This window comes from Staurois parvus, unplaced genomic scaffold (genome assembly GCF_062004578.1).
Source record: "Staurois parvus isolate SC_StPar_1 unplaced genomic scaffold, SC_StPar_1.0 ptg000195l, whole genome shotgun sequence".
NCBI lineage: Eukaryota > Metazoa > Chordata > Amphibia > Anura > Ranidae > Staurois > Staurois parvus.
The window spans coordinates 1767045-1911223 of record NW_028317991.1 but is presented as its reverse complement, the minus strand read 5'-3'; the positions used below and the strand labels follow the sequence as shown (position 1 = coordinate 1911223).

General features: G+C 44.2%; 1 protein-coding gene across 1 annotated transcript; it reads right to left on the bottom strand.

Moving 5' to 3' along the window:
• Positions 1-29474: 29474 nt before the first annotated feature.
• Positions 29475-126176, bottom strand: B3GALT5 (beta-1,3-galactosyltransferase 5). Its single transcript, XM_089677978.1, has 2 exons — positions 126051-126176; positions 29475-31670 (listed from the first exon to the last, which is right to left on the bottom strand). Exon 2 carries the CDS (start codon positions 31668-31670, stop codon positions 30771-30773), a length of 900 nt encoding a protein of 299 aa, XP_089534104.1. The 5' UTR covers positions 126051-126176; the 3' UTR covers positions 29475-30770.
• Positions 126177-144179: the final 18003 nt, after the last annotated feature.

The following is a 144179-nucleotide window of genomic DNA, read 5'->3' as shown; positions in this document are numbered from 1 at the left end:
AATCCTTCAAAAGATTGTCCAATGAGAGGAAGGGGGCGGGCTCTTAAAGGTAAACACTGGCAGTGTTTACATTTGTGATTGTTGTGATTGGCCATCACAGCAATCACATGGTACAAGGGTCTCTGTGCATCTTACTTATGATTTGCTCAGCATGCATGCCCAGTGCTTGCGCAGGTAGTATACAGAGTTCTGTTTTATAAACAGTGCTCCAGAATACCAGGGACACCAAACTGCCATTTTAACCACTTGCCCTTCAGAGGATTTACCCCCTTCCTGACCAGGCCATTTTTTGCGTTACAACACTGCATTATTTTAACCGACAATTGCGTGGTCATGCAACGCTGCACCCAAAATACCTTTTTGTCCTTTTTGTCCCACAAATGGAGCTTTGTTTTGGTGGTACTTGATCGCCTCTGTGGATTTTTTTTTTTTGTGTGTGTGCTATAAACAAAAAACGACTGACAGTTTTGAAAAATAACCCCAATATTTTTTACTTTTTACATGTCCAGTAAAAAAATTTAAAAACTAAATTTCGTCATAAATTTAGGACAACATGTATTCTGCTACGTTTTCTAAAAAAAATCCCAATATGTGTAAATTACCTGGTTTGCGTGAAAGTTATAGCATCTACACATGGCTGTATATATACTGGGATTTTTTTTTCTTTAAATACTAGTAATGGCGGCGATCAGCGACTTAATGCGGGCAGGGGCGGACTGACCATTTGGAAACTCGGGCACTGCCCGAGGGCCCAGATTCAGTAGGGGGCCCCATGAGATGCCCCTGGTACCTTTTTCATAGGTTTTTTGAGTTTGGGCAAGGACACAGGGGCCCCATGATCCCCTATTGCCCAGAGGCCACATGAGTTGTCAGTCCGCCCCTGATTGTGGGACTGCGTTGGGCATTCTGACACTGGGTGGGAACTGACTAACTGCCACTGACATCCCCGGTGACACTAATACAGTGATCAGTGCTAATAAAAAGCACCGACAATGTACTAATGACACTGGGCAGGAAGGGGTTAACATCTGGGGCAATCAAAGGGTAAACTGTGTGCTGTGTGTGTTTCACATTATGTGCTGTGCTTTACTGTGTATGCTATGCAGAGCAATACAAAGCAGCATGCTGGTGCTGACAGGGGAGAGATCTGTATTGTTTACATACAGACCTCACCTTTCTATGATTTTCGGATTATCACTCGGTGCCGGCAGGGAACCCGGTAATCGACAGCAGAAGCCGCCAATGGCGGCGCGGGTAGGGCGGCGTGCACCCGCGCCCCCTTCCCAGACATAAAATATCACACGTTCCTCAATCTGCACATGTACCTGGATGGAAGCGGAGCCTGTGTATTTATAGTCCCAATGCTGGCGGCTGCCTCTGGGACTCCCGGCTTGAATCCAATAACAAGAGATACTATGCACCGTTCTCCCCTCGTTGAGTGGGTGGTGAGTGGAACACTGCTTATACTGAAAAGGAATTACGGCCTTATGGCCTCCACTATTTGAGGTACATAGTGACTACCATATTGACTGTCTTCCATGTCACTTATTTACTACAGGATGGGGGCATTATTATTTATTTCAGGTACTTATATAGTGCTGTCAATTTTACGCAGCGCTTTACATATATATTGTACATTCACATCAGTCCCTAACCCTCAAGGGGCGTACAATCTAAGGTCCCTAACTCACATTCATACATACACATGCTAGGGACAATTTAGACAGGAGCCAATTCACCTACCTACCTGTCTTTGGAGTGTGGGAGGAAACCGGAGTACCCGGAGGAAACTCACGCAGGCACATTATGCCACACTTCTTAGATGGTGCGCAGCACGGATATCCATATTACTTCCACATCAGCTATGCAATAAGGGAGGCATCTAGTCCACATGCTGGCAGTGAAGAATCCCTACATTATATTTGGCAGGGCCCTGCCATTTCAACTACAGATGACGGATGTCATATGGAGAAGTTACTATTGTCATCAAGTTTTTTCCAAAGATTTATGTTTAACCAGTGTCACCTCTGGACACTATTGTCAACCTATTAGTCAAGAACCACTGATCCCTGTTGAGAAAGTCATATCTATCTGTAGGAAAGTGTGTTTTACATATTACAGCATCAGTTTCACTGGTCCTTTATATCAGCTTTTATTTTTGTATTGCATATATCTCTTTTTGGATTCTTGCCCCGAGCTGGATTGCATACTAGCATTGTCTAGTTGGGCTCCTCAGTCCATATATAACACTGGTACCAATGTCTTTACATTGCAATTTTGATGCATAGACCTTTATGGCTACAATATTTGTGTACAACCCCTACATGGTGGTGTTTCCTATGTGCCTCTGCTGCATATACACTAGACCCAGTGTCATTGTCTTTACAGCACAACTATACTCATGGCCGGTCATGACGTCTTTTTTTTAAATAATTTTTTGTTTTAGGTCAAATTCTTTGGTATTGTCTCCAGGGGTGGACTGACAACTCATGGGGCCCCCGGGCAATAGGGGATCATGTGGCCCCTGTGTCCTTGCCCAAACTCAAAAAAGCCTATGAAAAAGGTACCAGGGGCATCTCATGGGGCCCCCTACCGCCCCCGGGCCCTCGGGCAGTGCCCGAGTTTCCAAATGGTCAGTCCGCCCCTGATTGCCTCATCTTGTGGTGATGGCTAACTGTGGTATTTACCCAAATGTCTAACATGTGCATTATTTCCAATAAAGCATAATTTTTTGATACATTTTTGGGTATCGCTTTCTGTCCATGATGTAACCGTTTTTCCTGTGAATTTCTTTTCACATCCCCCCTTTTTTGCTTTTTAAGGTGTAAACGGGTCCTAAGGGCTTTCAAACAAGATTAGTTAACCCATTGATGGCCAAGCTTGAATGCTTGGCTGAACAATTTTCCTCTGACTGATCAAGCAAAAGTCTATGTTGACAACACATTTCTTGTTTATTGATGTATCTTGAATTAAGTGCCAGAATTTTCAAGGAGTGTTAAATTAAGGTGTTAAATAAAATTGACCAAAACAACTGGACTCTTCTTACAAGGAGGATGGTGGAACGTCCAGGTAAGTTTTTTCTTTATGTTTTGTGGAGCTGTGCTACACTTTACAGGGGAACTTGGTAGTGGTTTGTGGCTTCCATGTAGAGATATGCAGAATAACTGCAAATAGCAGACTTTGCATCACCTTTCAGTTTTACTGTTACATTTACTTGCTCCCATGAATCAGTAACACAAAAAGACTTCTTATACTGTACATTTTCTACAGCACCTTGACCTGAAAAAGCAATGCATTTTGTCAAAACAGGCATCACATTTGTTCTCATAATAATAAATATAATAATAATACAACAACAATAATAATAATATTTTCTTCTCATCATCTTTTCCCCTTTTATTATTTTATATTGACTTTAGGTGTTTTATTATTATTTTTTTTATTATTATTTTAGCTTTTTATTGTTTATTTTATTTATTATTTTATATTTATTTTATCTTTTTATCAATAATGGTATTATTTTTATTTTTATATTTTTTATTCATGTACAAAATTTTAATGAAATATAAAAGAAAAAAAGGGGCGATACAGAGGAAACCACTGTAACGCCACACAGGGGAATTAAATATTATTGTGTTAACTAACTCACCAAAAATCAATGTGTGGATCACAGTACCCAAAAAGACATGAGATAAAAAGATATATGGAGGAGAGCCCCATAGAAAAGAAGGTACTCTCATGTGTCCCAGGTAGTTTTAATGATACAAAAAACCTTTATTGATTCACATATTACACATATGCACAAGCATGTACAAAAATTTAAAATAGTCTCCACCCCTCACCATTAAAATATGACAACATTGTCAACGTTGACCTGGCCAGGGATGACTTTGTGGTGGTGAATGTCAGCCTTGTGAGATATTATTTTGGGGATTGCCATCTTACAGTTTTACATCTTTCCAGGGCTTTCCTAGTTTTAAGTGACAACGTTGTCATGTTTTAATGGTGAGGGGTGGAGACTATTTTCAATTTTTGTATATGCTTGTGCATATGTGTAATCTGTGAATCAATAAAGGCTTTTTGTATCGTTAAATGTACTAAATTTTGTCAAAACTGGCTGCTTTTTTTTTTTAAGTATATTTAAAAGAAAAACAAAAGGAAAAGCAATAGTGCAGATGTATTCATCCTGTAAAACTGCATGTACATTTTTATGCAATTATGGGCCAATGTCATTAGGCTATTTTCTCACCAATGTAAATGTTATTCTTCATACAGAATTGAGTGAATCAGAAAAACATTGTTTTATAGCCACTAGATGGAGATGAGGATCACAGGAAATACAAATTTAGTTCCCCTGATCAACTTCAGCTCCATCTAGTGGTCATAATGCAGTATTTTCCTGATGTACACTATCCTGTATGAATGAAAAACATTCAACCTGGGGAGAAAATAACCATATAATATTTGTTTTTGCCCCCATTCACACAGAATGAATGTACATGCTGTTTCACAGGATGAATAACTCTGACATTTTCATATAAATACACCCCTATAGTATAGCAAGTTTGGAAAGAGACTAAAACTGCTATGTAGATTTTAAAAAACAAATCTCCAAGGAGCATTTAATAAACTGACCGTAGATATGGATAATTGACTCCGTGTCATCAAAATTAGTAATCTATTACCTAGCATCCCAGTCCATAACATAAGGCATGCACAGAGCACTGATTCTCAATATACCTCCTATAACAGTGAGGAGATTACTCCATTTGGCTGCCCTTTGCTTTCGTTCTTGTTGAATGGCATTTTTACTAAAATTGCTCAAGCCCTCTGCTCACCACTATCACTTGTAAACACATGTCCAGAGGGGAGGGGAAGATGGGGGTAGTGGAGGGGGTGTTGCATGCAGAGGTCAGAGCTGAAGAGGGGTGAAAGTGAGATGTGGATATGTAAGAAGGCTGAACGCTGCAATCTGTATGCAGTGCACCCCTGAACTCTGCACTATGTACATAGCACACTCCCGAACTCTGCACTCTGTGTTTAGGGCACCCCTGAACTCTGCAGTCTGTATGCAGTGCACCCCTGAACTCTGCACTATGTACATAGCACACTCCCGAACTCTGCACTCTGTGTGTAACCCCACAAACTCTGCACTCTGCACATAATTCACTCCTGGTATTTAATGCTCCTTTAACCCCTTGACGCCGACGTAACACAAATATGCGGCCTCATGGACCTGGGCTTTTTTCCGTGGGGCCGCATATTTGCGTACCTGTCTTTGTGCGCGGTGTCACTGAGAGCCCCGGGTCCCGTTCTAACGATCGGGACCCGGGACTCCCGATTCCGGGTTACGTGATCGCTGTGATAGCCTCTGATTGGCTATCACAGTGATCAATCACTGTGCAGCCCGGCCCCCTTGTTTTCTCTCTCTCTATGAATGGAGAAGAGAGATACATTGTATCTCTCGAACTCCTGACATAGAGAGAGAAAAAAAAAGTTTGTAAAAAAAAAAAAAAAGATAAATAAATATTAAAAAATAAAGAAAAATACCTAGATCAAGGTTTGATCTAGTTCAGTACCAGGGTTAGTGTTTGGGTCAAGGTCAGGGTCAAAGGTCAGGGTCAAGGGCAAAGGTCAGGGTCAAAGGTCAGGATTAAAAAAAAAATTGGTATCAGTGTCAGTTAGTGTTAATGTCAATGTCAGTGACAGTGTGTTTTATGTAAAAAAATAAAAATAAAAAAAAAGACAAAAACAAAATGCGCACTGTTGTTTCTGGGCTGTACTACGGGTACAAACAACAAATAACATACACATATATGGTATCGCTGCGATCGTCAAGAACTGGAGAATGTATTTTGGGTTGTTCTTTGGTGGTAGGTTATGGTTGTAACAAGAAACACACAGTTAAATTTAAAAAAATGATTTTTTTTACTATTTTGGCCCAGTTTTCCTTTAATAATAAAAAAAAATTAGGAGCTATCCATGACCATTTACCACCAAATGAAAGCCCAATTTGTCCTGAAAAAAACAAGGTATAATCCACCTGGATGTACAAAGTAGTTGTGACGATATGTACGGTTTTACTAACATGTCAACGTTGCAGAATTGTGCTTAGGCATTTAGATTTGTTTTACCCTTAGGCGTGAAGGGGTTAAGAGGGGAGGGGGGGTTGTGGTTGAGTTCCTGCGCCTATTTTCTGAGTAAAAAAGCCCTGGTTGTATGTATTGACTCTGCACAGTAGTACTTCTCTTGTCCTGTATGCTGGGTGTGAATTTTAGTATCTGTTCCTACTGTATTCTGTGTGCTACACAAATTTACTGGACTTTTTTTGCATTGTAGTATATATAAATAATTAAAAAAGCATACATACCAGTGTAAATCTGAACTGGCATTGTGGTCTCCTTCAGAAGCCATGGCAGCTGTCAAGCCAACACAGAGCTGTACAAGTCAACACAAGTGAATCCAGATGATAGTGGGAAAAAACTGGAGATGATATCAAACGCCAGGGGAAGATGAGGGGGTCTGGCTACGTATTTCAAAGTTGCTGGCTTCTTTGTCAAGCCTACCCCTCCTATTTAGGGCCCAAGGGACCACATCCTTAAATGGTGGTAGGCTTGACAAAGGAGACATCAGCTTCAAAGCACGTAGTAATGCCCCTTAGTCCTCCCTCAGTGTGTGGTGTCATCCCTAGTGTACTCCCGCTGTCTTCTGGATTAATTTACATTCATAGTTACATAGTTAATCTGGTTGAAGGAGGACACAAGTCCATCTAATTCAACTAATAAAACAAGTAACAAAAATTAAGATGTATACAATCCTATATATGTAATCCTACACCCGCAGTTGATCCAGAGGAAGGCAAAAAAAAAAACCCAGCAAAGCATGATCCAATTTGCTCAAGCAGCAAAAAAAAATTCCTTTCTGATTCCCGGAGAGGCAATCGGATATTCTCTGGATCAACTTTACCTATAAATGTTATTATCCAGTTTCTCTAATACTTAGATTATGCCCCCTGGTATCTTTTTATCATATTGTTATTTGGAGATGTCCCATGGTCTCTGAGAGGAGCTGCAATAAGTGCAACTGGATGGAGCTCTGTTAACCCCTGATGTACCAGCCTTGCCGTTGAATTCTCTAAAGGCTGTATTATTTATTTTTAGTATGGAAATACCCTAGCAGTTTAAACAGTTCAAATAAAAATGGAACAATTCCAAGTTGTGTGATATTGTTCTAAAAAATGTGTCACTGATCATTCTGCCATAAAAAGTTCATGCTTAGGCAATTCATGCTATATGGCGACAATGTCGTTGGCATTAGTTAATATACACTATATTGCCAAAAGTATTGGGATGCCTGTCTTTACACACACATGAACTTTAATGGCATCCCAGTCTTAGTCCGTAGGGTTCAATATTGAGTTGGCCCCGCCCTTTGCAGCTATAACAGCTTCAACTCTTCTGGGAAGGCCGTCCACAAGGTTTAGGAGGGTGTCTATGGGATGGTTGGACCATTCTTCCAGAAGTGCATTTGTTGGGGTCAGGCACTGATGTCGGACGAGAAGGCCTGGCTCACAGTCTCCACTCTAATTCATCCCAAAGGTGTTTTATCGAGTTGAGGTCAGGACTCTGTGCAGGCCAGTCAAGTTCCTCCACCCCAAACTCACTCACTCATTCAAGCCTTAGATCACCAAGTGCAATGCAAAGCATCGGATGCAATTGTGTAAAGCATGCCGCCACTGGACTCTAGAGCAGTGGAGACATGTTCTCTGGAGTGACGAATCATGCTTCTCTGTCAGGTAATACAATGGACATGTCTGGGTTGGCGGTTGCCAGGATAACTGTACTTTCCTGACTGCATTGTGCCAAGTGTAAAGTTTGGTGGAGGGGGGATTATGGTGTGGGGTTGTTTTTCGGGGGATGGCTTGGCCCCTTAGTTTCAGTGAAGGGAACTCTCAAAGTGTCAGCATACCAAGCCATTTTGGACAATTTCATGCTCCCAACTTTGTGGGAATAGTTTGGGGATGGCCCCTTCCTGTTCCAACATGACTGCGCACCAGTGCACAAAGCAAGGTCCATAAAGACATGGAGGAGCCAGTTTGGGGTGGAGGAACTTGACTGGACTGCACAGAGTCCTGACCCTCAACCCTATAAAACACCTTTGGGATGAATTAGAGCGGAGACTGCGAGCAGGCCTTCTCATTCGACATCAGTGCCTGACCTCACAAATGCGCTTTTGGAAGAATGGTCAAACATTCCCATAGACACACTCCTAAATAATGTGGACAGCCTTCCCAGAAGAGTTGAAGCTGTTATAGCTGCAAAGGCGGGAACAACTCAATATTGAACCCTACGTACTAAGACTGGGATGCCATTAAAGTTCATGTGTGTGTAAAGGCCGGCCGACCAATACTTTTGGCAATATAGTCTATCTGCTCATGGAACTAAAACTGCAACCTCCATGCAGGTTTTACTACACAGATTTTGGATATGGATAGCTGACTTCAGGGAATGAAAATTAGTAACATATTACTCAGAGTCCATAACCTAGGGCATGCACAGAGCACTGATGCTGCTACATAAAGTAACTGTGAACCCTCACCTTGTAAAACAACCCATTTAGTTACCTTTTTTTTATAAGTGATCACATAATCTCTGTTTGGAGCTGCAGCAGTACGCTAATGATGTAATCATGATCTGGAAAGGAGAAGAAAAAAGGTTATTGGAGTTCCTGGACACATTAAACAAAAATGAGAGGAATATATGTCTCTCATGGGATATAAGTAAGGAAAAGATTAATTTCCTAGATCTTGATATTTCAATGGATGGGCAGAAACTATCTATTAAACACACTTCAAGAATGTAGATATAAACAGCTACCTCCCTATTGACAGTTGCAATATACCGAAGGTACAATTAATGTGGTTGAGAAGAAACTGTAATAAAAAGGAGGATTTCCTTGAACAAGCAAGTATGATAGGTAGAAGATTCACTTCCAAGGGGTATGATCAACAATTCATTAATGAGTTAATAAAAGAAGTGGCGAGTATGGATAGGAATGAATCGACCAACACTACGACTATAGAAAAACAGACATATATGGTACCGATTGTACTGGAATATAATACACAACATAAACAAGTAGAGAAAATTGTACAACAACACTGGCATATATTAAAGGCTGATAAACATCTAAATACCACCCTACCTGAGCGACCAAGAATGTCATTGAACCACCACCCAGAAATACATTTTCTTTTTTCTCGGGAAAAGGCTTATATCCATGCAGAAGATGCTATGCATGTAACCGCGCCAAAAAACTAACTGAGAAGAAATCTGAATTTAGGGCAACTGCCACAGATATAGTGTATTCCATTAAAGATTTTATATGCTGCAACACGGAAGGAGTCGTTTATGTGCTGGAGTGTACATGCAAACTACAATACGTAGGTAGAAGTAAAAGACAACTTAAAGTCAGAATTAAGGAACATGTACAAAATATTACAAAGGGATACAGTAAGCATAGTGTATCTAAATACTTCTCATTAGTGCACAACAAGGATCCATCCCATTTAAAATTCTGGGGGATTGAAAGTTTTAAAAAACACTGGAGAGTTAGTCACAAAGTATGCACTCTCAGCCAATGAGTCTAGGTGGATTCACACTTTAGATACCCTGACCCCTAGTGGTTTAAACATTGAACTTGATTTAAATTGTTTCATTAGTGATTTCTACTTTTATTTATGAAGATACATTGTTTATTTGTCTGATTCATTATATTGTTTGCTCATTATGTTATATATTATGTATTACTTTTATTATGATTCCTCCCTATGGCGACCACTCTTTATTTTATGTTAACATATTTATTTTAACTCTATGGGTATATATATAGTCATTTTAGATTATGAGCTATGTAGGCTTAAATGTCATGGACTATACAGTTTTATTTATTTATTTATTTATTTTAGTCCATGACCACTATTTACAGTGCTAGCGGTATAGTGAGCATGTTTCCATTAAAGATTTAAGGGCTCATGTACACTGCGGCTGATAAACTCATGTTTAGGAGTTGTTCAGCGTTTTTTTTCAGCAGCCCCTGAACTCTCCCTAATGTTTTCATATCTGTCCATGTACACATCTTTGTTTACAGTCATTTACAGGCACTTGAGTTTACAGTCGTTTTTTTGAACGCAGAAAACTTGCATTCAGCAGTCGATTTTATCAGAGTTTCAAACGCAAAACGCTTGTTAACGCAGTTAAACGCAGCAAATCGTGTTTATTAGCATTTGCGTTTGAAATTTTTGTTAACTCTTCCAGTTCCAGATGCTGTCCAGAGCCTGTTTTCATCATGAAAAATGCATGCAAAGCGTTTTCAAGATACTCAAATGGACAAAACACTGAACACAGGATGTTCCTACCAAGCTTGTCACACATTGTAATGAGCAATTCACACCTCAGACCTCTCCCACCCTTGGAAACAAAAGATAAGTTAATGACCATTCACACCTCAAATTCCTCATGAAGACCCCCTGCCAGGTGACCTTAATGACTCCCTCCACCAGACACCTTCCCACCCTTGGAAACAAAAGAAATGTTAATGAGCAACTCACACCTAAGCTAATCTCAACACATACTGCTGTCTCTGCTTCTACTCTCTGTATTTCTCTGAAACAGTCTGAAATAGTTAATAATTTACGACTTTTCAGTGCATTCTGGGCATTTGGGAGGTTCTCCTGTGCTTATCTTTAAAAAAAGCTTCTAAACGCAAACGCACATAAATGCGTCATGTAAACACGGCTAAACAGACATTTTTTAACCTACGTTTTCCAGCAGTCAGTTTCCATCGTTCAGAAGTGTCCCGTGTACATGGGGCCAAATGATCACTGTTTCCTTGCTCCCATGGTTCTATTATCTTATCCCTCTTGCTCTATTGTGATATCAACACTACACTTTGAACCAAGGGAAAATGGTCACTATAACAATCTGGACCATTAGAAAATGGCCGCCATCACCATATATCTATTGAAAAATGGCCACTGTGAACTTCAGCGACATGGCCACTGCCTATAATCGATCCATACACACTATATACGGATCCTCTTGCCTGCCCTCTGATGAAGTCACGTGGGTGTGATGTAAAGTGTAAGGGGCTTGGCTCTGGGCAGACATGAATAGTGAGTTCAGCTGACAAGTGAAGCCTGCATCTGATGATTTTATGGCATTTTATTCATTTACTACATGCAAGTGTATTACTGCTTCTTAATAAATGTTTATATTAGTAGATACTGCACCATGGGAGTGTCCTTTGTTCCCTTTTAAAGATAGGAATAGGTGACCTCCATCATCCTTAAAGGGACAGATCCCTGGCTCTGGTTTGACAATCTATTGAAAGCTCAAAGGTGTTTGAATACTATCACATGGCTGTAGATTGAAGAAGTGAAGAATCCTTTTATCTATTTGATATTATAAAGTGCATTTCCATGTGCTCTGAGATGAGAGTTCTGTGCGCACTGAGGTGGCACTACATGTTAAGTGGACTATTTCACTTGATGGTATTTGGGATATCAGCACAAGAAGAAAACGCATGAATTATGGAAGAATCTTTATTACAAATTGATTGATTTTACATATATGGACTCATTATGGATGTTTTATTCAGCTATGTCACTCTGTTTTTATTTTTTTTGTAGCTATTATTTGGCAGCACTACATCACTTATTTATTTTTAGTACTCTAATCTTCCCCGTGAATGGCAGTGCAGGAGGGCAGAGTGTCAGGACAAATCTGATCAGCGGAGGAGAGCAGGCTGAGTTCCCAACACAGCTAGAGAACTGACCATGCTGTGTTCTCATGCCTACTGTGGTCAGTTTTTAATAGGAAAGCAGAGGGACTGGCAGGAACACCAGGGATTTCACACAAAGGAAACAATACAAAGAGAACAAGATACTTTTTTCATACAAGTACATGGTACAGTAGGCATATGTCAGGAATATGAAATGTTGGGGTAATATATTCTTTATTACACCTCAAAAACAGAGCGGAGATTGCTCCACTTAGCAGCCCTTTGCTTTCATCCTGGTTGGTGAATGGCATTTTTACAACACACCCAAGTCAATGGCAAAATATGCAAATACATTTCTGTGTTGAATATGCTGTGTGTGTTTCCTTGTATCAGTTCTGTTTTTTTTCTATATGTGGGTTTAGAGTAGCTTGGTTTGTATGCCGGGTGTAATTCTCAGTATCTGTTGTTATTCTATATATATGGACTCTGCATATGACTAGTATATATGACTATTGCACCAGAGATAGGCTCGTCCACTTCCCCATTATCACCATTACCATTCTGCGCCAACCCCCTTCCCCTTAACCAATTATACTAACAAAAGACATAACACCAATTTTGGAGTAAATGGCCAACATGGCCTTTTAATAACAACTCAAGTTACAATACACCAACCATTCCTTATAACAGAAACCCACAGAATTGTTGTTGGTCTTCGAAGGCACCCCAAAATGATCCAAAATGCACCTGCGGACAACCATATACACTAGGCCTCCAGCCGCAACCAACCAGCTCGGAGACAACCATACTGTCCGCAGTGCAGCACCACCACCTTCCAGTTAAACCTCGGTTAACTGGGAATGTCCCCGGGCATTGTTGTTTACCATCCAAATAAGAACCGCCTCCAAAGACCAACAACCGTCCATGAACCAACATAATTCCCCCCTTCTACCTGTAGGGACCCAAAACTCACCCAAACAGGGAGGGCGGGAGGGAAGCTCACACTCTTGCCGTCCAGCTAACTGAGGCCCCCTCACAGAACCTCCCACCCTAAGGTGCAGCAAAACTCCACCTACACCAACCTCTACCAATCAGCTACCCCCCACTAACAAAACCAAATCCCCCTGGAGCTACCTTAACCCTTTCTGCTCTTCCTTCCCCCACTCTGGGCCTAGTCATGTATGCCCTGCGCTATTTCTTCTTTATTTCGCTACGGGCATTTCTTTTATCTTGTTTTATATGAGTGTATTTCTCAGTATCTGTTCTTCTGCAGTTAGACATTGCTTAGTAACACTTTTCTTGTTCATGATGCTCGTTTTTTTCTTGGTATCTCCTCTTATTCTGTATGTATGGACTCTGCACAGTAGTACTTCTCTTGTCCTGTATGCCGAGTGTAATTCTCAGTATCTGCTCTTATTCTGTATGTATGGACTCTGCTCAGTGCCACTTATCTGTTCTTTATCTGTATGTATGGACTCTGCTCAGTAGTACTTCTCCTGTCCTGTATGCCGGGTGAAATTCTCAGTATCTGTCCTTATTCTGTATATATGGACTCTGCACAGTAGTACTTCTCCTGTCCTGAATGCCTGGTGAAATTCTCAGTATCTCCTCTTATTTTGTTTGTTATGGACTCTGCTCAGTACCACTTCTCTTGTCCTGGATGTCGGGTGTAATTCTCGGTATCTCCTCTTATTCTGTATATATGGACTCTGCACAGTCCCACTTCTCCTGTCCTGTATGCCGGGTGAAATTCTCAGTATCTGTTCTTATTCTGTATGTATGGACTCTGCACAGTAGTACTTCTCCTGTCATGAATGCCGGGTGTAATTCTCAGTATCTCCTCTTATTTTGTTTGTATGGACTCTGCTCAGTACCACTTCTCTTGTGTCAAGGTTCTACCTTTCCTCAGAGGTTGTGGTGCTCCATGTGCTGGCATCTATCTTAGGTTTCTGCAAAGCATGGTGGGAGCCTTTTATGCTTTCAGGCCTCTGCGGTCCCTCCCCCAGAGGGGCGTGGTTGATCACATTTAAGCCTGTTGTCTGCACTTGCTCTTTGCATTCGTGTCCTGTATGTTCCCTTGCAGCAAGCTCTTGTTCTGTTCTCGTTGCTCTTCTGGTAACTGACTCGGCTTGAACAAGACTAGTCTCTGCTTTAACCCTTTACCTGACCTCCCATTGCTGTACCCGGCCCATGACCTGAGTATTCTTTGCCTACCGTCTTGTACTGTCTGCTCCGTTGTTATAGACCCGGCCTGTCTGACCACGCTACACGTTTTCCCATCTAGCTCCCACCATCTGTACGCTATTGGCGGCAGTCATTACCGCAGCTGGGGTTACTTGGGGGCCGCGACCTGGTCTCTGGCTGCGTCAAGTCCATCCCCACCATCAGGGGCCCTGGTGAAGGGTAGCCTGGGGCTTAGACTCTGCACCCTGAGGGACTCTGGTCTGTGGGTAGTGGCTGTCATCAGTCGCTGCGTGATCTTACCATAGGCCTGCCTGCCCATTCCATCGCTCCTGCCCTGACATTTTGTCCTGTATGCCGGGTGTAATTCTCGGTATCTGTCCTTATTCTGTATGTATGGACTCTGCACAATCCCACTTCTCCTGTCCTGTATGCCGGGTGTAATTTTCGGTATCTGTCCTTATTCTGTATGTATGGACTCTGCACAATCCCACTTCTCCTGTCCTGTATGCCGGGTGGAATTCTCAAACAGAAAGGTAAAAAGGCGCCTCTAAGTGTAGGATTAAAAACAAATGTATTGCACACAAATGGAGGCAACTCACAGTAGAGTAGAAAGGGAAGGGCACATCTATATCCGTCAAGGGGTTGTCAGCCATGGTGTAAGAATCTTCTGAACGCCGTTCCTGCATACAGACCCACATGCACCAGTTCCAGGCTGGCTGGCAAGATGGAAGAGACCCGGAAATGAGGGCTGGAGTGCACATGGTGAATGGCATAGGCGTGATAACGTCAATGGGCGTAGGTGCTAGGCGTTTCCTGAGCATGACCACTGTGGATCTTCTGACAGGCACACTCCTTTTTCAAGCTCAATCAAGGACTATATTAGCAATTTTGACATCTACATGCTGTCACTGTATGGTATTACTTGCCTGTTTTATATTATTTGCCACCAGGTGAGTGAAATATGATGAATCTACACTATAGACAAGTGTACTGAGAGAACCATATCTAGTTGCACCTTTACCTTTAGGCCCCATGTACACGGGACACTTCTGAATGATGGAAACTGACTGCTGGAAAATGTAGGTTAAAAAACATCTGTTTATGTGCGTTTGCGTTTAGTAGCGTTTTAAAGATAATCACAGGAGAACCTTCCAAATGCCCAGAATGCACTGAAAAGTGGTAAATGATTAACTATTTCAGACTGTTTCAGAAAAATACAGAGAGTAGAAGCAGAGACAGCAGTATGTGTTGAGATTAGCTTAGGTGTGAGTTGCTCATTAACATTTCTTTTGTTTCCAAGGGTGGGAAAGGTGTCTGGTGGAGGGAGTCATTAAGGTCACCTGGCAGGGGGTCTTCCTGAGGAATTTGAGGTGTGAATGGTCATTAACATATCTTTTGTTTCCAAGGGTGGGAGAGATCCAAGGTGTGAATGGGTCATTAAAATGTGTGACAAGCTTGGTAGGAACATCCTGTGTTCAGTGTTTTGTCCATTTGAGTACCTTGAAAATGCTTTGTATGAATTTTTCATGATAAAAAAAGGCACTGGACAGCATTGGGAACTGGAAGAGTTAAAAAAAAATTCAAACGCAAATACTTATAAACATGATTTTCTGCGTTAAGCAGCGTTTTCAAGCGTTTTGCATTTGAAACGCTGATAAAATCGACTGCTGAACGCAAGTTTTCTGCGTTCAAACAAAAGACTAAACTCAACTGCCTGTAAATGAAGATGTGTACATGGACACATAGGAAAACATTAGGGTGAGTTCACGGGCTGCTGAAAATAATGCTGAACAGCTCCTAAAGGTGAATTTATCAGCTGCAGTGTACATGAGCCCTTAGAGTTACTTCTAATTCTCAGCATCTGTTCTTATTATGTATGTATACAGTGCTGTATCTATCCATTGTGCTGCCCTAAGCAACACTAAAATCAGACACCCCACCAGTACCCCCCCATGGCTGAGACCACCACCATCCACCACTGCCGCCCACCAAGACCACTCCCCCGCTACCACTACCCTCTGCTACGGCCTCTCGCCATCAGCCCTGAGAAGCTCAACTGTTCCTATTCTGTATGTTGCACAATAGCACTGTATTAGCATTTTATTATGAATAAATAATTTAATACCATACATTATGTACAGAACAATTTATAGGTATACCTAGCACTCCTCCACATGAGCCAACTATATAACCTTCTCTTGTAAAATACAGAACAGTGTATACAAATCGCAGTAGATAAATATACATTTGTTTGCAAGTTTAAAGTAAAACTACACCCTTGTATCGTGGACAGCTGCAGCCAGGAGTTTGGCTAGAGACAGCGAGAGATTTAGGACACGGTACTGCAGTGCTCTCTATGCTCCCAATGGACTTCAGCTGAATGGGTTAATGCTATCTTGCCTCCATCCACCAGGGGGAGCTGACAAGAGACTTGATGATTGGCAACATAGGAGATGAAGTTCAGGAAAGAAAGTTTACCTTGGCAGTTAATTAACTATTGAACTTCAATTTCCAATACAAGCTGGGTAAAAAGAAAGAGAGCTGTATGTTCAGAAGCTGAATACCAAGGGATTTCCTCTTTGCTGCAAAGAGGTGTGCACACCATTTCTCTTAAGCTGGCATTGGAACAGTGGGATGCCTGTTGCTGTATCATTGGGACTGGTGAGAGGACTTAGCTGCTATTAACCTGTTGGTGCTAGCAAAGACTGACCACAAAGGGACTGGCCATCTAATTAGCAGCATTATTTACTGCATGTAGACTGTACTTGGACTGTACTTATGTGCACCACTATAAAGACTGGACCCCAACGCTAGCCGGCTAAAGAACTTGGGCTAAAGACTGCTCCCTCAAATAGCTGCATCACAAATAGTTTGCCCATTGTCAATAGTAAGAGGTACCACTTTAGGGAATTTTATATTTCGATACTGCCGTTCATATAGACTGCACTCAAATGTGGATATAGCCTATCGTTTATAAAGGGATTATCGTAGTATTGATTATGCTGTTGATTTTTTCTAATGACATAATTTTTTGCTGATTTTGTGGATTACCAGGTTTACTCTAATTTAGCTGCACAGACCCCATTCTATGCTGCTATAGTCTAGGAAACATATTGTCTAGTGAACTGCGATTGAGCTTATCCTCTACTTAACCATTTATGTGCACACTGCTGTTTACTACCACCTATGACAATATATTTGGTTCATTTACCACTAACCAGTCTGATGTTTGCTTTTTGATACCTTATTTGTGTGTAGGGTATCTATACAATATTTGTTCTCCTGGTAGCAGTGCAGTATCCATTGGCTTAACCTGGTGTATCATTGGGGCTAAGGTTGTTCTCAGTGTCAAGGCAGAAGCACAGAGAACGCAATCTACCAAGCGCCTCCTGCAGGGGTAGGTGGTACACAGCCAAGGAAGATGTCATCTTAGCCTCTGTTTGATCTGCAGTTGCCATAGTGTTGCACATTTGATCAGGTATGACACCAGCTGTACATGGCTTGACAGTTTGAGTGAGAGCACAAGCAACTGGGAAGTTATCATTTACAGCAAACCTTGAGCGTTACTGTTTTCAGAAACCATTAAATCAATGGGTTTAGTTTAAACATTTTCATACCTAGAATTCAGCTTTAAGCTCGCCATACATCAACGGCTCAACAAACTTTTATTCTTTTTAATCAGCTAATATTTATTAAGGTTTTTAGTATGCTGGCTCAACAAGCTTTAATTGAAAACCTAAATGAGCCGAGTGAAAATTTGCTGGCCAAATAGCAAATTTGGCCAGTCACTGTTCAGGTATTTTGACATCTGTGGGGATCCGAACACAGTCTGCATTCTGATCCATGCATTGGACCCTCGCAGATGTGCACTCCAGATGGAGGTCCATGCAGATGGTGAACTAAACAAAAACAGTATTGGTATAATCTCCTGCGCTAATATGGATGTGCCTAAATCTAAGCTACTCTCACCCAACCTGACCCAATTGGTATGTGCAAATCAATATAAACAGCGCTTCACCATGCAGCTAGTGCCTGTCATTGATTTGAACAGGCTGCCTGCACACCCCTGCACAGACACCCATAGACGTGTGCAGAATGAAAAAATTTGTTTAGTTTTGGATTGATCCGTTACTAATTTAGTTTTGTCTCATTTGTGACTGTTTTGTTTCGTATTTTCGACTAGATTAAAATTTTTTAAATTGATTTGAAGTATTCAAATCAAATTTAATTAAAATTCTAATCAAAAATATTGAATTGAACCAAATTAATTGTGAAGGATAGCTGGTTCTATTATTCTTGAAATGTGAATTTCAGAAGATGGCTATATTCTTACTATTTTATTCTATTCTAATTTATTTTCTATGCTTTTATTTTCTATTTTTTCTATTCTATTCTTTTATTTTCTATTTTACTCTATTCTTTTTTTTCTATTTTATTCTTTTTTGTTTCACTCTATTCTGTGTTATCCTTTTCGAAATACTAATTTCGGAAGACCGCTATGTCCTTTCTATTTTATTAAATTTTTTTATGCACCAGGAGATTCACAGCATACCTGATGCATTTTTAGTGTCAAGGACTAACATTGGTGTTGGCCATGGAAGATTGATTGGTGTTCCAGTGGATATTCAAACACTTTGGACACTGCTGTTACTTGTAGTTCCTTGTTGGGACAACATTGTTGGCATTATTTAAAGTATAACTAAAGGTAAAACTTTTTTTTTTTTTAGTTTTGGATAGTGGAGAGGGATTAGAACACCTGTCAGGTTTTGTTGGTCTGTGCCACCATTAAGGAGATTGGATTTACACACGTGCAGTGCAAATTGAAGCTCCGTTTTCACAGGTAATTGACAGTGGATCAGGTCAGTTCACACTGATGAAGTGCGAATTCCCACGGGTCTGGTGTGGACAAAAAAAGGGTCCTGCATGATTTTGGTGAACATGCAATGTGATTTGAGCAATACAAAATGTATGGTTCAAACTGCACTGCACAGAAGTCATATGTGATTTGCACAAGAATGCAATGCGATTCCTGTGCTAGTAACATGCGATGTGCAGTGTAAATTGGCACTCAGGTTTACATCATGATCAGGTCAGGTTTACATCAGGATCAGGTCAGGATTACCTCAGGATCAGAAGAGAAAAATGACCTGAAATTGTGTTCACAAGCTCACGACTTGTGATCCAGAAACAGTTCCCATAGAATGAGTCAATGAGCCTGTAATCTGCACCTGAACCAAACCGCACTGCTCAGAAATTGGACAGGACTCTATATTCGCACTGAATCCACACTACCAGTGCACCAGATATATGTGAACAGGCACCATAGGAAGCAATGTTATTTTACACATCATGCGGATTGGATGTGGTTCAAACCGCATTCAATCCGCATATACACTATATTGCCAAAAGTATTGGGATGCCTGCTTTTACACGCACATGAACATGGCATCCCAGTCTTAGCCTGTGGGGTTCAATATTGAGTTGGCCCCGCCCTTTGCAGCTATAACAGCTTCAACTCTTCTGGGAAGGCTGTTTAGGAGTGTGTCTATGGGAATGTTTGATCATTCTTCCAGAAGCACATTTGTGAGGTCAGGCACTGATGTCGGAGGAGAAGGCCTGGCTCGCAGTCTCCACTCTAATTCAACCCAAAGGTGTTCTATGGGGTTGAGGTCAGGACTCTGTGCAGGCCAGTCAAGTTCCTCCATACCAAACTGGCTCCTCCATGTCTTTATGGACCTTGCTTTGTGCACTGGTGCACAGTAATGTTGGAACAGGAAGGGGCCATCCCCAAAGTCTTCCCACAAAGTTGGAAGCATGAAATTGTCCAAAGTTTCTTGGCATGCTGATGCCTTAAGATTTCCCTTCATTGAAACTAGGGAGCCAATCCCAACCCCTGAAAAACAGTCCCACACCATAATCCCCCCTCCACCAAACTTTACACTTGGCACAATGCAGTCAGGCAAGTACCGTTCTCCTAGCAACCACCAAACCCAGACACATCCATCGCATTACCAGACCGAGAAGAGTGATTTGTCACTTCAGAGAACACATCTCCACAGCTCTAGAGTCCAGTGGCGTCGTGCTTTACACCACTGCATCCGACGCTTTGCTGTGCACTTGGTGATGTAAGGTTTGGATGCAGCTGCTCGGCCATGGAAACCCATTCCTTGAAGCTCTCTACACACTCTCTCTCTGTTGTTGTTCTAATCTGAAGGCCACATGAAGTTTGAAGGTCTTTAGCTATTGACTCTGCAGACAGTTGGCGACTTCTGCGCACTGTGTGCTTCAGCATGCCCTGACCCCATTCTGTCATTTTTACATGGCCTACCACTTGGTGGCTGAGTTGCTGTTCCCAGTTGCTTCCACTTTGTTATAATACCACTAACAATTGACCGTGGAATATTTAGTAGCAAGGAAATTTCATGGATGGACTTATTGCACAGGTGGCAACCTACCACGCTTGAATTCACGGAGCTCCTGAGACCCATTGTTTCACAAATGTTTGTAGAAGCAGTCTGCATGCCTAGGTGCTTGATTTTATACACCAGTAGCCAGAGAGGTGATTGGAACACCTGAATCCAATGATTTGGAGGGCTGGTCCAATACTTTTGGCAATATAGTGTAGGTGAACCGGCTCTTGACCCTCTCCATTTGTCCTGTTTACTGTTGTCATTGAAAGTGAAAGTAAAAGAAAATCCCAAATTTTGTGTTGTCTCCAGAAAAGTAATAGATGGGAAATCATCCAATGGGGACACTAGTTCTCAAGGAATTCCCTTAATTTCTGCAATGGAACATGGCGAAACAATAAAAATCTGACAGGGGTTATAACCCTCCCTTACTCTATCCAAAATGAAAATAAAAAGTTTTGCCTGTAGATCTACTTTAATATATTTATCTTATCCCGGGAATTCACCAATGGTTCCTGGTGAGGTTGAAGTCACTATCCTTCCTTTCTGGCAAGGTCTCAGGGAATGCGGAGAACCCAAAGTCTTGCAAGAAGATGCTACTGAGCTGTGCTGGAGTGTCTTCCCATGAGGGTACTCAGCAATAACAGAGTATGGAAGCTCAGGTAAGGTAAGTAAGGGTAGCCCATTGAAATGTTATTACTTACAGTACAATAAAATGGACATTAGATGATGGTGGTCTGCCATTTAGGGTCACTCACATGGAAAGAACAGCCCTCTGGAACTTGTATGCTTTATAGCAGGACCAGGGGTGGACTGACAACTCATGGGGCCCCCGGGCAATAGGGGATCATGGGGCCTCTGTGTCCTTGCCCAAACTCAAAAAAGCCTATGAAAAAAGGTACCAGGGGCATCTCATGGGGCCCCCTACTGACCCCGGGCCCTCGGGCAGTGCCCGAGTTTCCAAATGGTCAGTCCGTCCCTGAGCAGGACTCAGCTAGTGAGCAGGGCAGTCAAGGACTACATTTCCCAGGAGAGGTAGTTGTGGGCGGGGGCATATAAATATCAAATCCCAGAAGACTGGCCTGGAGAGTGTGGGGAAAGACTGAAAGAGAAGGTGTGCCGATTGCTGAAGTGCTGAACTAGGCCACGGAGCCGGATTTTGAGAGAGAGGAAGAGCGGAAAGAGTCTACTGACCACCAGGTCTGCCACGCTGCCCAACAGGCCAATCTGACAGCAGGAGACCAGAAAGGATGCTGAGTCTAAGTTGGGGAGTCTCTGGACTGACCCCGTTTGAAGAGAGAGACAGACTGTTACAATTTGCCAGACTACTTAATCGGGTGAGAGAGACCCTTGCATCCACTAACCAAGTGAATACTGACAGTTTGCCACCTCAGCTATCCACCTACACATAGTTGTGAACATTACATATAGTTGCTTCAGTTTGAGGCCTATTTCTTGCAGCCACCATCATTGAGATACATCTACATTGCAGTTACTTGTACAAGCTGACCGCAGGACATGTGAGTATAAAATATGCAGCGCTAAAGGACAATGTGTATTCGCAAATGACCGTGATCATAAATAATAAAATAAACATATAAAACAAAGCTCTGGTGGCATTTAACAATGCTGAAGAGTATATAGAACAGTCGCATGCGTGAATCCTGAGAAGGTGCATATAGTGACAATTGTGATAAAGTCAATCAAGCCATATAGTGTAAAACTCCGTGACTCCTGTGGCTGTGGAAAGTGGATATATAATGCACTAACCAGATAGCGCAATCACTTGCGCATTGGAGTATATAAGATCTAATCCTAGGTGCTCAGGATCTGAAAACACTGCAAACGGATGAAGTCATCAGGGCAGAAGCAACCACCAGGTGTCATACATCCAGGACAGGTTAACCAGTCTCCAGCAGTACAGGTCTCAGCCACCAGGGGGATCATGCACATATGTATACCTCAGGTCAGGAAACACTTTGAAAATGGGGGGGGGGCTCGCAGGAACAAAGCCAGCCCAAGAGAAGAAAGGCTCCAATGGTGTAGTAATTTTATTACTCAAAATGAAAATGACATCAAAGGCAAATGAACATAACACTTACATTAAAAAACCAAAATGGCCACCGGCCGTCCATAAGGGCCGTGCGGTGTACTAGTAATGGTTAGGGGCACCTCCCTAACGCGTTTCGTGTACACACACTTTGTCAAAGGGAGTGTGCCCATTACTCTGATCAGTTTTATATACTACTCGACGCTCATGCGCCGTGATTCATTGCCGCATCATCGCGGTCTTCTCACGCATGCGCAGTGCAGTGCCATTTTCCTGGATATTGTCTGCAGGCTAAAAAGGCCATTCGCGCATGCACGATAAGCGCCGCCGGCGGCTATTTTGCTGTAGGCAAAATCAAGTAGGCTGGAATAGAGCAACATCACAGTGAGCTATCCAGGCAGAGGAGAGGGGTTGTTATATTTTACAGATATCACATGTAAAAAAATCCTTTGGTAAAGCACTTGTAATGGGTATACAAAGTGCAGTAGTGGAAGTTAGTATTTTATAATCCTCCATACTACCTTAAAAGTAATATAAGCGATATACATGGTATGCCAATGTCGCCCCCTAACTGTAATATGATAACTACACTATGAATCAACCCAGATTTCATCATCACAGTGATCTAATCATTTTTTAGGAGGGGGTTCAGGGATAAAGAGAAGCCTAGGGCAAGAGGAAAACGAGGAGGATCAAGGCGTAATAGACAAAAGAAGAAGAACATAATTAATACTGGCATTTTCAACCTCAGCAACAAAACAGTGACTGATGTGGAACTAAATCTCCTCAATAAGGGTTGGAAATATGCTCCACCAGCTAAATAAAACAAATTTAACACTTTTATCGACATTCATAAATTTACAAGAAGACTATCCCTTAAAATACACTTTTTGAATAACCCCATTACTAGGGGTATCACTAAACCAAAATTGGCCGGTTTTAAAAATTCAAATCTTAAAAATGCCTCACTTTTTAATCCCCCTGCTTACTCCCATATAAATATTTTTAAAAATATGGTCTTGAAAGACCTGGAAAAAATGAAAGTTAAAAATTGGAAAAATAAGTACCATGACCAGAAACGCATTGATAATATGACCAAAAATTTACTAGATAATAAGGAGCTGGTAGTTCGTCCTGCTGACAAACGTGGGGGAGTAGTCGTCATGATTAAAGGAGATTACCTGTCACAGGTACACAAGATTCTAGACGACAAGGATACCTATATGGAATTACAGAGTAATCCTCTCATTCCTTATAAAAAATTGTTAAACGCATTAATTAAAAGAGGGTTTGATAGTGGTATCTTGAGCAAAAAAGAGAAAGATTACCTTTGCCCTACGGTCCCTAAATTACCAATCTTATACTGCTTGCCCAAAATTCATAAGGACCCTGTCAACCCCCCAGGCCGCCCGATAGTTAGTGGCATTGGTTCTCTCTGCTCCCGCATGGGGGAATATATAGATTATTTTCTTCAGCCTCTAGTCTGTAGCACCCCAGCATTCCTCAAAGACGCGAAGCACGTTTTGACGGACATAAAAGGTATTAGACTTCAAAACCCTACTTTCTTGGTTACGGCTGATGTAGCCACATTATATAGCAATATTAAACATGCCGATGGACTTGCCGCCATGGAATTCTATCATAACGCAGCAGATGACATACTTACACTACAAAAGCACTTTATATTAGAGTTGCTGGATTTTGCCATGAGTCACAATTATTTCTGGTTTAGTGACAAATATTATTTGCAAACTACTGGCGTTGCCATGGGGGCAAAATTTACACCCAGTCTAGATAACCTTTTCATGGCGAGATGGGAAGATGATTTGATTTATTCAAGAGATTGGCCACATTTATTATTCTACCGTCGATATAGTGATGATATCCTGTTACTTTGGGAAGGTGATGAGTTTACGCCACAACATTTTTTCACTACTCTTAATTACAATAAATTGAACATTACACTCACCTTTCAAGCATGATTATCACAAAATTAATTTCCTGGATCTAACTCTTTTTAGCGACGGTATAGGTATCTCGACTAAAAGCTTCTTTAAATCAATCGATAGGAACAGCTTCATTCCCAAGGACAGCTGTCACCTTCCGAGTTGGCTTGATAATATTCCCAGGGGGCAGTTTTTACGTATTCACAGAAATTGTGCTAAAAGGGAAGATTTTGCTTTACAATCTAATATCCTTAAACAGAGATTTATTGAAAAGGGCTATGATGCTACCATATTGCAAGCTGAGATCAGAAAGGTTAGTGATATGGACAGAGATAACCTCCTTACCTCTAGTAATAAAGTTCATATTAAGAAGTTCTGCCCGTTCATCACAAACTTCTTAACCCAATACAAGGACATAGCCAAAATTATAAAGAAAAATTGGATCATTTTGAAAAATGACCCCGTGTTGGGAAGTTCATTACCTGATCGTCCAGGAATAACTTACCGCAAAGCACCTTCCCTAAGAATAAAGCTTGCTCCAAATATAGTAAATCCTCCCAAACAACTGACTTTCTTTTTTAGCCATAAAGGTTTCTATCCTTGTAATAGATGTATGTTGTGCGTTAGCAATGGCATCCATAAGAACCCTGTGAAGACTTTCCGATCGAGTACCACAGGGAGATCCTATGACATTCAGTCTACCATTACATGTAATAGCTCACACGTAGTCTATCTCCTGGAATGTTCATGCGGTAAGCAATATGTTGGCAGAACCACCAGAAGACTTAGAGATAGACTACGGGAACATTTATCCAACATTAAAAAAGGTTTAAGGGAACACTCTTTGTCCATGCATTTTCAACAACAACATAATAGAAACCCTCACTCCTTAAAATTCACAGATATCGATGTAATTAAAAAACACTGGAGAGGAACTTTTAAAAGGAGGGCAGTATCCATGTTGGAAACAAAGTGGATTTTTTTATTACAAACACTTTCCCCTTATGGCCTAAACATTGATTTAGATGTTAATTGTTTTATTGATCCTAGCTAAATTCTCTCTGTACTCTCCACTTACCCTTTTATGATATCGTATGCTGTTTCATTTACTTTAGTGAGGCCTTTTTTTTAGTTATAATCACCTATATTTTATTTCTATAATGGGTTTTATATCACACTTCAAGTATTAACCAATGATGATCACATAAGGGTTTTTATATGCATTTTATCAATTTTTACCCACATAAGCCATACATTTTATGATTTGTTGCTCTTTGCGACTTTTTATGAGATGTTTTATGCATATTCACATGGGTTATATATTTTATTCACTATACAATAATTTATTAGACACTATTAACTGTTGGTATCGCTCAGAGACTACCATGAGATATAGGGGCAAAATTTACCCTATAGCCCCTTGATTTTTTCTAATATAAAAGCATGAGTGGTTTTATGGTTATTTTCTATATCTTGCTCATTTTTATTAAGATGATGCTAGGCCGCTACATCTTAATATTTATTAATCCTGACCATCTTTTAAGTCGATATATTCTAAACAATTGTTATTGAACTGAAACACTACATCCTTTACTTTTTGTGGTTTTAATGTATCCTTTGTTTTTAATATTCCTGTTTGTTTATTTGATTATTTATTTGTTATGTATATATATCTATTTTTTATATTCAATTATCCACATTTTTTAATGGAATGGAGCCATCCTATGTCTATTTATATTTCCCATAGGTATTCATATTACAGCTAGGGGGCGACATTGGCATACCATGTATATCGCTTATATTACTTTTAAAAGGTAGTATGGAGGATTTTAAAATATTAACTTCCACTCCTGCACTTTGTATCTCATTACAAGTGCTTTACCAAAGGATTTTTTTACATGAGATATCTGTAAAATATAACGTCCCCTCTCCTCTGCCTGGATAGCTCACTGTGATGTTGCTCTCTTCCAGCCTACTTGATTTTGCCTACAGCAAAATAACCGGCGCTTATCACGCATGCGCGAATGGCCTTTTTAGCCTGCAGGCGATATCCAGGAAAATGGCCACCACTCGCATGCACTGCACATGCGCGAGAAGACCACGATGACGCGACAACATGCGCACCGAGTAGTATATAAAACTGATCAGAGTAATGGGCACACTCCCTTTGACAAAGTGTGTGTACACTAAACGTGTTAGGGAGGTGCCTCTAACCATTACTAGCACACCGCACGGCCCTTATGGACAGCCAGCGGCCATCTTGGATTTTTAATGTATGTGTTATGTTCATTTGCCTTTGACGTCATTTTCATTTTGAGTAATAAAATTACTACACCATTGGAGCCTTTCTTCTCTTGGGCTGGCTTTGTTCCTGCGAGCCCCCCCCCCCTTTTGAAGGTGTTTCCTGACCTGAGGTATACATATGTGCATGATCCCCCTGGTGGCTCACATCTATACTGCTGGAGACTGGTTAACCTGTCCTGGATGTATGACACCTGGTGGTCTACCCTGATGACTTCATCCGTTTGCAGTGTTCCAGATCCTGAGCACCTAGGAGTAGGTCTTATATACTCCAATGTGCAAGTGATTGCGCTATCTGGTTAGTGCATTATATATCCACTTTCCACAGCCACAGGAGTCACGGAGTTTTACATTATATGGCTTGATTGACTTTATCACAATTGTCACTATATGCACCTTCTCAGGATTCACGCATGAGACTGTTCTATATACTCTTCAGCGTTGTTAAACGCCACCAGAACTTTGTTTTATATGTTTATTTTATTATTTATGATCACGGTCATTTGCAAATACACATTGTCCTTTAGCGCTGCATATTTTCTACTCACATACAATACTACTAGAGGTTTTAGAGGTTTCCCTCTTTATGCTGGCAGCTATCCATTTTACCATTATTAACCCAGTGCTCTTTTATTTTTATCTTGCAATGACCGTAGAACATGCAGTTGCATGCCAGGATACAGCAGTGCCAACTGAAACAACAGGTTTCCCTTCCTCAACAAGGCAGGATACCCATTGCTGTTAACTTTTGCCTTTGTTGTACAGAGGAACCTGTCTTTGCTTAGAGACATTTATGCCAATTGTTGTTATTCATTACTTCAAGCTTGCCCCATGTTTAGTGCTTTAATGGGGACTATGCCTTAATTTGCTACCATCAGGAGGAGGGGTGTTAATTCTCCACTTGTTTCATCACTATCTTTGTGTCACCATCCTAACGAACTGTATTACACACATCAACTCAGCTTCATACCAACTGGGCCCCAACAAGCGCGCAAAAGACACTGTAGTGTACTTAAAGGCTTAAAGGGACAGTGCTCAATTTTATAAGAATTCTCTTTCCTTTACATCTAATCCTTGTCATCTAGTTCTGATGACCCACAGTGAGTTTACCTGTTTCTTGATAGTTGTTTTCTGCTCAGAGGGGATTCAGTAGTCCCCTCAGATTGGAGGCAATGGATTATTTCTGAAAGCAGGCCTGCTAACAGTTGTTGTTGCTTCATGGTGAATGTTGTTACTTTTGCTCGCAATTACCAAGAGTGATTCTATTTGCTGCATATATCAATGTCATTTTGTTCTTTCTGACCAAGTTACCTTTGATTCCAATATAAACTTCATATTGGTTTACACTAACTTGTGTGTGAGTCCATTTTACAGTTTGCCACAAGGGGTCCAGATTGACAGGGAACCCAAAACAAATTACTAAGCAACCCTTAAGGGGGTAGTGCTATATAAGTATATTTACTTACCTATTTTCCTCAGGGGAATTTTTTGTTTGTTTGTTTATGTTTTTTTTATCTTTTCAAAGTGTTTTGGGTCTGGGGAGAAAATGCTTGATAGTGCAAGGTCCCTTTTAACATTCCCCTTTTAACATTTACTTAAAGGGAAAGTTTCTTTCTGTATTTATTATGGTCAGGACTAAAAAATATTCACCAAATCAGCCATATCTTTATGATCACTGACAGGTTAAGTGAATAACCTTTATTATCCCATTACAATGGCTTCTGAAAGTTGGTGGTATATATTAGGCAGATAGTGCACATGTTGTCCCTGAAGTTGATATGTTGAAAGCAGTAAAAAATTGGGCATCACAATTTGTTGTGTATGGGGCTGCATAGACACAGACCAGTCAGGGTGCCAATGCTGACCCGCGTTCATTGGAAAAACGCCTACAATGGGCACATCAGCATCAGAACTGGACCATGGAGCAATGGAAGAAGATGACATGGTCTGATGAATCACATTTTTTTTCATTATGTTGATGGTCAGGTGTGTGTGGCGCTTACCTGAGGATGCGCTATGGGCAGAATGTAAGCTTGCATTGTGAAGCTTTCAGTAAGGTTCTGCTGGGAAACCTTGGGTCTTGCCATTCATGTGGATATTGCTTGACATGTACCATCTACCTAAACATTGTTGCTGACCAAGTACTCACCTTCATGGAATCAGTATTCCTTGATGGCAGTGACCTCTTTCAGCAGTATAATGCACCCTGTCACACTCCAAAAATGGTTCAAGAATGGATTGAGGAACATATCAACAGGTTTTAGGTGTTGTCTTGGCCTCAAATGTTTCCAGATCTCAATCCAATAGAGAATTTTGTTGGATGTTCTGGAAAAAAGTCAGATCTATGGAGGCCCCACCTTGCAACTTACAGGACTTAAAGGATCTGCTACTGGTGGCTTAGTGCCAGATACCTCAACATACCTTACGAGGTCTAGTGATGCCCATGCCTTGGTGGGTCACGGCTGTTTTGGCAGAAAAATGGGACCTACTAATATTAGATGGGTGGTCATTAAGTTATGGGTGATTGGTTCACATTCTTAGTGGGGTAAAGTGGCATTGCATATGAATATGTAGTCTACTATCAATCCGTCTGGTGGGAATCTAAGCTCCTCTGTCTTCTTGCTACTTCTTGCAAAAAAAAAAACAAAAACAGTAGTCCAACCTGAAAATTACATACAAAAGTAAATGAGTCAGCATTGTAGTAAACATTCATTATTGGTCTTCATGCAAGGTGACCATTGGACATAGGCATCTTCTGCTGTGCTGTTTTCTTTAGATAACCCATGGTATTCTGAAAAGCCTCAGTCATGTATTATAATGTATTTATTACATATAGACTTAATACAAATAATAAATATATAAAACAGTCCAAATAATTTAAAACAAAAATAAAATGAAAACAGAATTATTATACATTTTTTTTAAAAGTAAAGGCCTGTTTCATTTTTTAAGTAGAGAACAGTTAGAACCTTGTTTTTTATTGCTGTTCATGGCCCCATTGGAGACATTTCTCCCAACTTCCTACCTTTGTGCTAAAGAGAGTCTAGTTCTTTCCCACTCAACTGAAAAAAAAAACATTGCTGCCATTGATATGAAATCATCTTACATTCATTACACAATTACTCATTTCCCACTTCTTGCTTGGGTGAGGCACTAGTGATGTAACCAGAGCCTAACAGATGTATCCTGGGAAGGCTACATCACCAGTGCATCAACCCTCAAATGATTTGCAGTGTCACATGTTCCAGGAGGCTGACCCAGAGCTCCAGGCAGAATTCCAGGAAAGGTAATGTATTCATTTGCCTTTAGTGCAACAGGGGAAGAATGGGGAAGAAAAGAAAAATAAAGTATGCAAATAATAAAAAGCTGGCAATTATCATTAATAATCATTGGCAATCTACAAGCAGATATTTAAATGGTTCTAAAGGTGCCTTTGTTGTGATGATTAATGTAAAAGTGAAGTTCCTGTTTTCCCTTTACTGCCTCTCCTGATGGCATTATTGTCACAAGAACTGGAAGTGAAGGGAATTACTTTGGTACTTTGTAAAGGGAGACAGAACATGCACAAAGCTGTCCACCATACTGCCCCAAATTACATCACCGACCTAATATTCAAGTACCACCCAACATGCAAACTCCACTCCTCACAAGTTCTCCTGCTCTCTAGTTCCCTGGTCTCCTCCTCCCATGCCCGCCTCCAGGATTTCTCCAGGGTGTCACCCATCCTCTGGAACTCCCTGCCCCAACCCATCAGACTATCACCTACTCTCCTCTCCTTTAGGCGCACCCTGAAAACCCACCCCCTGATAATTTTCGACCTCCTCCACTCTTCCTACCACTCCATCCCCCACAACTATCTCCTCCTCTACCACTATCCCCTCCCTCCTAGATTGTAAGCTCGAAAGAGCAGGGCCCTCAAACTAATCAATTCTTCTGAATGAGGTCACAGTCAGCATTAATGTCCCAACTTAATCCCATAAATGTTCCAAATGTTCCCTACTCTGTCCAAAACTAAAAATAAAATATATTTTAGTGGGAGCAACACAGTGCAAATAGAATCTCTGGAAAGTTCACAGTATTTATATATGAAAAGAGTGCATCTTAACAATCGTTGTCTGGTGCTCTCTGCAAGGCATCCCAATAAAGTGCAATTTCCTTTGGCTTGACCTGATGCGATGTCACAAGTTTCTGATAAGTACACAAAGAGAAAGGAGGCTTTGATGGAAAAAACACTTGCTTTTGGTGAAGTTTCTGCAATGTGATATTTAGTTTCTTCAAACACATCCCTATGTACACATCCTCCAGTTTAAAGATGGGTATGGAGGAAGAAATGTTGTAGATCCTTTTGGCAACATCTACAGAGAACACATAACCCGTACCTGAACAAAATGGGGGGTACCTATTACCATCGTATTCGCTTTCACTTACATACCACTTGCTGCGTTTATCACGTATAGGGGCGTCGTTTGGCTTGTGAAACCCTGTGAAAAGATTTGAAGTCTGGTTTTTACGCATGAGTAGTTCAACAAGGTAAAATGTATTGACAAACATGTCTGTGTCTGTCTTCATGACGTAGTGAGTCTGAGGGCAATAGCGAGAAATCCATTCCATGCCCATTAATGTTTTTAAAGTCAAATTGTAATATGTGTCCATGAAGTCTCTTTGGATGATGTCTTTGTAGGTGTTAAGTTCTTCTGAAAGAAGCAATTCTTTCTCAGTACTAGAAGAGGGATTGGTGCCAAGAAGAAAGAAGGTCACCACTTGTTTTCCATGGATGAGTTGCTCCTGCCCCCATGTTTTTCTGATGGCCATACGCACTGTCTGCTGGTCGTGTGTCGTGGTCACCAGCAGAACCAAGAAAGGATGGTTTTGTTTGCAGTAGGCTTCAGGCAATGTTATGGAGGGTTTTCTTTTGAAATCAGCATTGTACATGAAGTATGAGAACATGCTCAAACATGGAAGCATTATGAATGTCATAATGATCAACTTTTTCTTATCCATCTAATAAATAGAAAAGGAGAAGTGTCAATAAGTTATATATCACTACTTTTACAATAAGGTTGAATCTAAAGGTTAAAAGTGCCTGGTAAACCCTCGAAACTCACAGTTTAGTTTAATTTGTAATTTCTATGGTAAAATAAAGTGTACTGTAATCATTTGGTGTGGTGTCCTTGTCTCCTTTAACTCTTTCGCTACCTCCGGCATGTAAGCAAGTGCAGCTTAGCTTTCATTCAGTAGGTGGCCCTGAACCACTATACCAATAGAGTGGGATCTTTAGAGGAGAATTGTTCCTTGAGAGATCCAGTAGTCTGGTTGGACATTCCAAATTCTGATGACCTTTGACAACCATGTGGGACTCTATAAATTAGGGTGCCCACACCACGTGGGTACACCTGGAGAGAGTGAATAGCTAAGAGACAGAGACCCAATTTGTCAGTGAGAGTTATCATTGCAGGGAGAGGTGTCTAAGTGAGAAGGCTCAGTGCAGGGATACCACTTGTACTCCAGACATTCCAGTACCCAGACCAGCCATTTTGGAGTCTCTTTAGCATCATTTTGGAGTCTCTTTAGCAATGGCACTTCTTCAGAGGAGAACCTTCTCCTCTGAAGAAGTGCCATTGCACGAAATGCCTCAGGAGGAACCAGACAGCTTGTGACTATACCGCCGCCGGAGCCTGGAGGAAGTCTGGTGGCCATCTTTACACTATGGGCACCTGTTTTTTGGCTCCTTTATGGAGCTATTAGCCTACAGGTTACCCTACTGTCACCACACCACTAGAGGAAAAGGAGCCCTGTACCCAGGTTGAGCATTCACATTCATCCTTAAGGGGACCTCTGGATTCAGGAGATGCCTTAATCCTTCCAACTTGATGACTACACCGTAGAGGAAAGTTCACCGGATTATCTTGTCCATCTATTGACACCTTCATGGCTTATATTATATGCGCATTCCCAATGCGCTTCCGGTGAGTGCGCACTCTTACTATTATAGGATTGTCACAAGTTCATCTGCTGCTGGTTTTCACCTTTTGAAAGTTTATTCTTATTGAACTTTTGATTCATGGACAATAAATCTATGTAGATTTTACGACATACTTTTATTATACCATAGCGCTACACCTACTATTTTGTCATTTACTTTGAGGCTTTTTATTGGTAGCTTTGGTGTTTAGCTGCTGCCAAATTAGGAGCGCTCACTATCTTTTTTATCTACACTATCTTTATTACAGTTTGGCACCCCTCCAGCAGAAGCCGCTCTTTAGTAATACAGACTAAGCCTGAAACACTACCACTGCAATACTGTGCCATTACTGGGTGATCTACAGCTGTCATACTGTTACATTGCTGAGCAATATGCTGTTTCAATACTGTGCTATTACTGAGTGATCTATCACTTCAATACCGCGCTATTGGTGAGTAATATGCTGTTTCAATACTGTGCCATCACTGAGTGATATATGGCTGCAACACCGTGTTATATTGCAACTGCATGAATGTACATTGTTGCTTGAATAACAGCACCTAAAACTACTATTTGCAAATAACACTGTTAACCTTTTTACAATATAAAAAATGTTTAATAACATCCCAGACTGTGAACATGTGATTTTTTTCCTAGGTTGTGTACCTTAGCCTGAGGCCCCGCTTACACTTGGCATAGTTGGCAGGATATGCAGAATCCACCCTTTTCCAAGGCAGAGGGTGTTATTACCTTGATGGTACCTCTGGGAGCAGCTCTTGCACTGATTCCAAAATTTAGCATTATTATTATTATACAATAATACACTGTACAATATAACTGGAGACAATACAGCAACAATACAGTTCAATACAAGAGGGTTAGGAGGGCCCTGCTCCTTGGAGCTTACAATCTAAGAGTATGCCCTTGGTGGATTTTGAGGACAGATTGGAGAGTGCCTTTACCAAGTTCCCACAACACTTTTGCTTCAATTGGCTATCAACTCCTTGGAGGAGTATGCCAGTCAAATTATCCTTGTGCTGTCTGAGATGGAACGGTCTACCCTCACTCAGATATTTACCAGGATGAAGGGTCCATATGAAGAAATCTCTCCCATGGTTGAATTACAGCGGAGATTCTTTCTGCATAGACAGCAAAAGAATGAACCCACATCTCACATTGCAATAGCCATTCAGCAGTTGTGAAAGCGGCTAGAGGAAAATGATTAGAGATGAGCGAATCGAAGTATCCGAAGTGGAATTCGAGTCGAATATCGGAAAAATTTCGATTCGTGCCGAATCCGAAAAATAGCCTAATTCGGACGCGCGAATCGAAATTTTTCAGAAAATGGCGGCTGACATGTGCGGCGACGGAGCGGGGATGTCTGGGAAGGCGCGCAGACAAGGCGCGCTGACCCATAATGCATTCCTCAACTACATGTGATCGCATCAGCCTATCAGCAGCCAGCCAGCCAGCACTGTGTAATGGTCGAGCTATAAATAGCGGCCATTTTGGAATTCTTCATTTGCCTGCAGTTATTGAACAGAGGCAGACCGCTCTGTACTAGGGACAGGGACAGAGTTAGGGCCACAGAAACGATAATTGGGGACAGAGAAAAGTTACTTAGGGACAGAGAACCATTACTCAGGGACACAGACTTGTTAATGAGGGCCACAGAATCGTTATTTAGGGACAAAGAAACGCTAGTTAGGGCCACAGAATTCATAATCAGGGACAGACAGAATTGTTACTCAGTGCCAGAGAATTGTTACTTAGGGCCACAGAAACGTTATTAGGGCCACAGAATTGTTACTCAGGGACAGACAGAATTGTTACTGAGTGCCAGAGAATTGTTACTCAGGGACAGACAGAATTGTTACTGAGTGCCAGAGAATTGTTACTTAGGGCCACAGAAACTTTAATTAGGGCCACAGAATTTTTACTCAGGGACAGACAGAATTGTTACTCAGTGCCAGAGAATTGTTACTCAGGGACAGACAGAATTGTTACTGAGTGCCAGAGAATTGTTACTTAGGGCCACAGAAACTTTACTTAGGGCCACAGAATTTTTACTCAGGGACAGACAGAATTGTTACTGAGTGCCAGAGAATTGTTACTCAGGGACAGACAGAATTGTTACTGAGTGCCAGAGAATTGTTACTTAGGGCCACAGAAACTTTACTTAGGGCCACAGAATTGTTACTCGCACAGACACAGAATTGTTACTCGCACAGACACAGAATTGTTACTGAAGGCCACAGAACTGTTACTTAGGGCCACAGAATTGTTACTCGCACAGACACAGAATTGTTACTCGCACAGACACAGAACTGTTACTGAGGGCCACAGAACTGTTACTTAGGGCCACAGAATTGTTACTCGCACAGACACAGAATTGTTACTCAGGGCCACAGAACTGTTACTTAGGGACAAAGAAACGCTAGTTAGGGCCACAGAATTCATACTCAGGGACAGACAGAATTGTTACGGAGTGCCAGAGAATTGTTACTCTGGGCCACAGAAACTTTACTTAGGGCCACAGAATTTTTACTCAGGGACAGACAGAATTGTTACTGAGTGCCAGAGAATTGTTACTCAGGGACAGACAGAATTGTTACGGAGTGCCAGAGAATTGTTACTCAGGGCCACAGAAACTTTACTTAGGGCCACAGAATTTTTACTCAGGGACAGACAGAATTGTTACTGAGTGCCAGAGAATTGTTACTCAGGGACAGACAGAATTGTTACTGAGTGCCAGAGAATTGTTACTTAGGGCCACAGAAACTTTACTTAGGGCCACAGAATTGTTACTCGCACAGACACAGAATTGTTACTCGCACAGACACAGAATTGTTACTGAAGGCCACAGAACTGTTACTTAGGGCCACAGAATTGTTACTCGCACAGACACAGAATTGTTACTCGCACAGACACAGAACTGTTACTGAGGGCCACAGAACTGTTACTTAGGGCCACAGAATTGTTACTCGCACAGACACAGAATTGTTACTCAGGGCCACAGAACTGTTACTTAGGGACAAAGAAACGCTAGTTAGGGCCACAGAATTCATACTCAGGGACAGACAGAATTGTTACGGAGTGCTAGAGAATTGTTACTCTGGGCCACAGAAACTTTACTTAGGGCCACAGAATTTTTACTCAGGGACAGACAGAATTGTTACTGAGTGCCAGAGAATTGTTACTCAGGGACAGACAGAATTGTTACGGAGTGCCAGAGAATTGTTACTCAGGGCCACAGAAACTTTACTTAGGGCCACAGAATTTTTACTCAGGGACAGACAGAATTGTTACTGAGTGCCAGAGAATTGTTACTCAGGGACAGACAGAATTGTTACGGAGTGCCAGAGAATTGTTACTTAGGGCCACAGAAACTTTACTTAGGGCCACAGAATTGTTACTCGCACAGACACAGAATTGTTACTCGCACAGACACAGAACTGTTACTGAGGGCCACAGAAACTTTACTTAGGGACAAAGAAACGCTAGTTAGGGCCACGGAATTCATACTCAGGGACAGACAGAATTGTTACGGAGTGCCAGAGAATTGTTACTCAGGGACAGACAGAATTGTTACGGAGTGCCAGAGAATTGTTACTCAGGGACAGACAGAATTGTTACTGAGTGCCAGAGAATTGTTACTTAGGGCCACAGAAACTTTAATTAGGGCCACAGAATTTTTACTCAGGGACAGACAGAATTGTTACTGAGTGCCAGAGAATTGTTACTCAGGGACAGACAGAATTGTTACGGAGTGCCAGAGAATTGTTACTCAGGGACAGACAGAATTGTTACTGAGTGCCAGAGAATTGTTACTTAGGGCCACAGAAACTTTAATTAGGGCCACAGAATTTTTACTCAGGGACAGACAGAATTGTTACTGAGTGCCAGAGAATTGTTACTCAGGGACAGACAGAATTGTTACGGAGTGCCAGAGAATTGTTACTCAGGGCCACAGAAACTTTACTTAGGGCCACAGAATTTTTACTCAGGGACAGACAGAATTGTTACTTAGGGCCACAGAATTTTTACTCAGGGACAGACAGAATTGTTACTGAGTGCCAGAGAATTGTTACTCAGGGACAGACAGAATTGTTACGGAGTGCCAGAGAATTGTTACTCAGGGACAGACAGAATTGTTACTGAGTGCCAGAGAATTGTTACTTAGGGCCACAGAAACTTTAATTAGGGCCACAGAATTTTTACTCAGGGACAGACAGAATTGTTACTGAGTGCCAGAGAATTGTTACTCAGGGACAGACAGAATTGTTACCGAGTGCCAGAGAATTGTTACTCAGGGACAGACAGAATTGTTACTGAGTGCCAGAGAATTGTTACTTAGGGCCACAGAAACTTTAATTAGGGCCACAGAATTTTTACTCAGGGACAGACAGAATTGTTACTGAGTGCCAGAGAATTGTTACTCAGGGACAGACAGAATTGTTACCGAGTGCCAGAGAATTGTTACTCAGGGACAGACAGAATTGTTACTGAGTGCCAGAGAATTGTTACTTAGGGCCACAGAAACTTTAATTAGGGCCACAGAATTTTTACTCAGGGACAGACAGAATTGTTACTGAGTGCCAGAGAATTGTTACTCAGGGACAGACAGAATTGTTACGGAGTGCCAGAGAATTGTTACTCAGGGCCACAGAAACTTTACTTAGGGCCACAGAATTTTTACTCAGGGACAGACAGAATTGTTACTGAGTGCCAGAGAATTGTTACTCAGGGACAGACAGAATTGTTACTGAGTGCCAGATAATTGTTACTCAGGGCCCCAGAAACTTTACTTAGGGCCAGAGAATTTTTACTCAGGGACAGACAGAATTGTTACTGAGTGCCAGAGAATTGTTACTCAGGGACAGACAGAATTGTTACTGAGTGCCAGATAATTGTTACTCAGGGCCCCAGAAACTTTACTTAGGGCCACAGAATTTTTACTCAGGGACAGACAGAATTGTTACTGAGTGCCAGAGAATTGTTACTCAGGGACAGACAGAATTGTTACTGAGTGCCAGAGAATTGTTACTTAGGGCCACAGAAACTTTACTTAGGGCCACAGAATTGTTACTCGCACAGACACAGAATTGTTACTCGCACAGACACAGAATTGTTACTGAGGGCCACAGAACTGTTACTTGGGGCCACAGAAACGTTAATCAGGGACACAGAATTGTTACTGAGGGCCACAGAACTGTTACTTAGGGCCACAGAATTGTTACTCGCACAGACACAGAATTGTTACTCAGGGACACAGAATTGTTACTCAGGGACACATAATCGTTTAATTAAAGAGTATGTCAGACAACATGCAGAGGAGTGGCAGAGGAGGCAATGTTTTAGGAGCGAGCAGACGTGGCAGCAGAGGAAGGGGTCGAGGCAGCACTATTCGCAGCCAGAGGCCAGTGCTCCCGGTGTCATCCAGCGGTCGTGTCTCCACCGACAACCATGCCGTCGTCGATTGGTTGGCTCGGTCGTCTTCCTCTTCCCAGGTCACCTCTGACACCTACAGCCAACGGTCGGTGGGTACGTCAGACACAACCGTTAGTTGGCATGGCCCGGGACCAAGCCCACTGAAATCACGTGTCCTCTACCTGCCCCTGTCCTTTGGTGTTCCCTCACCAAGCGAAGTATCGCATGCTGTGGGCTCAGCCCCACTGTACAGTGAGGAAGAGCTAACAGAGGGCGGTCAGGAACGGGGGGAGACATCCGCCTTTTCAGCAGCCAGGCGAAGAAGTAGTGGCGAGGAGAGTGGCTCGGTAGCCGGTCTAGAGACAGGTCTGTCTCCTGACCCAGAGGCAGCCGAGGGGGCTAGTAGTGAGGCGGAGACCCTACTTGATGATGAGGAGGTTGATCGCACTTGGCAGCCTCGTCGTCATCAGGCAATTTCTTCCGCATCATCAGGAGAAGAGGGTGGCAGCTTGGCAGCGAGCAAAACAGTCGGTGGGTTGCCCAGGAGACAGCAGCAGGGTCGCAGCAGTGTCAGTGGAAGCAGTGTCAGTGGAGCCAAACGTCCACGGAGTAGAGCACCAGCTCCACTGCAGCCTACCACCACGGCCAGTAGTGGTGCCGGTGTGCACGGAGGAAGCAGCAGTCAGCCAGTGAGGAGTATCGGGGGCAAAGTTTCCTACTCGGCGGTGTGGCAATTTTTCGTCAAGCCGCCCGAGGAAGTAAACGTAGCCGTATGTCGACTATGTGGCCAGAAAGTCAAGCGTGGCCAGGGGGCCCATGTTGGGACTATTTGGGCCATGTTGGGACAATGGGAGACCTCCCATTGCTGCTGTCTCCATCGCCACACTCTGCCATGTGCCACTTTCAGGTCTCCTCACACACTGCTGGTGTGTAGAATTTTTTGACATAGGGTGCTGGCAGATTATGGGCCTCCCATAGCTGCTGCCAGGCCCCTAATCTGCCATAGGCCCCTATATACCGCTTCCTCATGCTGCTGCCAGGTCCAGAGTCTCTCATGGGTCCCTGTACGGCCTCCCATTGCTGCTGTCTCCATCGCCACACTCTGCCATGTGCCACTTTCAGGTCTCCTCACACACTGCTGGTGTGTAGAATTTTTTGACATAGGGTGCTGGCAGATTATGGGCCTCCTATAGCTGCTGCCAGGCCCCTAATCTGCCATAGGCCCCTATATACCGCTTCCTCATGCTGCTGCCAGGTCGAGAGTCTCTCATGGGTCCCTGTACGGCCTCCCATTGCTGCTGTCTCCATCGCCACACTCTGCCATGTGCCACTTTCAGGTCTCCTCACACACTGCTGGTGTGTAGGATTTTTTGACATAGGGTGCTGGCAGATTATGGGCCTCCTATAGCTGCTGCCAGGCCCCTAATCTGCCATAGGCCCCTATATACCGCCTCCTCATGCTGCTGCCAGGTCCAGAGTCTGTCATGGGTCCCTGTACGGCCTCCCATTGCTGCTGTCTCCATCGCCACACTCTGCCATGTGCCACTTTCAGGTCTCCTCACACACTGCTGGTGTGTAGAATTTTTTGACATAGGGTGCTGGCAGATTATGGGCCTCCCATAGCTGCTGCCAGGCCCCTAATCTGCCATAGGCCCCTATATACCGCTTCCTCATGCTGCTGCCAGGTCCAGAGTCTCTCATGGGTCCCTGTACGGCCTCCCATTGCTGCTGTCTCCATCGCCACACTCTGCCATGTGCCACTTTCAGGTCTCCTCACACACTGCTGGTGTGTAGAATTTTTTGACATAGGGTGCTGGCAGATTATGGGCCTCCTATAGCTGCTTCCAGGCCCCTAATCTGCCATAGGCCCCTATATACCGCTTCCTCATGCTGCTGCCAGGTCCAGAGTCTGTCATGGGTCCCTGTACGGCCTCCCATTGCTGCTGTCTCCATCGCCACACTCTGCCATGTGCCACTTTCAGGTCTCCTCACACACTGCTGGTGTGTAGAATTTTTTGACATAGGGTGCTGGCAGATTATGGGCCTCCTATAGCTGCTGCCAGGCCCCTAATCTGCCATAGGCCCCTATATACCGCTTCCTCATGCTGCTGCCAGGTCGAGAGTCTCTCATGGGTCCCTGTACGGCCTCCCATTGCTGCTGTCTCCATCGCCACACTCTGCCATGTGCCACTTTCAGGTCTCCTCACACACTGCTGGTGTGTAGAATTTTTTGACATAGGGTGCTGGCAGATTATGGGCCTCCTATAGCTGCTGCCAGGCCCCTAATCTGCCATAGGCCCCTATATACCGCCTCCTCATGCTGCTGCCAGGTCCAGAGTCTGTCATGGGTCCCTGTACGGCCTCCCATTGCTGCTGTCTCCATCGCCACACTCTGCCATGTGCCACTTTCAGGTCTCCTCACACACTGCTGGTGTGTAGAATTTTTTGACATAGGGTGCTGGCAGATTATGGGCCTCCCATAGCTGCTGCCAGGCCCCTAATCTGCCATAGGCCCCTATATACCGCTTCCTCATGCTGCTGCCAGGTCCAGAGTCTCTCATGGGTCCCTGTACGGCCTCCCATTGCTGCTGTCTCCATCGCCACACTCTGCCATGTGCCACTTTCAGGTCTCCTCACACACTGCTGGTGTGTAGAATTTTTTGACATAGGGTGCTGGCAGATTATGGGCCTCCTATAGCTGCTGCCAGGCCCCTAATCTGCCATAGGCCCCTATATACCGCTTCCTCATGCTGCTGCCAGGTCCAGAGTCTGTCATGGGTCCCTGTACGGCCTCCCATTGCTGCTGTCTCCATCGCCACACTCTGCCATGTGCCACTTTCAGGTCTCCTCACACACTGCTGGTGTGTAGAATTTTTTGACATAGGGTGCTGGCAGATTATGGGCCTCCTATAGCTGCTGCCAGGCCCCTAATCTGCCATAGGCCCCTATATACCGCTTCCTCATGCTGCTGCCAGGTCGAGAGTCTCTCATGGGTCCCTGTACGGCCTCCCATTGCTGCTGTCTCCATCGCCACACTCTGCCATGTGCCACTTTCAGGTCTCCTCACACACTGCTGGTGTGTAGAATTTTTTGACATAGGGTGCTGGCAGATTATGGGCCTCCTATAGCTGCTGCCAGGCCCCTAATCTGCCATAGGCCCCTATATACCGCCTCCTCATGCTGCTGCCAGGTCCAGAGTCTGTCATGGGTCCCTGTACGGCCTCCCATTGCTGCTGTCTCCATCGCCACACTCTGCCATGTGCCACTTTCAGGTCTCCTCACACACTGCTGGTGTGTAGAATTTTTTGACATAGGGTGCTGGCAGATTATGGGCCTCCCATAGCTGCTGCCAGGCCCCTAATCTGCCATAGGCCCCTATATACCGCTTCCTCATGCTGCTGCCAGGTCCAGAGTCTCTCATGGGTCCCTGTACGGCCTCCCATTGCTGCTGTCTCCATCGCCACACTCTGCCATGTGCCACTTTCAGGTCTCCTCACACACTGCTGGTGTGTAGAATTTTTTGACATAGGGTGCTGGCAGATTATGGGCCTCCTATAGCTGCTGCCAGGCCCCTAATCTGCCATAGGCCCCTATATACCGCTTCCTCATGCTGCTGCCAGGTCCAGAGTCTCTCATGGGTCCCTGTACGGCCTCCCATTGCTGCTGTCTCCATCGCCACACTCTGCCATGTGCCACTTTCAGGTCTCCTCACACACTGCTGGTGTGTAGAATTTTTTGACATAGGGTGCTGGCAGATTATGGGCCTCCTATAGCTGCTGCCAGGCCCCTAATCTGCCATAGGCCCCTATATACCGCTTCCTCATGCTGCTGCCAGGTCCAGAGTCTGTCATGGGTCCCTGTACGGCCTCCCATTGCTGCTGTCTCCATCGCCACACTCTGCCATGTGCCACTTTCAGGTCTCCTCACACTGCTGGTGTGTAGAATTTTTTGACATAGGGTGCTGGCAGATTACGGGCCTCCCATTGCTGCTGCCAGGCCCCTAATCTGCCATGGGCCCCTATATACCGCCTCCTCATGCTGCTGCCAGGTCCAGAGTCTGTCATGGGTCCCTGTACGGCCTCCCATTGCTGCTGTCTCCATCGCCACACTCTGCCATGTGCCACTTTCAGGTCTCCTCACACTGCTGGTGTGTAGAATTTTTTGACATAGGGTGCTGGCAGATTACGGGCCTCCCATTGCTGCTGCCAGGCCCCTAATCTGCCATGGGCCCCTATATACCGCCTCCTCATGCTGCTGCCAGGTCCAGAGTCTGTCATGGGTCCCTGTACGGCCTCCCATTGCTGCTGTCTCCATCGCCACACTCTGCCATGTGCCACTTTCAGGTCTCCTCACACACTGCTGGTGTGTAGAATTTTTTGACATAGGGTGCTGGCAGATTATGGGCCTCCCATTGCTGCTGCCAGGCCCCTAATCTGCCATAGGCCCCTATATACCGCTTCCTCATGCTGCTGCCAGGTCCAGAGTCTCTCATGGGTCCCTGTACGGCCTCCCATTGCTGCTGTCTCCATCGCCACACTCTGCCATGTGCCACTTTCAGGTCTCCTCACACACTGCTGGTGTGTAGAATTTTTTGACATAGGGTGCTGGCAGATTATGGGCCTCCTATAGCTGCTGCCAGGCCCCTAATCTGCCATAGGCCCCTATATACCGCTTCCTCATGCTGCTGCCAGGTCCATAGTCTGTCATGGGTCCCTGTACGGCCTCCCATTGCTGCTGTCTCCATCGCCACACTCTGCCATGTGCCACTTTCAGGTCTCCTCACACTGCTGGTGTGTAGAATTTTTTGACATAGGGTGCTGGCAGATTACGGGCCTCCCATTGCTGCTGCCAGGCCCCTAATCTGCCATGGGCCCCTATATACCGCCTCCTCATGCTGCTGCCAGGTCCAGAGTCTGTCATGGGTCCCTGTACGGCCTCCCATTGCTGCTGTCTCCATCGCCACACTCTGCCATGTGCCACTTTCAGGTCTCCTCACACTGCTGGTGTGTAGAATTTTTTGACATAGGGTGCTGGCAGATTACGGGCCTCCCATTGCTGCTGCCAGGCCCCTAATCTGCCATAGGCCCCTATATACCGCTTCCTCATGCTGCTGCCAGGTCCAGAGTCTCTCATGGGTCCCTGTACGGCCTCCCATTGCTGCTGTCTCCATCGCCACACTCTGCCATGTGCCACTTTCAGGTCTCCTCACACTGCTGGTGTGTAGAATTTTTTGACATAGGGTGCTGGCAGATTACGGGCCTCCCATTGCTGCTGCCAGGCCCCTAATCTGCCATGGGCCCCTATATACCGCCTCCTCATGCTGCTGCCAGGTCCAGAGTCTGTCATGGGTCCCTGTACGGCCTCCCATTGCTGCTGTCTCCATCGCCACACTCTGCCATGTGCCACTTTCAGGTCTCCTCACACTGCTGGTGTGTAGAATTTTTTGACATAGGGTGCTGGCAGATTACGGGCCTCCCATTGCTGCTGCCAGGCCCCTAATCTGCCATGGGCCCCTATATACCGCCTCCTCATGCTGCTGCCAGGTCCAGAGTCTGTCATGGGTCCCTGTACGGCCTCCCATTGCTGCTGTCTCCATCGCCACACTCTGCCATGTGCCACTTTCAGGTCTCCTCACACACTGCTGGTGTGTAGAATTTTTTGACATAGGGTGCTGGCAGATTATGGGCCTCCCATTGCTGCTGCCAGGCCCCTAATCTGCCATAGGCCCCTATATACCGCTTCCTCATGCTGCTGCCAGGTCCAGAGTCTCTCATGGGTCCCTGTACGGCCTCCCATTGCTGCTGTCTCCATCGCCACACTCTGCCATGTGCCACTTTCAGGTCTCCTCACACACTGCTGGTGTGTAGAATTTTTTGACATAGGGTGCTGGCAGATTATGGGCCTCCTATAGCTGCTGCCAGGCCCCTAATCTGCCATAGGCCCCTATATACCGCTTCCTCATGCTGCTGCCAGGTCCAGAGTCTGTCATGGGTCCCTGTACGGCCTCCCATTGCTGCTGTCTCCATCGCCACACTCTGCCATGTGCCACTTTCAGGTCTCCTCACACACTGCTGGTGTGTAGAATTTTTTGACATAGGGTGCTGGCAGATTATGGGCCTCCTATAGCTGCTGCCAGGCCCCTAATCTGCCATAGGCCCCTATATACCGCTTCCTCATGCTGCTGCCAGGTCAAGAGTCTGTCATGGGTCCCTGTACGGCCTCCCATTGCTGCTGTCTCCATCGCCACACTCTGCCATGTGCCACTTTCAGGTCTCCTCACACACTGCTGGTGTGTAGAATTTTTTGACATAGGGTGCTGGCAGATTATGGGCCTCCCATAGCTGCTGCCAGGCCCCTAATCTGCCATAGGCCCCTATATACCGCTTCCTCATGCTGCTGCCAGGTCCAGAGTCTCTCATGGGTCCCTGTACGGCCTCCCATTGCTGCTGTCTCCATCGCCACACTCTGCCATGTGCCACTTTCAGGTCTCCTCACACACTGCTGGTGTGTAGAATTTTTTGACATAGGGTGCTGGCAGATTATGGGCCTCCTATAGCTGCTGCCAGGCCCCTAATCTGCCATAGGCCCCTATATACCGCTTCCTCATGCTGCTGCCAGGTCGAGAGTCTCTCATGGGTCCCTGTACGGCCTCCCATTGCTGCTGTCTCCATCGCCACACTCTGCCATGTGCCACTTTCAGGTCTCCTCACACACTGCTGGTGTGTAGAATTTTTTGACATAGGGTGCTGGCAGATTATGGGCCTCCTATAGCTGCTGCCAGGCCCCTAATCTGCCATAGGCCCCTATATACCGCCTCCTCATGCTGCTGCCAGGTCCAGAGTCTGTCATGGGTCCCTGAACGGCCTCCCATTGCTGCTGTCTCCATCGCCACACTCTGCCATGTGCCACTTTCAGGTCTCCTCACACACTGCTGGTGTGTAGAATTTTTTGACATAGGGTGCTGGCAGATTATGGGCCTCCTATAGCTGCTGCCAGGCCCCTAATCTGCCATAGGCCCCTATATACCGCTTCCTCATGCTGCTGCCAGGTCCAGAGTCTGTCATGGGTCCCTGTACGGCCTCCCATTGCTGCTGTCTCCATCGCCACACTCTGCCATGTGCCACTTTCAGGTCTCCTCACACTGCTGGTGTGTAGAATTTTTTGACATAGGGTGCTGGCAGATTACGGGCCTCCCATTGCTGCTGCCAGGCCCCTAATCTGCCATGGGCCCCTATATACCGCCTCCTCATGCTGCTGCCAGGTCCAGAGTCTGTCATGGGTCCCTGTACGGCCTCCCATTGCTGCTGTCTCCATCGCCACACTCTGCCATGTGCCACTTTCAGGTCTCCTCACACTGCTGGTGTGTAGAATTTTTTGACATAGGGTGCTGGCAGATTACGGGCCTCCCATTGCTGCTGCCAGGCCCCTAATCTGCCATGGGCCCCTATATACCGCCTCCTCATGCTGCTGCCAGGTCCAGAGTCTGTCATGGGTCCCTGTACGGCCTCCCATTGCTGCTGTCTCCATCGCCACACTCTGCCATGTGCCACTTTCAGGTCTCCTCACACACTGCTGGTGTGTAGAATTTTTTGACATAGGGTGCTGGCAGATTATGGGCCTCCCATTGCTGCTGCCAGGCCCCTAATCTGCCATAGGCCCCTATATACCGCTTCCTCATGCTGCTGCCAGGTCCAGAGTCTCTCATGGGTCCCTGTACGGCCTCCCATTGCTGCTGTCTCCATCGCCACACTCTGCCATGTGCCACTTTCAGGTCTCCTCACACACTGCTGGTGTGTAGAATTTTTTGACATAGGGTGCTGGCAGATTATGGGCCTCCTATAGCTGCTGCCAGGCCCCTAATCTGCCATAGGCCCCTATATACCGCTTCCTCATGCTGCTGCCAGGTCCAGAGTCTGTCATGGGTCCCTGTACGGCCTCCCATTGCTGCTGTCTCCATCGCCACACTCTGCCATGTGCCACTTTCAGGTCTCCTCACACTGCTGGTGTGTAGAATTTTTTGACATAGGGTGCTGGCAGATTACGGGCCTCCCATAGCTGCTGCCAGGCCCCTAATCTGCCATGGGCCCCTATACCGACTCCTCATGCTGCTGCCAGGTCCAGAGTGTGTCATGGGTCCCTGTACGGCCTCCCATTGCTGCTGTCTCCATCGCCACACTCTGCCATGTGCCACTTTCAGGTCTCCTCACACTGCTGGTGGGTTCCATTTTTTGTCATAGGGTGCTGGCAGATTACGGGCCTCCCATAGCTGCTGCCAGGCCCCTAATCTGCCATGGGCCCCTGTTGTCGCTTGTTGGCATATTCCGCTCGTTCAGATGCTCCTTCTCCTGCTACTCCTCTTCACGGATTCCGTCAGCAGTCTTTCTTGGAATCCGTTTCCAAGAGACAACAGTTTGCGAGCACGCACCAGACGGTGCAGAAACTGAACGTCCTCCTGTCCAAGTTGCTGCTGCCAGGCTCGTAATCTGTCATGCGCCCCTGTACCGCCTCCTCATGCTGCTGCCAGGTCCAGAGTGTGTCATGGGCCCCCGTACCGACTCCAAATGCTGCTGCCAGGCCCGTAATCTGTCATGGGCCCCTGTACCGCCTCCCCATGCTGCTGCCAGGTCCAGATTGTGTCATGGGTCCCTGTACGGCCTCCCATTGCTGCTGCCAGGCCTGTAATCTGCCATGGGCCCCCGTACTGACTCCTCATGCTGCTGCCAGGCCCGTAATCTGCCATGGGCCCCTGTACCGCCTCCTCATGCTGCTGCCAGGTCCAGAGTGTGTCATGGGTCCCTGTACGGCCTCCCATTGCTGCTGTCTCTATCGCCACACTCTGCCATGTGCCACTTTCAGGTCTCCTCACACTGCTGGTGGTTTCCATTTTTGTCATAGGGTGCTGTATGGCCTCCCATTGCTGCTGCCTCCACCGCCACACTGTGGCTCCACACTCTGGTTTTGGCCCCGTGACTGCCCAAATGAGTGAAGTGTGCGGTGATTCTAAGATCGACGGCACTCATCTGCATGTCATACTGCCTGACAGTATTATTTCTCTTCCCCAGCAGACTCCAAGGGCATTTAAATTAAAGGTACAGTGTTCAGCACTAATATTAAGTCTCTCTGAAGCCTAGAAACACCCTTTTTTAAGTTAAATTCACAGCGAATATATTCGACTCGAATCGAAATTTTTCTACGAATTCGCCGAATCAGTCGAATCGAATTTTTGAATACTTCGCTCATCTCTAAAAATGATCACCAGAGCTGTGCTGACATAGGTACCACACATTAGAATACTGCAGGATCAGTTCATTGCAGGGGTTGCTGCTGACCCATTAAGAAGGCCTTACAAGATCAGGTTAGAGCTGATGCAGCAGTGACATTCAACCTGCTAGAGTCAATCAAGAGGAAACAGAAAGGCACTAAAGCCAAAGTGGCCCTAGAAATGGTACAGGAAGCTGTCAAAAGGGACATAGCTTAGATCTGTTTGGTTGGAAATCTGCTGAGGCAGGACCCTGATGAGGATCAGAAGTGCTGGCAGTGTAGTTGCCAGGGACACATTGTGAGGAACTGTGGCTGGAAGGACAGCCAAATCTCCTACACATAAGCCATTAACCTCCTCGGCGGTATGATTCTTTCTGATTTTTTGTGCTGAAAGCGGTACCATTTTTTTGCATGGAAATATGTAGTTTTTTATTGTAGGCTGTAATTTTTAGGAATAACTCACTGAAATCTGTCCGAACAAGAGTCTAGTAAACATTCTGGATATGATAAAACTTGAAACACAAAATCATAAATTATAATTTAATAAATAATCATAAAAAATAATAATATAATAATAATAAATTTAATTCAATAATATAATCAAACCAAAAACACTGAAATTTGAAATACAGAGGCAAATTCGCACATCGCTGAACAAAGTTGTAAAACCGTTTTCAGTGTCTGATGACGAATTTCCCCACGAATCATTATCACTCAATTCTGCAAGTGGTTCTGATTTACTATCGCTGTTCTAAAACCACTTTTGACGTAAAGGGATGCTTTTTGGACGCCATGGACTTTTCTAAGTTTCCAGGCAGAAAGAACAGTCAAAATGCAGGCAGGGCACAGGACAAAGCAGTAGGGACAAAATATATGTGAAATGCATTGAAACAGCAATGACAGCAAAAATGACACTTTTTAAAAACTTCCAATTTCCTGCCGTTTCCGGCGCCCGTACGTCCCGACGTCACAGGGACCGGAACATGGCAGCCAGATGCCGGCATCAGCCGGAGGAGATGGCCGGGGACGCTGCAGGGGACACATCGTGGGAGCGAAGGACAAGGTAAGTGCTGCAGGGACCCCCTGAGCAACACCGCATGGTAAGCCCGAGTGTAGCTCGTGGTTACCGCTCTTGGTACTCAAATTTTACCCCGAGCTACACTCGGGATAACCGCTAAGGAGGTTAAACAACAGACAGATCAGCAGATCATGTTGGTATAGTGGTGACCCAGGAATCTTCCATAACTAACATGCAAGTGGCTCTGGGTATGCATGTCCTTTGGGAACTAGACCTAACTAAGCTGCTAAAGAATGCAACTTATTGTTCATCTAAAGCACAGGAAGAACAAGTTCAGTGGTAGAACCTAATCCATGACTACAAAATCTAACACAAGGAGAACAGACTTCAGACCGAGAAAGTGAGCATAGTTAATTTTCCAGATCGACACAGATTGAAGTTACCACTAAAGCAAAAAATAGTCTGCCCCCTACCTGCAGGAGCTCAGAAATAATTTTAATGGGCTGCCATCATGGTTGAGTCTTGATGAGACCTGGAAATGAAGGGTGAGTGGCTAATGGATGGACTGTGTCCAAATTGCTTTGGGGGGAAGGTGCTTGTCCAGATTATCAACCTGGGGACCACACCCATCCAGCTATCCACCAAACTTGTTATTGCTAATGTGGCCATGAGTGTATCCTCTCGTGTGGTGGAGGCTGCCTATGCCTCCCTGAAGGCTGCTATGTCCACTCCTTAAGCGCTCTCAGTATCAGCAACCATTAGACCAATTGACTCTGCTTATGCAAGCATTTTCACTGCAACTACACTGACTTCCACACCAACTCTTAGAGGAGCATGTGCTGGAATTTGTGAATGGGCCTGAATGTTATGGGTGTACTAATGCTCTGGACTATCCCATGGATAAAGAGTTCAATGTTCACGAGAAACAAGATACAAGGCATGATTTACTAAGGGATCAGACCAAGAGTTGTCCAGAATCTCAGGTGTCACAGCAAGAACAGCTACAGCATGACACTCCAGAGGTCCCAGCTTCAGATCCAGACCCTGGCACTACTCCCCTCCTTCCAAGATGGCACCTGGACATCTTAGGGCCAGGGTTGTGATGAAGTCTCAAGTGGAATTATTTACTTAATCTGGGAGCATGCATGAGCGGTTTCCTCAGGTTCCCAAGAATTTTACTGTGATCCATATTCTTCCCATGGAACTAGACATTGTAATTTGTTCCTAAAGATCCTGAATTAAGAATTTTTTTAACCACAAATTCTTCTTCACCCTGTACCTCAGCAGATGGAGGAGGTGGAAGAATTCTTCCAGAAAAAGGATTTTCATTTAATCTTTTGAGCAGCGATACATGAAAAACAGGGTGAATCTTCATACTGTCAGGAAGTTTTAAGTGAAATGGGATTAGGTTGATCTGAGCAGAGATCTGGAAAGTTATCACAAACATTTGACCCAACTTAGCACATGGAACATGAGCCTTCAAATTTTTGGTGGATCACCAAACTTTCTCAGCAATATATAAACTAGGCAGTGATCCGTGATATCGTCTTGTACAACATATTTTTGAACCTTCTTCAAAGTATCAACCAATGTCTCCTGAATCTCCTGTAATGTAGTTAATATACTCTCGGAACTATTGAAGATCTGTTCTTAATTTGACAGCGTTATAAAAGTACCTGTAATAAATAAATAAAAAAATAAAATAAATATCTTCTTTTTCACTTACTAATCGCACCCAACCACTCACCTTCCTGCACAATGCATCATAAGAAACTCTTGTATTTCACTGTGGATACTTTGAGAGTTTCACATAAGTATCGCTATCTGCCTAAGAGCTTGATTCTTGTAATCATATGAATTTAAGATAACCGCACAAGCACCCATGTCAGCTTGCCTAAGGACAAGTCTTCTTCAATTTTTTTTGTTTGTTTCTAAGGACTATTCCTTCTTATATGTCAAGTTCCCCCCTTGTGGAAATGTTTTTACCTTTTAACTCTGTAAGCTGTCTTTCCAATACCTTTGAAATGTAATAGCAGCCTCAGACGTAGGCTGCACTAGGTAGAAATCTTTTAGGCGCTGTATTAGATTTATCTGGTTTACTAGTTCAAAATGTTTCTTATTTAGATCTCCCCTGTAAAGCAAGGAAATCCATCAAAGCATCATAGTCGTGAAAACGGAACTTTAAACCCACAGGTTTTGCTTGTATTAAAGTGTAACTAATTGCAAAACTTCTTTTTTGTTTTGGATGGAGTGGAGATGGATTAGAACCCCTGTCAGATTTTATTACTCTCTGTGTCCCTGGAGATTCCCCCCCCCCCTCTTTTTGTCTTGTTTACCATCAACATTGAAAGGGATTGTTAAGAAAATCCCACATTTTGGGTTCTCCCAACAGGGGGGGATTCAGGGTGTAGGTAGAAATGTAATAGAGGAGAAATCCTCCAATTGGAGCACTAGTTCTGGTGACCTGGGGGTCCCCAAGGGATTCCCTTAATTTAGAGGGATTTCCTCTTACTTCCTGTTTGGCTATTGGACAGGAACTGAAATGAAGTCTTCGTAAAGGGATATACAGTTGTGTTCAAAATAATAGCAGTCAGACATCACTAACCGGATCAATCACTGTTTTTGGTAGAAATGATATTTCTACATGGCAAATAATTTACTAGCAGGTGTAGTAGAGCAATAGAAATCCAACAGAACCAACAGTCATGACATGCATGCTGCTGATTCTGTAGAATTGAATCACTAATTGAAAGGGGCATATTCAAAATAATAGCAGTGTGGAGTTCTATTAGTGAGATCATTCATTCTTTGAAAAACAGGTGGCAATTATTGCCCTTATTTAAGGAAGGAAGGCAGCAAATGTTGTACATGCTGGTTACAGTGCATTTCTCTCTGAAATTCTGAGGAAAATGGGTCGTTCCAGACATTGTTCAGTAGAACAGCATACCTTGATTAAAAAGTTGATTGGAGAGGGGAAAACATATAAAGTAGTGCAGAAAATGATAGGCTGCTCAGCTAAAATGATCGCAAATGCTTTAAAATGGCAACCAAAACCTGAAAGACGTGGAAGAAAGCGAAAAACTACCATTCGAATGGATAGAAGAATAGCCAAAATGGCAAGGACTCAGCCAACAATCAGCTCCAGGAAGATGAAAGAAGGTGTAAAGTTCCCTGTGAGGACTGTTACAATTAGAAGACGCCTATGTGAAGCCAAGCTATCTGCAAGAAGCACCCGCAAAGTCCCACTGTTGAAAAAAAGACGTGCTGAAGAGGTTACAATTTGCCAAAGAGCACATTGACTGGCCTAAAGAGAAATGGCGCAACATTTTGTGGACTGATGAAAGTAAGATTGTTCTTTTTGGGTCTAGTGGCCAGAGACAGTTTGTCAGATGACCCCCAAACACTGAATTCAGGCCACAGTACACTGTGAAGACAGTGAAGCATGGTGGTGCAAGCATCATGATATGGAGATGTTTCTCATACTACGGTGTTGGGCCTATTTATCGCATACCAGGGATCATGGATCAGTTTGAATACATCAGAATACTTGAAGAGGTCATGCTGCCTTATGCTGAAGAGGAAATGCCCTTGAAATGGGTGTTCCAGCAAGACAACGACCCCAAACACACCAGTAAACGTGCAACATCTTGGTTCCAGACCAACAAGATTGACGTTATGGAGTGGCCAGCCCAATCCCCGGATCTTAATCCAATAGAAAACTTGTGGGGTGACATCAAAAATGCAGTTTCTGAGGCAAAACCAAGAAATAGAGAAGAACTGTGGAATGTAGTCCAATCATCCTGGGCTGGAATACCTGATCACAGGGGCCAGAAGTTGGGTGACTCCATGCAACACAGATGTACAGCAGTTCCCAGAAACAGTGCGGCTACAACCAAATATTCATTAAGTGATTCAAAGGAAAGCAAAATCTTCAAACATTTTTCAGTTTATATAGTGAATGTTTGAGTTTGTAAAGAAGAATACAAACACTGCTATTTTTTTGAACAGTCTAATATTCACTTTTCTTCAATTTTTTTAGAGAAACAACACACATTTGATATATTTTTCTTCATGTTTTGATTTGGAATAGAATGTGTCGTGTTCCCAATACATTTGTGTGTATGGAAATAAAAGCTATTAGAAGCATTTTGAGCTTTATTCACTTTTTTCAACACACTGCTATTATTTTGAACACAACTGTAGATGGGGAAAGAAAAATCTGACAGCGGTTATAATCCTCCCCTGCTCTATCCCAAAAAAAGTTTTGCCTACAGTTATACTTTAAAGTGATTGTAAATCTCTGAAATGAAAAATTAACAGAACATATCCTTTTATAGTGTGTACTAGTCTCAATCCAAAGTGTGATTTCTGTGTCCTCTCCCTTCTGTCCATAGTCCTCCTATAGTCCTGTCCTCTGCTATTTGCATTAAGCTGGCCATAGATGGTTCAAATCTTGGCCTGTTCACCAGGGATGGGCCAAGATTGTGAACCATCTATGGTTAAGCTAATTGTACCCAATTTGATTGTTGTACGATTTGGGCACAACCAGCCTATTTTTTCCATGTGATTATTGCTAATCACTGTGTTCTCCCAGCAGGGACAGCTCCCTACACCCTGAATCCCCCCCGTTGGGAGAACACAAAATCTCTGTGGGAGGGAATCCTCCATCAACAGTGACTGTGTTGATGGGAGAATCAAGCAATTTTCTTGGTTGCAGGAAAGAAAATGGCATAATCTATGGCAGGCTTTAGTCACTTCCAACAGGTTATCTCACAACTGCAAAATCTGGGGAGATGGCCCTACTTCCCCCTCCAACACACAGCAGGTGCCTCAGCTGCGCATGCTTCCTTATGAGACTATGAAGAGGGGGTGTTTCCTTTCCCTTTGCTCAGGTCATAGATCATACTGTGCTCTGTTCTCTATGCTGTGCAGTTTATGACATTAGATACATTTAAATGAATATTCTGGCCAGTGGAATCCATTTACACACAAATACTTGACTCGCCTAAAATGCACCTAAATGCATGTGCAAAACACAGCTTCAGGCATATTTTTAAGCCGTTTTTCTCCTGCCAGGAAGATGAGCAAACGCTCAATGTGCATGAGGCCTCAGGGTTTACAACCACTTTAAAGAAGAACCTAGGTATGGCATTTTTTAACCTCCCTGGCGGTATTCCCGAGTGTAGCTCGGGGTAAAATGTCAGTGCCAAAAGTGGTAACCCTGAGCTACACTCGGGCTTACCATGCGGCGTTGCATAGGGAGTCCCTGCAGCACTTACCTTGTCCTTCGCTCCCGCGATGTGTCCCCTGCAGCGTCCCCGGCCATCTCCTCCGGCCAATGCCGGCATCCGGCTTCTGTGTTCCGGTCCCTGTGACGTCGGGACGTACGGGTGCCGCCGGCGGTGGGAAATTTGAAAATTTAAAAAAATGTCATTTTTTTAAAAAAAAATTTTACATAGCAAAACATTGCTGTTTAAACCCATTTCACATATATTTTGTCCCGAGTGCTTTGTCCTGTGCCCTGCCTGCATTTTGTCTGTTCTTTCTGCCTGGAAACTGAGAAATGTCCATGGCGTCCAAAAAGCGTCACTTTAGGTCAAAAGCGGGTTTAGACAAGCTAAAGAACAGCGATAGTAAATTAGAACCACTTGCAGAATTGAGTGATAATGATTCGTGGGGAAAATTCGTCATCAGACACTGAAAACGATTTTGCGACTTTGCTCAGCAATGTGCGAACTTGGCGCTATATTTCAAATTTCAGTGTTTTTGGTTTGATTATATTATTGAATTAAATGTATTATTATTATATTATTTTTTATGATTATTTATTAAATTATCATTTATGATTTCGTGTTTCAAATTTTATCATACCCGGGATGTTTACTAGACTCTTGTTCAGACAGATTTCAGTGAGTTATTCCTAAAAATTACAGCCTACAATAAAAAAAACTACATATTTCCATGCAAAATAATGGTACCGCTTTCAGCACCAAAAATCTGAAATAATCAGACCGCCAGGGAGGTTAACTGCTACATTGGTCCAGCTTGGACTAATGTAACTATACAATCACCATACCTGTGGGATCCCTCCAGAAGCTGGAAATTAGTGTAATAGGCACCACTACTCTTCTACACTTCTGTGATGAGCTGCTGCATTGTGAATATGGGAGGTTGCCTGTTCGGTGCGGTAGTCATTCAGAGACTGCTTTGCATTTCCTGATTGGATGATGTTGAAAGGCGGTGTTGTGATGTCACAATCTCCACCTTATCCAATTAGAGAATGTTTTGTATTAATTGAGAAAATGCAAAGCATTCTCTGAGTGATACCTGTCCTGAACGGCTGACCGCCTTTGTTCACAATGCAGATGGGAAACTGCTCCGCACGAGACCCAGAAGTTAGAGTCAGCGGTGCCTACTTCAGTGACAACCAACTTCTACGGGGATCTCACAGGTATGATGTATGAATAGGTAAACTGGTCAAGGCTAGACCAATGTATCTATGCATAAAATTGCCATACCTGGCAAGTTTTGCTTAAACTCCCAACCTGGATACTATCATCAGTCTCCACAGTGATCATTCATATTCCATACATGTTATGTGCTTGTTCATTGGGGTTTTTTGTTTCATCTTTGTCTTCACAGCCCTTTTAATCATTTTGCTATCCTTATCCAATGTGTATTAAGCATTTAGAATTAAAAATTAATAAAAACTCTCCACACCTAAAATAATCTGACCAGCAGCAGTACTTAAAGCATTGACCAACTTTGCGGTACAATGTATTTATTTATACACACTTTTAGAATTAAATCGATATGCCACCCAGGGATGGCGTTCCTCTTTCAACTTCCTCCTGTGGCTTAAGAAAAACCCAGCTAGCTTGCAACACATAGTCACTTGGCTGGGAGTGGTATTCTCTTATGATCATTTACTGACAGCGGTAACTCCGATTTATGGATGGCCATTCCATTTGATTTAGCTAAGTACAGAGCTTGTATGCCTGTTTCATCCACTAAGTTTGCCAACTTTTCTGCTGTACTTTATATGGACTATTTATTTTAGGTATTGAAGTGTATTTTAATCGGATTGTGCAATACCGCCTTCATATGCAAAACAATGGGGTTGATTACCGTATTTTTCGCTCCATAAGACGCACCTAGGTTTTACAGGGGAAAAACAAGAAAAAAAAATATTCTGAACCAATGGACTGCAGACACAGTACAGGGGATGACCAGAGACTGCGGACACAGTGCAGGGGATGACCAGAGACTGCGGACACAGTGCAGGGGATGACCAGAGACTGTGGACACAGTGCAGGGGATGACCAGAGACTGCGGACACAGTGCAGGGGATGACCAGAGACTGCGGACACAGTGCAGGGGATGACCAGAGACTGCGGACACAGTGCAGGGGATGACCAGAGACTGCGGACACAGTGCAGGGGATGACCAGAGACTGCGGACACAGTGCAGGGGATGACCAGAGACTGCGGACACAGTGCAGGGGATGACCAGAGACTGCGGACACAGTGCAGGGGATGACCAGAGACTGCAGACAGTACAGGGGATGACCAGAGACTGCAGACAGTGCAGGGGATGACCAGAGACTGCAGACAGTGCAGGGGATGACCAGAGACTGCAGACAATGCAGGGAATGACCAGAGACTGCAGACAGTGCAGGGAATGACCAGAGACTGCTGACCTTTGGGGAGGGAGGGGGAGCGGGTACCTGAATTTGTCAGGTACCCGCTCCCACTTCCGCGGAGTTGTCCTTCCTTCCTTCTTCCCGGGCCGGCTTCTGTGACAGCCGGATGCCCACTGCGCATGCGCGAGAAGCGCTGCGCTTTATGAATGGCCCGGCACCTTCTGGGACCTGTCATGTGTCCCAGAAGACACTGGATCATTCACAAAGCGCAGCACATGCGCAGTGGGCACCCGGCTGTCACAGAAGCCAGCGCGAGAAGACTGTGCAGCACTGGAGCGAGGAACAGGTAAGGCCCTGCAGGAGAGAACAGCTGAGCGGCCGGCCCGGTATTCTGACATTTTGGCGGCAGAAATACCGGACCGGCCGCTTTATATTCGCTCCATAAGACGCACTGACATTTTCCCCCCTTTTTTTAGGGAAAAAAGTGCGTTTTATGGAGCGCAAAATACGGTAACTAAAACCGGAGGGTGGAAAATCTTCAGATTGTTCAGTTAAGCTTTGACAAATAAAACCTGGAAGCTGATTGGTTTCTTTGCAGAGGTGCACCAGATTTTGCACTCTCTAGTTTTAGTAAATCAACCCCAAAGTATCTAAGTAGCCAGAAAATATTGTTATGAAGATTTCCCATTAAAGGTTGACATTTTTATAATGTTGCGGAGGTGCTGATTGTTTCTGAGTAAAGTATTGGAAATTCTTAGGTTGTGCACTCAATCATTTGCAGATAGAACTGTAATATGTACCTTGCTGTATGAAATTTGGTTCTTTTATGTCCCTATAGTTAGCCAGATCCCTGAGGTATTGCTTCAAATTCAACATCAAGATATGATTTTTTGAAGTAAGGAGAGATTTGCGTTGCCATTTTGAAGACATTGGGGTTGATTTACTAAAGGCAAATATACTGTGCACTGCAAGTGCAGCTGCTTTATATCCGAGGGGAAGCTCTGAAATGACGCAAAGTTTTGCTGATTTCTTTCATCCAATCACGTTTAAGCAAAAATTATGTTTTTTTAAATTTTCCTTTGCATGTTCCCCTCAGATCTAGAGCAACTGCACTTTCATTGCACTTGCAGTGCACAGCCCTTTTTACCTTTAGTAAATAAACCCCATTCGGTCATTGGGGGAAAGGAAGGCATACTGCTGCAGATATAATGTGCAGGCACCTAAACGTGTACTTACTTGCAGCCCCCCGCTCAAACCTTCTTAAGAGGGGTACATACCTGCAGCCCACTCTCAAACCTTCCTAAGAGGAGTACATACTCTCAAATCTTTCTGTCACAACCAAATGCTGGGGTTCTGAAATGAGAATCTCCAACACTTTGGGGTAGGGTCAGAGTACATTTCTATTGGCCCTTCACTTTGATGGACAGCTTCACTGGCCAATGAGAATGTGTAGGAGATAGAAAGGGGTAGGCAACTTGTGGCTGTCACAATGATTTAGCCATGTCCTGAAGTTTTTGTAGGCTGATACTATTATGAATGTAGGGATTTTCCCCCTTTCCCTCCAATGACAAAGAATCTTTTACAGGTGTAGCACTACCCGCCCCTATGAATGCTGATGAATTTGGGCCCCCCTATAGGTGGTCCTCTCTCAGGGGGCCAGTAAGTCCTGAGTTTTCCTCCTTTTGAGCTCCAAGTTCACAGGCAGGACCCATCCCATTAGGCCTCCTGGCAGCCTTCCACCTCAACCTCACATCTTCCTCTTTCCTTCTTCCACCCGACTCTCTCCTGCTACTGAGCAGGCTGTCCAGACCCTTGCCAAGCCTCCTGTTGGGGATTGGCTGAGGTTCCTCAAAAGTGCAGCCAACCACTCCACAGATCCATCCACTGCCTCCAAGGCCCTCCTCCAAAAGCCTCAGAGCAGGAGGAAATTCCAGAGGGGCTGGCCTGCAGAGTCTCTCAGCCCTGACCAGAATTTGACCCCTCTGGCTATCTCCCATGAGCTGCTATTCAGCTCCTAAATAACCATTAGGGTCTAGCTGCCCCTAGCTAAACTAGGAGGGTGCTACACAGGCAAGGATACCCAACAAAACACAAGCTGTGACAAAATAATTTATGGAAACATGACAGAAACTAAAAAGCAATAGCACACAAAGTAAATAAAGACGACAAAAAAAGAAGAAGAGGGTGGGGAGCACATGGATGCCATCTAGTCATAGTTACAGCTGCCTGTACCACCCTGATGCCCTTCTTTACATAATAATAACACTCACCAGCCAATACATTAGGTACACCTTTCTAGTGCTAAGAAAATATCCCCCACACCATTACACCTCCAGCCTGAACCATTATTACAAGGCAGGATTGATTCATGCTTTCATGTTGTTTACTCCAAATTCTGGCTCTACCAATATTGCAGCAACCAGTCTGCCCATTTACAATACACAAAGCACACTATGTGCAAGTTTTGCCTTTCATATATTATTGTATTTACAGTATGTAGTTCTTCCTACAGTAGAGGTCTTCTTCATGTTATAACACAACTGCATGATGCCATATAGATTTTGACACTAGTCATTTACATGAAGTTGTGTGGTAACGACACCACACTGGCCACTTTAATAGGTACACCTAGTAGCGGGTTGGACCCCCTTTTGCCTTCAGAACTGCCTTAATTCTTTGTGGCGTAGATTCAACAAGGTGTTGGAGACATTCCACAGCGATTTTGGTCCATGTTGATGAGTTACTGTTGCCTTTCTATCATCTCGAACCAGTCTGCCCATTCTCCTCTGACCTCTCACATCAACAAGGCATTTTTGTCCACACAACTGCGGCTCACTTGATATTTTCTCTTCTTTGGACCATTCTCTGTAAACCCTAGAGATGGTTGTGCGTGAAAATCCCAGTAGATCAGCAGTTTTTGAAAAACTCAGACCAGCCTGTCTGTCACCAACAACAATGCCACGTTCAAACTCACTTAAATCCCCTTTCTTCCCCCTTCTGATGCTCGGTTTGAACATCAGCAAGTCATCTTCACCACATCTAGATGCCTAAATGCATTGAGTTGCTGCCATGTGATTGGCTGATTAGCAATTTGTGTTATCTAGCAATTGAACAGGTGAACCTAATAAAGTGAGTGTATAGTGACCCAGCCCCTCACAAGTGCTAAGACCAATCCCTAGCTATAACATGGCTGCCACTCATCAATTCACTTCTTTTCTAGGTAGTCAAAGAGCTTTTTATTAACAAATTTAGGGCCTGATTAGTGTGTAATGTTTTCATTTAATTATTGTAAATGGATTTTAGTTCATAGTCAAAGAGGGCAAACAGCTTGGTTCAGGATCATCTGAGGCAGTCTTATATTGGGCTGGGATAGAGGACAAGAGAGATAAGTCTACTTAGAAATGATGGTGAGATACAGAGACCAGGCAACATACTTGGTGATTTCCAATGGTTGAGAGTGATTCCAGTGGTTGATATTGCCTCAGCATTGCTGTGTGTATGCCTAGCATGCGGGAGCAATGATTTAAAATTTCCACCAACTGCTTTCCCCTTGTTATATTGCAGCAGGTCAGGTTCTTTGCAGGAGTGGACAATCTTGGGGCTGGTGCTGCTACCTTAATCCCCAACAGACAATCTTGGAGGTGCATGGCCGCCACCAAAAAGTTTGGTCTTGGGTTGTTCTTTATGTGAATGCCAGCCAACATGCCAACCAATCCCTGTAACTCCACCACAGTCTATGGGCAGTTACCAAGTGTAGCTAATTAAAGAATCCTATTTATTTTGGGTATGCAGAAGCCAACTTATCTGTTATGGGGTCTAGAGTCATTGGACCCAGTGTCCCACTGCTTCCTGAGGCCTGCAACCACAGCTCACAAGGTTCTCTGGATTCATATTACCTACTCCATCATCAAGAAAATCTTTAAGTCTACAACAGCTTCTCTTTCTCTATCTTCTAAGACTAGGGCTGACACCATCAACACATAGATGTGTGTTTGAGCCTGCACGCTGGTTGCTGATCTGTCAGTCAGAGTCAGAACACTATATAGCATGCTACATGGCAAAGCTATCATTTGTTTATCTAGTGGAAAAAGTATTTTTCTTGCTGGTAGGTCAGTCAGAAAATATTAGAAATTACTGTGGGGCTACCTACATCAGGGCTTTTTTTTTATAAGGTATGTGTTGTGGACTTGAAGTGGGGGCAAACAATTATAGGTGTGATCGACAGAAGTTTTGTAGAATAATACAAGCAGTTTGGGGTCAGAATATCTGATCCTTACATTTATGTTCAGTTTGAAGAACAATTCTTACATTGGTGGTCAGTGGGACGAATGATCCTTACATTTGTGTTCAGTGGAAGAATGATCCTTACATTGGTGGTCAGTAGGAAGAATGATCCTTACATTGATTGTAAGTAGAAATAATGATTCTTACATTGGTGGTCAGTGCAGAACAATGCTCCAAATATTGGTGTTCAGTGGGAAGAATGATCCTTACATTGATTGTCAGTAAAAAGAATGATGCTTACATTGAAGGTCAGTGCAGAAGAATGCTCCAAATATTGGTGTTCAGTGGGAAGAATGATCCTTACATTAATTGTCAGTAAAAAGAATGATCCTTACATTGAAGGTCAGTGCAGAAGAATGCTCCTTACATTGGTGGTCAGTGGGAAGAATGCTCTTTACATTGGTGGTCAGTAGGAAGAATGTTCCTTACATTGGTGGTCAGTGGGATGAATGCTTCTTTTACAGATAGTTAAATTGGTCATTGGTGTTACTGACAATTTGTCTGAAAGATAGAAACAGTACATTGTTTAAGGAGCCCCTAGAAACCAAGGAGATTGGGTCTAACAGAACCCTGGTTGAGAAAGGCTGGGTTTAACCATAGTTTGTGCTTTTTTTGGCCATTTTTATACCAGTTGGGAAGTGTTTCCCCCTCATCCTGTCAGGGCAGGACTCAATGTAGGTGTTTTGTGATACAAACAATAAAAAAACATATTTGGAAGACCAGTGACAGGTTGGGGACTGCTCTCCACACCTTAAAAATAATAGCCAGTGATATTGGGCAGTCGCACAATAAAGCTGAATTGCAGGTATGGCTATTTTTGTGAAGTTACATTGGTTCAGCTTGGACTGATGTAACTATACATGTGCCATACCCATGGAATCCCTGTGGAAGTTGGACATCACTGTAATAGGCACTGTTACTATCACTGTTAGGCTACATGTACACTAGCCTACTGCAGCCAAGGGAAGACGCAAAATGTGGCAAAAACATGTTACCGTGTTCATGCGTGTTTTGGCAGTATTTCGCATTTTCCCACGGTTGGTTGGTGATCAAACCGTTCCAATCCTGAATGTGATTCGTCTGCATTCAGGAGAGGGAGGTTTAACATCATCTAAACACGGCAGCTCCTAAACTCTGCTAAAAGCCTATGTGTACATGGACAACATAGGCTTTTATGGAGTTGAGTTTAGGAGCTTTGGCAAAAAAACACCAAAAGCTCCTAAACTCAAGTTTAGGAGCTCCCAGTATACATGAAGCCTAATATCGCCGGTAGCTTTTGGATCCTGTGCTGAACTATAAGGCTTAATGGTATCTTTGCCTGGGTAAAAAAAATATAAAGAATAGGAATGCACTATAATAAAACTATATATACTGTATATTAATAATATTAGTGTATAAAATATAAAAATGATATAAGATATTATATAAAATGTAAAACATAAGGCAAGATGAGCAGAAAATATTGATAGCAAATTGCCAGTAGAGGGAGACAATGCAGTTCTATTGCATGTGGCATGTCAGCTTTAGAAAACAATGCCCTTTGTTATCAACACAGCAGGCATCATGACTGGGGAGGGTCCCTTTGGATTAGTCTGTTGGGTAATAAAGGGGTTAAGTGATGGCAGAAGGGCAGGATGGAGAATGGACGTGATTTGGATTGTGGTGGCAGATTATTGAAAGGAGGAAGAAAAAGGAGGGGACCCCTGCATCACGTTGAGTCCCATGACATACTGGTCACTCACTTGGCGCCCTTCCATGAAGAAAGAAGTCCCCACCCTCCCTCCCCAAATTTTTGTCCCTGGGTTTTGTTGTTATGGCTTTGCTAATGACTTTTATAATGAAATAAGAAAATGAATATATTAATAAATACATAAAATAACAAAGAGAATACATACATACATTAAAAAAATAAAAAAAAAAGACGTGCAGTTTTTTCTTGCAGGACGATGAATAAATAACTACAAAGTGATTAATTCAGTGACACCTTGGTTCCAGTCCAGTATATTTGTTGCCACGTGATATTTTTGTCACGTGATATTTTTTGTGGTGTTTATTCCTTTTGAGGGCTGAGGTGGCAGGTGGCTGGTAGAGGCGGTGGAATTGGTAGCAGGAGGCCCAAGTAAGCCCCTGAGCCTAACCTGGACGGCTGGGGGCTGAATTGGCTCCTGCTAAGGAAAAAAAAGTAGAGCTACGCCCCTCAGCACTGCTAAAAAGGGATTTGGTGTTAGATATGTTTTATTGGTTGTTCATTATTCATAGCTGTGGCCGATACTTAAATAATAAAGTATCAACTTGTTAAAAGTATCTTTGTTGTCAGTGTAGCTATTTTAGTCAAGATCAAGGAGAAGTGAACAGTGTACCAGTCATGAATGTTCATGTGATCTATATAGATTGCAACATAGCAATTATAATAATGGATGCCAACGTGTGATTCAAATGTTATGCCAAATAATATGTAGCAGTCTAAATAAACCAAAAAAATGTAGGCCTAGTTCACACTTTCTTTTTTTAAAGGAAAACTGGCACAAAAAATCTAAAACAAACTATAAATTTAGCTGTATATTTCTTCTATATATCACAACCACCAAAGAACAGCCCAAAATAAATTCTCCTGTTCCTGATGATTGCACATACAAGGTGGTATCAAAATGTTTTGAGACTAGCTCTGTTTAAAGAGAAAAGTTATTTCATCTACGTTTACACACTATCACCTTCCAAATAGTCCCCTTGCCCAGCAATACAGCACTCCCAGAATTCCTAGCATTCCTGCTACTTCTAGAATGTGTCCTTGACAGTCTTCTTTTCGAAGCTCGTCAAGCACCTTCTGCTATTCCAGCTGGATCTCCACAATGTTGTCAAAATGGTGACCTTTGAGCTGATTCTTCATCTTCAGAAAGAGGACAAAGTCTGCAGGAGCCAAACTGGTGAGTAGGGTGGGTGGAGAAGTAAGATCACTGCAGCCTGCGGACGGACTTGCCAGCAACACGGCACATGTTCAAATCACACATGAGGATTGCCTGGACTGTTCCCTATGACACACTGACAATGGCAGTAATGTTGTGAATTGTTCTCCGACAAATATCACGCACAAATTGCCGAATGGTTGCAACATTTCAACATTTTCAAGGGTTGAGCTCTCTGAAGGTCTTCTTGATCTCTCGTCGTCTTCCAGTGATGTTCCACTGCTCTTGAAGATTGTGTGCCACTCAAAACCTTGTACAACTCATTGCACCTTTCATAAACTTGCCAAATCAAATCAAACATCTCTGCTGCAGATTTGCCCAGTTACGTGCAGAACTTTACATTTGCTCTTTGTTCTAACTTGCTGTCCATGATGAATTAGCAGACGTGGTAACACACATGGTCAGAATAGCACCAGTCGCACAGCTTCCGATGTACCAGGTGCGGACTGACAACTCATGGGGCCCCCGGGCAATAGGGGATCATGGGGCCCCTGTGACCATGCCCAAACTCAAAAAAGCCTATGAAAAAGGTACCAGGGGCATCTCATGGGGCCCCCTACTGACTCAAGTTTTCAAATGGTCAGTCCACCCCTGCGATGTACACAGGACAATGTCACTGGTGCACTGATTTATGAAAGTCAGTGCTCCCTGTGACTGCAGCCTTGTGCTGCCATCTGTTGGCGTCTTACAAAATTAGTCTCCAAACTTTTTGATACCACCTCGTATGTGTGTTATTAGCATGTTATTCGTTGTTTGTATCTGTAGTAGGGCCCAGAAATGATAGTGTGCATTTTACCTTTTTATCGTATCTAAAACTTGCTGACAATGACACTAACTGATACTAACCTAAAAAATATTTTTTACCCTACGTAAAATATACCAACCCTGACCATTTACCCACCAGCCTTGACTCTAACTCTAACCCTTACCTAGATCAAACCCTGATCTACCTATTTACTTTTTTCTTTACTTTTTTATGTACATTTGTCTTTGTTTACATTTTTCTCCTCTAGCAGGAGAAAAAGATGCAATGTATCTTTTTCTCCATTCAAGAGGAGAAAATAACACAAAGGCAGGCTGCAAAGTGACTGATCAATGTGATAGCCAATGAGAGGCCATCACAGAGATCAGGTGATTGGGAGCTGGCCGTATATATGTGTACACATGGTGGGATGGGGTCAGGGGCGGACTGACAACTCATGGAACCCCCGGGCAATAGGGGATCATGGAGCCCCTGTGTCCTTGCCCAAACTCAAAAAAGCCTATTAAAAAGGTACCAGGGGCATCTCATGGGGCCCCCTACTGACCCCGTGCCCTCGGGCAGTGCCGAGTTTCCAAATGGTCAGTCCGCCCCTGGATGGGGTTAACAACCAGCATCCACTGCCCATTCTGCTAACAAAAAATGCATCAAAAATCGCATTCCATAATCTCTCTGAAATTTGGACCAAATAACAGCTGCATTAGGGTAAACCTAGCCTTAGAATTGGTTATAACTAGAGATGAGCGAAGTATTCAAAAATTCGATTCGACTGATTCGGCGAATTCGTAGAAAAATTTCGATTCGAGTCGAATATATTCGCTGTGAATTTAACTTAAAAAAGGGTGTTTCTAGGCTTCAGAGAGACTTAATATTAGTGCTGAACACTGTACCTTTAATTTAAATGCCCTTGGAGTCTGCTGGGGAAGAGAAATAATACTGTCAGGCAGTATGACATGCAGATGAGTGCCGTCGATCTTAGAATCACCGCACACTTCACTCATTTGGGCAGTCACGGGGCCAAAACCAGAGTGTGGAGCCACAGTGTGGCGGTGGAGGCAGCAGCAATGGGAGGCCATACAGCACCCTATGACAAAAATGGAAACCACCAGCAGTGTGAGGAGACCTGAAAGTGGCACATGGCAGAGTGTGGCGATAGAGACAGCAGCAATGGGAGGCCGTACAGGGACCCATGACACACTCTGGACCTGGCAGCAGCATGAGGAGGCGGTACAGGGGCCCATGGCAGATTACGGGCCTGGCAGCAGCATGAGGAGTCGGTACGGGGGCCCATGGCAGATTACAGGCCTGGCAGCAGCAATGGGAGGCCGTACAGGGACCCATGACACAATCTGGACCTGGCAGCAGCATGGGGAGGCGGTACAGGGGCCCATGACAGATTACGGGCCTGGCAGCAGCATTTGGAGTCGGTACGGGGGCCCATGACACACTCTGGACCTGGCAGCAGCATGAGGAGGCGGTACAGGGGCGCATGACAGATTACGAGCCTGGCAGCAGCAACTTGGACAGGAGGACGTTCAGTTTCTGCACCGTCTGGTGCGTGCTCGCAAACTGTTGTCTCTTGGAAACGGATTCCAAGAAAGACTGCTGACGGAATCCGTGAAGAGGAGTAGCAGGAGAAGGAGCATCTGAACGAGCGGAATATGCCAACAAGCGACAACAGGGGCCCATGGCAGATTAGGGGCCTGGCAGCAGCTATGGGAGGCCCGTAATCTGCCAGCACCCTATGACAAAAAATGGAACCCACCAGCAGTGTGAGGAGACCTGAAAGTGGCACATGGCAGAGTGTGGCGATGGAGACAGCAGCAATGGGAGGCCGTACAGGAACCCATGACACACTCTGGACCTGGCAGCAGCATGAGGAGGCGGTATATAGGGGCCTATGGCAGATTAGGGGCCTGGCAGCAGCTATGGGAGGCCCATAATCTGCCAGCACCCTATGTCAAAAAATTCAACACACCAGCAGTGTGAGGAGACCTGAAAGTGGCACATGGCATGAGAGACTCTGGACCTGGCAGCAGCATGAGGAAGCGGTATATAGGGGCCTATGGCAGATTAGGGGCCTGGCAGCAGCTATAGGAGGCCCATAATCTGCCAGCACCCTATGTCAAAAAATTCTACACACCAGCAGTGTGTGAGGAGACCTGAAAGTGGCACATGGCAGAGTGTGGCGATGGAGACAGCAGCAATGGGAGGCCGTACAGGGACCCATGACAGACTCTGGACCTGGCAGCAGCATGAGGAGGCGGTATATAGGGGCCTATGGCAGATTAGGGGCCTGGCAGCAGCTATAGGAGGCCCATAATCTGCCAGCACCCTATGTCAAAAAATTCTACACACCAGCAGTGTGTGAGGAGACCTGAAAGTGGCCTATGACAAAAATGGAAACCACCAGCAGTGTGTGAGACCTGAAAGTGGCACATGGCAGAGTGTGGCGATGGAGACAGCAGCAATGGGAGGCCGTACAGGGACCCATGAGAGACTCTGGACTTGGCAGCAGCATGAGGAGGCGGTATAGGGGCCCATGGCAGATTAGGGGCCTGGCAGCAGCTATGGGAGGCCCGTAATCTGCCAGCACCCTATGACAAAAAATGGAACACACCAGCAGTGTGAGGAGACCTGAAAGTGGCACATGTTTGGGGCATGATTCATGGCGGATTTAGTCAGTTGTGTCAGGAACTGGTGGTTTGAAATCCAGACTAATCCACGCCTGATTCATTTTCACAAACGTCAGTCTCTCCACACTTTGGGTGGACAGTCGTGTCCTCCGCGGAGTTGCAATACCTCCTGCCGCACTAAACACGCGCTCCGATGCCACGCTACTGGCCGGGCATGACAGCCTTTCAAGGGCAAATTCAGCTAGTTGGGGCCAAAGGTCAAGTTTCGTTGCCCAGTAGTCAAGGGGATTGTCTACCTCGGTTGGCAGGGTGCTGTCCAAGTAGGCCTAAGCCTGTTGTTTGAGGTCCTGCTCCAGGTCCACCTGATGCTGCTGCTGCTGCTGCTGCTGCTGCTGTGGCTGGTTAGTAGTTTCCTCACTGCGCTGGTGAAGAAAGCTACTCATCATCGACTGCAGACTGAGGCAGCCGCTGCTGGTGGAGCTGCCACTGCTCCTACCACCCCACCCCTCCCCTGCTGCCATGGCAGCGGAACGCGAGCGCACAGGGCCCACAGTGTCTGAGGATGGACGTTGGCGCAGACAGGCAGAGACCAGCTGACTACATAGGTGGTTTTTATAGTACGTTATTTTGGCCTCCCTCTCAGCAGGTGTGAAAAAGGCCACCATTTTTGAACGGTAGCGAGGGTCCAACAAGGTGGACAGCCAAAAGTCATCCCTCTGTCTGATGGTTATTATTCGGCTGTCGCTACGCAAGCAAGCGAGCATGCTATGGGCCATTTGTGCCAAGGAATGCGAGGGACTCCCTGCCTCCATCTCCACAGCATACTGCCACGGTGCGTCTGGGTCCTCTGTCTCCTCCTCCTCCTCCTCCTCTACCAGATGCTCCTGCTCCTCCACTCCTGTCCGCTGAGTGGAAAAACCACCCATTTCACTCAATAATTCCTGAGCACCAATGTCCTCCTCTACCTCCTCCTCTTCTTCCTGTCCTGCCCCCACAGGGGTCATGTGGCGTTGAGATCTGTGCGCCACGTCTACCGCACCCTGACCAGCCATTGTTAACAGCATTTGTTCCAGGACGTGCAACAGAGGAATGACGTCGTTCATCCCATAGTCCTGCCGACTCACGAATAGCGTGGCCTCCTCAAAGGGCCTGAGCAAGCGCAGGTGTCACGCATGAGCTGCCAATGGCTGACATCTAAGTTACACAGGGAATACCTTTATCCGCTTTTAACATCAGGAAATCTGTGATGGCCTTTTGCTGTTCGTAAAGGCGGTCTAACATATGTAGGGTTGAATTCCACCTTGTTGCAACGTCACAGCATGAGGAGTCGGTATAGGGGCCCATGGCAGATTAGGGGCCTGGCAGCAGCTATGGGAGGCCCGTAATCTGCCAGCACCCTATGTCAAAAAATTCTACACACCAGCAGTGTGTGAGGAGACCTGAAAGTGGCACATGGCAGAGTGTGGCGATGGAGACAGCAGCAATGGGAGGCCGTACAGGGACCCATGACAGACTCTGGACCTGGCAGCAGCATGAGGAGGCAGTATATAGGGGCCTATGGCAGATTAGGGGCCTGGCAGCAGCTATGGGAGGCCCTTAATCTGCCAGCACCCTATGTCAAAAAATTCTACACACCAGCAGTGTGAGGAGACCTGAAAGTGGCACATGGCAGAGTGTGGCGATGGAGACAGCAGCAATGGGAGGCCGTACAGGGACCCATGAGAGACTCTGGACCTGGCAGCAGCATGAGGAGGCGGTATATAGGGGCCTATGGCAGATTAGGGGCCTGGCAGCAGCTATGGGAGGCCCGTAATCTGCCAGCACCCTATGTCAAAAAATTCTACACACCAGCAGTGTGTGAGGAGACCTGAAAGTGGCACATGGCAGAGTGTGGCGATGGAGACAGCAGCAATGGGAGGCCGTACAGGGACCCATGAGAGACTCTGGACCTGGCAGCAGCATGAGGAGGCGGTATATAGGGGCCTATGGCAGATTAGGGGCCTGGCAGCAGCTATGGGAGGCCCGTAATCTGCCAGCACCCTATGTCAAAAAATTCTACACACCAGCAGTGTGTGAGGAGACCTGAAAGTGGCACATGGCAGAGTGTGGCGATGGAGACAGCAGCAATGGGAGGCCGTACAGGGACCCATGAGAGACTCTGGACCTGGCAGCAGCATGAGGAAGCGGTATATAGGGGCCTATGGCAGATTAGGGGCCTGGCAGCAGCTATAGGAGGCCCATAATCTGCCAGCACCCTATGTCAAAAAATTCTACACACCAGCAGTGTGTGAGGAGACCTGAAAGTGGCACATGGCAGAGTGTGGCGATGGAGACAGCAGCAATGGGAGGCCGTACAGGGACCCATGAGAGACTCTGGACCTGGCAGCAGCATGAGGAAGCGGTATATAGGGGCCTATGGCAGATTAGGGGCCTGGCAGCAGCTATAGGAGGCCCATAATCTGCCAGCACCCTATGTCAAAAAATTCTACACACCAGCAGTGTGTGAGGAGACCTGAAAGTGGCACATGGCAGAGTGTGGCGATGGAGACAGCAGCAATGGGAGGCCGTACAGGGACCCATGACAGACTCTGGACCTGGCAGCAGCATGAGGAAGCGGTATATAGGGGCCTATGGCAGATTAGGGGCCTGGCAGCAGCAATGGGAGGCCCAAAATCTGCCAGCACCCTATGTCAAAAAATTCTACACAGCAGCAGTGTGTGAGGAGACCTGAAAGTGGCACATGGCAGAGTGTGGCGATGGAGACAGCAGCAATGGGAGGCCGTACAGGGACCCATGACAGACTCTGGACCTGGCAGCAGCATGAGGAGGCGGTATATAGGGGCCTATGGCAGATTAGGGGCCTGGCAGCAGCTATGGGAGGCCCGTAATCTGCCAGCACCCTATGTCAAAAAATTCTACACACCAGCAGTGTGTGAGGAGACCTGAAAGTGGCACATGGCAGAGTGTGGCGATGGAGACAGCAGCAATGGGAGGCCGTACAGGGACCCATGAGAGACTCTGGACCTGGCAGCAGCATGAGGAAGCGGTATATAGGGGCCTATGGCAGATTAGGGGCCTGGCAGCAGCTATAGGAGGCCCATAATCTGCCAGCACCCTATGTCAAAAAATTCTACACACCAGCAGTGTGTGAGGAGACCTGAAAGTGGCACATGGCAGAGTGTGGCGATGGAGACAGCAGCAATGGGAGGCCGTACAGGGACCCATGAGAGACTCTGGACCTGGCAGCAGCATGAGGAAGCGGTATATAGGGGCCTATGGCAGATTAGGGGCCTGGCAGCAGCTATAGGAGGCCCATAATCTGCCAGCACCCTATGTCAAAAAATTCTACACACCAGCAGTGTGTGAGGAGACCTGAAAGTGGCACATGGCAGAGTGTGGCGATGGAGACAGCAGCAATGGGAGGCCGTACAGGGACCCATGACAGACTCTGGACCTGGCAGCAGCATGAGGAAGCGGTATATAGGGGCCTATGGCAGATTAGGGGCCTGGCAGCAGCAATGGGAGGCCCAAAATCTGCCAGCACCCTATGTCAAAAAATTCTACACAGCAGCAGTGTGTGAGGAGACCTGAAAGTGGCACATGGCAGAGTGTGGCGATGGAGACAGCAGCAATGGGAGGCCGTACAGGGACCCATGACAGACTCTGGACCTGGCAGCAGCATGAGGAGGCGGTATATAGGGGCCCATGGCAGATTAGGGGCCTGGCAGCAGCAATGGGAGGCCCGTAATCTGCCAGCACCCTATGTCAAAAAATTCTACACACCAGCAGTGTGAGGAGACCTGAAAGTGGCACATGGCAGAGTGTGGCGATGGAGACAGCAGCAATGGGAGGCCGTACAGGGACCCATGAGAGACTCTGGACCTGGCAGCAGCATGAGGAGGCGGTATATAGGGGCCTATGGCAGATTAGGGGCCTGGCAGCAGCTATGGGAGGCCCATAATCTGCCAGCACCCTATGTCAAAAAATTCAACACACCAGCAGTGTGAGGAGACCTGAAAGTGGCACATGGCATGAGAGACTCTGGACCTGGCAGCAGCATGAGGAAGCGGTATATAGGGGCCTATAGCAGATTAGGGGCCTGGCAGCAGCTATAGGAGGCCCATAATCTGCCAGCACCCTATGTCAAAAAATTCTACACACCAGCAGTGTGTGAGGAGACCTGAAAGTGGCACATGGCAGAGTGTGGCGATGGAGACAGCAGCAATGGGAGGCCGTACAGGGACCCATGACAGACTCTGGACCTGGCAGCAGCATGAGGAGGCGGTATATAGGGGCCTATGGCAGATTAGGGGCCTGGCAGCAGCTATAGGAGGCCCATAATCTGCCAGCACCCTATGTCAAAAAATTCTACACACCAGCAGTGTGTGAGGAGACCTGAAAGTGGCACATGGCAGAGTGTGGCGATGGAGACAGCAGCAATGGGAGGCCGTACAGGGACCCATGAGAGACTCTGGACCTGGCAGCAGCATGAGGAAGCGGTATATAGGGGCCTATGGCAGATTAGGGGCCTGGCAGCAGCAATGGGAGGCCCATAATCTGCCAGCACCCTATGTCAAAAAATTCTACACACCAGCAGTGTGAGGAGACCTGAAAGTGGCACATGGCATGAGAGACTCTGGACCTGGCAGCAGCATGAGGAAGCGGTATATAGGGGCCTATGGCAGATTAGGGGCCTGGCAGCAGCTATAGGAGGCCCATAATCTGCCAGCACCCTATGTCAAAAAATTCTACACACCAGCAGTGTGTGAGGAGACCTGAAAGTGGCACATGGCAGAGTGTGGCGATGGAGACAGCAGCAATGGGAGGCCGTACAGGGACCCATGACAGACTCTGGACCTGGCAGCAGCATGAGGAGGCGGTATATAGGGGCCTATGGCAGATTAGGGGCCTGGCAGCAGCTATAGGAGGCCCATAATCTGCCAGCACCCTATGTCAAAAAATTCTACACACCAGCAGTGTGTGAGGAGACCTGAAAGTGGCACATGGCAGAGTGTGGCGATGGAGACAGCAGCAATGGGAGGCCGTACAGGGACCCATGAGAGACTCTGGACCTGGCAGCAGCATGAGGAAGCGGTATATAGGGGCCTATGGCAGATTAGGGGCCTGGCAGCAGCAATGGGAGGCCCATAATCTGCCAGCACCCTATGTCAAAAAATTCTACACAGCAGCAGTGTGTGAGGAGACCTGAAAGTGGCACATGGCAGAGTGTGGCGATGGAGACAGCAGCAATGGGAGGCCGTACAGGGACCCATGACAGACTCTGGACCTGGCAGCAGCATGAGGAGGCGGTATATAGGGGCCCATGGCAGATTAGGGGCCTGGCAGCAGCAATGGGAGGCCCGTAATCTACCAGCACCCTATGTCAAAAAATTCTACACACCAGCAGTGTGAGGAGACCTGAAAGTGGCACATGGCAGAGTGTGGCGATGGAGACAGCAGCAATGGGAGGCCGTACAGGGACCCATGACAGACTCTGGACCTGGCAGCAGCATGAGGAGGCGGTATATAGGGGCCCATGGCAGATTAGGGGCCTGGCAGCAGCAATGGGAGGCCCGTAATCTGCCAGCACCCTATGTCAAAAAATTCTACACACCAGCAGTGTGAGGAGACCTGAAAGTGGCACATGGCAGAGTGTGGCGATGGAGACAGCAGCAATGGGAGGCCGTACAGGGACCCATGACAGACTCTGGACCTGGCAGCAGCATGAGGAGGCGGTATATAGGGGCCTATGGCAGATTAGGGGCCTGGCAGCAGCTATAGGAGGCCCATAATCTGCCAGCACCCTATGTCAAAAAATTCTACACACCAGCAGTGTGTGAGGAGACCTGAAAGTGGCACATGGCAGAGTGTGGCGATGGAGACAGCAGCAATGGGAGGCCGTACAGGGACCCATGAGAGACTCTGGACCTGGCAGCAGCATGAGGAGGCGGTATATAGGGGCCTATGGCAGATTAGGGGCCTGGCAGCAGCTATGGGAGGCCCATAATCTGCCAGCACCCTATGTCAAAAAATTCAACAATCCAGCAGTGTGAGGAGACCTGAAAGTGGCACATGGCATGAGAGACTCTGGACCTGGCAGCAGCATGAGGAAGCGGTATATAGGGGCCTATGGCAGATTAGGGGCCTGGCAGCAGCTATAGGAGGCCCATAATCTGCCAGCACCCTATGTCAAAAAATTCTACACACCAGCAGTGTGTGAGGAGACCTGAAAGTGGCACATGGCAGAGTGTGGCGATGGAGACAGCAGCAATGGGAGGCCGTACAGGGACCCATGACAGACTCTGGACCTGGCAGCAGCATGAGGAGGCGGTATATAGGGGCCTATGGCAGATTAGGGGCCTGGCAGCAGCTATAGGAGGCCCATAATCTGCCAGCACCCTATGTCAAAAAATTCTACACACCAGCAGTGTGTGAGGAGACCTGAAAGTGGCACATGGCAGAGTGTGGCGATGGAGACAGCAGTAATGGGAGGCCGTACAGGGACCCATGAGAGACTCTGGACCTGGCAGCAGCATGAGGAAGCGGTATATAGGGGCCTATGGCAGATTAGGGGCCTGGCAGCAGCAATGGGAGGCCCATAATCTGCCAGCACCCTATGTCAAAAAATTCTACACACCAGCAGTGTGAGGAGACCTGAAAGTGGCACATGGCATGAGAGACTCTGGACCTGGCAGCAGCATGAGGAAGCGGTATATAGGGGCCTATGGCAGATTAGGGGCCTGGCAGCAGCTATAGGAGGCCCATAATCTGCCAGCACCCTATGTCAAAAAATTCTACACACCAGCAGTGTGTGAGGAGACCTGAAAGTGGCACATGGCAGAGTGTGGCGATGGAGACAGCAGCAATGGGAGGCCGTACAGGGACCCATGACAGACTCTGGACCTGGCAGCAGCATGAGGAGGCGGTATATAGGGGCCTATGGCAGATTAGGGGCCTGGCAGCAGCTATAGGAGGCCCATAATCTGCCAGCACCCTATGTCAAAAAATTCTACACACCAGCAGTGTGTGAGGAGACCTGAAAGTGGCACATGGCAGAGTGTGGCGATGGAGACAGCAGCAATGGGAGGCCGTACAGGGACCCATGAGAGACTCTGGACCTGGCAGCAGCATGAGGAAGCGGTATATAGGGGCCTATGGCAGATTAGGGGCCTGGCAGCAGCAATGGGAGGCCCATAATCTGCCAGCACCCTATGTCAAAAAATTCTACACACCAGCAGTGTGTGAGGAGACCTGAAAGTGGCACATGGCAGAGTGTGGCGATGGAGACAGCAGCAATGGGAGGCCGTACAGGGACCCATGACAGACTCTGGACCTGGCAGCAGCATGAGGAGGCGGTATATAGGGGCCCATGGCAGATTAGGGGCCTGGCAGCAGCAATGGGAGGCCCGTAATCTGCCAGCACCCTATGTCAAAAAATTCTACACACCAGCAGTGTGAGGAGACCTGAAAGTGGCACATGGCAGAGTGTGGCGATGGAGACAGCAGCAATGGGAGGCCGTACAGGGACCCATGACAGACTCTGGACCTGGCAGCAGCATGAGGAGGCGGTATATAGGGGCCCATGGCAGATTAGGGGCCTGGCAGCAGCAATGGGAGGCCCGTAATCTGCCAGCACCCTATGTCAAAAAATTCTACACACCAGCAGTGTGAGGAGACCTGAAAGTGGCACATGGCAGAGTGTGGCGATGGAGACAGCAGCAATGGGAGGCCGTACAGGGACCCATGACAGACTCTGGACCTGGCAGCAGCATGAGGAGGCGGTATATAGGGGCCTATGGCAGATTAGGGGCCTGGCAGCAGCTATAGGAGGCCCATAATCTGCCAGCACCCTATGTCAAAAAATTCTACACACCAGCAGTGTGTGAGGAGACCTGAAAGTGGCACATGGCAGAGTGTGGCGATGGAGACAGCAGCAATGGGAGGCCGTACAGGGACCCATGAGAGACTCTGGACCTGGCAGCAGCATGAGGAAGCGGTATATAGGGGCCTATGGCAGATTAGGGGCCTGGCAGCAGCAATGGGAGGCCCATAATCTGCCAGCACCCTATGTCAAAAAATTCTACACAGCAGCAGTGTGTGAGGAGACCTGAAAGTGGCACATGGCAGAGTGTGGCGATGGAGACAGCAGCAATGGGAGGCCGTACAGGGACCCATGACAGACTCTGGACCTGGCAGCAGCATGAGGAGGCGGTATATAGGGGCCCATGGCAGATTAGGGGCCTGGCAGCAGCAATGGGAGGCCCGTAATCTGCCAGCACCCTATGTCAAAAAATTCTACACACCAGCAGTGTGAGGAGACCTGAAAGTGGCACATGGCAGAGTGTGGCGATGGAGACAGCAGCAATGGGAGGCCGTACAGGGACCCATGAGAGACTCTGGACCTGGCAGCAGCATGAGGAGGCGGTATATAGGGGCCCATGGCAGATTAGGGGCCTGGCAGCAGCAATGGGAGGCCCGTAATCTGCCAGCACCCTATGTCAAAAAATTCTACACACCAGCAGTGTGAGGAGACCTGAAAGTGGCACATGGCAGAGTGTGGCGATGGAGACAGCAGCAATGGGAGGCCGTACAGGGACCCATGACAGACTCTGGACCTGGCAGCAGCATGAGGAGGCGGTATATAGGGGCCCATGGCAGATTAGGGGCCTGGCAGCAGCAATGGGAGGCCCGTAATCTGCCAGCACCCTATGTCAAAAAATTCTACACACCAGCAGTGTGAGGAGACCTGAAAGTGGCACATGGCAGAGTGTGGCGATGGAGACAGCAGCAATGGGAGGCCGTACAGGGACCCATGACAGACTCTGGACCTGGCAGCAGCATGAGGAGGCGGTATATAGGGGCCTATGGCAGATTAGGGGCCTGGCAGCAGCTATAGGAGGCCCATAATCTGCCAGCACCCTATGTCAAAAAATTCTACACACCAGCAGTGTGTGAGGAGACCTGAAAGTGGCACATGGCAGAGTGTGGCGATGGAGACAGCAGCAATGGGAGGCCGTACAGGGACCCATGAGAGACTCTGGACCTGGCAGCAGCATGAGGAAGCGGTATATAGGGGCCTATGGCAGATTAGGGGCCTGGCAGCAGCAATGGGAGGCCCGTAATCTGCCAGCACCCTATGTCAAATAATTCTACACAGCAGCAGTGTGTGAGGAGACCTGAAAGTGGCACATGGCAGAGTGTGGCGATGGAGACAGCAGCAATGGGAGGCCGTACAGGGACCCATGACAGACTCTGGACCTGGCAGCAGCATGAGGAGGCGGTATATAGGGGCCTATGGCAGATTAGGGGCCTGGCAGCAGCTATAGGAGGCCCATAATCTGCCAGCACCCTATGTCAAAAAATTCTACACACCAGCAGTGTGTGAGGAGACCTGAAAGTGGCACATGGCAGAGTGTGGCGATGGAGACAGCAGCAATGGGAGGCCGTACAGGGACCCATGAGAGACTCTGGACCTGGCAGCAGCATGAGGAAGCGGTATATAGGGGCCTATGGCAGATTAGGGGCCTGGCAGCAGCAATGGGAGGCCCATAATCTGCCAGCACCCTATGTCAAAAAATTCTACACAGCAGCAGTGTGTGAGGAGACCTGAAAGTGGCACATGGCAGAGTGTGGCGATGGAGACAGCAGCAATGGGAGGCCGTACAGGGACCCATGAGAGACTCTGGACCTGGCAGCAGCATGAGGAAGCGGTATATAGGGGCCTATGGCAGATTAGGGGCCTGGCAGCAGCTATGGGAGGCCCATAATCTGCCAGCACCCTATGTCAAAAAATTCTACACACCAGCAGTGTGTGAGGAGACCTCAAAGTGGCACATGTTTGAGGCATGATTCATGGCGGATTTAGTCAGTTGTGTCAGGAACTGGTGGTTTGAAATCCAGACTAATCCACGCCTGATTCATTTTCACAAACGTGAGTCTCTCCACACTTTGGGTGGACAGTCGTGTCCTCCGCGGAGTTACAATACCTCCTGCCGCACTAAACACGCGCTCCGATGCCACGCTACTGGCCGGGCATGACAGCCTTTCAAGGGCAAATTCAGCTAGTTGGGGCCAAAGGTCAAGTTTCGTTGCCCAGTAGTCAAGGGGATTGTCTACCTCGGTTGGCAGGGTGCTGTCCAAGTAGGCCCAAGCCTGTTGTTTGAGGTCCTGCTCCAGGTCCACCTGATGCTGCTGCTGCTGCTGCGGCTGGTTAGTAGTTTCCTCACTGCGCTGGTGAAGAAAGCTACTCATCATCGACTGCAGACTGAGGCAGCTGCTGCTGGTGGAGCTGCCACTGCTCCTACCACCCCACCCCTCCCCTGCTGCCATGGCAGCGGAACGCGAGCGCACAGGGCCCACAGTGTCTGAGGATGGACGTTGGCGCACAAAGGCAGAGACCAACTGACTACATAGGTGGTTTTTATAGTACGTTATTTTGGCCTCCCTCTCAGCAGGTGTGAAAAAGGCCACCATTTTGGAACGGTAGCGAGGGTCCAACAAGGTGGACAGCCAAAAGTCATCCCTCTGTCTGATGGTTATTATTCGGCTATCGCTACGCAAGCAACCGAGCATGCTATGGGCCATTTGTGCCAAGGAATGCGAGGGACTCCCTGCCTCCATCTCCACAGCATACTGCCACGGTGCGTCTGGGTCCTCTGTCTCCTCCTCCTCCTCCTCTACCAGATGCTCCTGCTCCTCCACTCCTGTCCGCTGAGTGGAAAAACCACCCATTTCACTCAATAATTCCTGAGCACAAATGTCCTCCTCTACCTCCTCCTCTTCTTCCTGTCCTGCCCCCACAGGGGTCATGTGGCGTTGAGATCTGTGCGCCACGTCTACCGCACCCTGACCAGCCATTGTTAACAGCATTTGTTCAAGGACGTGCAACAGAGGAATGACGTCGTTCATCCCATAGTCCTGCCGACTCACGAATAGCGTGGCCTCCTCAAAGGGCCTGAGCAAGCGGCAGGTGTCACGCATGAGCTGCCAATGGCTGACATCGAAGTTACACAGGGGAGTACCTTTATCCGCTTGTAACATCAGGAAATCGGTGATGGCCTTTCGCTGTTCGTAAAGGCGGTCTAACATGTGTAGGGTTGAATTCCACCTTGTTGCAACGTCGCAGATCAGGCGATGCTGTGGAATTCCGTTCTGCCGCTGCAGCTCAAGGAGGGTGTGCTTTGCGGTGTAGGAATGGCTGAAATGCATGCAAAGTTTACGTGACATTTTAAGGATGTCTTGCAGTGGGATGGTGGATTTTAAGAACCGCTTGACAACCAGATTGAACACGTGAGCCATGCATGGCGCATGGCACAACCTTCCTTGACGCAGAGCAGACACCATGTTCTTTCCGTTGTCGGTCAACATGGTTCCGATTTTCAATTTGCGCGGAGACAGCCATCTGTCGATTTCTCTGTTCATTACACTCAGAAGTTCCTCCCCTGTGTGACTACGTTCGCCAAGGCATACCAGGTGCAGAACAGCGTGACACCGTTGCGCCCTGCACATGTGATATGCCGGTCGGGTAATGGGACTTGGCACGGGGGTGGCGGCTGAGGACACGGCGGAAGAAGAGGTGGTAGAGGCGGACATCTTTGCCGGACCAAGGACGTGCAAACGTGGAGGCAAAAGCGGCGTGACCTGTCCAAGTTGCTGGTGCGGCTGTGACGGCACCACGTTCACCCAGTGGGCCGTAAATGACATGTACTGTCCCTGACCATAGTTACAGCTCCACACGTCGGCGCTGCCGTGCACTTTGGCAGAGACCGACATGCTCAAAGACTGGCCCACCATGTCTTCTACATGTGAATGCAGGGCTGGCACTGCCTTTTTGGCGAAGAAATGACGGCTTGGCACTCTCCACCGCGGCGCGGCACAAGCCATCATTTCTCTGAAAGGTGCTGAGTCCACCACTTGGAAAGGGAGGGACTGCAGCACCAGCAACTTGGACAGGAGGACGTTCAGCTTTTGCACCGTCGGGTGCGTGCTCGCAAACTGTTGTCTCTTGGAAACGGATTCCAAGAAAGACTGCTGACGGAATCCGTGAAGAGGAGTAGCAGGAGAAGGAGCATCTGAACGAGCGGAAGATGCCAACGAGCGACAACTCCCCTCAGCAGAGGTGTTGGAGCCTTGACTGGCTGATGGAGGGCGATTGACGTCGGGTGACGGAGCAAGTAACGGAGCGGGTGATGGAGCGGGGGCTGGGGCGGGCAGAACCGCCGTATCTTTATCACGGTTTTCCCAGGCCACCAAATGGCGACGCTGCATATGCTGCCGCAACGCTGTAGTCCCAACATGGGCCCCCTGGCCACGCTTGACTTTCTGGCCACATAGTCGACATACGGCTACGTTTACTTCCTCGGGCGGCTTGACGAAAAATTGCCACACCGCCGAGTAGGAAACTTTGCCCCCGATACTCCTCACTGGCTGACTGCTGCTTCCTCCGTGCACACCGGCACCACTACTGGCCGTGGTGGTAGGCTGCAGTGGAGCTGGTGCTCTACTCCGTGGACGTTTGGCTCCACTGACACTGCTGCGACCCTGCTGCTGTCTCCTGGGCAACCCACCGACTGTTTTGCTCGCTGCCAAGCTGCCACCCTCTTCTCCTGATGATGCGGAAGAAATTGCCTGATGACGACGAGGCTGCCAAGTGCGATCAACCTCCTCATCATCAAGTAGGGTCTCCGCCTCACTACTAGCCCCCTCGGCTGCGTCTGGGTCAGGAGACAGACCTGTCTCTAGACCGGCTACCGAGCCACTCTCCTCGCCACTACTTCTTCGCCTGGCTGCTGAAAAGGCGGATGTCTCCCCCCGTTCCTGACCGCCCTCTGTTAGCTCTTCCTCACTGTACAGTGGGGCTGAGCCCACAGCATGCGATACTTCGCTTGGTGAGGGAACACCAAAGGACAGGGGCAGGTAGAGGACACATGATTTCAGTGGGCTTGGTCCCGGGCCATGCCAACTAACGGTTGTGTCTGACGTACCCACCGACCGTTGGCTGTAGGTGTCAGAGGTGACCTGGGAAGAGGAAGACGACCGAGCCAACCAATCGACGACGGCAGGGTTGTCGGTGGAGACACGACCGCTGGATGACACCGGGAGCACTGGCCTCTGGCTGCGAATAGTGCTGCCTCGACCCCTTCCTCTGCTGCCACGTCTGCTCGCTCCTAAAACATTGCCTCCTCTGCCACTCCTCTGCATGTTGTCTGACATACTCTTTAATTAAACGATTATGTGTCCCTGAGTAACAATTCTGTGTCCCTGAGTAACAATTCTGTGTCTGTGCGAGTAACAATTCTGTGGCCCTAAGTAACAGTTCTGTGGCCCTCAGTAACAATTCTGTGTCCCTGATTAACGTTTCTGTGGCCCCAAGTAACAGTTCTGTGGCCCTCAGTAACAATTCTGTGTCTGTGCGAGTAACAATTCTGTGTCTGTGCGAGTAACAATTCTGTGGCCCTAAGTAAAGTTTCTGTGGCCCTAAGTAACAATTCTCTGGCACTCAGTAACAATTCTGTCTGTCCCTGAGTAACAATTCTCTGGCACTCAGTAACAATTCTGTCTGTCCCTGAGTAAAAATTCTGTGGCCCTAAGTAAAGTTTCTGGGGCCCTGAGTAACAATTATCTGGCACTCAGTAACAATTCTGTCTGTCCCTGAGTAACAATTCTCTGGCACTCAGTAACAATTCTGTCTGTCCCTGAGTAAAAATTCTCTGGCCCTAAGTAAAGTTTCTGGGGCCCTGAGTAACAATTATCTGGCACTCAGTAACAATTCTGTCTGTCCCTGAGTAACAATTCTCTGGCACTCAGTAACAATTCTGTCTGTCCCTGAGTAAAAATTCTCTGGCCCTAAGTAAAGTTTCTGTGGCCCTGAGTAACAATTCTCTGGCACTCCGTAACAATTCTGTCTGTCCCTGAGTAACAATTCTCTGGCACTCAGTAACAATTCTGTCTGTCCCTGAGTAAAAATTCTGTGGCCCTAATTAAAGTTTCTGTGGCCCTAAGTAACAATTCTCTGGCACTCAGTAACAATTCTGTCTGTCCCTGAGTAACAATTCTCTGGCACTCGGTAACAATTCTGTCTGTCCCTGAGTAACAATTCTCTGGCACTCAGTAACAATTCTGTCTGTCCCTGAGTAAAAATTCTGTGGCCCTAATTAAAGTTTCTGTGGCCCTAAGTAACAATTCTCTGGCACTCAGTAACAATTCTGTCTGTCCCTGAGTAACAATTCTCTGGCACTCCGTAACAATTCTGTCTGTCCCTGAGTAACAATTCTCTGGCACTCAGTAACAATTCTGTCTGTCCCTGAGTAAAAATTCTGTGGCCCTAAGTAAAGTTTCTGTGGCCCTGAGTAACAATTCTCTGGCACTCCGTAACAATTCTGTCTGTCCCTGAGTAACAATTCTCTGGCACTCAGTAACAATTCTGTCTGTCCCTGAGTAAAAATTCTGTGGCCCTAATTAAAGTTTCTGTGGCCCTAAGTAACAATTCTCTGGCACTCAGTAACAATTCTGTCTGTCCCTGAGTAACAATTCTCTGGCACTCCGTAACAATTCTGTCTGTCCCTGAGTAACAATTCTCTGGCACTCAGTAACAATTCTGTCTGTCCCTGAGTAAAAATTCTGTGGCCCTAATTAAAGTTTCTGTGGCCCTAAGTAACAATTCTCTGGCACTCAGTAACAATTCTGTCTGTCCCTGAGTAACAATTCTCTGGCACTCCGTAACAATTCTGTCTGTCCCTGAGTAACAATTCTCTGGCACTCCGTAACAATTCTGTCTGTCCCTGAGTATGAATTCCGTGGCCCTAACTAGCGTTTCTTTGTCCCTAAGTAAAGTTTCTGTGGCCCTCAGTAACAGTTCTGTGTCTGTGCGAGTAACAATTCTGTGTCTGTGCGAGTAACAATTCTGTGGCCCTAAGTAAAGTTTCTGTGGCCCTAAGTAACAATTCTCTGGCACTCCGTAACAATTCTGTCTGTCCCTGAGTAACAATTCTCTGGCACTCAGTAACAATTCTGTCTGTCCCTGAGTAAAAATTCTGTGGCCCTAAGTAAAGTTTCTGTGGCCCTGAGTAACAATTCTCTGGCACTCCGTAACAATTCTGTCTGTCCCTGAGTAACAATTCTCTGGCACTCAGTAACAATTCTGTCTGTCCCTGAGTAAAAATTCTGTGGCCCTAAATAAAGTTTCTGGGGCCCTGAGTAACAATTATCTGGCACTCAGTAACAATTCTGTCTGTCCCTGAGTAACAATTCTCTGGCACTCAGTAACAATTCTGTCTGTCCCTGAGTAAAAATTCTCTGGCCCTAAGTAAAGTTTCTGTGGCCCTGAGTAACAATTCTCTGGCACTCCGTAACAATTCTGTCTGTCCCTGAGTAACAATTCTCTGGCACTCAGTAACAATTCTGTCTGTCCCTGAGTAAAAATTCTGTGGCCCTAATTAAAGTTTCTGTGGCCCTAAGTAACAATTCTCTGGCACTCAGTAACAATTCTGTCTGTCCCTGAGTAACAATTCTCTGGCACTCAGTAACAATTCTGTCTGTCCCTGAGTAACAATTCTCTGGCACTCCGTAACAATTCTGTCTGTCCCTGAGTAACAATTCTCTGGCACTCAGTAACAATTCTGTCTGTCCCTGAGTAAAAATTCTGTGGCCCTAAGTAAAGTTTCTGTGGCCCTGAGTAACAATTCTCTGGCACTCCGTAACAATTCTGTCTGTCCCTGAGTAACAATTCTCTGGCACTCAGTAACAATTTTGTCTGTCCCTGAGTAAAAATTCTGTGGCCCTAAATAAAGTTTCTGGGGCCCTGAGTAACAATTATCTGGCACTCAGTAACAATTCTGTCTGTCCCTGAGTAACAATTCTCTGGCACTCAGTAACAATTCTGTCTGTCCCTGAGTAAAAATTCTCTGGCCCTAAGTAAAGTTTCTGTGGCCCTGAGTAACAATTCTCTGGCACTCCGTAACAATTCTGTCTGTCCCTGAGTAACAATTCTCTGGCACTCAGTAACAATTCTGTCTGTCCCTGAGTAAAAATTCTGTGGCCCTAATTAAAGTTTCTGTGGCCCTAAGTAACAATTCTCTGGCACTCAGTAACAATTCTGTCTGTCCCTGAGTAACAATTCTCTGGCACTCAGTAACAATTCTGTCTGTCCCTGAGTAACAATTCTCTGGCACTCCGTAACAATTCTGTCTGTCCCTGAGTAACAATTCTCTGGCACTCAGTAACAATTCTGTCTGTCCCTGAGTAAAAATTCTGTGGCCCTAAGTAAAGTTTCTGTGGCCCTGAGTAACAATTCTCTGGCACTCCGTAACAATTCTGTCTGTCCCTGAGTAACAATTCTCTGGCACTCAGTAACAATTCTGTCTGTCCCTGAGTAAAAATTCTGTGGCCCTAATTAAAGTTTCTGTGGCCCTAAGTAACAATTCTCTGGCACTCAGTAACAATTCTGTCTGTCCCTGAGTAACAATTCTCTGGCACTCCGTAACAATTCTGTCTGTCCCTGAGTAACAATTCTCTGGCACTCAGTAACAATTCTGTCTGTCCCTGAGTAAAAATTCTGTGGCCCTAATTAAAGTTTCTGTGGCCCTAAGTAACAATTCTCTGGCACTCAGTAACAATTCTGTCTGTCCCTGAGTAACAATTCTCTGGCACTCCGTAACAATTCTGTCTGTCCCTGAGTAACAATTCTCTGGCACTCCGTAACAATTCTGTCTGTCCCTGAGTATGAATTCCGTGGCCCTAACTAGCGTTTCTTTGTCCCTAAGTAAAGTTTCTGTGGCCCTCAGTAACAGTTCTGTGTCTGTGCGAGTAACAATTCTGTGTCTGTGCGAGTAACAATTCTGTGGCCCTAAGTAAAGTTTCTGTGGCCCTAAGTAACAATTCTCTGGCACTCCGTAACAATTCTGTCTGTCCCTGAGTAACAATTCTCTGGCACTCAGTAACAATTCTGTCTGTCCCTGAGTAAAAATTCTGTGGCCCTAAGTAAAGTTTCTGTGGCCCTGAGTAACAATTCTCTGGCACTCCGTAACAATTCTGTCTGTCCCTGAGTAACAATTCTCTGGCACTCAGTAACAATTCTGTCTGTCCCTGAGTAAAAATTCTGTGGCCCTAAGTAAAGTTTCTGTGGCCCAGAGTAACAATTCTCTAGCACTCCGTAACAATTCTGTCTGTCCCTGAGTATGAATTCTGTGGCCCTAACTAGCGTTTCTTTGTCCCTAAGTAACAGTTCTGTGGCCCTGAGTAACAATTCTGTGTCTGTGCGAGTAACAATTCTGTGGCCCTAAGTAACAGTTCTGTGGCCCTCAGTAACAGTTCTGTGTCTGTGCGAGTAACAATTCTGTGTCTGTGCGAGTAACAATTCTGTGGCCCTAAGTAACAGTTCTGTGGCCTTCAGTAACAATTCTGTGTCTGTGCGAGTAACAATGCTGTGTCTGTGCGAGTAACAATTCTGTGGCCCTAAGTAAAGTTTCTGTGGCCCTAAGTAACAATTCTCTGGCACTCAGTAACAATTCTGTCTGTCCCTGAGTAACAATTCTCTGGCACTCAGTAACAATTCTGTCTGTCCCTGAGTAAAAATTCTGTGGCCCTAAGTAAAGTTTCTGTGGCCCTGAGTAACAATTCTCTGGCACTCCGTAACAATTCTGTCTGTCCCTGAGTAACAATTCTCTGGCACTCAGTAACAATTCTGTCTGTCCCTGAGTAAAAATTCTGTGGCCCTAAGTAAAGTTTCTGTGGCCCAGAGTAACAATTCTCTGGCACTCCGTAACAATTCTGTCTGTCCCTGAGTATGAATTCTGTGGCCCTAACTAGCGTTTCTTTGTCCCTAAGTAACAGTTCTGTGGCCCTGAGTAACAATTCTGTGCCTGTGCGAGTAACAATTCTGTGGCCCTAAGTAACAGTTCTGTGGCCCTCAGTAACAGTTCTGTGTCTGTGCGAGTAACAATTCTGTGGCCCTAAGTAACAGTTCTGTGGCCTTCAGTAACAATTCTGTGTCTGTGCGAGTAACAATTCTGTGTCTGTGCGAGTAACAATTCTGTGGCCCTAAGTAAAGTTTCTGTGGCCCTAAGTAACAATTCTCTGGCACTCAGTAACAATTCTGTCTGTCCCTGAGTAACAATTCTCTGGCACTCAGTAACAATTCTGTCTGTCCCTGAGTAAAAATTCTGTGGCCCTAAGTAAAGTTTCTGTGGCCCTAAGTAACAATTCTCTGGCACTCAGTAACAATTCTGTCTGTCCCTGAGTAACAATTCTCTGGCACTGAGTAACAATTCTGTCTGTCCCTGAGTAAAAATTCTGTGGCCCTAATTAAAGTTTCTGTGGCCCTAAGTAACAATTCTCTGGCACTCAGTAACAATTCTGTCTGTCCCTGAGTAACAATTCTCTGGCACTCAGTAACAATTCTGTCTGTCCCTGAGTAACAATTCTGTGGCCCTAATAACGTTTCTGTGGCCCTAAGTAACAATTCTCTGGCACTGAGTAACAATTCTGTCTGTCCCTGATTATGAATTCTGTGGCCCTAACTAGCGTTTCTTTGTCCCTAAATAACGATTCTGTGGCCCTCATTAACAAGTCTGTGTCCCTGAGTAATGGTTCTCTGTCCCTAAGTAACTTTTCTCTGTCCCCAATTATCGTTTCTGTGGCCCTAACTCTGTCCCTGTCCCTAGTACAGAGCGGTCTGCCTCTGTTCAATAACTGCAGGCAAATGAAGAATTCCAAAATGGCCGCTATTTATAGCTCGACCATTACACAGTGCTGGCTGGCTGGCTGCTGATAGGCTGATGCGATCACATGTAGTTGAGGAATGCATTATGGGTCAGCGCGCCTTGTCTGCGCGCCTTCCCAGACATCCCCGCTCCGTCGCCGCACATGTCAGCCGCCATTTTCTGAAAAATTTCGATTCGCGCGTCCGAATTAGGCTATTTTTCGGATTCGGCACGAATCGAAATTTTTCCGATATTCGACTCGAATTCCACTTCGGATACTTCGATTCGCTCATCTCTAGTTATAACAATCATAAGGATTCTCCATTTTGTCCTGGAAAACAAATCCACCCCACTTGTCAGCCTGTTTAATGACAAGTTTATTACACTCTTCCAGATGTTTTTTTATTTTTTCTCCTCTTCTGACATTGTGCTTTGTATAGATATTATCTGTTATTTTACAGATAATTAAATCTTATCTCTGCGCAATGGTGTCCCAAGGCAGGTGCTACCCGCACCGGGTGACACCTACCGCACGGGGTGACACCGGACCCGCTCCACGAAAAGGTAAGTTGTAAAGCAAGCCGACGATCCCCGCAGGATGGATCGGTCCAGTATTACCCCGTATAAGTTGCATGCCGACGATCCCCGCAGGATGGATGGGATCTACGGATTGTGGAGCATAATGGATCGGACTCCGATCCATCCTGCAGGGATCGTCAGCATGCAACCTATACGGGGTGACACTGGACCCGCTCCACAAAAAGGTAAGTTGTAAAGAAAGACGACGATCCCTGCAGAATGGATCGGAATCTGATCCATTATGCTCAATCCGCAGATCCGATCCATTCTGCGGAGATCGTCGGAGGGGGTGTCACCAAGCGTTACCGCACCGGGTGACACCAACCCTAGGGAGGCCCCTGTCTCTGCGATAAGCAAACATTGTCTAACATTATCCAGTGTGAAACTTTGCCTCTGTGTAGGAGCTTCCTGTAATACAGACTGGTCACTGCCACTCTCTCTCCTTATGTAGGGTGACTGGTCTTGTCTCCGCCCCATCCTGTGGTTTTCTGCAGGCAGACTGTAGTTGGGCCCCTCCCACAGCTCTCCTTTTTTCACAGGCTATGTACAGGACATTTATGATGTCACTGCCACAACTTTATATCCTTTTTGACCATTAAGGAATATATCTGGGGCTCAGTCAGACAAGAAATTAGGCCCATCCTCCATACAGAGCAGGAGCAGGTACTGATCTGAATGCAGAGGCTCTGTGTTCAGATCCATGCACCTGCGTCGGCATGCTTGTCATGCGATTGTGTCTCTGCAGCCGCTGCATGTGCATCCACTTCTATAGGCTGTCTGCACACAGCTCCAAGGTGGATACACATGCATCTGCAAACAGCTCTGCATGGAAGACGGGCTCAATCGCCTGTCTGAATGAGCCCTTTAAATGAAAGATTTTGTGCCAAGAGTTCAGATAAAATTGTAAGATTTCTAATAAATCCTTTGAGATCTTTGATTAATAGCAATGAGTACGTTCTGTAATGAGGGATGAAATGTAGACCCTTGTTTAACCATTTATGGACCGCCTTCCCGCACTGTACCGTGGGCGGACAGCTCGTACAGGCACATCGACATACCTGTATGTCACTCTCTTCTTCCGGGTTCAAGAAACAAACCGATCTTTAGTAAAAAGCAGCGCACATTACACACATTAACACTTGGTAGGGACACATTTAACCCCTTGATTACCCCAAGATGTTAACCCCTTCCCAGCCGGTGTCATTAGTACAGTGACAGTGTATAGTATTTTTGCTGATCACTGTATTAGTGTCACTGGTGATGTTAGCGTCAGTTAGTCTATCACCCACCAAGTGTCAGTTAGTGTCAAATTGCCCACCGCTCTATCACGGTCTTACTATACGTCACTGATCACCTCCATTACTAGTATAAAAAAAAAGAATAAAAATTCCAGTATATATATCGTAGTCTGTAGACACTCTAACTTTTATGCACACCAATCAATATACTCTTATTGGGATTTTTGGATTTTTTTAATTTACCAAAGTCATGTGCTAGAATACATTTTGACCTAAATTGTGAAGAAATTTAATTTTTTTTATTTTTTTATTGGATATATTTTATAGAAGAAAGTAAATAAATATATATATATTTGGTCTTTTAATTTTCGGTCTTTTTCCGCTGGTATAATAAAAGATAAACCCACCGGGGATCACATACCACAGAAATAATTCCCTATTTGTGTGAAAACAAAATTATTTATATTTATCTTGGGTACATTGTTGCATGACCACGTAATTACAATTTAAAATAGTACAGTGCTGAATAGCAAAATATGGCCTGGTCATGAAGGGGGTAAAACCTTCTGGAGCTTACGTGGTTAATAGGTAGACCTCACATTTAGTACGTACATGGGAAAAGAGGCTGCATATTTTAATGCTGTTTGTGTTGGCAATATTCTAAATCTTGTTTTCTTTCTTTTCTTTTTATCTCCTATGTAGGTTTCCTCTGGCTCTCCTGTTTTTTTTTCCATAATACATTTTTACTGGTTTTACAAATAGTTACAACAACAAAAAAAAACAAAAATAGGACAGTGAAAAGCTACACAATATCACAGTATAGGTGCTGCGGTAAAGTTTAACAAAGAGAAAAAAAGGAAATATTGAATAATTCCTAACAATCCTACTAGTTCCACAAAAAAAAATCATTTTAGAGTATCCAAGAAAAGGTTACCTATGATAATATCTTAGGTTACAGTTCTGAACCAGTCGGACCAGAGTTTCCAAGCTTTGTCAAATTTGGTAATTCTATCGTTTAGGTAAGCTAAAGAATTCTCACTGCTCTTGTTTTTTGTTTTTCTTTTGGGTGGGTCTCGGAATCATCTTGAAAAAAGGTTTCCCTATCTTTGGAATGTTTCCCATAATTTACTGTAAATGTCATTGGTGGCATGATTTGTAGGTCCTTTTTGTGTGATATTAAAGAGACTCTTCAGGCATTCTGCAAAAAATAAAAATCAGCAGAAGTAGTATTATCAGGTGCAATTTCAAGCAGCATGATTAAAAAATTAGTTCCTTCATTACTTTTTTCACTACTTCAGTCTGATTTAACTCTCATAGCTTATAAGGTGAATGGCACTGAACTTGCACTTGTGTCTATACCAGCGCTTTAAATGGGACCAAATCGCAAATTGCACCACTTTGAAAACGCATTCGATGTGAACCAGCGCTTAATGGGAGAATTATGTAAATGTAACGTAATCCGGTTTTTGCAGATGGAAAGATGCAATGCCTGAACAATTCACACAGGTTATGATATACAGTAACAACCCAATCTCAGAGTTGCACCTCCAACATAAATTACTAGAAAACCATATAGTGCTGCTCCAGGTCAGCCTATTGCCACAATCCAGCGCACAATAACCATACTAAAAAGTTTGGTTCCTTATAGATATATGAGACTACTGTCACGTACCACAGCACGTATATAGCATAATGTGAACATATTCCTCCAATAGGAGTTCAAAAATTCCCCCAAAAAGAGGGGCTTGTGGGCACATGGTTCCCAATATGTGGAGTATACTCCCCGTATATAAATAGCAATAGAGGTTATCTAAGCCAAACAAGCTAATAACTTGCCACCGGTGGAAGTAAGCTGTGACTCTAAGTCACCATGTGCGGGCTGCTTAGGATGATAGCCTCATCGTAATCTGGCAAAGTCTGCGGTGATTGGCGGATGAAACGCGTCAATGTGATGACATCATTACGCTCGGCGTCTTCATAGGGTGCGGTGCCCACGAGGAGGGAAGAAGCAGTTTGCTTCAGCTCCATATTGGAAAGGCATGAGGCATTAAAGATTACGATGAGGCTATCATCCTAAGCAGCCCGCACATGGCGACTTAGAGTCACAGCTTACTTCCACCGGTGGCAAGTTATTAGCTTGTTTGGCTTAGATAACCTCTATTGCTATTTATATACGGGGAGTATACTCCACATATTGGGAGCCATGTGCCCATAAGCCCCTCTTTTTGGGGGAATTTTTGAACTCCTATTGGAGGAATATGTTCACATTATGCTATATACGTGCTGTGGTACGTGACAGTAGTCTCATATATCTATAAGGAACCGTATCATTTCTCAGTAAGAGTAATTTTTGGAAACCCTGACTTGGGTATATACATTCAGGTATATTTTGCCTGCTATAAGCAGCTTGGATTTTATATACAAAGACCACCTGGCTTTCCACCCCCATAATTATTATTAGAAACACAAAGACCTGATCTCATTTCAAGTGAGGTGGACTCTCCTTGATCCTACTTATGGTAATATATATTTTTTACCCTTTTACTTATTTTATTCAGGTATTTTGTTTGATACTCATGATTTATGTTTATACATTCTCAGAATCACTTGTTACTGTGGATTCATTTCCACTTGGGGTGGTCACCCAGGAAGGCCTTCCATTCATCATTTTTTCATGATGGTCAAGCTCAAGAAAAGGTAATGGAATTATTAGTTTACCATTCATTTTGGCTGCCTTGTTCTAGTACCTGACTTGTGCATATATTATTCTCTTTATGTTTCCACTACTATGATCCTTCTTTGGTTTCCATTATAGGAACTCATTCCGTTTATTGTGGTGTTTACCAAAGAATATCTTTGAAGAATGACCTCCCTATCCAGATACTATGTGGAACCATATAGAAATCTATGATAACGTAGTGAGGAAACTTCATTGCCTTGTGTGGATTCCTGCTTGCCGATAAATTACCAAATTTGAAGACGCCGAATGTTTTTTAATTTTGTAATTTTTATCATGATATGTTCACCATGTCCAACCTCTTTATGATCCATGGGATCAAATAAAATATTTTTGTAGCTATTGAATTCAGTAATATTACTTCGCTTGGATTTTCAATTAATCACTTTTTGTAGGCAGTGTTGCTCTTGTCATACTGCCATATTTTTTACTACACCACTGATGACCCTAGACCATTCAGAGTATGAATCATTAACCACTACTCTTTGAATGCTATCTTTTAGTCAATTTTCTATTCATTTACATACAGATTTTTCCAAGCCCGTAGACTTTACCTTACACATTAACCGTGTGTAGGGAACTGTGTCAAACACTTCTGCAAAATCCAGGTATACCACGTCCACTGCCACCCCTCTTTCCAAGATTTTGCTCACCCCCTCATAAAAAGAAATCAGATTTGTTTGGCAACTTCTGTCTTTCATGAATCCATGCTATCTGTTGCTTAAAATATTTTTTTTCCAGCAAGAACTCATCTATGTGGTCTTTTATTAAACTCTCCAGTATCTTCCCAACTATAGAAGTTAAACTAACAGGTCTGTAATTACTTGGTAAAGATTTTGACCCCTTTTTAAATATTGGCACCACATTGGCCTTACGCCAATCCAGTGGTACTATGACAGTCATTAAAGAGTCCCTAAAAATTTGAAACAATGGCTTTAAAATGACAGAGCTCAATTCTTTAAGGACCTGTGGGTTCATGCCATCCAGTCCAGTTGCTTTATTCACCTTTATTCTGTCTAAATATTTTTGATCATATCAATTGTGAGCCAATGTGCATCATCTGGACATAAGTTTGATTTTTAGCCTTTTAAACTTGTTGCCCATGGGAATATATTTTGCAGTGTGGTCACATACAGTCTTTTTGAAGAACTCCCATTTCTGTGTTGTGTTCATCGATGCCAATACTCCCTCCCAATCTAAGTTTTGGAGAGCAGCTCTCAACCTTGGAAAATTAGCTCTCTTAAAATTGAGCGTTTTTATTTTTCCCGTATGTGCCCGCTGTTTACAGCCAACAATAAAAGAAATCAAGGCGAGCATGGCCATGTATATCATTGACATCTATGCAAGGTCTTTTCCCCAGCACATGATCATTTTTGTTCTGCTGCCTTCTCAGCAAATGCCTGCCTCTGCTCTGCATGGTGCCCTGACATGGGGACACTAGTTCTGGTGACCCTTAGATTCCCTCACTTTGGAGGGATTATTTCTCACTTCCTGTTTTGGCTATGAGACAAAAAGAGAAGGGAAATCTCCCTAATGGGACACAGATGGCAGAAGAACAGTGACAGGGGTTATAACCCCTTACTATATCCAAAATGAACAAATCTGCCTTTAGTTATACTTTAACATACAACAAATCAGGACAATTGTCCAGTCATGGGAACTCATGGCATATCACTCTTCTTTGTTTAGTCAGAAATTCCAAAGGCTAACAACAAAACACATCTAGCAGTTGAACATTTCCCATGCAAAGTCTGTGTTTTCTCAAGGATTTAGTTCTTAGATGTATTCTTCACCTGACACAGAGAAGTTTAGACAAGTCAATCTATGTTTTTAATAATATTCATCATACTACATGTACCCAGTCCAAACATATGATGAGTTATTACAATAATCCACAAAGTAATGACATTGAAGTTAAAATGAGAAAATACTGCAAGATATTTAGGTGACACTATTAAAAAAAATATAACACATTTTTGCAACTATATAATGTTAATTAAAAAAAAGTGCCAGATTTACCACTTGGGGGGCCTGGGTCACTTCAGATTTGGGGGGCCCTCATACACAAAGTTGGTTTACATTTTCAATTATTTTTAGGAATGCATGACTCAACGTCATTCTCAAGTCACGTTTGCACACACACACATACACACATGCACACATGCAGTGATAGGCCACCTTCCTTAAAATGATTCTAAAGGTTTAGATTTTGAAAAAAACAAAACAAACATGTTATACTTACCTGTTCTGTGTAGTGGTTTTGCACAGAGCAGCTTGGATCTTCCTCTTCTCAGGTCCCCCATTCTCCTGGCCCCACCCTTCTTCCGAGTGCCCCCACAGCAAGCAGCTTGTTATAGGGGCAACCAAGCATGCGCACACCCCAACCACTACTCTGTGTGTCCATTCACACACTAAGCTGTGGCTCGGCCTTGCTCCCTCTCTCTTCCCATTGGCATACTGGCTGTGATTGACAGCAGTGGGAGCCAATGGCTCCCGCTGTTGTCTCAACCATTGAGGAGAGGGAGTCCTGGTATAGCCAAGACTCCAGTGCACATCACTGGATCGAGAGGGGGCTTAGGTGAGTACTTGGGGTGGATGCTGCACAGAGAAGGTTTTTTACATTCATGCAGAGAATGCATGAAAGTAAAAAACCTTGAGCCTTTACAACCACTTTAAGAGTGTAATCGCTGTATGGGGTTGATTTACTAAAGGCAAATAGACTGTGTAAATGTGGTAAAGCTCCGTTGATTTCTATCATATAATCATGGGCAAGCAAAAATGCTTTTTTAAAAAACATTTTCCTTGCACAGGATTGGGTATTTTTTACAAAGTGAAGCTTTACCAAATTTACATTTACTAATATAAAAAAGAGGGCAATTGCACTTGCAAAGTACACAGTCTAATTGACATTAGTAAAAAAACCAAGAGTTTTCTTGAGCTGCCAAAATCCATTTTTAAAAATGATACATTATACCAGTCCAGAGTAAAAACGTTTACTGATAATGGCAGGCAAAATATTACATCCAAAGATACATTTAATAAAAGAAAGTCATTTTTATTGTTATATATATAAAACATTTTTATTATTATTTTGTATCAGTTTTTTATATTGTTTCATTGTTTCACTTTGTATGGGGGGACTTCTGTCAGAGGGCCTAGGGCAGTTCGCCCTTTTGCCCCCTTATAAATCTGGCATTGCCTTCTATTGCTCTCTGCTTCTTTTAAGTTCCCTTTTTTTTTGTTGCTGTGATCTGACTTTCTTTTAGATGGTGTCTACATTCGTTCTCCATTTTCCCACTGTATGTAAGAACATAACCACCCTTCTAGCTCCTGATATGGACTAGGAACTATGCACTGGGGATGTGTAGTATGCATAGAGCAGTGCACATGACCGCAACTAGCGTACAGTGCTTGTGAAGAAGAAGCGATTTAGTTTAAGGTCTTTCCTACACAGGATTGCACCAAGCCAGGCTAGAAGCAGAATAGCCTCGCCTGGCACTGGCTGCCATGCAGCATCAGGTGGCTGACCTGAAGGTCTAAAGCTAGAAAGAGTGACCCTGGTTCTTCAGTACGCTGACTGAGGGGAGTTGTCTGCCAAAGATCTCACTGGAGGGTATCGCTTAGACCAGTGGTTCTCAACCTTCCTAATGCCGCGACCCTTTAATCAGTTCCTCATATTGTAGGGACCCCCAACCATAAAATGATTTTAGTTGCTACTTCATAACTACAGCAGCTCTTCTCATTCCCGCCATACAAGGCGTCACACCTCCCCCATCCCCTCCACACAGAGCAGCCAGTTCTCTTCACACACGGCCCGCTCTCACCTCCACCTTCATGGATCCGCTCTCCCCCCTCCTCCACCCAGTCCCCAGCTGGCCAGCTTCCTGACAGAGGCCACGCCCAATCTGAGGACGTCAAAACTTTTTCACTGGCGCTTCCCATTGACACATCACCTCGTCTGGTTGGTCAAGTTCAATCCCGATAAGCCCTGCCCCGCATTTAGAGCTGGGGATGATGTCGCCGCTCAGTGATGATTGGGTGAGAAGTGCAGACAATGGGCGTGGCGGATGTTGTGGGAGAGGATAGGCTGGGGCAGAGGGGTCATGTGTCATCACTGCTGACTGTTCTCTTACTCGTATGTGGGCGTATCTGCATGTGGGCAGACCCGCCTGGAGACTGATAGAGGAGCGGTGTCTCGGTTCCTAAGACCAATCGGAAATATGTGTTTTCTGATGATCTTAAGCGACCCCTGTGAAAGGGTTGTTTGACCTCCAAAGGGGTCGCGACCCACAGGTTGAGAACCGCTGGCTTAGAAGATTGGAAGGAGGTTGCCATTCTATCCTAGCCATGTAAGGAAATGACGGACACAAGGTGGTTCTCACGTTCTGGGAGGACGCCATATGACGTCCTCCCACTCTAACTGCAAGTGAGCACCCCCGGACACAGCGGATTACTGATCAGCGGAAAGAACCGATGATGTCGGCTCTGTCATGTGATCAGCTGTGCCCAATCTTAGCTGATCGCATGTTAATAAGGAAATGCCGGTTATCGGCATTCCTCTCCTCACGAGCTGTCACGCTGACAGCTTTTGAGGAGAGAAGAGGCGGTAATCAGCATTGTTCAGAGGGGACATCGAGTGTGCGGAGAGAGTACAGCGATGGAACATGTGTGCGGAGAGAGTACAGCGATGGAACGTGTGTGCAGATAGAATACAACGATGGAACGTGTGTCCGGAGAGAGTACAGTGATGGAACGTGTGTGCGGAGATAGTACAGCGTTGGAACATGTGTGCGGAGAGAGTACAGCGATGGAACATGTGTGTGGAGAGAGTACAGCGATGGAACATGTGTGCGGAGAGAATACAGTGATGGAACATGCGTGCAGAGGGGGTACAGCGATGGAACGTGTGTACAGTGATGGAACGTGTGTGCGGAGAGAGTACAGCGATGGAACGTGTGTGCAGAGAGAGTACAGCGATGGAACGTGTGTGCAGAGAGAATACATCGATGGAACATGTGTGCGGAGGGAGTACAGTGATGGAACGTGTGTCAGGAGAGAGTACAGCGATGGAAAGTGTGTGCGGAGGGAGTACAGTGATGGAACGTGCGTGTGACCCGACCATTCTTTGCCTGCAGCTTTGTACCGCACTGACCCCCTGGCTACCGACTCGGCTTGTCTGACCTAGCTTTAGCCCATCCATCCATCCACACATCTCACTGGGATCCCCCGGTCTCCTCACATCAGACTCTTACCCTGCGGTAGCCTCTAGCGGACTCCACTACCACTGGTGGGTATACCTGGTAGTCGCGACCTGGTCTCGGAGCGCTCCAAGTCCATCCCCACTATCAGGGGCCCTGGTGAACAAGTGCTCCGGAACTTAGACTCCGCTCCCCAGGAAAGCCTGACCAGTGGGTTGCTAGAGGTGCTGTCAGGTGGTCCCTTACACACGGCCACCAGGGAATACCGTTTTCATGAAGGGGTGTACTTGATCAGCAACACAGATGGTACATCTCAAGTAACATCCACATGAATGGCAGGACCCAAGGTTTCCCAGCAGAACATTGCCCAAAGCATCACACTGCCTCCGCCAGCTTTCCTTCTTTCCATACTGCATCCTGGTGTCAAGTCTTCCCTACGTAAGTGATGCACACACACCCGGCCATCCACATGATGTAAAAGAAAATTGATCAGACCAAGCCACCTTCTTCCATCGCTCCGTGGTCCAGTTCTGATGCTCATGTCCCCCATGTAGGTGCTTTTGGCTGACTGGTCTGTGGCTACACAGGCCCATATACAACAAACCACAATGCCCATTTTTTTCTGCTTTCAACACATCATCTAATATATCCTACCAACTTTCAGATGCCATTGTAACCAGATAACAAGTGTTATTTACTTAACCATTTCACAACCTGTCAGTGGTCAAGTTATGGATGATTGACGTATAAGTGCCCTGTATCAGCAAGCCCTCAATACGCTCTTCAGAGAAATTGCTAACAGGCAGAAAGGAATTGGGTAAACTATCTAATATTACTATTACTTCTACAAGTTTGCTTGCTCCACCAAATGTTTGAAGTCTGACTCCACTCCATTGCCATAGGCATATCGGGACAGTAAAGTGAGTTAGGTTACAGTAGGCCAATCGCTATTTCAGGACTGTGCCTGTATCAGTAACAACACAAATATACACTTTGATTGTCTACACCATGTTCTGTTCTGAGGACTGTATATGAGACGTGTAATCTGTGCTGCAGGATACATATCACATGAATGTTCTGTATGTCTCTGCTGCAACCTGCTCTGTTATCTCCATTACCCAACCAGTCATGCAAGAGGATTATACTGTTTCATAGAACAGAGACACAATGGAAGGATATACACTCACCAGCCTCTTTATTAAGTACACCTGTTCAATTGTTTGGTAGCACAAGTTGCTAACCAGCCAATCACATGGCAGCAACTCAATGCATTTAGGCATCTAGACATGATGACGGCGACTTGCTGAAATTCAAACCGAGCAACAGAATGGGAAGAAAGGGGATTTAAGTGACTTTGAACGTGGCATGGTTGTTGGTGACAGACGGGCTGGTCTGAGTATTTCAAAATCTGCTGATCTACTGGGATTTTCACGCATAACCATCTCTAGGGTTTACAGAGAATGGTCCGAAAAAGAGAAATTATCCAGTGCAGGGGAGGACTGACAACTCATGGGGCCCCTGGGCAATAGGGGATCATGGGGCCCCTGTGTCCTCACCCACACTTAAAACCACACCCAAAAAAGCCTATAAAAAGGTACTAAGGGCATCATATGGGGCCCCCTACTGACCCTGGGCCCTCGGGCAATGCCCGAGTACCCGAATGGTCAGTCCACCCCTGATCCAGTGAGCAGCAGTTGTGTGGATGAAAATGCATTGCTGATGACAGAGGTTGGAGGAGAATGGGCAGACTGGTTGCTGCAACATTCAGATGGTAGGGTCAGAATTTGGCGTAAACAATATGAAAGCATGGATCCATCCTGCCTTGTATCAACGGTTCAGGTTGGTGGTGGTGGTGTAATGGTGTGGAGGATATTTTCTTGGCACTAGCAAGGTGTACCTAACAAAGTGGGTGGTGGGTGTGTGGGGGGGGGGGTGTGAGAGATTGTTCTTGGCGCTCCTGTGGGGGTAGTGCTACATATGGAATATTTTGGGTACTGAAATTTGTGGCTCTTTCATGGGGAAGCACAATTTTAAGGTTTGACATTTTGGATATCTATTTGCTCTGCAGAACCTCATCTATTATATTTTAACAATCAGGTAATATATTGCATTTGTCTGGCTGAAAATAATTTTATAATGTGTTTTGTACTGAAAATCTGTGCTTCATAAACCGCTATGCTCATATCCCGTGATATAAAAAACTGGCCTCTTTATTAGATATGCCTGTTCACTTGTTTGGTAGCACACATTGCTAACAAGCCAATCACATGGCAGCAACTCAACGCATTTAGGCATCTAGACGTGATGAAGATGACTTGCTGAACTTCAAAATGAGCATCAAAATGGGGAAGAAAGTGGATTTGAGTGACTTTGAACGTGGCATGGTTGTTGGTGACAGACGGGCTGGTCTGAGTATTACAAAAACTGCTGATCTACTGGGTGTAAGGGACCACCCGGTGGTACCACTAGCACCCCACAGAATAGGCGTCCCCGGCGCACGGAATCTAAGTCCCAGAGTGCTTGTTCACCAGGGCCCCTGATGGTGGGGATGGACTTGGAGCACCCCGAGACCAGGTCGTGGCTACTGGGTACATCCGTCAGTGGTAGTGGTATGCGCCGAGGGCTCCAACGGGAAAGAGTCTGATATGAGGAGGTCTGAAGACCCCACTGCGAGGGATGGATGGAAGAGCAAGGTCAGACAGGCCGGGTCGGTAACAGAGAGGACGGTATGGTACAAGGCAGCGGGCAGAGAATAGTCGGGTCACACGCCAGGTCAGCAACAGCAGGTCAGATCCAATAGGGGGCATCCAGGAGAGAGGTCAGACAAAGCAAGGGTCAGGACAGGAGAATACAGCAAGGTCAGGTACAATCCGGGTCAAAACTTACAGGGCACAGGTTCGCAGGATACAGGATGCAGGTAAGACCAGAAAGCATAGAATGACAGCTCAGGGCCATTTAAATATCCCGCCCTGCGCTGCCATTGGTGCCCAGTGGGCGGCCGCGGCTTCTACTGCGCATGCGTGAACTCGAACGCCGCGGCCGGCCCGGACCTAGTGCCCGCGTCCCTGCACAGGGCGGCGCACTGCGCCAGCGCCGGGACCATTGCTGCGGGGATCGTGGAGATCCCTGACACTGGGATTTTCACACACAACCATCTCTAGGGTTTACAGAGAATGGTCTGAAAAAGAGAAAATATTCAGTGAGCGGCAGTTGTGTGGACAAAAATGCCTTGTTGATGTCAGAGTTCAGAGGAGAATGGGCAGACTGGTTCGAGATGATAGAAAGGCAACAGTAACTCATCAACATGGACCAAAATCTCTGTGGAATGTTTCCAACACCTTGTTGAATCTATGCCACAAAGAATTAAGGCAGTTCTGAAGGCAAAAGGGGGTCCAACCCGCTACTAGGTGTACCTATTAAAGTGGCCAGTGTGGTGTCGTTACCACACAACTTCATGTAAATGACTAGTGTCAAAATCTATATGGCATCATGTAGTTGTGCTATAACATGAAGAAGACCTCTACTGTAGGAAGAACTACATAAATACAATAATGTATGAGAGGCAAAACTCGCACGTAGTGTGCTTTGTGTATTTCTTCCAGGTCTGTGTAGCAATTCGGTGTGAGACTTTACCTCTGTGCAGGAGTTTCCCGTAATAAAGACTGGTCACTGTTGCTCTCTCTCCTTATGCAAGATGGCTGGTCTTGTCTCCGCCCACTCATGTAGTTTTCTGCAGGCAGCCTGTAGTGGGTGGAACCTGCTGGGCCCCTAGCACAGCTCTTCTCTCTGCATAGGCTATGTACATCACAGTGATGATTTCACCACTACTTTATCAAGGTAATACCTGTGTTTGCAAGTAAATTTGGGGTGTACAAAGGGGATTTGTATCCTTTGTGGCTGTTGATGAATATATTTAAAGTATTTGTAAACCATCAAATATACCTAGTAAAGTGACTGGCTTCAGGTAATACACCGAGATAAATCAAATCCTCCGACATAAGTTTTACTCATCTATCTGCAGTCTTCTTTTCTCTACAAAGTCCAGAATTTATACAGCTTGTCTGAGCTGTCAGAAAACAGGGTGGAGAGCTGAAATTACACACTGCAGAGTTCAGTGAGGAGAACTCCGAGAGCTGATTGAAGGGAAGGGATACGCCCACCTTCACACAGCAAACAGGAATAGAGCTGAGGTTGTCAATCACAGGCTGTGTGCTGGAGATCCCTCCCCTGTCACCTTTTTTCACTTAGTGTCAGGAAAACTTGTCAGAAGTGACTCATGCAGAGAGCAGAGAAATGAGGCAGCAGACAGAAATGACACTTAGTGCTCTGAATTGTGACAAGTACACACTATAGAAGAATGTGCTTAGTTTAAATTCCACGTCAGAGGTTTAAAACTACTTATGTTTCTCTCCTCTGGTTTCCCTTCTCTTGTTTTTTCATTTTTCTTTTGGGTGGTTCATGGAATTATAACCCTTTCTAGAAAAAGATCCCTTTCTTTGGAATGTTTCCAGAATTTACTGTAGATTGTTATTGTCAATGATGGCACGATCTGTAAGTTCTCTTTGGTTCGGTCCAGGGTTTCACTGCCAGATGCCGATGACCACCATCCATCCAGAGGCTTTACACTCCTTCACTACATTAATTCACAAGCGCAAACCCACTAATGCTTCGTGAGTGGTCAGTGTTACTACACTTTTTATCCATTAAAAAGCTTTTATACTGCACTTACTTCTTTCTTCCTGACCTCACATGAGGTCACAATCTGGCCATAAGATGTTCCATATTTCTCACTTCTTTGATACAGTTCTATAAATTCCTGAAAATGAGGGGTTGTTTGTTTCCATCTAGAGATGATCAGGCATCTCACTATTGTAAGAATATGAGTTTTTTTAAGGTTTTTGTTTCCACACTATGTCTTGGGAGCCCCATATGGTTCCAGTTGTGCGGAGGTTTCTGCCAATCTAGAGAGCGGAGAATTGACCTCCTTCCAGAAAGATGCAATGATATGATATCAAAAGCCAACCTCAGAGTTGCACCTCCAACACAAGATATTGGAAATAGAGGTTTTAATGGGAGAATTATGCAAAATGTCATGTAATCTGGCTTTTTGCAGATGTAAAGGGAGTAACTGGGGGAATATCAGCCGCTATAGATTTAACAGGTTGTTGAACATTAAGAGAAATTTTGTTAGTTATGTCACTATCACTCCCTGCTTTCTTCTTATTTCTGGTCCAGATATTTGAAGCAGTATTTATCTTAAAGCAGAGCTTCACCTAAAAGGGGACGTTCTGCTTGTTTGCCTTCGCTGCTGCCACATTTGGCACCTTTTGGGGAAGAGCTCCCACTTCCAGCTCAGTTCCCCACGGCAAATTGACCCAGAAGATTTCCCCCCACCCTTCTTCCCTTGCAGCCTTCTGGGGCACGTCACAGGTCCCAGAAGACTGTGGCCCACAGTAGGAAACTGGCTGTGGAGCCTCAAGGTTTCGCTGCCAGTTACCCTTATTCAAGATGGTGGCACCAGCGTCTGGCTAGCCATTTGAAGATTCAGCTTGGGTGAAGACTGGATGCCTGCACAGGTGAGTGCCCTAATATTAAAAGTCAGCAGCTACAGTATTTGTTTTTTGGGGGGGCAGGCGGAACTCTGCTTTAACTGAATTAAGAGACATTCAGCGTCACGTTTTCAAGTGTTTTTGGAGCAGAATTGCTTGGGGGTTTTTTTTCAGTTTTTGTCAGGCATTTTTTTCAGGTGTTTTTCAGCTAGACATTTGAAGTGCAGCTGAAAACTGGTGGAGAGCAGCTGTTTGAGCAGAAAACGCACAACAAAATGCTTGAAAATGCTCATGTCTTTGATGGTCTATAGTGGACTCCACCAATTTGTTTGGTGTTATGTTTTAGAAGCTACACTTAATGTAAAAAATATGACTGTCCTCTGTATTCTCATACAATACTGGAATGGCCGTTTTTAACTCAGCTAATTCTGTTTCCCAGGTTAGGGTCAGGTCTAACTCACACAGGGCTTCTGCTTAGTCCACCTAAATGACTTTTCTCCTGGCTGCTTCAGAAAATGCAGTAAAAGCTGCACATTGCATGTGTGTTTTATGCATTCCTTTTATTCTGGCCATCAGAATGTGAGGGCCACAAAAGAAAAAAATGGAGAAATGGCCCCATAGGATTGTCACCCTTATCACCCATGTGTTTTTTATATAAATTTCACTCTTAATAGAGGGATATGATGATTGTAATTCCATGTCTCTGTAGGTAACAAGGTGCCTGCTGTTGCTAAGAAGATTTACCTCAGCTGCTGAGCACTGGATTGGTGACAAATCTTTTTAGGCGGGAAACATCTAGCCAATGAGTGTAACCTTTCACTTCTATCCTCTCCTGTCACTGGGCGGAGTCAGCATTTACCTCAGGTCTGTCAGCTGGACTCACCTATGGATTCTCCTCAGCCTTCCTTTTGGATCTTCTGACCTGGTCTCAACCCAGAATGGACCATCTACTTCATGAAGTACTACAAAGGACTAATTCCCCTGGAGGAAGGACTGGTTCAGTCATTTAATTAATTTATTTTTTATTTTTTCCCCACTTCAGTTTTTTGCTGGTGACAGCTGTATCATCACTTACATCTGTAGGCCCTATGCCTGTATTGTGCTTCTCATTCCTGAAGTGCCAGGGCTGCTCTGTATGTTGACGGTAATTGCTTACCTGAGGTCAATCAGGGAACTTTTCATCCACCGGTAGGCAGACCAGGACCTGCGGCAGGACCATGGGAGCAGTATCAGCTTCATCATCTGCGTCTATGGAGGATAGAGACATTGTGGCACTGTGCGTTTAAGATGTCTACTGCACATTTGCACATCCTCTTTCAAGGGACCACCAGGCAGATGAAGAAGATCATGAGGCTGAGCATCACATCACCACTGGGACTGGGTGGCCATTTTGACTTGGTAGGGACCACAAGTGGACGACCACTGACTGGAAGTGTAAGCACACAGGCCAATGGAATGAGCTACCATGAAAGAATACGCAGGCCCTACTCAAATGCCCACAGCTCTACTGTTCCTAACACTGTGAGCCAGGTAGGCAGCAGGTCTGAAGCTGCTACCATGGCCCGACAGCCTAATCAATACCTCTCCAACAGGACACTCATCATCATCATCATCATCACATAGATAGTGAAAGGCTTTGAGGGCTGGGAATGTACACAGATTTCACTCTACGGTCTGCTTCAGTCTCCTCTGTGTCAGTGTCATCGCTTTCTGTCCACTCCTAGCGCTCTACTGCTAACTACTATTTCACTTATCACACTTCTGACCTGGGAAATGTCTTTATTATGTTTTCATTTGCTGCATTCAGAGCAGATACTGTGGTAGAAAGGTTAGTGCTCCTGACCAGTATACAGCATGTCAGGGTCATTGTTATTGTAGAAATGATTGGTATGTGGGATTGTGTGTTGTCGGTTTTAAATCTGTGAATGAGTTACCTGATGCTGTGTTTATATATATACAGTCATGGCCGAAATTGTTGGCACCCTTGATATTTTTCCTGAAAATCAAGTATTTCACACAAAAAAGGTATTGCATTAACACATGTTTTGCTATACACATGTTTATTCCCTTTGTATGTATTGGAACAAATATAAAACAGAGGCAGAAAAGCAAATATGACATAATGTCACACAAAACCCCAAAAATGGGCTGGACAAAAGTATTGGCACCCTTAACTTAATATTTGGTTGCACACCCTTTGGAAAACATAACTGAAATCAGTCGCTTCCTATAACCATCAATAAGCTTCTGACACCTCTCACCCGGAATTTTGGACCACTCTTCCTTTGCAAACAGCTCCAGGTCTCTCTTATTGGAAGGACACCTTTTCCCAACAGCAATTTTAAGATCTCTCCACAGGTGTTCAATGGGATTTAGATCTGGGCTCATTGCTGGCCACTTCAGAACTCTCCAGCGCTTCTTTGCCATCCATTTCTGAGTGCTTTTTGACGTATGTTTGGGGTCATTGTCCTGCTGGAAGACCCAGGATCTTGGACGCAAACCCAGCTTTCTGACACTGGGCCCTACAGTGCGACCCAAAATCCTTTGGTAATCCTCAGATTTCATGATGCCTTGCACACAGTCAAGGCACCCAGTGCCAGAGGCAGCAAAACAACCCCAAAACATCATTGAACCTCCACCATATTTTACCGTAGGTACTGTGTTTTGTTCTTTGTAGGCCTCATTCCGTTTTCGGTAAACAGTAGAATGATGTGCTTTACCGAAAAGCTCTATCTTGGTCTCATCTGTCCACAAGACGTTTTCCCAGAAGGCTTTTGGCTTACTCAAGTACATTTTGGCAAACTGTAGTCTTGCTTTTTTATGTCTCTGTGTCAGCAGTGGGGTCCTCCTGGGTCTCCTGCCATAGCGTTTCATTTCATTTAAATGTCGACGGATAGTTCGCGCTGACACTGATGCTCCCTGAGCCTGCAGGACAGCTTGAATGTCTTTGGAACATGTTTGGGGCTGCTTATCCACCATCCGGACTATTCTGCGTTGCAATCTTTCATCAATTTTCCTCATCCGTCCACGACCAGGGAGATTAGCTACAGTGCCATGGGTTGCAAACTTCTTGATAATGTTGCGCACTGTGGACAAAGGCAAATCTAGTTCTCTGGAGATGGACTTGTAACCTTGAGATTGTTGATATTTTGCCACAATTTTGGTTCTCAGGTCCTCAGACAGTTCTCGTCTCCTCTTTCTGTTGTCCATGCTTAGTGTGGCACAGACAGACACACAATGCAAAGGTTAAGTGAACGTCTCTCCTTTTTATCTGCTTTCAGGTGTGATTTCTATATTGCCCACACCTGTTACTTGCCCCAGGTGAGTTTACAGGAGCATCACATGCTTGTAACATTCTTATTTATCCGCAGTTGTGAAAGGGTGCCAATACTTTTGTCCAGCCCATTTTTGGAGGTTTGTGTGACATTATGTCGAATTTGCTTTCTTTCCTCCCTTTTTTTGTTTTGTCCCAATACACACAAAGGGAATAAACATGTGTATAGCAAAACATGTGTTAATGCAATACGTTTCGTGAGAAATACATGATTTCCTGGAGAAATATCAAGGGTGCCAACAATTTCGGCCATGACTGTATATATATATATATATATATATATATACAGTATATATATATAGATAGATAGATAGATAGATAGATAGATAGATCGATATACAGTTGTGTTCAAAATAGTAGCAATCAGACATCACTAACCTGATCAATCACTGTTCTTGGTAGAAATGATATTTCTACATGGCAAATAATTTACTAGCAGGTGTAGCAGAGTAATAGAAATCCAACAGACCCAACAATCATGACATGCATGCTGCTGATTCTGTGTAATTGAATCACTAATTGAAAGGCACATGTTCAAAATAATAGCAGTGTGGAGTTCTATTAGTGAGGTCATTCATTCTTTGAAAAACAGGTGGCAATTATTGCCCTTATTTAAGGAAGGAAGGCAGCAAATGTTGTACATGCTGGTTACAGTGCATTTCTCTCTGAAATTCTGAGGAAAATGGGTCGTTCCAGACATTGTTCAGAAGAACAGCGTACCTTGATTAAAAAGTTGATTGGAGAGGGGAAAACATATAAAGAAGTGCAGAAAATGATAGGCTGCTCAGCTAAAATGATCGCAAATGCTTTAAAATGGCAACCAAAACCTGAAAGACGTGGAAGAAAGCGAAAAACTACCATTCGAATGGATAGAAGAATAGCCAAAATGGCAAGGACTCAGCCAACAATCAGCTCCAGGAAGATGAAAGAAGGTGTAAAGTTCCCTGTGAGTACTGTTACAATTAGAAGACGCCTATGTGAAGCCAAGCTATCTGCAAGAAGTCCCCGCAAAGTCCCACTGTTGAAAAAAAGACATGTGCTGAAGAGGTTACAATCTGCCAAAGAGCACATTGACTGGCCTAAAGAGAAATGGCGCAACATTTTGTGGACTGATGAAAGTAAGATTGTTCTTTTTGGGTCTAGTGGCCGGAGACAGTTTGTCAGACGACCCCCAAACACTGAATTCAAGCCACAGTACACTGTGAAGACAGTGAAGCATGGTGGTGCAAGCATAATGATATGGGGATGTTTCTCATACTACGGTGTTGGGCCTATTTATCGCATACCAGGGATCATGGATCAGTTTGAATACATCAGAATACTTGAAGAGGTCATGCTGCCTTATGCTGAAGAGGAAATGCCCTTGAAATGGGTGTTCCAGCAAGACAACGACCCCAAACACACCAGTAAACGTGCAACATCTTGGTTCCAGACCAACAAGATTGACGTTATGGAGTGGCCAGCCCAATCCCCGGATCTTAATCCAATAGAAAACTTGTGGGGTGACATCAAAAATGCAGTTTCTGAGGCAAAACCAAGAAATAGAGAAGAACTATGGAATGTAGTCCAATCATCCTGGGCTGGAATACCTGATCACAGGTGCCAGAACTTGGTTGACTCCATGCAACACAAATGTACAGCAGTTCTCAGAAACAGTGCTTATACAACTAAATATTCATTAAGTGATTCAAAGGAAAGCAAAATCTTCAAACATTTTTCAGTTTATATGTGAATGTTTGAGTTTGTAAAGAAAAATACAAACACTGCTATTTTTTTGAACAGTCTAATATCAATTTCCTTCAATTTTTTTAGAGGAACAACACAAATTTGATCTATTTTTCTTCATGTTTTGATTTGGAATATATATATATATATAGTTAGTTAGTTCCATATATATTTGGACACAGGCACAATTTTTGTTTTGTTTTTTTCAGGTATTTACTAAAACATTCAAGCTATAGTTATATTAGTTATATAATGGGTATGGGCTGAAACTGCACACTCTCAGGTTTGATTTGAGGAAGGGTTTAGGAATTACAGCTCTTAAGATGAGCCATCTACCCTCAAGGGACCAAAAGTAATTGGACAATTGAATCAAAAGCTGTTTCATTGCCAGGTGTGGGCTACTCCTTTGTTATTTCTTCATCAATTAAGCAAGTAAAAGATCTGGAGTTGATTCTAAGGGTGGTATTTGCATTTGGAATCTATTGCTGTGAATCTACATCATGTGTTCAAAGGAGCTGTCCATGAAGTGAAACAGGCCATTGTAAGGCTTCAAAAACTAAAATCCATCAGAGAGATAGCAACAACATTAGGAGGTGCCAAATCAACAGTTTGGTACATTCTGAGGAAAGAAGAAAGCACTGGTGAGCTCATAGCAACATAAAAAGGCATGGATGCCCATAGAAGAAAACAGTGGTGGATGATTGCAGGATGCTCTCTATGGTAAAGAAAAACCCATTCACAACATCCAGACAAGTGAAGGACTCTCTCCTGGAGGGGGGGGGGGGGCGTATCATTGTCAAAGTCTACAATCAAGAGAAGACTTCATGAGAGCAAATACAGAGGGTTCACCACAAGGTGCAAACCATTCATTAACCTGAAGAATAGAAAAGCCAGATTAGACTTAGCCAAAAAACATCTAAAAACTGAAGGCAGCTGCAGTTAGAGTCTGGCAAAGCATCAGAAAGAAGGAAACCCAGTCTTTGGTAATGTCCATGGTTTCTAGACTTCAGGCAGTCATTGCCAGTAAAGGATTCTCAACAAAATATTAAAAATGAACATTTTATTTATGATTATATACATTTGTCCAATTACATTTGAGCCCCTGAAAATGGAGGGACTGTGTATAAAAATGGCTGCAGTTCCTAAAATATAATTTATTCTGGTGGCAAACAGAGCCAAATGAAATAGGAAACTGGGTACTGCGCAATGGTAGGGACTGCTGCTAACACCTATCACACTCTATCAGGAATGTGTGAAGTGCAGATAAAACATAGGATAAAACATAGGGGTGTAGTGCTGTTCAGAAAACAGCGCTACACCCCTATGTTTTATCTATAGAGAGCCAAATGTATGCAAATTGTGCCTGTGTCTAAATATATATGAACCTAACTGTACATATAGATAGAGATACAGTATATATATATATATATATATATATATATATATATATATATATATATATTTAATTCTTTATTTTCCACTTTGTTTTATTAGGAAATGTTAAAAACCAGTACACATACAGTACCCATTGGGGTTGATTTGCTGGGTACAAATAGACTGTGCCGTGCGGGGTGCAGGTGCACTCTGCGGGTTTGGTTGCTCCGGAGCTTTGTAAATGAGATAATGATTCACATTGCAAGGAATACCCAATCACGTGCAAGGGAAGTTGAAAAAAAGCACATTTACTTACACATTATTAGATGATGGAAGTCAGCAGAGCTTCTGCTCGTTTGTTGAGCTCTTGGGCGGATGCTCTTGCGGAGTGCAACTGAACTTTAAAGGGTGCGCAGTCTATTTGCCTTTCGTAAATCAATCTCATTGTATCACAGAACATGACATGTAGACGTGATAGTGTTCTATAGTTTTCAGAATAAATATATGAAGGGAGGATCCCGCCTTATATAGTTCCTCCATTTGTTTAGCTAGCTGTGATATCTAAATAATCTAGCTGTGATATCTAAATAATCCAATGAATGTACCGTATTTTCGCTCCATAAGATGCACCTGACCATAAGATGCACCTAGGTTTTAGAGGAGAAAAACAAGAAAAAAAATATTCTGAACCAATGGACTGCAGGCATAGTACAAGAGATAACCGGAGACTGCGGACACAGTACAGGAGATGACCAGAGCCTGTGGACAGTACATCTTAAATGTATTTTCTTGATGAGCAGCATGAAGATTCACAGTGAATTTCTCCTACAGTGCTGCAGAAATCGGCTTTGCAAAACACTGTTACCTGGTAGGAAGTTTGTTTTCAAAGCTAGAGTCCATTGAGCATGGGAAAAGTGATCCCCTGGTCTCCCAATATGATGATTAATGCAACATATTATTTCCCTTTGGCTGCTACGTCATAGTTCTGTCTTGCTCCAAGACATGTGCAGTTCGTTTCATTCCGAATCTCATTTCGGACTAATTGTTTTGTTATTCGGAGATTTGGATATATCCGAATAATGAATTACAAAAATAACTAATTTAAAGTAATCCAAAATAACGAAACAAAATTCTCCCAAAATTTGATTCGAAAACAAATTCGATTTGAAAACAAAATCAAAAACAAATTCAAAAACAAAATCGAACAAACATCTGAAAACAAATTTAAAGTGGCGCTCCACCTCAAAAGGTGAAGTTCCGCTTTAAGGACTGGTCCCCTGCTCCCAGTTATTTTTTAAAAAAATTTTGAATTTGGCTGAAATCTTTTCGAATTTTGTTGAATCTATTTTGAATTCGGTTGAGCCAATTTCAAATACAAACGACATTTCGAATTTGGTCGAAATGTTTTCGAATTGAATTTGAATACAAATTACCGAAACAAATCCAGAAAATTAATTGAACGAATTTACCAAATCCAACTACACAAAATTTGTTAGATTTCTAAACAAAACGAAACAAATTTTTTTGTTTTGCACATGTCTGCTTGCTCCACATTTAATTTCTTGGGTGTTTTTATAGAGTACGCAGAATGGAGTTTCAGAATCCAGCAAAAGACAATGTATCTTTTCAGAACTACCTTATCGGAAACTAGTATACTGTTTATGTGATTTGGTCGTTATTGGGCTTTTGGTGTTCGGAAGAAGAATTAAGCCTATGAGCTGAATTTCACTTGTGAGCTGGGTGCTTCTCATCTCAGGTCTTACATTCCCTTATTGGCATGTTGGTTTTGTTAGAAGGTAAAAGAGTGCCTACTGGTTTTGGAGCAAATGTATTTCAACTTGTAAACAAAACAGTTCTCCTCCCATTCAGATCCTGCACACTGCTTTGCATGGCTGAAGTGAAGCACCAACACACAGCCCCTAGTGCAACAGCACACAGTTAACCCTTTGATCATCCCAGATGTTAACCCCTTCCTGCACAGTGTCATTAATACAGTGTCAGTCCTTTTTTTTTTTACACTAAATCAGTTCCCCCCAGTTCCAGAATGCCCACCACAGTCCCGCTATTCTCGCTAGTCGTTGATCGCCACCATTACCAGTAAAAATAAAGTTTTAAAAAATCCCAGTATATCCAGCGCCATTTGTAAACGTTATAACTTTCACGTAAACCAATTAATTTACACGTATTGGGATTTTTTTTTTAGAAAAGACATGTAGCAGAATACATTTTGGACTAAATTTATGACGAAATTTGATTTTTTTATTTTTTTATACTGGACATGTTAATAGCAAAAAAATCAAAAATATTGTTTTTTTTCTCAAAATTGTCAGTCTTTTTTTGTTTATAGCGCACAAAATATAAAAAACGCACAGGCGATCAAATACCACTGAAAGAAAGCTCTATTTCTGGGGAAAAAATGACAAATTTTATTTGGGTGCAGCGTTGCAAGACCGCACAATTGTCAGTTAAAGTAACGCAGTGCCGTAACGCAAAAAAAGGCCTGGTCATGAACGGGATAAATCTTCTGGAGGGCAAGTGGTTAACAGCAGATGCTTTGTTTTGCCAGTCTTCCAGTGTTTCAGGACACCGGTTAACTGAGCGGTGAGCAAAGCCCTACAATGTCCTTAACCAGTTGCTGACCGCAGATAGCCGAATGATGGCTGCACTGCGGCTGGCCAGTTCTGGGAGGGCATGTCCTACGGACACAGCTGATCACGTCATGTGGTAAATGGCCAATCAAAGCGGCCTTTTACCACGTGATCAGCCGTGTCCAATGCCACACTGATCACCGAGAAATGCAATTGCCGGTTCTCAGCTGCACTTTCCTCATGCTGTCAGAGCGTGAGAAAAGTACTGCCAAGAATCGGCAGTTGTCTGAGCAGGGATCGGCAACAATCATCAGGGCACTGTAATCAGTGCCCTGATGATCGGTGCCCAGCAGTGCCACCCACCAGTTCAGCTCACAACTACCCAGCAGTGCCGCCCACCTGTGCCAAGCAGTGCCACCCACCTGTGCCCAGAAGTGCCACCCACCAGTGCCCATCAGTGCAGCCCAGCAGTGCCGCCAGTCAGTGCCACCCAGAAGTGCCGCCAGTCAGTGCCAAGCATTGCCGCCAGTCAGTGCCGACTATCAGTACCCATCATCAGTGCCAGCTCATCAGTGCCACCTATCAGTGCCACCTATCAATGCCATCTGATTAGTGCTGTGTATCAGTGCCAATCGGTGCTGCCTATCAGTGCCCATCAGTGCTGCCTATCAGTGCAGCCTCATCAACGCACATCAGGGAAGGAGAAAAATTACCTGTTTGCTAAATTTTATAATAGAAACAAAGAAACTTTTTTTTTCTATTTTTTTGCAGTTTTTTGTTTATAGCGCAAAAAATAAAACACCCAGCGGCAAGTAAATACCACCAAAAGAAAGCTCTATTTGTGAGAAAAAAATGATAAACATTTCATATGGGTATAATGTTGCATGACCGCGCAATTGTCATTCAAAGTACGACAGCGCTGAAAGCTGAAAATTGGCCTGGTATAGAAGGGGGTATAGGTGCCCGGTAGACAAGTAGTTAACACCAGTTTTTTGCTTACAGTTTATTTCTGATAAGATATTCAATTGTGTAAACAACCTGCATTATCTATGCCACTGATTATTTCTCCTTTTGAGGGCTCAGCAGAACTCTTTGGCCTTTATCAAAGTGATTGTTTCCACACTCATTCATCGAAACTGTTAGTAGAAGTTTCTTTTTTAGAAAGCGACACAATGACATTGCATAGAATTCTTGTTCCTAAAAGAAGCCATGTTTACATGCTGATGTTGGGTCACAGATAGGGTTGCCACCTCATCCCTTCAAAACTGAACACATATTAATGACACAGGTTCTGTGGCTGATTAAGGTGGAAATTAAACTCATTTACTGTCTTATCTGCATTACATTAGCCCCAGAACCTGTGTCATTAATATGTGTTCGGTTTTAATGATGGGATGAGGTGGCAACCCTAGTCACAGATTGCATTCAATATGTCATGTAATATTGCTATTGCTATGAAATTAACCACTTGCCCTCAAGAGGATTTACCCTCCCATCCTGACCAGTCCATATTTTGCGATACGGCGCTGTTTTACTTTAACTGACAATTGCACGGTCATGCAACTCTGCACCCAAATTAAATTTATGTCCTTTTTTTCCCTCAAAAGGAGCTTTCTTTCAGTGGTGTTTGATTGCCTCTGCGTTTTTAATTTTTTTGTGCTCTAAGCAAAAACAGACCGACAATTTTGAAAAAAAAGCCCCAATGTTTTGGCTTTTTGCTATTAAACATAACCAGTAAAAAAATTTAAAAATCAAATTTCGTCAGAAATTTAGGCCAAAATGTATTCTGCAACATGTCTTTGCTAAAAAAAAAGTCCCAATATGTCTAAATTAATTGGTTTACGTAAAAGTTATAACGTTTACAAATGGCGGTATATATACTTGAATTGGGGTAAGTATTTAGAATAGCTGGCTGCTCATATTCCCTATTTGCAAGTGTGAGCTGTGTTGGATATCCTTGTTGTTCATCTGGAAGGAAATGATTTAGGTGGATTAAAAATCTTAGACCTTCTAAATAAAATGGTAACTGTTCTGTCCACAAAAAAAAGTGATTTTCTAGGCCTGGGCTTCAGTTCCTTGTAAAGTTACCATAACATGTGAATTGATTAATATGCTGATTTACTGTACACTCATTATTGGTGACTAGAGATGAGCGAATTTCTCAAAAATTCGATTCGGCTGATTCGGCGAATTCCAGTGTGAAATTCGATTCGATGCAAATTTCTTCGCTACGAAGATGACTTATAAAAAGGGTTTCTAGGCTTCAGAGAGCCTTTAAATTAGTGCAGAACACTGTACCTTTAATTTAAATGCCCTTGGAGATGAGGAAGGAGAAGGAGAAGGAGAAGGATGAGAAGAAGGAGAAGGAGAAGGATGAGAAGAAGGAGAAGGAGAAGGATGAGAAGAAGGAGAAGGATGAGAAGAAGGAGAAGGAGAAGGATGAGAAGAAGGAGAAGGATGAGAAGAAGGAGAAGGATGAGAAGAAGGAGAAGAAGAAGGAGAAGGATGAGAATAAGGAGAAGGAGAAGGATGAGAAGAAGGAGAAGGATGAGAAGAAGGAGAAGGAGAAGGATGAGAAGAAGGAGAAGGATGAGAAGAAGGAGAAGGATGAGAAGAAGGAGAAGGATGAGAAGAAGGAGAAGGAGAAGGATGAGAAGAAGGAGAAGGAGAAGGATGAGAAGAAGGAGAAGGATGAGAAGAAGGAGAAGGATGAGAAGAAGGAGAAGGAGAAGGATGAGAAGAAGGAGAAGGAGAAGGATGAGAAGATGGAGAAGGAGAAGGATGAGAAGAAGGAGAAGGAGAAGGATGAGAAGAAGGAGAAGGATGAGAAGATGGAGAAGGAGAAGGATGAGAAGAAGAAGGAGAAGGATGAGAAGAAGGAGAAGGAGAAGGATGAGAAGAAGGAGAAGGAGAAGGATGAGGAGAAGGAGAAGGATGAGAAGAAGGAGAAGGATGAGAAGAAGGAGAAGGAGAAGGATGAGAAGAAGGAGAAGGATGAGAAGAAGGAGAAGGATGAGAAGAAGGAGAAGGAGAAGGATGAGAAGAAGGAGAAGGATGAGAAGAAGGAGAAGGATGAGAAGAAGGAGAAGGAGAAGGAGAAGCAGAAGGAGAAGGATGAGAAGAAGGAAAAGGAGAAGGATGAGAAGATGGAGAAGGAGAAGGATGAGAAGAAGGAGAAGGAGAAGGATGAGAAGAAGGAGAAGGAGAAGGATGAGAAGAAGGAGAAGGATGAGAAGAAGGATGAGAAGAAGGAGAAGGATGAGAAGAAGGAGAAGGAGAAGGATGAGAAGAAGGAGAAGGATGAGAAGAAGGAGAAGGATGAGAAGAAGGATGAGAAGAAGGATGAGAAGAAGGAGAAGGATGAGAAGAAGGACAGTTCTGTGACAGTTTCTGTCTATTTCTGACAGTTCTGGGACATTCACTCCATACAGCGGTTTCAACCGCTGTATGGAGGGAATGTCATAGAACTGTCAGAAATAGACTATTTATGACAGTTCTGGGACATTCCTTCCATACAGCGGTTGAAACATTGTATCTATTTGTTTCCATAAATGGATCCATTTATGGAAACAAATAGATACAATGTTTCAACCGCTGTATGGAAGGACAGTCCCAGAACTGTCATTAATAGTCTATTTCTGACAGTTCTATGACATTCCCTCCATACAGCGGTTGAAACAGCTGTATGGAGTGAATGTCCCAGAACTGTCAAAAATAGACTATTTATGACAGTTCTGGGACTGTCCTTCCATACAGCGGTTGAAACATTGTATCTATTTTTTTCCATAAATGACATTCTGCAAATACACTTAGAGGAGCGCTGCAGATACACTTTTTGCCGGCTTGGAATTAATCTTATTTTCATCCTACTTCTTCTTCTTCATCCTCATCCTCATAAGAAGAAAAAGAAGAAGTAGGATGAAAATAAGAATAATTCCAAGCCGGCAAAAAGTGTATCTGCAGCGCTCCTCTAAGTGTATCTGCAGAATGTCATTTATGGAAAAAAATAGATACAATGTTTCAACCGCTGTATGGAGTGAATGTCCCAGAACTGTCAGAAATAGACTATTTATGACAGTTCTGGGACATTCACTCCATACAGCTGTTTCAACCGCTGTATGGAGGGAATGTCATAGAACTGTCAGAAATAGACTATTAATGACAGTTCTGGGACTGTCCTTCCATACAGCGGTTGAAACATTGTATCTATTTGTTTCCATAAATGGATCCATTTATGGAAACAAATAGATACAATGTTTCAACCGCTGTATGGAAGGACAGTCCCAGAACTGTCATTAATAGTCTATTTCTGACAGTTCTATGACATTCCCTCCATACAGCGGTTGAAACCGCTGTATGGAGTGAATGTCCCAGAACTGTCAGAAATAGTCTATTTCTGACAGTTCTGGGACATTCCCTCCATATAGCGGTTTCCGGCAAAAAGTGTATGTGCAGAGTTCCTCTATTCTGCAGATACATTTAGAGGAGCTCTGCAGATACACTTAGAGGAGCTCTGCACATACACTTTTTGCCGGCTTGGAATTATTCTTATTTTCATCCTACTTCTTCTTCTTCTTCTTCTTCATCCTCATCCTCATCCTCTTCTTCTTCTGAGGATGAGGATGAGGATGAAGAAGAAGAAGAAGAAGAAGAAGAAGTAGGATGAAAATAAGATTAATTCCAAGCCGGCAAAAAGTGTATGTGCAGAGTTCCTCTAAGTGTATCTGCAGAGCTCCTCTAAGTGTATCTGCAGAATAGAGGAACTCTGCACATACACTTTTTGCCGGCTTGGAATTATTCTTATTTTCATCCTACTTCTTCTTCTTCATCCTCATCCTCTTCTTCTTCTTCTGAGGATGAGGATGAGGATGAAGAAGAAGAAGAAGAAGTAGGATGAAAATAAGATTAATTCCAAGCCGGCAAAAAGTGTATGTGCAGAGCTCCTCTAAGTGTATCTGCAGAGCTCCTCTAAGTGTATCTGCAGAATAGAGGAACTCTGCACATACACTTTTTGCCGGCTTGGAATTATTCTTATTTTCATCCTACTTCTTCTTCTTCTTCTTCTTCTTCTTCTTCATCCTCTTCTTCTTCTTCTGAGGATGAGGATGAGGATGAAGAAGAAGAAGAAGAAGAAGTAGGATGAAAATAAGATTAATTCCAAACAGGCAAAAAGTGTATGTGCAGAGCTCCTCTAAGTGTATCTGCAGAGCTCCTCTAAGTGTATCTGCAGAATAGAGGAACTCTGCACATACACTTTTTGCCGGCTTGGAATTATTCTTCTTTTCATCCTACTTCTTCTTCTTCTTCTTCTTCTTCATCCTCATCCTCATCCTCAGAAGAAGAGGATGAGGATGAGGATGAAGAAGAAGAAGAAGAAGAAGAAGAAGTAGGATGAAAAGAAGAATAATTCCAAGCCGGCAAAAAGTGTATGTGCAGAGTTCCTCTATTTCTGACAGTTCTCTGACAGCTTCTTCACATGTACAGCGGTTGAAACATCTGTATCCTAAATGGAAACTAATAGATACAATGTTTCAACCGCTAAACATGTGTTCCTTCTGTCAGAGAACTGTCAGAAATAGCGGAGCTCACTGCAGGGACACTTTTACCGGCCGATCGGGAAATGTTCGATTCGCGCACCCGAAGTAGGCAAAATTTCGGATTCGACGCGAATCGAATATTTCCTGAAATTCGACTCGAATTCCGGTTCGCCTGGTTCGATTCGCTCATCTCTATTGGTGACTTCACTTTTTCTCTATTGTACACTGGAGAGTTGCATCAGAGGTCTAACAGTGTTTGGCATAGCTCCCAATTGTCCCTCCTTTGAGATCAAATTCTTCTGTTCCTCATGTATATTCAGTTGTCCCTCTTTTTGGTTTGATGTGTACATCTCTATACAAAAAGTACTATTTTACTGTCAAAAGTGTTATGCTGCACTAAAATGTTTATCCAGCCTCTAGATTACTGCATTAGTTAGTTAGAAAGCCAATATAAAGGAAAAGTAGAGGCAAGAAAAGGCACTTGTGTTGTTTAGACAATCATTTTCTGCATATTAGATTTTTTGAGGTCCCTGTAACTGGGGACATGTCCTTTGCTACTTACTGTGTGCGAAAGTATGTCCCTCTTTGTATTTTCAGAAATGTGGGAGGCATGTTTTTGATGCACTTTCTCAGATACTGATAAGGGCATTTTCAATGCTAGACTGTAGAGTGATTGTTCAGGACTTGGTTGTGGGGTGGGGCCAGGTTGGTAACCTGGCTTTTGGGTAATGTCGCCCACTTTATGGGTGGAAAGTGGTTGGTACGTTGTTATTTGGTTGGTATAAGATATTGCTGCTTGAGTCTTGGTGACCAAGCATGTTGGGCTGTTATTGGTTAACAACAGTTCTGTTTGATATTGAAGGTCCATCTTTAAGGGGTAATGTCGCCCACTTTGTGGGTGGACAGTGACTAGTAAACTGTTATTTGGTTGTTATAAGATATTGCTGCTTGAGTCTTAGTGACTAAGCATGTTGGTCTGTTAATGGTTTACAGTGGTCCTGTTTGGTATTAACCTCCTTAGCGGTATTCCTGAGTGTAGCTCGGGGTGAAATTTCTATACCAAAAGCGGTAACCCCAAGCTACACTCGGGCTTACCATGCGGCGTTCTCTGGGGGTCCCTGCAGCACTTACCTTGTCCTTCGCTCGCGCGATCTGTCCCCTCCAGCGTCCCCGGCCATCTCCTCCGGCCGATGCCGGCATCCAGCTTCTGTGTTCCGGTCCCTGTGACATCGGAACGTACGGGCGCCAGAACCGGCGGGAAATTTGAATTTTTAAAAAAATGTCATTTTTGCTGTCATTGCTGTTTCAAACCATTTCACATACATTTTGTCCCTACTGCTTTGTCCTGCGCCCTGCCTGCATTTTGAATGTTCTTTCTGCCTGGAAACTGAGAAACGTCCATGGCGTCCAAAAAGCGTCCCTTTACGTCAAAAACGGTTTTAGAACAGCGATAGTAAATCAGAACCACTTGCAGAATTGAGTGATAATGATTCGTGGGGAAATTTGTCATCAGACACTGAAAACAATTTTGCGACTTTGCTCAGCGATGTGCGAACTTGGCGCTATATTTCAAATTTCAGTGTTTTTGCTTTGATTATATTATTGAAATAAATTTATTATTATTATATTATTATTTTTTATGATTATTTATTAAATTATAATTTATGATTTTGTGTTTCAAATTTTATCATATCCGAAATGTTTAATAGACTCTTGTTCAGACAGATTTCAATGAGTTATTCCTAAAAATTACAGCCTACAATAAAAAACTACATATTTCCATGCAAAAAAATGGTACCGCTTTCAGCACAAAAAATCGGAAAGAATCATACCGCCAAGGAGGTTAAAGGTTAAAGTTCATTTCATAATTAAAATTGATTTAAACCTAATAAAGGGGCCTGCGGCCTAAACTTTTCCACAATCCTCGTTGCGTGTTTATTTTATTATTTAGTTATGTTCTTATGGTATGATGGGTGTTAATGGGGTGTACAATCCCATGTCAGGGCCACAAAAGAAAAAAAATAGAGAAGTGGCCCCATGGGATTGTCACCCCTATCACCCATTTGTTTTTTAAAGGGTTATGATGATTGTTAATTCCATGTCTCTCTATGGCTGCTTTGCTGGTTCTTTCTGCTTTGTGTTCCACGTAGCAAGCTGCCTGCTGTTGATAGGAAGGTTTACCTCCGCTACTGAGCACTGGATTGGTGACAAATCTTTAGGCGGGATACATCTAGCCAATGAGTGTAACCTTTCACTTCTATCCTCTCCTGTCACTGGGCATAGTCAGCATTTACCTCAGGTCTGTCAGCTGGACTCATCTCTGGATTCTCCTCAGCCTTCCTTCTGAATCTTTTGGCCTGCTCCCCCAGCTTCCCTCCCCTTTGTTAATTTTTCCCTCATCGCAGTCCACCTTTATGTGGGGTAATGTCGCCCACTTTGTGTTTGGACAGTGGTTGGTACGCTGTTTTTTTGGTTGGTATAAGATATTGCTGCTTGAGTCTTGGTGACCAAGCATGTTGGTCTAATATTGGTTAACAACGGTTCTGTTTGATATCGAAGGTCCATCTGGTAATGTTGCCCACTATATGGGTGGAGAGTGGTTGGTAAACTGTTATTTGGTTGGTATAAGATATTGCTGCTTGATTCTTAGTGACTAAGCATGTTGGTCTGTTAATGGTTAACAGCGGCTCTGTTTGATATTAAAGATTAAAGTTCATTTCATAATTAAAATTGTTTTGAATCCAATAAAGGGGGCCGTAGCCTAAATGTTTCCACAGTCCGTATTGCATGTTTATTTTATTATTTAGGTATGTTCTTATGGTATGATGGGTGTTAATGGGGTATACAATCCAATGTATTAACACGTCTAAACATGTTTAGAGCTTATGAGTGTTTTTTCTGCTCAAAAGCTCCTTTCCTGAACACACTTTCTTTTTCAGCCTGTAAACACTTCTCTTCTAATACACCATACGTGTAGATTAAATCTATATAGGGGTGGGAGATATAAATTCACAGCACCTCATCCCTTAGGACATATAGAGATAATTGAAACAATAGGAATGGGATATATTACATGCCAACACTAAACATTGATTAAAATATTACAATTTATTTTGAACAATACATAAAGGTATTTACCTATTATATCTAATTAGAGGTCTTAGTATTTGTGTATGTGGTATTATTTGTTTCATTCCATAGAGCCAAAACTGGCCTGTCTATGGTGGACTTGAGATCTTGCTTTTCTGTGGGTAAAGGTACTTGATCTATCGATTTTGTTACGTGTTATTTTCAGAATCAATAATAATGCTTACAGTAACTGACCCTTTTTCTGCCATATGCACTCTTTATCTTCAATATATTTTGATTTCTGTGGAGTACGTGAACTCTACTATAAGCTATATTTGGTTGAGAATATTATGTATTTATCTTTTCCAATAGCCCCTTATTACTTTCTATCTCTTTACAGTGAATAGGCCCCTTTTATTATTGTTATCTTTTCACTCAGTGGACTGTCTCTTCGCACTTCTTTTAGTGATAATCATTTTATGGAGATTCATAATGATGCTATATATAATGAAATAATATGAAACATGGTCCAATATTGTGTGGCAAATAATGAATCTATACCACAAGGATCACTCTCTGGTCACTATATCAGCTCTGCGATTGCCTTTTGCCACTTTGGATTCACCCCTGTGGACCCTATGGGTTTTCTCCTATGATTCCATCTGGTTAAGTCCCTGGCAATCTTGTTCTTAGGTGTGTGGGGACATGACGGATTGGGTAGTAGGGAAGATTTTCCCCTTGTCTGCATGCATGTACACATTATTATTTTTGCTGATGTATATTTTCTTATTTGTATTTCTTTATTTTCATTAGTACTCTATACACGTTTGTTTCCAGAAGAAGCCAAATGGTGAAACATGTAGAAGAACTTGTTTATGAGGACTTCAGTTAAAATCATCAAACAGCACATACTGGATATACATTATGGAATTGAACCAGTTATTTTTTTTAGAATTTTTCAAAAATAAATTGCAATATTGTAATCAATTTTTAGTGTTGCCATGTCATATACAGTATGCACCTAAAAAATCCAATTTCTATTGTTTCAATTATCTACATATACACTATATTGCCAAAAGTATTGGGACACCCCTCAAAATTATTGGTTCCAATCACATCCATGGCCACAGGTGTATAAAATCAAGCACTAGGCATGCAGACTGCTTCTACAAACATTTGTTAAAGAATGGGTCGCTCTCAGGAGCTCAGTGAATTCAAGCATGGTACCGTGATGGGTTACCACTTGTGCAATAAGTCCAATTGTGACATTTCCTGGCTGCCAAATATTCCACGGCCAACTGTTATTGGTATTATAACAAAGTGGAAGCAACTGGGAACAACAGCAACTCAGCCTCGGAGTGGTAGGCCACATAAAATGACAGAGTGGGGTCAGTGCATGCTGAAGCACACAGTGCGCAGAAGTCGCCAACTGTCTGCCGATTCAATAGCTAAAGACCTCCAAACTTCATGTGGCCTTCAGATGAGCACAACGAAAGTGCATAGAGAGCTTCATGGAATGAGTTTTTATGGCCGTGCAGCTGCATCCAAGTCTTACTTTACCAACTGCAATGCAAAGCGTTGGATGCAGTGGTGTAAAGCTGGACTCTAGAGCAGTGGAGAAATATTCTCTGGAGTGACAAATCACGCATCTCCGTCTGGCAATCTGATGGATGTGTCTGGGTTTGGCAGATGCCAGGAGAACAGTATTTGCCTGACTGCATTGTGCCAAGTGTAAAGTTTGCTGGAAGGGGTATTATGGTGTGGGGTTGTTTTTCAAGGGTTGGGCTTGGCCCCTTAGTTCCAGTGAAGGGAACTCTTAAGGTGTCAGCATACCAAGACATTTTGGACAATTTCATGCTCCCAACTTTGTGGGAACAGTTTGGGGATGACTCCTTCCTGTTCCAACAGGACTGCGCACCAGTGCACAAAGCAAGGTCCATAAAGACATGAATGACTGAGTTTGGAGTGGAGGAACTTGACTGGCCTGCACAGAATCATGACCTCAACCCAACAGAACACCTTTGGGATGAATTAGAGCAGATACTGTGAGCCAGGCCTTCTCGTCTGACATCAGTGCCTGACCTCACAAATGTGCTTCTGGAAGAATGGTCAAACCTTCTTATAGACACCCTCCTAAACCTTGTGGATGGCCTTCTCAGAAGAGTTGAAGCTGTTATAGCTGCAAAGGGCGGGGCCAACTCAATACTGAACTCTACAGACTAAGACTGGGATGCTATTAAAGTTCATGTGCGTGTAAAGGTAGGCATCCTGATACCTTTGATAATATAGTGTATGTGTGCATGGACACATAGGCTAACATATAGGTGTTTTACAGGCTGTAAAAGTGTAATTTTTTAAGCCCAGTAACCATTTTCTTTAAAGACCATCCAAGACCTGTTACACAAGGTGCTATAAAACTAGTGCAGCATTGCATCTTATCTGATTCACAACGTTTCTGTTTGAAAATGAATCCTTGGGAACCCTAAAGGCAAGTTAAATTGTTTCTCTTTTTTATGTGCTTGATGTATCCTTTATGATATAGTCATTCTTTATATTGCGGTCATATTTTATCCTCTGTCATTATGTTCATTCTTCACTTTTTATTGCATCTTAAATCGGAATTAACCTCTCTCAATCAACTTGAACTATTTTTAATCCTTATGCCACTAGCCTTAGTAAATAGACAGAAAGGTATATCATATTTACTTTTTTAAATCTTTTTTTTTAACATTTCTTGAGTTGCTTCATGGCATTTTTTTTTGTTTCATCTGGAGGAGGGGAGGAGGAGGGGCTTTCTCAGCTAAGTACACCCACCTGTTTGCATGCCTAAGTTAAGGGAAGATGGCTTCCAAGAAGTAAATGCTACATAAATTATCTACCTATACTTAAGATGGCTATGGCTAGAAATACTTGGAGGGGGGAGGTTTCACAGGGATTTCTTTAACAAAATAAAGCAAGGAGACATGGATGGATGGGAGAGTTTGAATTAAATAGCATTTTCAGTTTGTGGTGCTCAGATACAGTTAAGTTTTTCTTTAAATAGCTTATTTTACATGCATGTTATTTTTTTATATTAAAGAAAAACTTCACCCAAAAGGGGAAGTTCAGTTTGTTAGCATCCCCCTTCCCCCTTTCGTTTGTAGAAATTGCCACTTTTTGGGAGAGGGGAGTGGGTACCTGGTTTTGACAGTTACCTGCTCCCACTTTCAGTTGGATCGGAATCAGAAGTTCAGCCCGCCTCCAACTGCAGCCTTCTGGGACACATCACAGGTCCCAGAAGACTGAGGGACCATTCATAAAGTGCAGCATGGCTTGCACATGTGTGGTTGGAAACTGGCTGTGAAGCCGTAATGCTTCATTGCCGCTTCTTAGTTATGATGCCGGCACCAGGAGCTCAAAGCCAATTGAAGAATCTGCTCAGGTGAGGACAGCACTGATTGCCTGGACAGGGAAGTGTCCTTATATTAAAAGTCAACAGCTACAGTATTTGCAGCTGTTGATTTTATTTTTTTTGGGTAGGAGACTGGAGCTCCTCTTCAATTAATTCATTCATTCATTTTTAGTGATGGTTTAAAGTGGCACCAATCACTGGCTTACAAAAATCTATCCAAGTATATTCGTAAAGCCTAGTACACATGATCAGAAAATCGTACAAAAATTTTTTCTCATACAATACCAGTTCGGACGCTTTTCATTTATTCAGTACAGTTTTCGTCCGAAAATACTATACAAATACATTACATCACTTCCGAATTTTTTTTCTGTCGTACAAGAATTTTTATAACTTCAGTAAGCTTTTCTCTTTCAATAAAATTTTTTCATGCAAAAAAAAAAGGATGATATTCTCATCATGTGTATGGGGCTTAAGACAAAAAATTACCTTATATTGTTCAGATATCCAGTTTCCTTCGGGTTTTTTTGTTTTGCTGTGATCTGAATTCCTGTTAGAAGATAACTCTATGGTTCCATTATATGTAAAAACATAGCCACCCTCTCTTGCTTGCTCCCGAGATGGAGTATGGACTATGGACTATGGGATGTGTAGTGTGAATAGAGCAGGAAGATGTTACAGCAGAAAAATGTATTTGGTGAAAAAGATTACAGGGTCATTAACAAGTGGATTTCTATCAATTATTTTTCAAGAATTTAGTGTCACTAATGAATGTGTACAGTGGTGGGATATTGCCTTTCTCAAGTGATAATTAGCCATTATTAAATATTACTACATGAGGCTTACATATTTTTACCATTTTGCTGCAGCGTCACACAGGAAGCTATTAGTCTTCTACGTGATAGCAATAAGTGGAAAAAAAAAAAAAAATAAAGTGACACCCAAGCACTTAAAAACCCTCAAATAAAAACTTCAGCCCCCCTCTACGCAAACACACTATGCACACATTGAAGTGCCTGCTTACGCAAACGTCAATTGTGCTACTTGTTACATGCAAACAGCAGTAATACTAGTAGAGCTGTTATTCTTAGTTACCTCTAAACTGATGACCTGTAAGAGCTTTTAAAGCGTCATCTATGGAAGATTTTGTGTACCAAATTTGTCACTGTTTTATGGGCAATCACAATTTTAAGGCATGTTGAGTATCTATTTTCTTCTGCACAACTTCCTCTTTTATATTTTATCAAACAAAAGAGTAATATACAACTTGCATTTGTTCGCTAAAATTAACTTTAGTTAAATTGTTGCACTAATATCATGTGACATAAAAAATTGGAACTACCATAATTTTTTCTCTAGCTTTCAGAAAATGGTGGGGGTTTGAACTGATCCTCAGACCTAAAATAATTTTTAGTAAAAAATATTCAAAAATGGCTCTAAAAGCAAAAGGGTTAAACCAGTGTAACTTTCAAGAGCAAGATTTACAAACAAATTAGCAAAAGGCGGCACTAAAAATGGATTACCCTAATGCTTAATCAGATGGAAAGAAAAATATAGTGTAAAAAGGCTAGTTAAATAGGATTCATACTTATAATTCGATGCAGGTTCTAAAAACAGGCATATGAATCTATCACTTACACCACCATTTGTCATGCAGAGGCACAATAGGGTTTTAAAAAATTTGTAGGCAGGTGTAGTCTGTTTTCTTCACTTTAGGTGGTGCTCTACCTGAGTGGTACAACAGCCTAGAGAAGAAGTCAGAAGAAACATTGTTTCTCTACAGTTTCCTGGGCCAATGGAGCAGCATTCTGGTTGGCTACGCTGCAGCTATCTGATCCTTGACAGCCAATTTGGGTCAGCATGGTCTATATAAGTCTCTGCTCCTGGGCTTTGGCACGTTTCTGTGATTGGTTAGTGTAGGGAGAGATACCCACCTTGCTAGGGAAAGTACTTAGCAGTAGGGAAAGGTTCCAGAAAGGACAGGTTACAGGCTTGCTACCCTGGAAGGAAACCTTCCTGCCTGGGACCGGACCGACCAGACCATGCTGCTACCTCTGAGACAGACTCTGTTGGCATCTCTCCTCAGCCTCATCTTGAACTGCACTAAACCACGTGGGATTCCTTTAGCAGCATTCTCCTGCGAGGGTGTTTGTAACTTTGGCATTCTGCTCAATACAATTTACAAATTTATTGCAATCAGACTGTGTGATTACTGCCGCCGCACCTCCCCACAAGTTTCGTAGACACCCTTTATGAATTCTTCTGACATAGTCTTTTCTACCATCAATCTCTGTCCGCTAGCATTTTTTTTACATTCCAATTTTTTTACATTTCTAATTTAGACAGGAGCCAATTAACCTACCAGCATGTCTTTGGAGTGTGGGAGGAAACCCATGCAGCCACAGGGAGAACATGCAAACTCCAGGCAGGTGGTGCCATGGTTGGGAATCCAACGGATGACCCTAGTGCTGCTAACCACTTAGCCACTGTGCTGCCCCTGTTCCTCTAATTATTCCCTTTCCATCTGCAAAAATCAGTCTTGTGATATTCATGTGATATTGTGCATTATTTTTCATTATTCTCACATTAACAGCCTCAATATACTACCGTGTTTCCCCGAAAATAAGACACTGTCTAATATTTTTTTTGGCTCAAAAAAACACACTAGGTCTTATTTTCGGGGTAGGTCTTATTTTTTAAATGTCCAGGTGTGGACAGGGGGTGCAAAGGTGAGCTGCAGGCAGTTGCGGATGAGGATTACTATGGAGAGGGCTGGTTGATGACAGTTGTGAGCTGCAGTCAGGTGTTGCAGGGGTGACTTGACAGGTGAGTTTCAGACAGGGTGCAGATATGAGCCACAGACAGGGTGAAGGGGTGAGTTGCAGATGGGGAATGCAGAGGTGAGCTGTGGCCAGGGGGTGCAGAGCTGAGCTGTGGCCAGGGGGTGCAGAGCTGAGCTGTGACTGGGGGGTGCAAAGGTGGGTTGCAACTCAGTTCACCTCAGCACCCCCGCAGCCGCAACTCACCTATGCACCCGGTCTGCAACTCACCTAATTCAATTTACCTCTGCAACACCTGACTGCTGCTCACCTTTGCACATCCCCCCTCCACTGCCCTCATATGGTTAACCAGCTTTGCAAAACACAGCTGTCAGCAGCCGGCCCCTCTCTATAGTAAATCCTATTTCGAGTCCTATCTTTCCACACAGTGCACCAAGTGCACTTACTCACCGCTCCGCCTCTTCCCCACTGGCCGGTGATCACCCCTGGGGCATCGGCTTCCATGCATTAGACTGCAGGAGGAGATGCCCTGCCCCTAAACACACTGCATACTGCACCCACAGATATCTGTTCCTTCCCTGCCCTACAGTGAGTACAGAGGTAGGGAGGTTCTGTAGGAGCAGATGGTGCTGTCACTTCAGCCGCGCTTCTGTGTTTATAAGAGACAGTAGATATGGATGTGTGCAGGGCCAGTGCCGGAGGTGGCAAAATGGCATTCCGCCATGTTCCGGCTGAAAAAACTCCCTGATCACAACTAGGTTTTATTTATGGGGTAGGTCTTATACTTTAGCAATTTCCAAAAATAGCACTAGGTCTTATTTTCGGGGTAGGTCTTATTTTAGGGGAAACAGGGTAATATCTCAGTTTCTGAGCACTTGTGGCTGATGAACTAGGAAATACAAAAAACCTTGGATCAAATGTAAAATTAAACCATGTAAACAGGAGGATTTACATATACTGCCATGACTATCAATACTAATGCAGTAAATTCTGAGAAAACTCCAAACAAAGGCTTGAACCACTCAACAGAAACTCAAACAAAGGAGGACGGTATGCTTTTTTCTTTTTTTCAAGTTGACTGCTCATGCCTATGCCATTTTATTTGCAGTAAGTACTGAGCATGCACACGCTTGCATTTTAGATTCTGAATTAATGTTAAATATGTTAACATGGGACTGCCTGATATGGCTAATCAATATTTAAACATTGATTATTATTTAAATATATATAAATATTTAAATATAAAATATTTAAATATTCATGCTCTCCAAGACTGCCAAGCTTGACAAGGTCCCAGAAATGCCTAATTCTTGCTTTACATAAGTTGGGCTCACTCTAAGTGAAGGAAATGCCACCACTGTTTACCAGCCGATGGTAGATCATTTACAGAGTTCCCTTCTTACACACAGCCTTACCGCTGGCTTTGGAAGGCTAGCAGATGTCATTATTTAAGCAGAAAGATCAATGCTACCCCCTAAATGTGCAAATATATACACAATACAAATATGTATGACTAAATAAACATACAAACACATGCATAATTCAAAGCACTATAAATGACCAATCCCCAAAATCATGTTAGAACATAAGAATAAATTGTAAATTTAAAGTTTACAAAATATACATACATTTGAAGTGATCCTTCATTAAGTTTCACTCTTCTTAAAAGATAGAATCCTTTTCCTACAGTGTATCCCATGGGACACAATCCCCCTTCACAGCATAATGTTCTTCCTTGATGTACAGTGCTGAAGATCTTACCCTCTCACTAAATATTTATGACCCCTTATCTCTAGACATATCATAAAACAGTTAGCAAATGATTTACACGTTACTTGGTTCCTTATATTCAACTTAAAGTGATAATAAACGCAAAAGCAAACGTTTATTATATTTCAGTTTATCAGTTCTTAGATATGCTAGCTGCATTAGCTTTCTTTTTTTAAGCTTTTGCCCCGTACACACTATAAGAAAATCGTCCGAAAACTTTTGTACGAGGACCGATCGTCCGATAATCGGATCGTTTGTACACAGCTTTTAAAAGCCGATCACGACAATTAGTATGACAATATCCGAAGGGACAAAAAATTTCCTCGTACGATACCAGATCATACGATTTTCGTTTAATCAGTACAGTAGTCGTCTGAAAATACGATACAAATACAACGCAATACATGATATCACTTTCGAAATTCTTTTCTTTCATAGGAGAATTTTAGTATCTTTAGTAACCTTTTCACTTTGGATGTGAGACTAGCAGGCGAAAAAAAACGGCCGATCGTTCGTCCGATATTCTCATCGTGTGTACAGGGCATTTCTTTCCTTCATTTTCATCTGGTCATCTGGCCAGTAAGTCTGTTGTTTTTTTAAAAGAACATGCTCCTGTGCAAAACTATCATATCAGTTAGTGTGTTGAGACAAATCTGTTACTATTGACAGAGGTGCTTACAATGATTAATTTTCCTGTCAAATCTTTATCCACTGCTTGCTGGAGTTCAGCTTCAGTTTGTTAGTGTATCTAAATCTGCTAGTCACTCCTCTCCCCCCAGACTTACAATGCTGCTTGTAAGCAGATGCTTATAGTTGTTGCTGCAGTTATGCCAAATTCTGCATTTTCCCAGGCTTTTCTGGGCTCTGCCCTCCCTGTGCTGCTAATAAAAAAGGGGGGGGCGGGGCTCTGGTCAGGGGCTTTTGGCCATGGTTGCATGGAAGGAAGAGCAAGAGGCCGATCATGCAGATGTAGCCACTAGAAACTCCCTCTACCTCTGGGAGAATTCACATGGACCAGGACTTTACCATATTATGAACTACTACCTGACGAGAGTATGTAATGGGCAGCCTGTGAGTACTTGGTTAGGAAGAGACTATTGTGAACTTACTCTAGGTTCACATCTGTGCGGCTTCTATGAGGTGCGTTTTGCGTGGCCTCGGCTGCCTACCCATTTGAACAGGCTTCCTGCCTCCTGAAATGCAGGGAAAAGGTCCCTGCTGCATTTCAGAAATTGCAGCCCACACGGGAACTGCAAGTGCAATTTCCAGTGCATGCGGCATGCCATTAGCATTAAAGGCATCTGTACAATGCCCCCATGTTTTTCTGTGTGGGTGGTTGTGACTGCGAGAACAGGTGCATTCCTGCAGAGGCAATCACATGCATAGATGAGAACCTTGCCTAATAGACTGTTGTGTTGAGCATGTTCAGTAAAGATTGTTAACCGTTCAATGCCTGGTCTGAAGTTATTGCAAAGGGGTGCATGGTGGTACATGGCATATAGCAAAGAAGAGGACCTGCTTTACACACACAGGGTGAAGGGGCATATATGCAATTTCTAAGGGTAACCAGCGCAAGGGAATGATATGACAGCCACACAGCTGAAGGACAGTACCGGCAAGGGTGACGGGTTCTCTGCACAGAGAAGGGAGCCATTTGCTGTTTCCCTCCCTAGTGGTCAGTGGCCCAGTTAATTGAGACCTAATCTGTGGGGTAGAGACCTTAGGGACCTAGTCAAAGTGCATGCAGAAGGGTTTACTTAGACTTATGACAGAATCCATACGCTATCACTGGGAGTGAGGTAATAGGAAAGCTGGACTGGAGGAACAGGACGCAATGTCTGTGGTGTTCCCTTTGACATGTCACATTCCGTAAAGGTGTATGTATCATGGGATGATGTGGCTTAAGTTGTGATACAACTGTACCAGGTGTACTGCTCCATTCTAATCTGGGGTGCCGCCTTAATCGTTAATTCACACAAATATGGTCCCGCATTGAGCATGTACACTGAAGGGAGAGAGGCCTTGCATATAGGGCAAGCTGGCCCCACCCACATGCTGACTGTTGTGCCTCCTGTGCTCCTTCATCCAGAGTGGGGGCACTTTAATATGGTAATATGGGAGGTGTGTTACTGGACAGATAACCAAGTGAAAACAGAGGGGAAAAATCTTAAAGAAAATAAATGCAGCCCCCACATCTAATGATTGGTAAGCTGCAACATATGATATTTTTAGTTTTGGGTTTAATGCCACTTTCAATTCCAATATTTACTCCTCGACTCGCCACCATGTATCACATATTAAACACAAAAAATGCACTTTGTTAAAATATCATAGGTCAAACAACTTGCATTTAAAACATTTGTTTTATGCCACTCTCAGCATGCCCACATCGTTCTGGCTTCCTTAGAGCTTTCTGATGTCACACATGTACCTGTCCTCAACACGTCTTGTCCAATAGACATCTTTAGAAGAGCCCATCCCTAAGTAAGTCCATTGGATGAAATGCATAGAGCATTGAGCAAGGATACAAAGCAACACGACAGATTTTGTCCAATGGACTTCCTTAGGAAAGTGTATTCCTGAGGAAATTCTAGACAAAATGCATTGAAGGCGTATTTGCTTAACCTCCCTGGCGGTATGATTATTTCAGATTTTTGGTGCTGAAAGCGGTACCATTATTTATTTAAACCTGCTTTTGACCTAAAGGGACACTTTTTGGACGCCATGGACTTTTCTCAGTTTTCAGGCAGAAAGAACAGTAAAAATGCAGGCAGGACACAGGACAAAGCACTAGGGACAAAATGTATGTAAAATGGGTTGAAACAGCAATGTTTTGCTATGTAAATGTTTTTTTTAAAAATGACATTTTTTAAAATTTTCAAATTTCCCGCCTCCGACGGTGCCTGTACGTCCCGACGTCACAGGGACCGGAACACAGAAGCCAGATGCCGGCATCGGCCGGAGGAGATGGCCGGGAATGCTGCAGGGGACACATCACAGGAGCGCAGGACAAGGTAAGCTCTGCAGGGATGCAGCGCCGCATGGTAAGCCCGAGTGTAGCTCGGGGTTACCGCTTTTGGCACTGACATTTTACCCCGAGCTACACTCGGGAATACCGCTAGGGAGGTTAATATAGTGGCATAATACAAGTATTTTAATTGTGAGTTGCTTGCCTTATGGTATTTAAATAAAATGCTTTACGATTAAAACGCTATGAAGATTTTTTTGTTTAATATGTGATGTATGGTGGCGAGTGGAGGAGTGCCTACTGAAATTGAAGAGGAGAAAAGTTCTAAATAATTGAATTAAGCACCGTACACATGAGCCTAATATTGGGCGGTATCGGCTGATTCAATAGATACCAACTGTGCATACGACAGCAGCTCCAACAGCAGCCGTTCGAACATCTAGCTTCTGTCGAAGGGGCATGACCGAAAAAGTCTGCCTATCGGCATCCGATCAACGTTCTTAGCCAATGGCTGAGAGAACTGACCTGTGTGTTTTGGCAGTGGGGCGCGTCCCCCTGCCAGAATACAATAGCTCAGTGGGAAGATTGCTGTACTAACATCATATTTTTAGTACAGGATCTCCTCCAGGACTCTTCAGTTTTTTGGTTTTTTTGTTCAGTTCACTGGGTTGAACAAAATAAAACTGATAGTATGTACTAGGCTTAACTGTTTTTGAACCATTTTATGACCTAGAGAGGCCATAAGCTTCTGGTGAATGAGCTGGATCCTAAGAAAGGTTTGTCACAGAAGTGGATTGTGCTGTGAAGGGGGATTGTGCATTGTGTGACAAATTAGTTATTATTTGATTTATATACATTTACACATTTAAGAGGTTAGCGCTGATCTTTGTGCTTAGTTTTGCATTGATTGTCAATGGGGAAAAATATATTCTAGCTGCTGGGAGAAAGGAGGTTCACAATAGAAAGGGTACTTCTTTTAAAGAGGATCTTCAGTTTAAAAAATAAATAAATAAAAGTCAGCAACTACAAATACTGTATTTGTACTGTAACTGCTGACTTTAAAAAAAAAAAGACACTTACCTGTCCAGGGATCCTGCACTGTCCTCACCTGGACCAGTTCTTTGCCGGTCTTTGGGTCCCCGGCACCAACATATTTACCAAAGGAAGCCAAAGGACTCCTTATGGCTTCACAACCAGCTTCCCACTTAACATGTCTGTAGCTTTACCCCTGCAGGAGCCACTTGTATTTTTGCCCTGGTCTCCCCTTGCTTCGCCCCACACTCAGGCACAAAGTATTTTCCACAGTCAGGTGCACACTTACTCTTGCTTGCTGTCTTCAATGACTAGTCTAGGGGATGTTGTTTTCGGACTGATCGGTGCACGGGAATAGCGGTGGCTGGTCAGCCTACATAAACTAGTGACAGGTTGACAGTGGACGCCGCTGTTTGCAAGTAACCGCATACCACGGGGTTACCTGCAGTTAGGGATGGCTGTCCAAGCCTGGACGCAGTCAGCTGTGGATTGTACCCGAGATTGATGGGCCTGGAAGTTCAGATAGGTGACTGGGAATTCCTGCGTGTTTGGATTTTGGTGTTCAGTAGTATTACTGGGGTAAGGGCTGCTGTTAGAAATCATGCGGCCCCATATGGCCTATCAAAAAGGGCCCCCGCCCCCAGAAAATATCAAAACAACATTTTCTCTAAAAATAATGAAAAAATAAACTCGTTATTAGTGGACACAAATACAACATAACTCTGTGCATGAATGAGGTGTTGGGGCTCATTCACAAGGGCACTGTGGCCTGTACAGTGTGAATCAGCAGTTTGTTCATGTGGTTGGAGCTGCCTTAAGCTGTATGCAGGAAGCCCATGTTACGTTATGGGACGTAGTAGCTGTGTGAACACAGCTGCAGGTCCTAATTTAACAGTGCATGTGTACAGTCCCTAACATAGAAAATGTGCTTTTGGACAACTTACCCATGCCTGCACACCTGTCAAATTAGGGCCTGCCGCTGTGTTCGTACAGCCACTCAGAGGAGCGATCTGTACTGATCACTTACTGTGTTCATTCAGGAAATAAAGAGGCCAGTAAATATGACATATTTACCACCTTCATTCTCCATCCTGACACCGATCCACCTGTGCCCCACAGCAGCTGCAGCTGGTGGAAGTGAGAGAAGGAGAAGCCAACAGCACTGTGAGGAGGTGGGGGGTGTACACATGGCGATCTGAGCTATATTTATATTGTGAAGTTGACAATTAGAGTGGCGGGGATGCAATTATTGGAACTGATTCCCATATGGCTCCCACTGCAGCAGCTGAATGCTCATGAGAGGGAAAGAAGGAGAAGATGGCTGTGCTGCAGTGGGAGCCACAGCGGTATCAGTTCAGGGATTGCCCCTCCAACTCTGATCACTCCCCTCCTGCTTGTCAGGTGCCCAGCCACCCTGTTGAACTAAAGCAGTGGTTCTCAACCTTCCTAATGCCGCGACCCTTTAATACAGTTCCTCATGTTGGGGTGACCCCCAACCATAAAATTATTTACCCAGTAATTATAATTTATGAAGTATCGTTTTACCTTCAATACTGCTGCTTTCTACACAGTAGCTGCTTTCAACACTGTAGCTGCTTTCAACACAGTAGCTGATCTTTACACATTGGAAATATGTGTTTTCCGATGGTCTTAGGTAACCCCTGTGAAAGGGTCTTTCGACCCCCAAAGGGGTCGCGACCCACAGGTTGAGAACCACTGAACTAAAGGGACCCAAGCCCATACAGGAGGATTGTACTGCCACAGGGGTTCAGTAAAATTTTCTTTCAGCTATGAATCAGACCCTTCACATCACAGACCCTCCCCCCTTTTACATCTGTATCCTCAGACCCACTTGATATCATAGCCATCCCTTTTTACATCAGTGTAGCTGGGTGCTGCCCTGCCAGCTGGAGTAGCAGGCTCCTTCCTAAATTCCTGCCGCTGTACCACTGGGCTGCTGGCTGTGTAGAGGACAGAGCAGGCTGTGGAGTCTCCGGCCTGCTCCCCCACCCCTCCCCCCAGCCGCTGCAATGTGTTTAGAATGGGCTGCAGCTCAATTGCCCTGCTCACCCCCCCCCAAACTCCCTCCTGGCAGCAGTGGTGAGTCTGTGAAGGGGATGACTTGTGCATGGAGCCACAAAGCCCTGCATACAGAGGAAGAGGGGAACAGAGTTTTTCTCCAGACTTTGCGCCTGAGGTCTGGGTTTTACAGTGCCAGGAACCAGAGAGGGAACAGTAGAATTTGGGGTGTCAGTGCCTACACCAGAGAGCCTGAGGACTGAGCCATCGAAAGGTCTTTTGCTGCACAACGAGTTTTGTGTGCATGCATGTCTTCAAGGGCTGGGGTGTACCTGGGGTGTCTGGGGGTGTACCTGGGCAAGTTTGGGTGAGGCAACTGGTGGAGAGTAAGTTTTGTGACCGGCTAGTAGGTCTGGACTGGAAATTTTAACCCCTGCTCTAGAACGTGACTAGCATATCCTTTTTCCAGAAACCTGTTTTTAGGATGTTGGCCTGTAGGTGGAAGTCAGATAGGTTATGACAGTTGTGTCTAATCCTAATAAATTGTCCTTTGGAAATATTCTTCAACCAAAGTGGGTGGTGACAGCTGTCTGTAGATATGTAGCTGTTTCTGTTGGTAGACTTGTAAAAAGATCTAGCTACTATATTAGTCCCATTGTTTATAAGTGTTAGGTCAAAAAGTTGATTTCATCACGGCTGGCAGTGTGGGTAAGACTAATATTCAAAGTATTGTTATTTAAATTGTCTAGGGATTCCTTATCTCCCTGCCAGAGAAAGAGGATATCATCAATATACCTCCTGTAAAACAGTGTCTCGTGCATATAAGGTCACTTCCTGTCTCCAACAAAATGGCGGCAACCAATTTAGATGGTGCCCTGCAGGCTATTTAAACAGAGTATATCTATGACGTTGGCTAGTAAGTGTTAGAAACTTTCCATAACTTAATATCTAATATCTGCTTATTAACAGTACTAACATATGTATGAATGTGTTGGATCTTAATAGAATAATTGAGTTGTTATATTTCTGTTTGTTCTAGATTGGGAAAAGTATGTGTATGTGGATATACTGTATATCTTGTTTTTTTTCTCTACATTCAAGCAACATCTGGTAGTAATTAGTCATGAATTAGCTAGCTAGCTTTCCTGCCCCATCTCCCCCCATATCTGTTGGTAGGAGCTAAAGTTTCACTAATCAGAGAATTGTAAGAATCTATTTCATACATGTTAAGCATACATATTTTATACTGTAATATTTCTTGATTAGGATATTTATATATGATGTAACTTTTATATTAAGATTACTTTTGGGAGAATATATATATATATATATATATATATATATACTGTGTATATATATATATATATTTGTAACACATCCCATCCCCCCTGACTGATGGAATGTCAGTGAAATTTTGATTAGATGTCCCAAGGATTACATGTCAGGCCACCATGTTTCATTGTAGGATTTTAAGAACCAGAGAAGAAAACCAGCCCACGTTTAGGAGAAGGTGGGGGCTGCATTGTTCCTTATAGAGCAGAACAAAGACTTTTTGATGGCACATTTTTAGAAGCTGGGCTAAGGAGCCTACAGAGTCACAACACACACACAATTTTACATACAATTTTTATCTCAAGAGCATAACTATATTTTTGGACATTATCTAAACATTCCGTATTCCAATATTTTATTTCTAATTTTATGCAATATTATTATTAAATCAATTATTTTTCAATAATCGAAATAACCTAAAATCAGAATTGGTGAGAATTTTGTGCAGATTCAATATAAATTAGATTTACAAAGAAAAACTTTGGAATTAGAAAATGAAAATACAATTTCTGAACATCTACTTCTCCATGTTCCAACAATAGTCAGAACATAGTCAGATGGGGGGCACAGTCACAGATGGGGTGCTGCTTTTGCGTGAGTGCTGTATTGATGGATTGCTAAGACGCAGTTGAACACAGCAGTCTAATCATACCTTCCCTGCTTTTCACAGGTAAATGCTGCTCTCTCCTCTCCACTCTAAACTACAACAACGCATAGACTCCTGCTTTCTCTGGGTAAATGCTGCTATCTCCTCTCCACTCTAAACTACAACAACGCATAGACTCCTGCTTTCTCTCGGTAAATGCTGCTATCTCCTCTCCACTCTAAACTACAACAATGCATTGACTCCTGTTAATTTCAGAACAAATAGTGTATATATTTTTTTTCTATGTTGATTAGTTCTCACTTCTAGTTGCACTCTTTTTATGACTGTGGCCTGTCTGGTCTGTGTTTGAGAAACATCCCCCCCCATTCATGTGATCCTTATCAGTTCCTAATTGGGGCGGAGAAGAGTGTTCATTTGACCATCTCCCTATAAATTTAGATCAGCTCATGGGGGGAATCACAGATGGGGAGCACAGTCACAGATGGGGTGCTGCTTTTGCGAGAGTGCTGCGTTGATGGAGTGCTAAGACGCAGTTTAACTAAAGCAAGATAACTCAAGCAGCAGGAAGATACAAGAACAAGAAACTCTACTGCAGACTGCACAGACTGCAAGCAAACATCCTGGGAAACATCTCTTACAAGTCTGAGTCCCACTCCGTGTACCTTTTTAATATGTCCCCTCTACTCCTCCTTTTCATATTACTTTCTTGCATTTCCAAAATCTCACTTCTTTACCCCTCTGCTCCACCCAAAAACTTGTACATCTCACCCTCACTGCTACCATCTCCCTACTACTGCTCTCATCACCTCCTGCTGATACTTCACTCTCCTGCTGACCCAAACACCAGGACTGAAAGGCATGTGCACTCGTGTATATCCTGCTCCCATGTTACTTTCCTCACCCTTCTTCTTCTTCTAACCTCTGGGAATATCTCCCCAAACCCTGGTCCTCCAGTATTTCACCCCCACAGCAGGCATCCTCTTTCTTCCGGGAATAGCCGCAACCCCCTCAATTTAACATCAGTCCCGTGCTCCCAAAAACCACCCTCCCTTTTTCATGTGCACTCTGGAATGCCCGCTCTGTCTGTAATAAGCTCACCTCTGTCCATGACCTTTTTGTCTCCCGCTCCCTTAACCTACTAGCAGTTACAGAAACCTGGCTCCAAGCAGCATATTCTGCTTCTCCCGCAGCACTTTCCTATGGAGGCCTCCTCTGGACCCACTCACCCAGACCCAGTGGTTGGAAAGGTGGTGGAGTTGGTTTGCTTCTATCCCCACTGAGCACCTTTAAAGTCCTGCCTAACCCTCCCTCTCTATCCTTCTCTCGAGACTCGCTGCATCTTGCTGTTTTCTCCCATTTCTCTGAGGATTGCAGTGATCTATCGGCCTCCTGGACCGTTGTCCCGCTTTCTTGATGAATTCTCCGCCTGGCTACCCTACTCTCTCCCCTCTGAACTACCAACTATCATTCTCAGAGATTTTAACATCCCTATTAATGTCAACAACTCGGCTACATCCCAACTCTTCAACCTAACCTCATCTTTTGCATTAGCACGATGTATACAGTCCTCCACTCACTCTGATGGGAATACATTAGACCTTGTTTTTTCCTGTCTTTGCACTCCCTACAACCTCACAAACACCCCCTTTCCTCTCTCTGATCACAATCTCATCACCTTCACAGTGTCCTCGTCTTCAAACATCTATCCCTCCAAGCAGCAAACAATTACCCACAGAAACCTTCACAACTTGAACCCTGCTCCTTTCCACTCTGCAACTGACCGCCTCTATGACAGAATCTCTCACCTGTCCTGCCCTGACCTGGCCACTGCTGTCTACAACAGTTCGCTTTCATCCACACTAGACTCACTTGCTCCTCTAACAACACGAAGCATCAGGCCCCGACCATTACAACCTTGGCAGACTGACGACACCAGAAATCTTAAACGACATAGTCGTGCGCTGGAGCGATTGTGGCGTTAAACCAAATCCCAGCAAGCATTCACCTTATATAAATCTGCTTTCTTAACATACAATTCCTCCCTTCATGTTGCCAAACAAGCCTACTTTGTCACTCTTATTAATACCTTGTCATCCAGTCCTCGTCGTCTCTTCTCTACTTTTAACTCTCTACTTTCTCCACCTCCACCTAGTACCTCACTCACTGCCCACGAGATTGCATATAATTTCAAAAGATTGACGCAATTCTTAGGGGCATCGCCACTGCACAGACATCCATCCCACTTGGCATACCTTATACTAAACCTCCCTGAACACTTTCCTCTTTTGACCTTGCTACTACCAAAGATGTCACTAAGGTTTTCTCAGAATCCCGTCTGACCACCTGCCCCCTGGATCCTGTCCCCTCACAACTACTACGGTCACCTTCTTCTTCCATCCTATGCTCCCTCACTCACATCTTCAATCTTTCCCTCTCTACTGGTGCCTTCCCCTCCCCTCTAAAGCAGGCGCACATCACTCCCATACTTAAAAAGCTCTCCCTGGACCCCACCAACATGAACAACTTAAGACCCATCTCACTGCTGCCATTTACCTCTAAACTCCTAGAACGCTTAGTCTACAATCGCCTGAGCTCCCACCTCACCGACAACAACGTTCTTGACCCTTTGCAGTCTGGCTTTCGCTCACTACACTCCACTGAAACTGCCTTAGTAAAACTCACTAATGATCTACTAACAGTTAAAACCAATGGCCACTACTCTGTACTCTTACTACTTGACCTCTCTGCCGGTTTTGATATGGTTGACCATCCCCTCCTCCTCAAAAAACTCCACTCTCTTGGCCTCAGAGACTCTGCTCTCTCCTGGTTCTCCTCCTACCTATCGCAGAGCTCCTTCGGCGTTACCTATAATGCTGCCTCCTCCTCTTCACTCCCTCTTTCTGTAGGGGTCCCTCAAGGTACTGTCCTTGGACCCTTCTCTTCTCCATCTACACCTCCTCCCTTGGTCACTTGATAAACTGCCATGGCTTTAAGTACCATCTCTATGCTGATGACACACAAATCTATCTCTCTACCCCTCACCTTACCCCTTCAGTCTCCTCTCGCATTACTAACCTACTAAGCGACTTATCGGCATGGATGTCACTCCACTTCCTCAAACTCAATCTTTCCAAAATTGAGCTCTTAGTATTCCCCCCAGCCCGTGCCCCCTCCCCTGACTTCTCCATCAAGATCAATAACACAATCATCATTCCCTCCCCTCATGCCAGGGTACTAGGTGTACTCCTAGACTCCCATCTGTCCTTTAACCCCCAAATCCAATCACTGTCCAAATCTTGTAGACCTCACCTCCGCAACATCTCCAAGATACGCCCGTTCCTATTCTCAGAAACCACTAAGCAACTTATTCACTCCCTTGTTATATCTCGCCTTGACTATTGTAACTCCCTCCTCATTAGCCTACCGGATTGCAGGCTATCCCCTCTTCAGTCTATTATGAATGCTGCTGCCAGACTTATCCACCTTACTAACCATTCTGTATCTGCCACCTCTCTCTGCCAATCCCTCCACTGGCTTCCCATTGCCCAATGCATAAAATTCAAAACATTAACAACAACGTATAAAGCCATTTATAACTCTGCCCCAAATTACATCAACGATTTTGTCTTTAAATATTACCCAAACCATACTCTCCGCTCCTCGCAAGACCTCCTGCTCTCTAGCTCCCTTGTCCGCTCCTCCCATGCTCATCTCCAGGACTTCTCCAGAGCTTCCCCCATCCTATGGAACTCTCTAGCCCAATTTATCAGACTATTGCCTACTCTGCTCACTTTTAGGCTATCTCTTCAAGGAAGCCTATCCTGCCCTCAGCTAATAATGGAATCTTCTCCTCTTCCAACCAGTCCATCCCCCACAGTTACTATCTTTTGTACCACTAGCCCCTCCCTCCTAGATTGTAAGCTCCAAGGAGCAGGGCCCTCCTATCCCTCTTGCATTGAACTGTATTGTTGCTGTATTGTCTCCCGTTATATTGTAAAACAATGAGCAAACTGTTGACGCTATATAAATCCTGTATAATAATAATAATTATAATAGTCTGTCTGAGTTGCCTTATGCCTCAGAAGTCAATGAGATCAGTTCATTGAGTGTCAACAACAGCTTAAACAATATGGAAAACAGTACTGTTGTCATTAACAAGAATGGTTTCTTGCCACTGCCAAAATTAGAATCAGGATCAAATCGAGATTCTTCTCCTTTACCGTTAGAATATGTTGCTCCAATTTTATTGGATGAAAGTGGAAGACCATATGTACAGGGTGTATTGAATGGCAGGAACATAAAGTTTTTTGTAGATACAGGCATTGGTGTATTTAGGATTTGTGCTGCATTAGGCAACACAAAAATCGTCCACCCCCGCGGACACCGATCAACACCTACCCCACCCCCTTGTCCCTCTTGTGGAGAAAACCTGACATTGACCAATAACACCCCTGCCCCCTACCTGGGAGAGCCTTCCACTACCCCCCCCCCCCATGCAGCACGTGTCCCTTCTTTCATCCATTCTTCTGGGGGGAGGAGCTGCCCCCCTGAAAAATGCCACCCTAGGCAAGTGCCTTGTTTGGCTTGTGGTAAATACTCCGCTGGATACAGGAGCTGAACTCAGTTTAACTAAACATAAATTACCTGTAAATGCCAATTCTCCAAAATGCGATTTACTTGATTTTAGTGGAAAACGTAGTTCAGTTGCTAGGAAAGTTTCTAATGTGACTTTTGAGATTCCAGGACTTCTGAAAACTGACATTGACATTATGGTACAGAGAATATTCTTGGTATTGATGTGATTAGTAAACTCAATTTGATAATTGATTTATGTACTTCAACGTTCTGGAGAGATCCATCTAGGCCCAAATCAACGTTAATTGATTCTTCCATGTACAGTAATGTTGGAAGTATTTGTACAGCAATTGCTGACATGTCTTCAGATCATAAATTGCCACATACAGGAACCAATCTTAAATTGGGACAATTGATTCGATCGCATAAAGATCTGTGGAGTCAAAGCAAAAATGATGCAGCTTTGCTTAAAGATTTGACATTGGAGGTAAGCCCCTAAGCCCCAACCTCAATACAAATTGCCATTAGAATCAATGAATCCAATTTCTGCCATTATACAGGAGTTTTTACAGCAAGGAATTTTAAAGAAAGCACAATCGGTGGTGAATAATTGTATTTGGCCTATCAAGAAAGCTGATAATTCATATTCTTTATCAGTTGATTTCAGGACATTGAATAAATGCATCACAAATAACAAACATATTGTTCCTGATTTTAACATAATGTCACATAATGTCACATCTGGATGCCAAGGCCAAAGTATTCTCTGTGCTGGAAATCGCCAATAGCCATTTTTCAGTACCATTAGCTAAGAGTTGTCAATATAAACTTGCCTTTAGCTTCAGCAAAGAAACGTATACATTCACAAGGCTAGTCCCAGGTGTGGATGTGAGTGATGGAATTGTTCATGAGTATTTGGGAAAAATATTATCTAAATTCTCTAGGCCAGAATGTATTGTCCAGCATGTAGACAAGCTTCTGCTGACTACACAAAATATGAATATGCATATCACTCTTTTGTCTGAGATATTTGCTTTGTTACAAACAGCAGGACTGAAATTAAATACAGAGAAAGTTCAGTTGATGAAAAGACAGGTGGAATTCCTTCATATGCAAATTAGTCATGGACAGAGACAGTTATTGCAAGAAAAGGTTAGAACCATTTCTGTTTATCCAACTCCAACAAATCACAAGGCTTTGCATCAGTTTTTGAGTGAAGTAAATCATTGCAAAGATTTCATACACGATTTTGCAGGAAAGTCTAAATCATTATTTAATCGTTTGAGACAAAAAAAATTATGTATTTGATCAATGGGATAAAACTGAGAAAGAAGCCTTTGAACTGTTGAAAAGGGATCTGCAGAATGCTACTTCATTAATTACTGTTGAGTTTTGTAGTTCAATTCTCTTTGTATTAGAAACCAGTGTTTCCAATAATGCAATCTCAGCAACCTTGTCTCAATTAAAAGAAGGTAATCAGAAAATAATAGGTTTCTTCTCAAGAGCTTTGACAAATATGGAGAAAAACTTTGATGCACATATGAAAAAATTATTAAGTATTTTCTTTGCAGTCAAAGTAACTGAAAACATTGTGAGATCTAGTAAGTTCATATTACATAAACCTGATTCATCACTAAAATGTCTTCTAGAGAAAAATGGTTCAACAGAATGTCGTGAAAAGTATCCTCAATGGTATAGAACATTGTCATCCAGACATATTCAGATAGATGTAACAGGAAGACATTTTAAGGAAAACATACCAACACATGTTTGTACAGCTGTATGTGAGAAGTCTTTACCTCATGTTTTCAGCATAAGAACTGAAAAAGCTATTGAACAATGTTCTAGCTCTACAATAACTAAGTCAACACTGAAAACAGATGCATATTTCTAATTTTATAGAGATGAGAACAAAGGCAAATATGAAACATCTATTTTTTAAGTGACATTTACACTTTAAAGTATTGTACTATAATGTTACATTTATATGTTTATTAAGGGGATACATTATTTGGTGAATGGAAAAAGAAAATAATAAGGTTAAAAATATTTTTATGTTATACAAAACAAAAAAGTTTACCAAGTATACTTTTCCCTTTATAGAATCAAGTTGAAAATATATTCAGATCAATTATCTTAAGATCTCAAGATGTAAAAACACATGGATGGATATGAAAGTGACAAGAATGTGTATAAATGGATTAAGATAAGAAAAATGATTAAGATTTGATAAAATCGATCATTCTGAGAGGCAAATGTTAGAAGCTTTCCATAACCTAATATCTGCTTATTAACAGTACTAACATATGTATTAATGTGTTGGATCTTAATAGAATAATTGAGTTGTTATATTTCTATTCGTTCTAGATTGGGAAAAGTAAGTTAAACAGACTTTTATAGTCTATGTGAATATATATATATATATATATATATATATATATATGTATGTGGATATGTATCTTGTTTTTTTCTCTACATTCAAGCAACATCTGGTAGTAATTAGTCATGAATTGGCTAGCTAGCTTTCCTCTCTTATCTCTCCCCATATCTGTGGTTAGGAGCTAAAGTTTCATTAATAAGAGAATTGTAAGAATCTATTTCATACATGTTAAGCATACAAATTTTATACTGTACTATGTCTTGATTAGGATATTTATACATGATATAACTTTTATATTAAGATTATGTTTGGGAGAATATATATATATATATATATATATATATATATACAGTGAGGAACAGAAGTATTTGAACACCCTGCAATTTTGCACGTTCTCCCACTTAGAAATCATGGAGGGGTCTGAAATTCACATTGTAGGTGCATTCTCACTCTAAGAGACAGGCTATAAAAAAAAAATTCAGGAAATCACATTGTATGATTTTTAAAGAATTTATTTGTCTTGCACTGCTGAACATAAGTATTTGAACACCTAAGAAACAGAAAGAATTCTGGCTCTCAAAGACCTGTTACTGTGCCTTTAAAAAGTCCACCTCTACTCCACTTATTAATCTAACTTAGTAGCACCTGTCTGAGCTCTTTAAAGACACCTGTCCACCCCACAGTCAGTCAGACGCCAACTACTACCATGGGGAAGACCAAAGAGCTGTCAAAAGACACCAGAGACAAAATTGTGGACCTCCACAAGGCTGGAAAGGGCTACGGGGAAATTGCCAAGCAGCTTGGTGAAAATAGATCAACTGTTGGAGCAATTGTTAAAAAATGGAAGAGGCTAAAGACGACCGTCAGTCTCTCTCGGACTGGGGCTCCATGCAAGATCTCACTTCGTGGGGTATCACTGATGATAAGAAAGGTGAGGAATCAGCCCAGAACTACAGGGGAGGAGCTGGTCAATGACATGAAGAGAGCTGGGACCACAGTTTCAAAGGTCACTGTCAGTAGACCTGGTTTCAAATCATGCATTGCACGGAAGGTTCTCCTGCTCAAGTCATCACATATCCAGGCCCGTCTGATGTTTGCCAATGACCATCTGGATGATCCAGAGGAGGCATAGGAGAAAGTCATGTGGTCAGATGAGACCAAAGTAGAACTTTTTGGTCTAAACTTCACTCGTCGTGTTTGGAGGAAAAAGGATGAGTTGCATCCCAAGAACACCAGCCCTACTGTGAAGCATGGGGGTGGTAAAATCATGATTTGGGGGTGCTTTTCTTCGAAGGGGACAGGACGACTGCACTGTATTAAGGAGAGGATGAATGGGGCCATTTATTGTGAGATTTTAAGCAACAACCTCCTTCTCTCAGTCAGAGCATTGAAGATGGGTCGTAGCTGGGTCTTCCAATATGACAACGACCCAAAGCACACAGCCAGGATAACCAAGGAGTGGCTCCGTAAGAAGCATATCAAGGTTCTGGAGTGGCCTAGCCAGTCTCCAGAACTAAATCCAATAGAACATCTTTGGAGGGAGCTGAAACTCCGTGTTGCTCAGCGACGGCCCCGAAACCTGACAGATCTAGATGAGATCTGTGTGGAGGAGTGGGCCAAAATCCCTGTTGCAGTGTGTGCAAACCTGGTTTGCGATCATTTTAGCTGAGCAGCCTATCATTTTCTGCACTTCTTTATATGTTTTCCCCTCTCCAATCAACTTTTTAATCAAGGTACGCTGTTCTTCTGAACAATGTCTGGAACGACCCATTTTCCTCAGAATTTCAGAGAGAAATGCACTGTAACCAGCATGTACAACATTTGCTGCCTTCCTTCCTTAAATAAGAGGGCAATAATTGCCACCTGTTTTTCAAAGAATGAATGACCTCACTAATAGAACTCCACACTGCTATTATTTTGAACATGCCCCTTTCAATTAGTGATACAATTCAAGTCATGACTGTTGGGTCTGTTGGATTTCTATTACTCTACTACACCTGCTAGTAAATTATTTGCCTTGTAGAAATATCATTTCTACCAAAAACAGTGATTGATCAGGTTAGTGATGTCTGACTGCTATTATTTTGAACACAACTGTATTTGTAACACATCCCATCCCCCCTGACTGATGGAATGTCAGTGAAGTTTTGATTAGAGGCCCCAAAGATTACATTTCAGACTCCCTCCTAGGGGAGGGGAGAAGACTGAAGGGTTATTTAATGCATCTGCCACCAGGTTTCATTGTACGACTATAAGAACCAGAGAGGAAAACCAGCCCACTTTTAGGAGAAGGTAAGGGCTGAATTGTTCCTTATAGAGCAGAACAAAGACTTTTTGGTGACACATTTTAGCTGGGCTAAGAAGCCTACAGAGTCGCAACACACACAATTTTACATACAATTTTTATCTCAAGAACATAACTACATTTTTGGACATTATCTAAACATTCTGTATTCCAATATTTTATTTCTAATTTTATGCAATATTATTATTAAATCAATTTTTGAGTTAATGCAAGAGCTGGAAGGACTTTCTATTTTGGACTTTTCTCACCAATACAAGTTAACAAAATATTGAGACAATACGGTATTTTACAGTGGAGAGCCAGGCCAGTTCGATTTTTTCCAAATATCGATCGTTTGACTTTTTTTTCCTTCACCTTGATGAGAGGGAAGATGGCTGCAAGGTCAGCAAAATATGAAGTCAAGCTTTCAGGAGAAATCCTTCAGCAGAAGACCCTTCGGCATAATCGAAATAACCTAAAATCAGAATTGGTGAGAATTTTTTGCAAATGCAAGAAAACGCTTTTCCTTGGTGATGTAATTTCCCACCAAGAGAGAAAAGGCGCGTTACATGAAGAAAGACCTTCTTAATCGGTAAGTAACTATATTTTTGGACATTATCTAAACATTCTGTATTCCAATATTTTATTTCTACTTTTATGCAAGTTTTTGAGTTTATGCAAGAGCTGGAAGGACTTTCTATTTTGGACTTTTCTCACCAATACAAGTTAACAAAAAACAGAGCACAAGGAATCATCAAATGCGTCATTCACCAAACCACCTCTGGGGTAG

Bases quoted from the DNA above. Each gene is read 5' to 3' on its own strand.
- B3GALT5 (XM_089677978.1), bottom strand. From the start codon at position 31,670: ATGGATAAGAAAAAGTTGATCATTATGACATTCATAATGCTTCCATGT.